The sequence below is a fragment of the Gossypium hirsutum genome, chromosome A04 (assembly GCF_007990345.1).
Source record: "Gossypium hirsutum isolate 1008001.06 chromosome A04, Gossypium_hirsutum_v2.1, whole genome shotgun sequence".
NCBI lineage: Eukaryota > Viridiplantae > Streptophyta > Magnoliopsida > Malvales > Malvaceae > Gossypium > Gossypium hirsutum.
In genome coordinates this window covers 15,102,293-15,246,471 of record NC_053427.1, presented here as the reverse complement: position 1 = coordinate 15,246,471, position 144,179 = coordinate 15,102,293, and the positions used below count along the sequence as shown (strand labels likewise).

The following is a 144,179-nucleotide window of genomic DNA, read 5'->3' as shown; positions in this document are numbered from 1 at the left end:
GGCCCGAACCTAGCCAGAGCCCGACCCGGCCATATTAATTTTTTTTGCTTTTTTTATTAAATAAAAAATTTTAAAATATAATAAATCAAATACATTTAAAAACATAAAAACAAATATTAAAACAAAAAACAAATAAAAAATGAGACTAAAATAATTCTTAAAATAATACATAAATTAAAAATATAATAAAAAGTAATTATATTAAAATTGAAAAATTGAAACAAATTAGAACTAAATTAAGAACCAAATTATATTAATAATAAAAGTTTTACAATATCAAAATAACATTAAAAACAACAAAAAGAGTAAAGTAAAAGTACTAAAGTTACTTAAACTTAAAAATAATTTTTTTAAAAAAAAATAATATTAAAATCGAGTCTGGTCGGGCCGGGCCAAGGCCAAAAAAATCTTACCCGAGGCCCGACCCATTTCCTAAACGGGCCTCGTTTTTTGTCCAGACCCATTTTTTGGGCCTATATTTTTACCCAAACCCTCTCATTTTTTGGACGGGCCTCCGGGCCTGGCCGCCCGGCCCATGCACACCTCTAAGCTGCTGACTTCTATATAATTATATCCCTGCTCAAATACAAATTGGTAAAATATCATGAATAGTCCCCCATATTTCATCAAATTTTCATGATAAGAAATTGTAGTTACTTTTTTTTTTTCAATTTGAATACAATATTAATATATTTCAAAACTTTGGTGGAACTACAAGTGACTATGACATTGGTTTTATTAATTTCTTCTTTTTAAAAATTTATCTTGAAATTTTGATAAAATTATGAGGGAACATTCATGACATTGTTCCATTTTTAAGTTTAAAGCATAGAAACAAGCCATTTTTTTTAGGTTATACTCAACTAAAAATAGAATAATATCACAAATGGTCCCACATAATTTTATCAAAACTTAAAGAAAAAATATAGAATAGAAAAAAATAATAAAACCAATATTATATTTACTTGCATTTCCTACGTAAGTCTAGGCTTGAAACCTATTAATATTGTATTGCAATTGAAAAATAAAAAACAATTAAGAGTAACTACAATTTATTATCATGAAAATTTGATAAAAAATGAGAGACTATTCATGATATTTTCCATTTTTCATTTGAGCAGAAAAACCAGTGATATGAAGCCAGCAGGTGTCGACTTTAAAGAATTTAACCATTTTATTAAGTAATTTACTCCCCGTCTTACTAAACATTTTTCTTATTTCATATGTAGAGAGATAAAAAAAGTCAATTTTTTTACCTAAATAATATATTAATTAAACTGCACGTGTGTAACTAAAATAGATTAATGAAATCACAGTTTCATACAATTCTTTCTTCAACATGTTATGCTTCAATACCTTCAATCTTAATAACTTTCTATTTATATTTTCACCCGCATAGCGACTCTTCAAATTTTCACATGAATTGAAACAACTCATCAAATCTTGATTAAAGCAATCCAATTTTGTATCCTACGATAACAACGACAAGGTTAAAACAAAAGCATTGAGAAGGTAGATTGAAAGTAAAAGCTGAAATATGCGTAGGTTCCTTTAGTGTTGAAAGGAACTTACTTTTTCCCTGTGTCGTTTAAGCTTGAGAAGACTTGGTAAAGCAGTTTCATTACTTATTTAACCACCATGAGAGGCCTTATTGAAATGTTCAGATATGAAACTATAGATTTTGCTATATGTTGAAGCATTTAGATGAACTTATCTCTAGATCTCTTTTCAATATCCCGAGACAGCTTCTTTACTCCCTCTTTTGGTATATGGCGAGGCTGGCTCAGCCAATGTCCTCCATCAACTACAAGGGTAGTGCCATTCACATATTTACCTTAAAAAAGTTCATATTCAAATGAATCAATAGCACAAAACTTCCCAGGAAAAGTATTAAAGCTGGAAAAGCAACGGCAAGATGGGGGAAATATATGCTAATCGGTCATTAATGGTGACTTTAGGTGCCACTCAAATTTTACATTTCATCTTTTTGGTTTTACTTCTTTTTAGTGTCTCATCTATTCGACTGCAGCTTTTATCTTATATTATTAGTAAATACCTTATTGACTACATAAAAAATACCCCATGTTTTGACACTTGTGACTGACACATTTGATCATGGTGTGTGCCACGGCTCGCAGATTAAAACATGTGACCATTACGCACAAAACGTTCCATGGACTTATTAAATCAGACTTATTTGACCTGCTTGAACTGGCCCGACTCGTAAAATATATGAAGAAGCCCATCTACTTAAAGCCTTAATGGTCCAGTAAAAACTTCAGTAAAATTAGAGTTATTAGGATAATTTATGTAAATCCTAAAGGATAAATAGAATTTAAATCCCTTAGGACTTTTATCTTGTAGATAGACACCAATTTTGATTGTCGATATAACTTAATTTGTACTATTGGATTTGGGAGAGCTTAACTATAAATAGAGACATTCCCCTTCATTTGTAGTAATCATTCAGTTGTAAACTTTCAAAATAATAAAATACTTTTGAAAACATTTACTCAAAAACTTGGTGTGTGCTATTTTTCTATGGCTTTTTATTCGTTTGTAGCTCCTTTTGTCTTTCAAGTTTCCTTCCGCTTTCCTTCGATGCCTTAGAGAATTTCTGTGAGGATTCTCACTTTTACAAGTGTTAGACTAATTTAGGCAGATTCGAAAATAAGAAATCACCTAAGGTAGCATGATTTGTTAGACTAAAGTTCTAAGCTCATGACAATTGGTGTCTGACCTAGTGTTCAAAGGCACCGATTGAGATTACGAAAGGAGGAGATGAGCAAAACGTCTCGATGAAGACCCATGGGAGGTATAAGAAAAATAACAGATCGAGGAATATGCTGTCGACTTTGAAAAGTCGAGCCACCAATCTCAAGAAACCCATGGATGATTTGAAAGAAACAATCGAGGTGTTTAAGGGACACATTAATGAATTAGACTCGATGAGAGAGCAACTTAAGGACTGAAAGGAAAAGGCTTTTAATGCTAATAGGGATGTGATGAAGGAGACCCTCAATGTCTCTATTGAAGACCAGATTGAGAGAATGTCTAAGAGTAATGATGTTCTCAAGGCTTTGATCATGACTTTAAAAAAAGAAGTTGAGGCAATGATGGCAAAAATTGAGGAGTTTGAGGGAGAGTTTGCTGTGTGTAGAGCTACTGTGGGAAAGGGATGTTAGTATCTATCCCTAAACAACGTAAAATGGATAACCCTAAGACAAAAGAGTTCAAGAGGATGAGGTTTATAAGAGACTTGAATAATTTTGTTTGAAGGATGGAACAATACTTTCGTGCGATAGACATCGAGGACGATGCCACTAACATAAACACTGCTGTAGTTTATTTTACTAATGCTGCTCTCTTATGGTGGTGTCATAGCTGCATAGACAATAAACGAGTTGGGACCATAATTGGAACTTGGGGAGTTCCAAAAAGAGTTGAGAAAACAATTTTACCCGTAATATACCGAGAAGGAGACTTAAGCTAAGTTGCATCGACTTATGCAACAAAGCACTATTCTAAAGTAAATTTGAGAGTTTAATGAGTTGATGCTTCAAAATTTTGACTTGATTGAGAAGGTTACTACTAGTTTGAAAGAGTTTGAAGTCTTGGGTGAAGCAAGAGTTGCATCAATAAGGTATCACTAAGCTTATTGTAGTCATGGTCGAGGTGAAGTCCTTTATCAAGCTTGGACAAAGGAAAAACAAGTTTGTGTCTTCCAAACCCAAAGAGATGAGAAATGGTGGAGACCATAAGGTAGATGGAAGTGGCAATAGTGACAACAATAAAAATGGTGATAATGGGAGACCACATAAAGAGAAGTAGAAACCCAACAAGAAACCGAATGAGCCAATGAAACATTTCTTTTGTGATGATCCACAAATGGTAAGGGACTGTCTAAAGAAATTTGTAATTTTTTCCATCGAAGGGGACAGTGAGCAAACAAAGTATAAATAAGGTTTGGTTCGATTGTTCATTCTATCGAAGCCAATAAAGTTAGAGAGAATAAGAAGCCAGTGAAAATTTTCTTATGTTGGGGTCCGCATATGATTCGGGACTGTCCAGAGTAATCTAAGCTATCCACAATCATTAAAGAAAATGAAGCGGAGCCTGTTGAGAGTGAGGCTTTAAGACGAAGAGGAACCGGAAACAAAGAGTTGATAAATGTGGGCATAAACATTGTAGGTCAAAGAAGGAGTGATCTTGTTGATATGAAGGCATCAGACTTATTCATATCGATAAAAGTCATGGGTAAACTTGGTCTCTCATTTAGCAAATCAATCAATAAGATCAATACTGTTAATTCTAAATAGGTCTTAATTGTAGAAGTAGCACAAGGAGTTGAGCTATAGATCAGACAATGGAAAATCAAGGAAGACTTTGAGATAATACACTTAGATGATTATGATTTCGTGCTTGGCTTGAATTTCCTTGATAAGATTAATGTTTTTTATTCCCTTTTCCAATTACTTTTGTATCTTGGATGCTCGACAACAATAATGCATTGTGTTGATAAGTCGAGACACGAGAGGTGAAACTAATGTATTGTCAACAATCCAGCTAATAAAGGATGTTTCGTGTGTTGGGAATATTTACTTGGTAGATCGAAGTGCTATGCATACCCTTTTGTAAATGCTAGAGAGGCTGAATACCAATGTGAAACCTGTTAAGCCATCAGTGGGGCTACCATTTATGAGATATGTGGGTCATGCATCAGACTTTGTGGAAAAGGTAATGATACAAATTAGGCAATCAAATCAAGTAAACGTTATGAGCGTGGTACATCACAAACACTTATCTAATTTTTTTACATTATAACCTACCATTGGCTTGGTAAAAACATAAGGGCCCTTTTAAAGTTTTAAAGCAAGTAGGCTGAGAAGCTTACAAATTAGAGTTAGCAACAATACTCAAGTTTAAGTCGGTGCTAAATATGAGTGTGTCCAAGCTTATTTATGCAGATCAAGGTAATCCCAATCAAGGCAAGACACAATGGAGGTAAGTAAGAGCGGTGACCTTTTACAATTGAGATGTACAAATGAGAAATACAATTCGAGTTAGGCGACAACAAATTATAAGCGAAGAAAAATGTTCCGAGGAGAGAACTACCTGAAAAAGATACTAGTTGAGAATCAGGCTAGACTTCGGGATAGTTCCAAGAAAAGTCAAACCAATGTCACTTCGAGGACACAATGAGGGTGTCACGAGAATGGGTTGGGGAAAATGTCACGGGCCGTGAATTATAACTCTTAACTATTGTGCACAGAATGTCCATATACTTATTAAATGGGGCTTATTTTGTAGCACCCCAAACCCGGCCCAGACGTTATGGCCGGATCTGACATGCCACATCAAAGCGTTCGAAACATTTTATATTGTTGATCCAGAAAAACCTACTTAGTGTTTTAAAAGATAATTTCATTATAGGTTAAAGTGAATGGAAGCTGTGCACCAGGTAGGAAACCGGAAAAGAGGAGGTGAGTCTATCGGACTACTTAAGTACCAAGCTCCCTTCGGATCCAATCCTAGACATGCACACCGCCATTGCCACACCTTAACGTCATGTATATTTCTAGGAAACCAATTTGATTAAGTCATTTTTAGGAAAAGTGATTAATTTTGGAAAATACTTTCATTGCGGAAGCTTTGCTTGTTGTCGTGTTATTTTGAAATCAATTGTTGTTTTTTTTTTTGAAAACGCGCCCTAAAGCTATCCAATTTCAACAGTTAAAATAAGTAATACCTATCTTAGTAATATATATTAAAACCATCAAAAATAATTAAGCGGCCTTATTACATTTAAGAAAACCCAAACCTCAACGTAAATAATAGGATGTCCAGTTCACCAGATGAAAACTAAACTTTCAGAACGGGTGGCCACTCCGAATTCCCTCACAGCTCCAAGCACACTATGGTTGGGGATTTCCTGCGTGGATGAAAATAAAAGGGGTGAGTTTGGGGAAACTCAGTGTGTAAGGAAAACCCATTCAAAGCTCAAGTCAGCTCAAGCCTATTGGGCCTAAACCCATTCAGGTAACAGTCGTACTGGACCAGAGACCTTTTCAGATTACAATAAACTGGGCCTTAGCCCCTTATTCAGATAACAGTATGTCCTATCGACCCATTTCAAAATACATGCAATATCAATAACATATGCAAGCCCATTTGGGGAGACTACTCAACCCACCAACCACTACACTCCACCCGTACCAGCCCTACACTCCATGTGGGGAATAGCTCAACCCACCCAGCCCAACACTCCACAGTTGCAGCCTTCCTGCTCAGTTAACAGTAAATTGAGGCAAAGCCTCCAGTACGTGGACAAGCCACTTTCAGTACTTCCTCCGTCAATATCCCAATCCCATGCATCAGATAATAACAACATGGCATGCAGTAAATAACAACAGTCAAACATGCATTTAGATCAATTTAACCTAGGGGTATTTCGGTAATTTATCTACTAGGGGTAAAACTGTAAATTTTCCACTTTTAAAGGTATTTCAGTAATTTATCTATTTTAGGGTTTTTCATGCATATTCCTACTTTTCACATACTAACAGAATCACGTACCGAAGGTTCTTACCGAATTGGGCTCGTTGGCCCATCATTCCAATTTTGGCCCATTAAGCCCAAAAATATCGAGGGCACAGAAATCATGCACTTTGCAGTCCAAATTTTGTAGCTTACCAAAAACATTAATCGATTTACCTCACGAGCATTCACACAATCACAAATCTACAAAATACCGATTTTCGACATTTCGGCTTTTCGACTTTTGCCGATCCAGACTAAGAAAGAGGGTGTTAGTTACACACCTGTTTGCGACGATATGTTGACGAGATCCACACACAACCGCCTACAATTGGATTACTAACACATTAATCTAACTATTCAAATACAAACTACGTATTAACCCCTTACAATATTCGGCCAACCACACCTACAGATCATAGTAAGCTTATAAGAAATCAATAAGCAACTCATTAACAAATTTTTGTCAATTTTTACCACATAATCATAATCTCACTGCAAGCTGTCTTCCTGAACAACAGTCACTAAATCATTTATAACTGGAGCTACGAAACTCTAAATCAAGTGCCGTTAATTTTCCCTGAAAATAGACTCATATATCTTATATCCATAAAATTTTCAAAATTTTTGGTTTGGCCAATCAATACCAGATTTTTTTCAAAGTTTCGCATTTTTCACTGTTTGACTAATTTGACCACTCTTCATTACGAATCAAATTTCTCATTGTACAGAATTCAAAATATGTTCTCATTTATTCCATTTGAAACTAGACTCAACAAGCTTTAATTACATAATTTATTCACCTTCTAACTCTTCTCTCACAATTTATGGTGATTTTCCAAAGTCACGTTACTGCTGCTGTCCCAAGCAGATTTATTACCAAATCACTCTTTCACACATAACTTGCATGCATGTTATTTAAACATGTATATCACCAATCATTCATCACATATCTATGATTTTACTGAAGTATAATCTCCATTTCATCATATTAAAGCACAACATATTAGCCGATTTTTCCCTTTAACATCTAAGGCACATGCATGCTCATTTGTTTAGCTCAACTTCACCTATCTTCCATTTTTCATCAAAAGAACATGAAACAACAACTATTTCCTTCATTTTAATTCATGACTAAATGCTCGCAACACAACTAAAAACCAAAATATGCTTCAAGAGTTAAGGTAGAATCAAGAAGAACTTATGAACCTCAAAATAAAAGCAAACTACCATGAACTTACCTTCAATTTTCTTCCCCAAGTGACCGAACATTCAAGAGTTTTCTCCTCTCCTTTCTCTTCTCTAACTTTAGGCTATGATAAACAAAGATGGACAAAACTTTGTTCTTTTCACCCCTTTTTTTTTAATAAAATTTCATATTTCATCCATTTAATTCTTTAATTCAAAAGACATGAAATGCCCATCATGGAACATTTACCTAAACCATTATCATGGAACATTTACCTAACCCATTATCATAGAATATTTACCTAACCCATTATCATGAAACATTTACCTAACCCATTATCAATTTTTATCAATTTGTACCATATATTATGGATATCAAGTGCACATATTGTCTACAACAACATGATGGCTGACCACTTCATGTAAAATGGGAGGTTTGTCATGCAAATCCTCCTATTTTGCACTCCTATTTATTTGACCACTTCAATTTTGCCTATAGCATTTTCAAACATTTTCACATAGGTCCTATTTCATAATTTCACTCACAAATGACAAAATTAAAGCATGAAATTTTTCCAACATTCACAGAATTCCTGAAAATTGGGGCGTTACAACTCTACCCCCCTTAAAGAAATTTCGGCCTCGAAATTTACTTGATCCAAATAGTTGAGGGTATTGTTGACGCATAGTCTCTTCTGATTCCCAAGTAGCTTCTTCCCTTCCATGATTACGCCACAGTACTTTTACCAACGGAACCGACTTCCTTCTTAGAACTTTAACCTCTCGATCTAAAATTTGTATGGGTTCTTCCTCAAAGGTCAAATCAGTCCTTACTTCAATCTCTTCCACTGGCACAACATGTGAGGGATCCGATCGATATCGTTTTAACATAGACACATGAAAGACGTCATGGATTCTGTCTAACTCTGGTGGTAACTCTAACTGATACACTACTGGCCCTACCCACCTAAGAACCTGATAAGGCCCTATAAACCGCGGACTCAATTTGCCTTTCTTGCCGAATCTCAAGATCTTCTTCCAAGGTGAAACCTTTAAGAAAACCATATCCCCAACCGCGAACTCTATCTTTTTGCGCTTTAGGTCCGCATATGACTTCTGTCTATCAGATGCATCCTTTAATCGATCTCTTATCAACTTAACCTTACTTTCAGTATCTACCACCAACTCCGGTCCAAGCACTTGTCGTTCACCCAACTCTGTCCAACACGTAGGCGTACGACATCTCCGCCCATAAAGTGCCTCATATGGAGCCATCTGAATACTTACTTGGTAGCTGTTATTGTATGCAAATTCTGCCAACGGCAAGTAATCCTCCCAACTACCTCGAAAATCAATCACGCATCCCCTCAACATGTCCTCCAGAATCTGAATAACCCTTTCCGATTGACCATCAGTCTGGGGATAGAAAGCCTTACTAAAATTCAATCGCGTCCCCAATGCCTCATGCAACTTTTGCCCAAAACTGAGATGTAAATATGGGATCCCGATCAAAAATAATTGAAACTAGGACTCCATGAAGTCGCACAATCTCCGCCACATACAACTTGGCTAACTTTTGCAGTGAAAAGTCAGTACGAACAGGTATAAAATGGGCCGATTTGGTCAACCTATCCACAATCACCCACACCGAGTCTTTCTTCGATGGTGTCAAGGGCAGCCCACTCACAAAGTCCATGGTTACCCTCTCCCACTTCTAAAGTGGTATCTTCACTGGCTGCAACAGTCCAAAAGGTAATTGATGCTCAGTTTTCACTTGCTGGCATGTCAGACATTTCCCTACAAACTCCGTTACTTCTTGTTTAAGTCCAGGCCACCAGTACAATTCTCACAAGTCGTGATACAACTTGTTCCCTCCAGGATGCATGGCACAAAGTCCTCCATGAGCTTCCTTCAATATTGTCTACCTCAAATCAGAGTCCTTCGGAACACAAATTCTTCCTCAGAAACACAGAACTCCTTCGCCATTTAACCCAAACTCAAAAGTTTCCCCTTCCTTAACTTGTTGGAAACGAGCGACCAAAGACTCACCGTTCAACTGCTTTTCCTTAATCTGATCCACCCAGGTTGGCCTCACTTGCAAATCAGCCAACAGACTTCCATCATCATACAGTCTCAGACGAGAAAACATTGCTCTTAGATCAGATACAGCTTTACGACTTAGAGCATCGGCTACCACATTAGCCTTGCCTGGGTGATACTCGATCGAACAGTCATAATCCTTAAGTAACTCAATCCATCTCCTTTGCCTAAGGTTCAGCTCCTTCTAAGTCAACAAATACTTAAGACTCTTATAGTCAGTGTATATAATACACCTTTCCCCGTACAGGTAATGTCTCCAAATCTTAAGTGCAAATATCACTGCTGCCAACTCTAAATCATGAGTCGGATAGTTCCCCTCATGAGGCTTAAGCTGTCGTGATGCATATGCAACCACTTTACCCTCTTGCATTAACACGCAGCCCAAACCCAAGGGTGATGCGTCACTGTACACACTAAAATTCTTCCCAGACTCCAGCTGAATTAACACAGGTGCTTCAGTCAGAACTTTCTTCAACTTCTCAAAAGCTTGCTGCTGCTTTTTAGTCCATACAAACTGTACTCCTTTCCTTATGAGTTTTGTCAGAGGTGCTGCCATCACAGAAAAACCTTCTACAAACCTTCTGTAGTATCCTGCCAACCCTAGGAAACTTCAAATTTCTGACACCGTCCTAGGTGGCTTCCACTCCAAAATTGCTTCAATTTTTCGAGGGTCCACCTTAATCCCCTCAGCAGAGACCGTATGTCCTAAGAAGGTTACCTCCATCAACCAAAGTTCAGACTTTCTAAACTTTACAAAGAGTTCCTTCTCCCTTAACACTTGCAGCACTATACGGAGATGCTTATCATGTTTCGCTTCAGTTTCAGAATATACCAGGATATCGTTAATAAAGACGACTACGAACTGATCAAAAAATGGTTGGAACACACGATTCATCAGATCCATAAATGCTGCAGGAGCGTTCGTCAGTCCAAATGGCATAATCAGAAACTCGTAATGACCATACCGAGTCCTGAATGCTGTCTTATGGATATCTGCCTCCTTGACCCTTAACTGATGATATCCAGATCGAAGGTCGATCTTGGAAAATACAGAAGCTCCTCTAAGCTGGTCGAACAGATCATCAATCCTTGGCAGTGGATACTTATTCTTAATCGTCAGTTTGTTCAACTGGCGATAATCAATGCACATTTGCATCGTACCATCCTTCTTTTTCACGAATAGCACCGGTACTCCCTATGGAGACACGCTTGGCCTAATGAAGCCCCTATCCAACAACTCTTGAATTTGTGCCTTTAGCTCCACCAACTCCTTCGGTGCCATTCTATACGGTGCGATAGACACTGGTGCCGTTCCAAGCAATAAGTCGATTCCAAACTCCACTTCTCGGTTCGGAGGCAATCTTGGAAGCTCCTCCGGAAAAACATCTTGGAACTCCTTTACAGTCCTAACCTTATCCACTGTCAGTCCCTCCTCTTCCGACTGACTTACAAATGCCAAATAGGCCTCACAACCTTTCCGAATTCACTTATCGGCTCTTAATGCCGACACCACATTGGACAAATAGTCCCTTCGCTCACCTATCACCATAACCTCCTCATCCTTTGTGGTCCTTAACGCCATTCGTTTAGCAGCACAATCCAAGGTCGCTTTATGCTTAACAAGCCAGTCCATTCCCAAAATGAGATCAAACTCTCCGAACGGTAACTCCATCAGATCTCTAGAGAAAATCCTACCTTGAGTTTCTAATGGTACATCCCTATACAGTTTGTCTACCCTAACCGAGTGACCCAAAGGACTTAGTACAAATACCCCACTCACAATCTCCTCAGAGCAGTCCAAGTTGTCCATAATCCGTTCTGTGGCCTCCAATCAATATTCTGCCACATTCGGGGCGATACCAGGCACGCCCCTCAAGATCTCCGCTCCGTTAGCCCGAAGTCGTTCAGAAATAGATCCCCGAACTCCATTGCCTGTACTTGCCCCGGCAACCCTTTCCAGAACACGAAGCATTGCCTGTGATAGGGCATCATACTCCGCGGCCCGATCATACGACCCATTCTCATCCACCGGTGGTGGTCGTGCTACTCCAGCGAGTATGTGTTCAGAAGACAAAGATCCAATTTGAGTACTACCTCGTCCACGGCCTCTTCCACGAGCGGCTTTTGTACTCATATCGTATTATCCGATTACGAATTTTTATGCATTAATTCAATATTCCAGTGTTTATTATGGATGTTTTATGAATCAGATAGTAATTCAGAGTTTGTTTTCGCAGAATCAGAGTCTAGCTACAGTTTCAGTCTCTTATCAAATTTTCCTATGGTTTCAGTATCATCCTATCTAGAGTTTCCTAGTAGGGTTTCAGTACAGACAGATAATTCAAAAAAATATTCAGAAAAATTTAGAATACTTACAGACTTGAGCCGGAGATTCGGAATGCCACCTTCTAAATATCTAAATTTTGAAAATCGCATTTTTCGCAATCTTTATAATTTTTTTTTGAAAATCTTTGTTTTTGTAAACCCATTCCACAGCCGAGTTGTTGCAACCTAGGCTCTGATACCACTAAATGTAGCACCCCAAGCCCGGCCCAGACGTTATGGCCGGATCTGACATGCCACATCAAAGCGTTCGAAACATTTTATATTGTTGATCCAGAAAAACCTACTTAGTGTTTTAAAAGATAATTTCATTATAGGTTAAAGTGAATGGAAGCTGTGCACCAGGTAGGAAACCGGAAAAGAGGAGGTGAGTCTATCGGACTACTTAAGTACCAAGCTCCCTTCGGATCCAATCCTAGACATGCACACCGCCATTGCCACACCTTAACGTCATGTATATTTCTAGGAAACCAATTTGATTAAGTCATTTTTAGGAAAAGTGATTAATTTTGGAAAATACTTTCATTGCGGAAGCTTTGCTTGTTGTCGTGTTATTTTGAAATCAATTGTTGTTTTTTTTTTAAAACGGCCCTAAAGCTATCCAATTTCAACAGTTAAAATAAGTAATACCTATCTTAGTAATACATATGAAAACCATCAAAAATAATTAAGCAGCCTTATTACATTTAAAAAAACCCAAACCTCAACGTAAATAATAGGATGTCCAGTTCACCAGAAGAAAACCAAACTTTCAGAACGGGTGGCCACTCTGAATTCCCTCACAGCTCCAAGCACACTATGGTTGGGGATTTCTTGCGTGGATGAAAATAAAAGAGGTGAGTTTGGGGAAACTCAGTGTGTAAGGAAAATCCATTCAAAGCCCAAGTCAGCTCAAGCCTATTGGGCCTAAGCCCATTCAGGTAATAGTCGTACTGGACCAGAGCCCTTTTCAGATTACAATAAACTGGGCCTTAGCCCCTTATTCAGATAACAGTATGGCCCATAGGCCCATTTCAAAATACATGCAATATCAATAACATATGCAAGCCCATTTGGGGAGACTACTCAACCCACCAACCACTACACTCCACCCGTACCAGCCTTACACTCCATGTGGGGAATAGCTCAACCCACCCAGCCCAACACTCCACAGTTGCAGCCTTGCTGCTCAGTTAACAGTAAATTGAGGCAAAGCCTCCAGTACGTGGACAAGCCACTTTCAGTACTTCCTCCGTCAATATCCCAATCCCATGCATCAGATAATAACAACATGGCATGCAGTAAATAACAACAGTCAAACATGCATTTAGGTCAATTTAACCTAGGGGTATTTCGGTAATTTATCTACTAGGGGTAAAACTATAAATTTTCCACTTTTAAAGGTATTTCAGTAATTTATCTATTTTAGGGTTTTTCATGCATATTCCTACTTTTCACGTACTAACAGAATCACGTACCGAGGGTTCTTACCGAATTGGGCTCGTTGGCCCATCATTCCAATTTTAGCCCATTAAGTCCAAAAATATCGAGGGCACAGAAATCATGCACTTTGCAGTCCAAATTTTGTAGCTTACCAAAAACATTAATCGATTTACCTCACGAGCATTCGCACACTCGCAAATCTACAAAATACCGATTTTCGGCATTTCGGCTTTTCGACTTTTGCTGATCCAGACTAAGAAAGAGGGTGTTAGTTACACACCTGTTTGCGACGATATACTGACGAGATCCACACACGACCGCCTACAATTGGATTACTAACACATTAATCTAACTATTCAAATACAAACTACGTATTAACCCCTTACAATATTCGGCCAACCACACCTACAGATCATAGTAAGCTTATAAGAAATCAATAAGCAACTCATTAACAAATTTTTGTCAATGTTTACCACATAATCATAATCTCACTGCAAGTTGTCTTCCTGAACAACAGTCACTAAATCATTTATAACTGGAGCTACGAAACTATAAATCAAGTGCCGTTAATTTTCCCTGAAAATAGACTCATATATCTTATATCCATAAAATTTTCAGATTTTTGGTTCGGCCAATCAATACCAGATTTTTCTCAAAGTTTCGCATGTTTCACTGTTTGACTAATCTGACCACTCTTCATTACGAATCAAATTTCTCATTGTACATATTTCAAAATATGTTATCGTTTATTCCATTTGAAACTAGACTCAACAAGCTTTAATTACATAATTTATTCACCTTCTAACTCTTCTTTCACAATTTATGGTGATTTTCCAAAGTCACGTTACTGCTGCTGTCCCAAGCAGATTTATTACCAAATCACTCTTTCACACATAACTTGCATGCATGTTATTTAAACATGTATATCACCAATCAATCATCACATATCTATGATTTTACTGAAGTATAATCTCCATTTCATCATTTTAAAGCACATCATATTAGCCGATTTTTCCCTTTAACATCTAAGGCACATGCATGCTCATTTGTTTGGCTCAACTTCACCTATCTTTCATTTTTCATCAAAAGAACATGAAACAACAACCATTTCCTTCATTTTAATTCATGACTAAATGCTCACAACACAACTAAAAACCAAAATATGCTTCAAGAGTTAAGGTAGAATTAAGAAGAACTCATGAACCTCAAAATAAAAGCAAACTACCATGAACTTACCTTCAATTTTCTTCCCCAAGTGACCGAACATTCAAGAGCTTTCTCCTCTCCTTTCTCTTCTCTAACTTTAGGCTATGATAAACAAAGATGGACAAAACTTTGTTCTTTTCACCCCTTTTTTTTTAATAAAATTTCATATTTCATCCATTTAATTCTTTAATTCAAAAGACATGAAATGCCCATCATGGAACATTTACCTAAACCATTATCATGGAACATTTACCTAACCCATTATCATGGAATATTTACCTAACCCATTATCATGAAACATTTACCTAACCCATTATCAATTTTTATCAATTTGTACCATAAATTATGGATATCAAGTGCACATATTGTCTACAACAACATGATGGCTGACCACTTCATGTAAAATGGGAGGTTTGTCATGCAAATCCTCCTATTTTGCACTCCTATTTATTTGACCACTTCAATTTTGCCTATAGCATTTTCAAACATTTTCACATAGGTCCTATTTCATAATTTCACTCACAAATGACAAAATTAAAGCATGAAATTTTTCCAACATTCACAGAATTCCCGAAAATTGGGGCGTTACATATTTGACCCGCTTGAGCTGGTCTGACTCGTGAAACATATGGAGAACCCCATCTACTTTAAGCCTCGGCGGTTCAGTACGAACTCCCATAAAATTAAAGTTACTCGGATAATTTATGTATATCCTAAAGGATAAATATAATTTAAATTCCTTAGGACTATTATCTTTTTGATAGACACCATTCTTGATCGCTGATGTAACTCAATCTGTACTGTTAGATCTTGGGGAGTTTAACTATAAAGATGCCTTCCCCCTCATTTGTAATAACTCAATTGTAAACCTTTAAAGTAATAAAATACTTTTGAGATCATATACTCAAATAGTTGGTGTGCATTTTTTTATGTTGTTTTTTCTTCATTCATAGTTTCTTTTGTCTTTTATAGAATTTTTGCGAGAATTTTCACTTTTGCGAGAGTTAGGCTGACTTAGACGAATTTGAAACCAAGAAATCTCCTAAGGCTGCACGATTTGCCAAACTAAAGTTCTAGCCCCGGGACATGAGCATGATCCTCTAAAACTATGAAAAACAAAACATTTTAAAAAATTGAATACACCCATATCCAACATTCATCCTAAACCTGAATGACATAGTTTCTTATTCGAATGAAAGGCAAAGAAAGAGATTATTGATAAAATAAACACAAAAAGAAAAACTGATTTCCTTGTGTACCCTATTGCAATTCACTGATAACTAACCACACTAACTCATACAACAGTTAAAACTCCATTTATTAAACTTCAATCATAATTTATTAGTTAACAATTGATACAACACTAATATTTCTATATTTCATAAAGAGGATACTACTATTGCACCCATAGGAGCATAGAAATTAAATCCAATAAAGAAGTAATTTTATCTTTTTTATTACTATAGGTTAGTGATATACCATAAGAATAGAAGGGTGAGAAAATAAAAACAATTATAGAAAGTATCAAAGTTATGAGGAGAAAACTAAGTTGCTTATATATATAGAAGAATATGTAAATGCAAAAGCCATACAACTAAGTGCAAGTCTCACAGGCTGCAAATCAAAGCCTGTGACAAATGCGCAAAGAGTGTCTCATGGAAGTCAATTGATTAAATGAGACTAATTTGACCCGTTTGAACTAACCTAACTCATGGAACATATGTAGAAACCCATCTACTTGAAGCCTTGGTGGCCCAATGAAACAGTCTAGTAAAACTAGAGTTACTAAGGTAATTATTGTAAATTCTAAAAAATAAAGATGTACAGTGTTTAAATCTCTTAGGACTCTCATATTATAGATAGATGCAAATCTTAACCGTCGATGTAACTCAATCTGTATCATTAAATTTGGGGAAGCTTAATTATAAATAGAGATATTCCCCTCATTTGTAATCACTTAGTTGTAATCCTTCAAAATAATTGAATACTATTGAGAATATTTACTCAAAAATTTGGCTTTTCTTGTGGCATTTTCTGTTCTTTTTCTACTCTTTCGTTTGAATTGCTTCCACTTTATTTTTGGTGTTTTGGAGAATTTCTATCGAGAATTCTCACTTTGCAAGAGTTAGGTTCACTTAGGCAAATTTGAACCCAAGAAATCGCCTAAGACCGCATGAATTGTAAGACGAAAGTTTTAACCCCGTGATAGTTGGTATCTAAGCTAAGGTTTCAATGGCACCGATCATGATAATGAAAGACATAGACAGACAGGTTGAGTCAATGGAGACCCGTGGGAGGGCCAGGAAAGCTAGTCAATTGAGAAATATGTTATTAGCTTTAGAAAGTCAAGTTGTCAATCTTGAAGAGTCCATGAGGGATATAAGGGACATGCGAGGTAGTTGAGGAACGAACTGCAAAGTTGGACTCGATAGAAGAGCAACTCAAAGAAAGCGTACTGGAGTCTTTCTCAATTCCAATATGGAAAATATAAGAGGGGTGCTCCAATTCCACTGCAAATAAGCTGGTAGTAAGGGACAATGCTCTCGAGGCTATGGTGATAACTTTGAAGGAGGAAACTAAGGTCACGATGAGAGTTTTAAGCACAAGAATTGAGGAGCTCAAAGAAGAGCTTGTTGTGTCCCAAGCTGTCGTGGGCAAAAGGGTGTTAAGTGCAACACTAAACAATGAGATAGATGTTCCCAAACTGAAAAAGTTTAAAGAGCAAGGTCCACAAAAGAGGTGAATAACTGCTTGTGATAGATAGTGCAATAGTTCCATGTCATGGGCATCAAGCATGATGATGTTAAGGTAAATACTACTACTAGATATTCTACTGATTCCATTTTTTTATGGTGGCAGTGTAAATCTACAGATGAAATGTGTGCTTAGGCCACAATTGAGACTTAGGAGGAGTTTTGAAAAGAGTTAAAGGATCAATTTTACCCATAACATGCCGAGAAGAAATTACGTCGATTCTAGCAATAAGACACAATTCGGGAATATGTGAAGGAATTTAATGAACTAATACTCCAAATCAATAATATAAGAGAGAAAGAAGTATTATTCTATTTCATAGATGAGTTGTAGTCATGAATTAAACATGAATTTGAACGTCAAGAGGTCCAAGAATTTTTTAAAGCCATGATCGTGGTAGAGTCCTTAATCGAGTTTGTTCTGAGGAAAGCCAAGTTTAAGTTTTCCTAATCCAAGGAGAAAAGGTAATGATGGGGAAGATGAAAGGTAAGTTGAGTGCAATAATAATGGTGGTAATGGGAAACTACGAAATGGAAAGGTAAGCCCCAACAACCCAAAAGAGAAAAAAGAGCGAGATACATGTGGCGATCCGTATATGGTAAGGGACTGTTCGTAACGATCCATGTTTTCTGCCATCAAAGGGGATGATGAGCTAAAAAAAACACCCATAAAGCTTCATTAGATCGTGAGTGGTGTCGAAGCCAAGAGATCAAAAGAAATAAGAAGAAGCTAGTGAAGTGCTTATGATGTGGTCCGCATAGGATGTGGGACTGTTTGGAACAATCTAAGTTGTCTGCAGTTACTAAAGAAGAGAAAGTAAAGTCCAATGAGAGTGGAGCTTTAAATCTTATATCAATGATGCTCAATTTTGCTAAAGCGAAAAGAGGGATCCCAAGTAGAAAGAGTTGATAAGTTTAAATCTTCCAAACCCAAAAAAGAAGGGTAATGGTGGGAGAGATGAAGATAGATAAATTAGGAACGACAATGGTAATGGTGGCAATAGGACACCACGGAATGAAAAAGGGAAACCTAAAAACAAACCAATGTAAAAGAAATGTGAGATACAATGTTTCTTATGTTGTGGTTCGCACAGAGTGCAAAATTACCCATAACGATCTAAGTTCATCTCAATCAATAAAGAAGCGGAGCCAAATATTGAGGCTTTAAAGCTTGGGTCAATTATACTCAATTCTACAAAAGAGTGAAGAGAGGTCACAAGAAAAAATATTATTAATGTTTGTGGACATCAACATCGCAAGTCAAATGAGAAGTATTCTTGTTGATATAGAAACATCTGATTTGTTCATGTAAGAAAAAGGTAAACTTGGTTTCATAGTTTGCAAGACAACTAGGAGGATTAAGACTATTAATTCCAAAAAGGTTTCAACTATAAGAGTAACACAAAAAGTTGAGCTACAAATTAGTTAGTGGAAAGAAAAAGAAGACTTCGAGATAATTCATTTAGATTATTATGATGTTATTCAAGGCTTAACAAATCTGTCGCTTTCTTTTGTTACTTTTACCAATTTCATGTGTATTTTGAAAACTCGAAAAAAATAATGCATTGTACTGAGAAGTTAAAATATGATAAGTGAATCCAAGAAACTTTTGACATTCTAGCTAGCCAAGGACGTTCTGTGCAATGAGAACATTGACTTGGTAAATCGTAATACTAAGGAGACCCCATTGGAAATGCTAAAAGTGCAACAAATAGACACAAAACCTATTGAGTTATCAATAGGAATACCACCTATGAGAGAGATGGGTTATACATTAAACTTCATGGTGAAAGAAGTGATGCACACTAAGTAATTAAACAAAGTAAATGTTGAATGGGATACATCTTAAACACTTATTCAGTGTTTTTCATTATGACTTATTGTTGGCTTGGCAAAGACATAAAGTACCTTTCAAAGCTCTAAAATAGATAAGTCGAAGGGCTTACAAAACAAAATTAACGACAATACTTAAGGTTAACCTAGTGTTTAATGTGGACATGTCTAAGCCTATTCATGAGGATCAAGGGGATCTTAATTGAAACAAGTTACAATGGGGCAAGATGTTGGATATTAGAGTGGAGACAATAGAATTGAAGACTTATATGGAAATAAACAGTACACTTCGAGGTACGGATGATGCTTTCCAAAGAGAACTATTTTCCTCCACATAAAGTTGCTAGAGGATTAAGACAAAGGTCCTCTTGGGATACAATGAAGTTTTGAATTTCCTTTGATTAGAAAAATATAGGAATTCACTAACTTTTACTCTAGTTTTTGAAAATAAGATTGATTGTAATTGTATATTTTGTAGGTACCATAATACCTCTATTTATATGTACTCAATGAATACAATTTTAAAAAGCCACAACCCTTCATATTGGACATACTTCTTAAGAGAAACATGTCCCATGGAAATGTATCCATTGGATGATAAATCATCACTTTTAATTTGAATAGTGCTTATGAATAATTAAACTTGTAAGATGATAAATCATCACTTTTAATTTGAATAGTGCTTATGACTAATTAATTTACAATATATAATTTCCAACAATCCCCTATTAGATTGCGAATTCCAGAAAATAAGTACACAACGATAATGCATAAAGAAGGGTGTCCGTAGATTGAACCTTCCTTTAGTACAAACTCTCAGAGTATCAACAAAGTGAATGGTGGCTAGTCGCTTAAACCATCACTCTCAAAGTTAATACCAAGAAAATTTCACACATAATCGTAAAATATTAGAGTAAGAGTTTAATTTGCTTTAGCACCATTATGGCCATATGCTCATCCCGTTTTATGAGCATGTACGAGAGAAAACCATAAAGAAAATCTCATTGAAGTGACACCACTTTATGTCCATAAAGGTGGATTTCATGACAATTAATGTTCATCCATTAAGAGTAAAACTCATCCTTCTAAAATATAAACACTAAATCTTGATCTTTAGTGTACGTTGTCATTCGATAACTTGTTATTACCCTTTGAACCTTGAAACTAACTTTTGGCTAGAATAAGGTAGGGTTTCCATTATCAATGACATGATTAAAATGGTTTTAACATATGTAACAGTTATCACACCGTCCCTAATCAATTGTCTCACATACTCATGTCTCAAACTTATATGTCTAAACTTTCCATTATACATCTTATTGTACGCTCAAGACATGGTAGATTCACTATCACAATATACAAAAATAGCAAACCTACGTTGTGCCTACAACTTAATATCTAGCAAGAGATCACTTAGCCATTCCACTTCCTTGCCAGTAGCTGCTAAGGCTATAAATTCAGTTTCTATAGTTGAATGTGATATGAAAGTTTGTCTATTGGATGCTCAACTAATGGCTCTACCTCTAATTGCAAAAATCCATCCCGATATGGACTTATTGTCACTTAGACTTGTAATCCAACTTATATCCGAGTAACCTTCTAGTACTGCAGGATAATCGCTATAGAATAATCCCAAATTTTTTGTTTTCTTAATATAGCCAAAAATCCTACAAATGCCTTTCCAATGATAGGTACGAGGACAATTTTTAAATCTCGCTAATTTGTACACAGCAAATGCGATATCAGGTCTAGTACAATGCATTGCATATATTAGACTTCCAATTGCGCTGACGTATTCAAGTTGCGGTATAGCCCTTCCATTATTCTCACTTAACTTGAAGTTCGAATCGTATGGACTTTTCGAATCCTTAATATTCAAGTGTTTAAACTTTTCCAATACTTTCTCGATGTAGTGAGATTGACTTAGTGTAAAGCCCTTTTCATGTTTTTTCACCTTTATACCTAGAATTGTATCTACCTTATTGAGATCCTTCATTTTAAATTTTGAGGCTAGATACTCTTTGGTCTCACGAACTCCTTCCATGTTCGTACCAAAAATTAACAAATCGTCTATATAGAGACAAATAATTACACCACACCTATCAGTGAATTTAGTGTAAATACATTTATCCGCACTATTATGTAAAAAACTATATGATAAGATAATCGAGTCAAATTTCTCATGCCACTGTTTAGGCGCTTGTTTTAAACCATATAATGACTTGATCAACTTACACACCTTATGTTCATTCCCAGGAAGCACAAAACCTTTTGGTTGCTCCATGTAGACTTTCTCTTTAAGATCACATTCAAAAAAGTTGTCTTAACATCCATTTGATGTACATGTAACTTGAAGTGTGCTCTCGGCGAATATGGTATCTCAGGCTGAAGTTGATCAGACGATTTTACCTTATCGTCTTGGACCTTCGAGAGTTTTATATTGTCAAAGATGGAACTCGCTTTTTTACTGGATAGATGCAAGTGCTATAATAATTCGAATGGAGGTCATCCTAACCACTAGTGCATAAGTGTCAAAATAATCTAGGTCTTCTTTTTGCCTAAACCCTTTAGCCACCAACCTAGCCTTAAAGGTTGGAGAACCCCCTGTTGGAGTATTCTTCCTTTTAAACACCCATTTACACCTAATAGGCTTTGATCCTTGAGGAAGATCAACTAGAACCCAAGTATTGTTGGATAATATTGAATCCATTTCATTATTAATTGCCTCTTTCCAAAATGCTGCATCCCTAGAAGTCATGACTTCACCATAATATTGTGGATCACTATCCACATTAAACATTATAGGGATATTCCTAATTACGGATTCTCTATTTCCCTCAATAAAGAATGCTAGAGATTGCGAGGAAATGAAATCAGGACCAAAGTCCTTTACTTTTCTCACTCTTTGACTTTTCCTTGGCTCCGTATCCTTATTATCACAAAGACTTCTTTTGGTTTGATCACTTGAGATCATTGGTTGACATTCTTTTTTCGAATCTGTTAAATCATTGAAAATCGTATTTTCAATGACTACAACATCTATTTTTCAATTATCGTATTTGACACTGAGTCAAGAATACAATAAGCCTTAGAGTGTTTGACATATCCAACGAATGCACACTTGACGACTCTTGGACCTAACTTTGTTCTTTGTTGGTTGGGAACTCTATAGTAAGCCAAACACCCTCACACTTTGACATAATCTAAGTTTCGCATCCAACCCTTCTATAACTCATATGGAGATACTTTAAATTTTCTTGATGGTATTCTATTAAGAATATAACACGCAGTCAATAATGCTTCACCCCATAGATTATATGGAAGTTTAGTATTTAACAACATCGAGTTAACCATATCTACTAAAGTACGGTTCTTTCTTTCTGCCAAACCATTTTGTTGTGAAGTATAAGGCGCAGAACACCCATGTACCACACCTTGTTCCTCACAAAATATATTAAATTTATTTGAAAAATATTCACCACCTCTACACTACAGGAAAATAGGGCTTTAGTGGCGTTTTTAGCGGCGTTTTTTCAAAAAACGCCGCTAAAAACAGAGCAACAGCGGTGTTTTAGTAAAAAACGCCGCTAAAAACAGAGCATTAGCGGCGCTTTTGGTAAAACGCCGCTAAAAACCAGAGCATTAGCGGCGCTTTTGCTAAATCGCCGCTAAAAACCAGAGCATTAGCGGTGCTTTTGGTAAAACGCCGCTAAAAGTCATATAACCTCTAAACCCCCAAAAAATCATAAACACTAATCTATAACCCCTAAAATAATAATTATTAAAATTTATGGTTATACAATATATTAAATATTTTCTTATATAATCGTAAAAGAGATAGTATTGAATTTAAAATATTGAATTAATTATCATTATAGTTTAAGGTTTATGGTTTAAGATATATGGTTAAGGGTTTAAGTAGGTTTATGAGTTAAGTATGGTTTAAGATATATAGTTTAGGGTTTAAGGTTTAAGAGTTAACTTGTATTTGAAGGTTTGTGATGAATTATGATTTTAGGGATTATGATTTAGGGTTTAAAGGTTAGGGTTGAAGTGACAATTATTAACTTCTTAAGAGATAGTTTCCTTTCCAGAGTCTTACCTGGGATGCTATTAAGAAAGGGTGATTTTGATTGTGGCAAGCTTAAATATTAATTAGCATTTGTTGAACTATGTATAATTCCCAAGTTTATATAACATAGAAATATCTTACAGAGTGGACATTATAACGACTAGAGTGTTCCAATAGAGAAATTGTTTTATTAAAGTTATGTAACTTTGTATAAACAATAATGCTATTGTGTATTTTTATCTGTTTTTTTTTTGTTTAATGCTCACAAAAAACCCTAGGACATTTTAGTTAATAAATTTAATGACTAGTGTTTATGTTAAGCTTAAAACTTAAATCTTGAAATTGAAAAGGATAAATATAAAAAATACGCATGAACTTCAATCCAATGTGTAATATCATACATAAATTTTGATTTTGTGCGATTTTAAGCATAAAAGTTTGATTTGATCCAAATTTATAAAATCACTAATTATATTATTGAATTATAAACATTTCATGTTGACATGTTGCATACTCAAACAATTATATTAATTTGATATGAAAATAAATGAATATTTTCATTTCTTTAAATGTGTACAATTAATCAAAATAAAAGTTTCATGTATACGTATAAACCACAATTCAAGTTTCATGTGTATAATTACATCAAATTAAAATTCATGTATCAAATTGCATATTGAATCAAAAGTTCTTTGATATATTTATCCCAATTTGAAAGTATAAAAATTAAAATGAATCAAATTAGACTACATGAACTATTTTTGTATTTTTTGAAAAATTAAAATGCTCAATGATATTATTCTTTTTTTTATAAATTTTAAAAAATATAAATTTAAAATATTATAAATATAAATTTAAAATTAGAAATTTAATATGTAAGAGATTAATTGCTTACATTAGATAATTTTAACTTAATAATTAACTACAGCCATTTAATTATTTGTTTTCTTATTAAAATACACGATATTTTTTTTTCAGAGTACTTGATTTTTTTTATTTATAAAAACTATTATAAATAAATAGTAATAATAAATATTTTATAAAATTATTTAACTAATAATTTTTAACAAATAAAATAAAAAAACTTTTAACAGAGCAAAACGGTATAGTTTTATTTAAAATGAAATAATTTTGGTCCACAAAAAGTTAAGAATAACTCCACAAAAAAATTATTTAAACGATGAAGAGAAAGAAAAGTAGGCAACTTTAAGTCATGGACATTTAAACGATGCCGTTAGGTCCCGTAACGTGTGGTTGGTTAGGGCTTGGAGGGGCCCGTCTTCAACCATTTTCTGATTGTCACAAGCTAAAAACCCGAGCAGCTGCTCGGAGGGATTTTTTACATTTATTCTGCGCCGAAACAATTGGAAAATCCCAATCCCTTTTCTGTATATTTTCTTTGGGGGCAGAAAGGCAGAAACTTGTTTGTTCTCTTGAAGATTAAGCATGCCATCTGAGGACTCGAAGTCAGTGAAAAAGGAGGAACCCGAAGAGGATAATGAGGACCTCAAAAGCCTGAGTTCGATGGGGGAGAATCGTAAGAAGAAACCCTCGAGTAATAGCAACAATGCTGCTATTTCTAACTCGAAATTGCGTCCCAAAGAAGCCAAAGTGAAGAAAGAAGAGCCGGTAGAGACTGATGATGAAGACGAAAAACCCATCTCTAAAAGGAGCTCCGCTACTAAAGCGACCAAGCCCAAGAAGGAAGAGAGCGACGATGAAGACGAAAAACCAATCTCCAAAAGGAGCTCCGCTACTAAAGCAGATAAGGTTTTTGGAATTCCTTTTCTGCTTTCTCTTTGTCAAAAAAGTCTTCTGTTCTGTTCTGTATTTGTAGGAAAAAAAAAGATAATGTGTTTGGTATTTTTGTTTCCGCTATAAATTTTGAAGGAAAAAGAAATGAAGAAAAAGAAGAAAAAGGGGGAAGAAAAGAAAGCGGCTGCTGGGAAGGAAGTGAAGCGGGAGAAGAAGGTTTATGATTTGCCCGGTCAGAAGAGGGATCCTCCTGAGGAGGTACCTGGACTTAAGCATTTTTTTGGGGGATTTATTTTCCTAATTTTGAGTAATTTATCATTGTTTTCACTGTTGAATTTCAGAGGGATCCACTGCGGATATTTATGAAACAATGTACCAGCAAATTCCCCATAGTGAAATGGCACAATTCTGGTAAGACATAATTCCCCAAGTCCTGCATTAACTTTTTATGGATAATGTAGTTCATTTCTATGGCGTGTTGTAGTTAAACTGTAATGTATGCAATATAAGGATTGTGAATGCTTAGAAGTCATTTTATCCACTGTTTGTGCTGTGATCTCATTAATTTGAGAACTGAAAGCTGTGTCTGCTACTTTCCTTGGGGGCAGTATGTGCTTGAATACTGTGATAGCTGTGCCTTAACAAAGACTGGTGCAGTTAAGAATGGTGAATAAACAAAATCTTGACCAGAATTGGGGTGTCAAGGTTGTCATTTGGGTTACTATATTTCCATCGGTCAGTCGGGTTTATTCATAGAAGTAATGCAAAAATTTGCCCAAATAGAGTTGATGCAACTTAAAGTGTGTATCTTTAGGTTTTGGTTCTATTGATAGTTTTTCGTTTTCTTTTGTAATTCCTATTTCTGCCTCTCAAGTCCCAACTCCCAAGTGACGAATTTTCTTTTGTAATAGGCAGAAATTTTCTAATTTGTTCTCTTTAATTCCCGCAATGGGGCAAGCCTTGCCCCAAATATTTTACTTTGTTGCAATGAACTCACAATCTGAAAGAAAATTGATTGTGCATCTGAAACTGAAACAGCTAATATTGTGCCAAATGGTCTGTGATCCTTCTTTGTACAATGCAAGAAAGCTTTCTTCAGAATCTCTTGCTGAGTGTCATAATTTGCTGATTCGTACCTCAATATTTGGCTCTTCAATTTTATATGTTGCTACATTTAGACTTTTCTTCTTCTTGGATGGAAGAATGATACTGCAATATGTTGCTACATTGATGATGAAAATTTTTGTCTCATTTATTTGGTTCTTGTGATCAGTGTCATCTCTTTATACCCATTCCATTTGATCAACTCATATCAATATAGTGCGCGGTTGATTAAACTGATTTTACACACACAAATGAAAAGAAAAAAAATCCTTTGCATATATAATGTCCTTTCCCTTCTTTCACTTTCATATTTGTTTGTTTTACTCTTCCTTTTATAAATCAGATTATTTTTAATAGTTCTTTGTTTATTTTTTATTATGAGTTTCTATTTTCATTTCATCTTGAGCTTTCTGTTTTCTCACAGTAAAGATTTTTAAGTTTACATATTTATAATTTTTTCAGTGAATATACACCAAGGCTTATAAAGAAATTAGAGGGTATCAGGGTAATCTCTACCTGTAACTTTGAACTTTTTACTGGTGTAACTAAAATTGCGGTGGACGTGTCAATTTCTTTCTGCTAACTATGGACCTTTGGCTTCATTATTTATCCCTGCATTAGGTCAAAAGAGTTGCAGCTGGCTTGTTGCATTCAACATGCATTGATGGTAATTTGAAATGATTTCTCTTATGGTCAATCAATTTTTATGACCTTATTACTGGACATATTCCAAACTTTTGTTTTCAGATCTTAATTTGTCTAGGTATTGCAGAAACTGGGTCTTTGTTTGTGTTTGGGGATAAAGTGGTAGCTAATCTTGTAAGTTCTAAACCTGTCAGTTTTAACATCACCTAATGTTTCTAATCATATGGCATTTTGAGTGATGTTATCTTAATGAAAATATTTAGGGATTTGGGGAGGCCAAGAATGCAACCATGCCATCCATGATCAATACATTGCCATATTCAGAAGAAGTTGCATGTGGTGGCTACCACACTTGTGTTGTAACAAGTAATTCTCTTATCTTCATTATTAAATGTTTTTGCATGTTTTTATTTATATGACTCACGATTTGGAGCCATCATTTGTTGCAATTCTCATGTTAGATAGATAGAACCTAGACTATCTTACCATGCTCTTATTATTTCCTACTCAGGATAAATCCTCTACAGAAAGTTTAAAGGTTAACTTTCAAAAGGAAGTCAGACTAGAAATACAAAGCAAACATTTTTGTTGTTTGAAAATCTTAAATCGATGTATCTTTTAAAAATTTCATGCTTCAATAAATTATGAATATTCTCAATGATTATATAGGTTAGAATGAGTAAAGACCTAGACGAATAGAAAATGATATGTCTATAATCAATGACAGGAATTGTAGGAAAATATGGTTTCATTTATGGACTTATGTCTGAATTGTGTTCCAGTGCTTGAAAATTAAGTGCAAGTTGATGTGAATGATAATGTCCTGGAGATCATATGGGAAGATAATAATTAAAACATGGAGGTTAAAAGGATGATAAGGAGAAGGAAGAGTTGGACTTTAAGGGTAAAAATGTGTCAAATCTAGTGAGGTTTGTCATGACATCTCCTTTAACCTTCATTTGACCGTTTTTGTCTTTTTCATATATGCTACTTATTTTCTTTTTGAGGCATTTACAAGTCCATCAACATGAAACTAGACTTATGCCTGTCACTTATTTACAGCGACAGTAGAATTTACGATTAGCCTAGCATCAGTTTTTTTATAATGGGTTTACTTTTTACTGATTTCACTTTCATTACAGTAGATGGTATAGCTAATTTCCTTGTTTTGCTCAGTCAGGTGACCGAGATTCCGTTTAACAATTTTTTTTATTGCTGGAACAAGTCTTAACCAAGATCAAGATCAAAGTACTTCACTAAGTTATATATACAGGCATTGCAATGAGAGGTGATGATGATTTGGCATTATATTCTCACCAGGATGAATTTTGTTTTAGAAATTGTAATACTTTGTGTGTCTCTATGTATGTGTGTGTTTTTATGTATTAAATTACATATTGAATCAATGTTTATGTATTAAATTTAAATTCATTAATTTTTATATTTAGTTTTGAAGTTTAAATTTTAATGGAAAATTTAATTTAATTAATATTTTTATTTATCCTTAAAAGTATATAGTTTAAAGTTCAAATTTCAAAAATTAAACATAATATAATATTTAACATAAAAATAAATATTATTTAATTAAAATAAAATAATTTTTTTAAAGATCATGATTTTTAGCGGCGTTTTTTGGAAAAGTGCCGCTAAAGATTAGGACCTTTAGCGGCGTTTTTTGGAAAAGCGCTGCTAAAGACCAGGACCTTTAGCGGCGTTTGTAAAAAATGCGCCGTTAAATGTCATGATCTTTAGCGGTGTTTTTTTCTAAAAAACGTCACTAGTTTTTGTGGCTGTGTATATAGTGACGTTCCCAAGCGCCGCTAAAAATATTAGTGGCGCATAAAAACGCCGCTAAAGGCAAAAAAGAACGCCGCTAAAAGTCTGTTTTCCTGTAGTGCTATCACTACAAAGCACTTTGATTTTCTTACTAAACAAATTCTCAACCTCATTTTTAAAACGTTTAAACATAACAAAGGTCTTGTCTTTACTTCTCACGAGATACACATAAGTAATTTAGAGAAATCGACTATAAAAGTGATAAAATATCATTTTCACCTATTATTAGTGTTCCATTTAATTCACAAATATTGGAATAAATTAAATCTAACACTTGTGAATTCTTTTCACACTTATTAGGAAATAGCTTCTTGGTAATTTTTGACTGAATACAAATTTCACATTTATTCTCAAACTCATCATTCTTAGATTTAAATAACCATTCTTTTGCATATATTATAAAGTTTTAAAACTAAAATGTACAAAACGCGCATGCCACAAAGGATAAGATTCAACAATATAAAAAGAAGAATTAACTTTATTCATATCAATGCTCAACTTGAACATACCCTCATTACACTATCCTTTTCCTACATATATATCACCTTTAAGCAAGACAAGCTTACCAGATTCCAAGATAATCTTTAACCCATTGTTACATAAAATACTTGCAAACACTAAATTCTTTCTCACATTGGAAACATGCAACACATTAGTCAAAGTCAGTTTCTTCCCAAATGTGAAGCTGAGTTCCACTATCCCTTAACTGAGCACCTTAACTGATTGATAGTTGCCCATAAGCACTTTATGATTTGCCACTAGTTCATAACTCTTGAATTCTTGTCGGTCATTACACACATGGACAGTAGCTCCGTAGTCGAGCCATCAATTACAAGACTTATCATTCATGGCTATGTTGAGTTCAGTAATCCTACCAATCTCCAAATTTTTTATCCCTTCCAAAATCATGGCCATTAAGTCAATGCTCTCCACCATATTGGCTTTGAAAGTTGTGGCATCTTGCTTCTTTTTTAGAAGTCTGCAATCCTTAATATAGTGTCATTTCTTATTACAATTATAACAATTGCGAGTTTTTTCTCTTCTTCTCTTGCACGTCCTTGGTCTCGGATGTGACCTTTCGCTTACCATTTCGAGAGTTCTTGGACTCGTTCACATGGTTCACTTTAGAACTTTGGGGAAGATACATCGTATCACGTTTCTGAGTTTCCTCTTCAATACGCAAATGCCTAAGTATTTTCTCCATATTGAAGTCCTCTGCCATATGCAAAAGTTTCTTCCGATAATTGGTCCAAGACGAGGGTAACTTCAAGATGATAGCCCTAACTTGTAACAATTTTGGAATAACAACTTTCAAATCACGAAGCCTGCTTACAAAGACTTGTAATTCATGGACTTGATCCATGACCGGGATACTATCGAGTATTTTGAATTCGAAATACTTCATCATAAAAAAATTATCAGTACCTTGTCAATTGGTGTTGTATTTCTCTTCAAGAGCTTTCCAAATTTCCACCGAGGATTGCATCGACATGTAAAGATCATACAATCAATCAGACAAGTTGTTGAGGACATATCTTTAACATGTGAAATTGTCTTCTTCGCGCTTCTTTTTGACTTCAGCTACTTTTACAATTTCCTTGAAATTTACATTGGGGGCGAGATCCTCTACGGGTTATAGGTTTGGATCTAGAACGTACGCCACATTTAAGACAGTAAGAAGGAACATCTTATCCTTCCAACGATTAAAGTTTGAACCATCAAATCAGTCAAGTTTCACAAACTCTTAGTTTATCACTTTGAACGCGGTGTTAGCCTCCGTCGCCATCTCCAAAATTAGTTCCCTTTGATTGTTGGATATTTGAGTGGAGACGATAGAATCAGAGACTTATATGGAAATAAACAATGCACTTCGAGTCGTAGATGACACTTTCCAAAGAGAACTATTTTGCCCCACACAAAGTTGATAGAGGGTTAAGAAAAAGGTCCTCTCGAGATACAACGAAGTTTTGAATTTCCTTTGAATAGCAAAATCGAGAAATTCCCTAACTCTTACTCTAGTTTTTGAAAATAAGATTGATTGTAATTGTATATTTTGTGAGCACAATAATGCCTCTATTTATATGCACTCAATGAATACAATTTTGAAGAGCTACAACCCTTCATATTGGACATCTTTCTTAAAAGAAACATGTCTCATGGAAATGTATCAATTGGATGATAAATCATTATTTTTAATTTGAATAGTACTTATGAATAATTAAATTTGTAAGATGATAAATCATCACTTTTAATTTGAATAGTGCTAATGAATAATTAATTTGCAATCTATAATTTTCAACACAAGAAAGAGTGGTGGTCTCTTTTAATCGAGATATACAAAGTAGAGAAACAGTTTAAGTTAAACGACGACAGAAGTATAAGACGAGGCAAATGTTTCGAGAGAAGGAACTACCCAACAAAGAGACTAATTAAGAATCGACTGAGGTAAGACAGTTTTGAGACGAGTAACACCAATATCATTCTGAGGATGCGACGAAAGCCTCTTGAGAATAAGGGGAAGAATGTAATGGGCTACGAATTAAAAGCCATGAGCATTGCGTACAAAATCATAGAGATCAATTGATCAAGTGAAACCTATTTAACTCACATGAATTGGTCTGATTCATGGAACACATACAGGAACCCATCTACTTGAAGCCTTAGTAACCTAATGAGACACTCCAATAAAACTAGAGTTACCATGGTGAATATTTTGTAGCCTAAAGGATAATATTATATAGTATTTAAATCTCTTGACACTCATCTTGTAGAAAGGTTTTAATCTCAATCATCAATGTAATTTAAATTGTACCACTGGATCTGGGAAAACTCAACTATAAATAGAGATCTTCCTCCTCATTTATAATCATCCCATTATTGAGTAATACAACATATTTGAGAGCATTTAATCAAACACTTTTGTAAATAGTTTTCTTGTGGCTTTTATGTATGGTTGTTGTTTCTTTGTCTTTGAGTTTGCTTTCGCTTTATTTTGGTGCCTTAGATAATTTCTTTTGTAAATTCTCATCTTTCAAGAGTTGGACTAGCTCAGGTGAATTTCAAGCTAAATTTTTACCTAAGGCAACGCAATTTGGAAAGTTAAAGTTCTAGCCCCGTGATACAAGCATCTGGATATGTTGAGCTTAGGCATATTGAAGCTAATATTGAAAAAAGAAAGAAAGAAAAGAAATTGAACTTTCATATAGAATTGATTATTTTACGGGCAAGAAAAAATGGATTATATGCACTGAAATGTTCCCAACTGAAATTTAAATATGAAATATCCATAAAGGAAAAAAAATGATGCAGTTTATAATACATCATTCCATTAATATGCGAATTAAGATTCAGTTCTAAGGTATATAATTTGTAGAGGTACTGGTAAATGACAATAAGCTAGAATAGGGAACAAAGTAACTCACCAGCATCAGAAACAAGGTAGAGAGCTGCCATAGCAATATCCCATTTTTCCCCTATCTTATACGGAGGCATGACCTCTCGAGTTTTGCTTTTAATCTCATCCGGTACTAGTTTACTCATGCCAGGAGTATCACCAATAGGACCTGGGGCGATACCATTGACTCTAATATCATAGTCAGTTCCCCACTCAAGTGCCAAGTTTCTAGTAATGCTATCAACGGCTGCCTAACATAATGAAACTCTAGAAATAAGCAAAAATGAAGAGTAAAACCTTGGCTGCAGAGACATTGGAGGAAGAAGTTTATATGACAAACCTTGGCTGCGGCGACATGTATTTGGTACCAAGAAGCTGTATAGTGTAAAGTAGCAGTAATATTCAAAATTGATCCACCCCTAGATGAGTTCCTTCCATGTCCTCCCTTTTTGAGATACTTGAGTGTTTCATGGCACATTGTAAATGTGCCGACTGAATCAATATCTATAACTGGATGTGCAGGTAAGAACAAATACATTTAGCTAAGTTGTTTACAATATGATCAGAACCGAAATAACCTTGTGGGCATTGCAAACCTTATCAAATTACCGGTTCTAAACCCATTAGGGGATAAATCCTCAGCAGACACAAGAAAATTGCCAGCAGCTGCATTCACAAGAATGTCGAGGCAGCCAAAATTCTTGACAGTTGATTCAACCACTCTTCTTGCGTCTTCCTGCTTGCGAACGTCCCCCTCGTAGCCAACAGCCTTCACAAAAAATTGAAAGTAAAATGAAATGTCTGTAACATTCAGCAGAAAGTACAAAACCAGCATGCAAACATTTACTGGATCAATAACAAAAAACAAAGCAGCAAGCTACTGATTCAATTGAATGCTTGTATCATCAGAAACTTGGAGGTGCAACAAACTGAGAACTGAGCATCCAAAGAATTGTGCAGTGCGTTAAGTTTATATATCTCGTCATAAGCCTTATCTTCTGATTCATATTTTTTTTCTTCTTCCATTATTAATCATACTGGTGAACAATCTGTCTTTTCAGGAACCAAACAAGTACAATTTGACCGGCTCTTAAACTACAACGAAATCAACAGAGCATGTAACACTGAAAAAGACAAACAATTGGTATCAGGAATCAATTAACTAATTAAAACTAATTGTGTATGTGTATATATTATGCATGTGAAAGTTTCACATTATGTATTGAAGCTGATTTATACGTAACATGTGATTGAAGAATGGAAAAGGAAAAAGAATTGATGGGGCGAATACAAAGTACAAACAAAGATGGCATAGTTTTTGACAATTCCTGGCTTCTAACTCTATGCATATGACATCATATAAGATGATCTTGTACAATATGTGGTGTTTGGTTTTTTCCAATAATTCATACTATTTTCTTTTTATAGATGACACATACCTAGGAGAATTAATTGATGACTTATAAGCAACAAGACAAAACAAAATTAAAAATTTAAGATAAATGAACTAAGTCCCAAGGAAAAAGGACACTAATTTGAAAATCAGGAGCTCAAATTGGTTTTCATGGGATCAGATAAGACCACTTCCCACATTGGAACTGAAGATCATATATTTGGGGGAAAAGAGATTAATTGAATTCAGAGGAAAAGAACATGGATCGAGTCTTGGGTTGCATGTAAATCATAAATATAATGAATCCAGAGCTATTGATTCATGCAATTCTCATAAATATAATAAAATAAAAGAGACCGAAGTGAATTGAGATTGGAGAAAATAGAGGAATGGTGATGAGAATATACATTAATTCCAAGGGAGTGAAGAGAAGAGACAGCAGCATCAAGGACTTGTTTGCGTCGACCCATTATGGCTACTGAAGCTCCATGTTTCCCAAATTGTGTTGAAATCTCAAAACCAATGCCCGACCCTTCTCCTGTGATCAAACAAACCTTTCCTTTCACTACATCTGCCTTGTATGGTGACTCCTCCTTTGCCATTTCCCGGCCTTCTCTATATCTCAGTTCTTTCTTTCTTTCTCTTTCTCAATGTTTCAATCCAAACCAAACAATGGAAAGTTAAAACCCCAGTTTCTATTTCGAGAACAAACACTAACAACCCAAAATTTGAAAAAAGTCACTAATAAATTTTAAATAAATCATTAATATTTTTATAACATTAATAAGTTTTGGTTTCATTGAAAGTTGATGTCGAAATTTTCGATGTGGGTACTTTGAGTATTATTTGCATTGTTGTTGATAAACTTGATTGATTGAGTTATTGAATGATCATTTTAGGCTTCGGAACTTCTTTTCATTATCACTACTTTGAAATCGTCACAAGTGCGTATCAGAAACCTTAGATTTTGCAAGTTTTGTCGCCGGAAATGGTGGCTGTCAACGCCTCACAGCCAGGCATACGGGAATGTGACTAGGCCGTGAACTCCACACAGGCGTGTGGTAGGTCGTGTGAACGAACGTGTAAATCACTTTTTATCAAATTAATACCACACAGGCATGCGTTTAGGCTGTGTGTGACCATTTTAGTGCAGGGTTCACATGGCCAAGGACATAGGCGTGTGCTTAGGCCGTGTAACTCACTGTTTAAGGTATAAAACCACACGGTCACGGACTGTGCCCAGGTCGTGTAACTCACTGTTTGTGCTTCAAAACCACACGAGCAAGGCACAAGGGCATATGCCTAGGCCGTGTGGTAGGATATTGGATCCGAAAACTATTTTTGAGGCTGAGAAGGACGCTAAACTCTGATATTAGTTTCCTTGATATGCGAATGACCGAATTTGCTTATACGGGACTGACCTATGAATCACATACTTGAATATGCACTATAACATCACTCTATTATTGAACTATTTTATTAATTATGTACTGTATCAAAATTGCTAAACTTGTGATACGAATTATTGTATTCTGCATTAACATGTGGTGGGAGATTGTGAAGAAGAAGGAGAGTCTATATTGAAACCGTGTCCATGCCACAATAAGCATCACTTTGATTTTGGCACTTGTTGCACATTGAACTAGCAGCTAAGCTGCATTTCTATGAAAGTGTCATTGAACACTTTAAAGGTGTGCAGGGATGGATGGGTATTAAATGTCCATAGTGGTGTGTTGGGATGACCGAAGTTGGTGTGTAGAGGATGAAAATAGGAACATTGCATCTGAATTTTATCTAAGCTATGTCTGAACTGGAATAATACATGTATTCATATGCAACATCTCTGTTCTGAACCTAGATCAAATATGCTTCTAAGATGAACTGAATCTCTGAATTGGAAATTCTCTATGAGTCACAGTTGTTGAGTTACATTGCTTTTTACGCACTAAGTTTATAACTCACCTTGTTTTTTTCGGGTTTCAAGTGGTAATTAGTCTAGATCGGGTCGGTGTTGCCGAAGCTCGGTCAAACACTTGTTGATAATCTGTTAGCATTATTATTAGGAATATTTGTTTTAGGATGTTATGGATTTATGAAGATTAGGCTTTTTTAAAAAAATAACCCAAAAATTTAATTAATTATCAAAATGACCCATTTTTTTAATTAAACACAAAAATGACCTAAAATCTACAGTAAAAGTTGGTGGAGCCACGTCAGCAACCAGGAAAAAAATTAATTTTTTGGTGGAGCCATGTAAAATGGCGCCACCTGTATAAATACAACGGAAATACTGTAATTTTTGAAAATATGGGGGACTTTAAAAAAATTTCCATTTTCTGGTGGAGCCAATTCATTTGGCGCCACCAGATTCGCCTGACACCCTGTTACAGTTTTTTTTTTTACTTTTTATTAACTTTTGTCTTTATCCTTATTTATTTTATTTAATTTTTTATTATTAAATTTAAAAAATTTGAAATGTTTATTTGAAATGTTTTATAATATATATTTTTAAAAATTTTAAATATATTTTTTTGAAAATATTTTTTAAAATTTTAAATATTATTTTTTAAGTATCAAATATATATTTTTAATAATATAAAACATTTAAATACTTTATAAATTTATTATTAGTTTTATAATATTTTAAATTTATATTTTAAATTTTAAATATTTTTTAATTTTTTATAATATTTTAAATTATGATTTTTAAATTATTTAAAATATATTATTTTTAAAGATATGACCTTTCAAATTTATTATTTGTTTTATAATATTTTAAATATATATTTTAAATATTTTTAAAATTTTAAATATAATTTTTATAAATTATTTATTTTAAAATTAATTTTAAAGATATTCAAACATTTTTTAAATTAAATTTAAAATTTTAAAAATTAATATTTTATTTGGTGGAGCTATTTAGAATGACTCCACCTCTTGGTTCTCTACCATATATAGAATGGTGAAATTGTTATGTTCAATAGGAGAGTTCAAAAAATCTACTCAAGATGAATAATGAGGTATTTTTGGTGTACGTTTTTTTTATGGTGAAATTATAGAAGGTGATATTGGTTGTGTATTTCAAGGTCGACAAAGAGTAGGTTTGCGATGCAAAAAAAATGTGAAGCTAGGAAAAATGAAAAGGAAGATCAGTGCCAAAATAGCTATCTGTTATGGAAGGGCAATGTCCAAATTATTTTACAAGTTTCCAGTCTCTACAGATCCGTTCAAATTTTGTGAGATGCAGCTGTTAGATAATGATGACTTCAGCATTATGATGGAAATATGGTGGTCAACTAGGAGTGAGAACCACCAACTAGTTGAATTATTTACCGAGTTAGCAGACTTAAAGCCTATTGAGAATGTTAGTCCAATAAGTTAACATCGCGAATTTGACTTTGATTTTAATGTTGGATGGAAAAACCAGTTAGAATGTAAAGGGACATTGCAGATACCCAAAAATCCTAATTATGGTGGGAGTTCGTATAACAACCCTACCATCGGTCCTCGTCTACAAATACATCTTGAGGTGATAATAAGCACAGAGGCAAATGTCAGAGAAATGACCGATAATGGTGAAGATTCTGATCAAGACGTTGAAGATTTTAGTGACCCTGATGTTGATGAGGTTTTGGACGATATCGATGATGAAGGCCCGAAGGAAGTTGAAGATGTTCACGACCCTTCATTCAGTAACTCGAATCATGGCACTATTTTACGAAATGGATCTGGGGGCGACATGTTGAACGTAAATCCAAATGCAACGCATGCATCCGAGTTTCCTTAGTACGCCGATATAGTACCTCCTTGTAGATTGGCGGTAAATTCACAGTTCAATGAGTTGTTCGTTGGGCAACAGTTCGAGAATAAGGCGGACTGTGTGTTTGCCATCAAACAATACAGCATGAAGTTGTTGATCGATTACAATGTTTTCAAATCTACACCGACATTATATGTTGGGGAATGTTGGAGAGCAGGTGATGGGTGTGGTTGGCGAGTTCGAGCTGTATTTATACAGAGGACTTAACAGTGACAAATACAAAAATTAGAAGGGCGTCATACATGTACTGTCACACGTATATCTCAAGACCACCGGAAATTGGATGTCAAAAGTATTTGCAACTGCATATGCCACTAGTGAATGATAGCCCAATCATTCCCATGTCAACATTGATTGCAAACATGCAAGCACAATTTCAGTACAGAGTGTCGTACTGGAAAGCGTGGTGGATGAAACAAATTGCTATACAACAATTGTACGGCGACTGGGATGAGTCATACAATGAACTTCAGGGTTGGATTTCAACGATGGTGGAGTACATCCTAGGAACTGTCGTGGACTTGCAAACATTGCCTTATAGAGGCTCTAATGGACAATTGGAACTGGGGAGAGGAGTTTTTTGTCGACTATCCTGGACTTTCGATCATGTGTTAGAGCCTTCCCCCACTGCGTGCAAGTTGATGGAACATGGCTTTATGGAAAACAAACACAGATACTTCTGATTGTGGTTGCACAAGACGGTAACGGACATGTACTACCGATCGCTTTTGCCATCATGGAGTCCAAGAACTCTAAATCGTGGGCATATTTCATTCGAAACTTGCAAAGACATGTTGTCAGGCAAGACAACATTTGCATTATCTTCGACAAATCAAAGGGTTTTGAAGCTACGATTTGACAATCCAAGGTTCTGTGGAGGTCTGTCTATTGTACTTGTCACATCGCTGTCAACTTCCACAATGAGTACAAGAACAAAGACTGGCGCAAACGAATGTGAACATGGGTAAAAATATCGTATTTAAATTCGTGCTTGTAATTATTTCGAGTCCGTTTCTTAATTCGAATGGTAACTTATTTTATCGGAATACATATGTAGGATACGAGCTGGAAGCACACTGTTTCAGACATAAGTTGGCGAGGTTAGAGACTGATATGGCGGGGTCCAATATTTCTCTCAAAAAATGGTTGGGTAGCATGGAGCCGTGGCAATGGGCTCAATATTTTGACAAGAGGTACCGGTATGTTTAAATGACAACTAACCTCGTTGAGGCCATTAACTCCGTCTTGAGGCGTACACGTCACTTACCAATTTCAACGATTTTTTTAGCCACATTTTATAGGCTAGCAACCTTAATGCCAAAAATGGGGTTGAAACAAGCAAAACAATTAGAGGCAGGACACATGTACGTCGAAAAAATTAGGGATGCCATGAAAGTGAACACTCAAAGGGCTAGGTCGATGAATGCAGAACTATATTCCCAAAATTTGGAAACTTTTCGAGTAACAGAGTATATCGGTCGTCGGTCGGGGATCCCGCCATGGTCCTACGGAGTTGATATCTAAAATAGGAGGTGTGTGTGCTGGATGTTCCAAACACTACGGTATCTATGTGCACATGTGGTTGCAACATGTGCTACCTACAGTTTGAATGTCGAATAATATATCAACGATGTGTACACTCTTGAACGTACATTGTGTATTTGGGGTGACGAGTTCCCCGTATTAAGGGATGTATCGACGTGGGAAGTGCAATCGCTTGCGTTCGAGATATTGCCAGATCGGTCACTATGTAGGAAAGTCAAAGGTAGACCGACAACAATGAGGATTCGGAACGACATGGATATAAGAGAACAAGTAGATCCAAAGCGTTGCACCATATGCAGAACAGTTGGCCACAGTCAGAGCAAATGTCCCTATGGAGACGTCTACACTGGTCAATCTTCACAGTCTGAAAGAAATTAAATGTTGTACCTGATGTTTGCATTTTATGATCTTTTAGAAATAAAGTTTGTATTATTTAGTGTTAAGCTTTTATTTAAAATTAACAGTTGCAACTTTAAATACTTTAAAAGATATTATAAATTATACAAAAAAAGACTAATATATAATTTGTGGAACCCTAAACCAATATGAAAAATCTTACATAACACTTGAAATTTATATAACTCAAAATTGGAAAGAACCGGGAGTGTAATTGTCGTTCGGGGTATAGCAGTTTACGGGCCTTTGTTGACGAGTTGGACGTTGGGGTGTACTATACACATCAGGAGGATTGGCAACTAGACCGAACGTGGCCTAAGAAAGGGTAGAGTACATGTTATTGCCAAACATATCAAATGATATTGGTGGTTGCTCTGGGTGAAATGAACTCGAACCGCCTATGTCTGGGTGATATGAACTCGAACCACCCATGTCCGGGTGATATGAACTTGAACCACCAATGTCCGAGTGATAGGAACTGCTCTACGACTCATCACAAAAAGCCTCAACCCATTCATCCGATATGTTCAAAGGTTGGTCCTCCGAGTCGAGCTCTGCCATATATTGATTTTCTAGCTCCCCCATAGGTTGATTTCCATGTCTATAGTCGTGACCCGGTACTATCATAAGTTGTCCACCATATAAATAAACGCACCATCGAGTCATGTACCACTACATGTATTCAGTCAAGAGACTGATGTCAAACATGTAAGAGTGCATCTCAGGCCACCGTCATACAGGGCATTCCATAATGTTACATAAGATTGATGTTCCACACTCCAATCTGTTGTATGTTTCCCCCTTATGGTCTTACCGTGAACATCAACAAATTATTGTGGTTCTATTAGCACAAATTGTCTACACCCAAATTGTCACATAACTCAATCACCGTTATACCACTTAACGGTTGAGAAGTTGAACACCGGCGTGTTAACACACCACATATGGGTTTCAACGTAAACCCACTGAGGAATAAGGGTTGCAATGTTCAGTGCAGAATACAGCATCCACAAGAATTGCACAATATAACATAATGAGTCAAGTCACATCACATACTGCAAGTGGATAAGTTAAATCAACGTTACTTAAACTATATAAATATATATTACTTTCTCTCCGACGTACGTCTCTATCATTTGGCAGTAAATGATTAAGGTTTGGCTCGCACCAATTCCTAGAGATATGGCCAATCTGAAACTGAAACAAACACGTTAGCAGTTAAACTTTGGAAAATATTATCCACACTTATGAGTCATTAAATGTTAAGTATAATTTTGTTTTTACCTATTTATAAGTGGAAACGAATATGGTTGGTGCTTAACAGCCGCCTAGAAACGGCATCTTATATAATGCGTAAGATTGTAGCAGACCCAGACAACCAGCTATGTTACTAACCCCATGTTTTGTTGCTCGGCAAAGCTTATAGTACAATGCGGCCAACACTAGTATAATTTTGTTTTTACCTATTTATAAGTGGAAACGAATATGGTTGGTGCTTAACAGCCGCCTAGAAACGGCATCTTATATAATGCGTAAGATTGTAGCAGACCCAGACAACCAGCTATGTTACTAACCCCATGTTTTGTTGCTCGGCAAAGCTTATAGTACAATGCGGCCAACACTACCGATCCACAGCTGTAACTACCGGCACGAGAAAAATCCTCCAATAGAGGCAAGTACTTTAAGTGGACCCTATTAGGCGTGTTGTTCGGCATAAGTAACCCCTCGATCAATTGCATAATATAGGCTCAAACAGCACACATCACCTCGTACTCAATAGTAGTGCTCGATAACTCCTTAAAATTTTCTCTCAACTATGCCAATGTCAAGCATGTGAAATTCTGTTCCCCATCGTTAAGGGATCGTCCAAGCAATCTGTGGCATAGTACTGAAGGTTCCAACACTTTCCTTCGACCCATGACCACGCACCGTCAACTCGTAACCCAAGTTGCATAGTGACGTCTTCCAATGTGACAGTGCACTCCTCGCACGGCATAATGAAGGTGTGGGTCTCCGTACACCATCGCTCAACCAAGGCGGATATTAAGTTCTCCCTCAGGTCAAACCTCCGGATCAATGCGACATCCCCAAATCCCGCCAACTATAAGTATGACATGATCCGCTCTTCCGGATCGTACTTGGGAAAATGAAACTGCGACCTCAAAACCCAATACCCATTCTGTATGGTAAATTTTTTATAAAAATATGATAAATCAATTATCTATATAATTTAAACATAAAATTATATATTAAAGACTAAAATTGAAAGGTTGAGAAAACAAAAATATCACACTTATACTATATCAACGTAACCATTCTAAGTATTTTTTATTTAAGTTAAATTAAATATTAATATGTTAATAATATATTAATAATAGAATGAAGATTTGTCATAAAATATTAATAATAACACGTAGAAATCAAATGTGATTATTATGTCCTAATCATAGTTAAGCATTAAAACTAAAGGCAACTATATAACTACAAAAATTAGACTTTTTTTTATAAAATTAACCTAAAAAGTTTAATATATTAAATTAAATAAGTAATAATATATTAATATATATTAATATATTAAGTATATTCTATACTCAACATTTTCTTTTAACATATTTAAAATTTTAATATATTTAAATTTTTTTAAGTTTTTTAAAATTTTAAATATATTTAAAAACCTTTTTTCTCTTTTCCTATTAAAAAATATATTAAATATATTAACATTTTAAAATATATATTTAAAAAATATATTGAATATATTAAAATTTTAAAATTGGTTATACTTAACATTTTTTTAATATATTTAATTTTTTTAAGTTTTTGAAATTTTTAAATATATTAAGAAAATATTTTTTTGTCTTTACCTATTAAAAATATATATTAAGTATATAAATTTATGAATGTGTACTAAAATTAAAAAATTAATATATAAATTTATGAATGTGTACTAAAATTAAAAAATTATAACTAACACGTAGAGATTAATTTCATGCAAGAAAATAGTTAAAAAGGAATAATAATAATTAAATAGATATCAGTTTCCTGCAATCAAAACATGTTGAGCAAAGTAGTGCTTTGCAAGAAAAACGGAGAAACTAAAACGATTTTTTTAATTTATAATTAATTTTATTGTTTCGTTAATCTTCGATGAAGTGTTATTCGCATTTTCTCTAAAAGACATTTTGATATTTGCATAATATAAAAAAACATAAATAAAATATAATTAATTATTACAATACAATAACTATAAAACATAAAAAAACAAAATAAAAATTTTAAGTAATTTACTTTTTTTTTTCCTCTTTTCTTTCTTTCGAAGGGGGGGACCAAACCCCCTTATATAACATTCATCTTTTTTTTTTAATATTTAAGTTTATGACTGGTTACATCGCTGACATGATGTGACCAATTATAATATATATTTTTAATTTTTAATTTAAATTTTTACTTTTTAACATATATATTTTAAATAAATTTATTTTTTTAACAAATAAATCTTTGTTTAACAAATATTTTTTTTTATTTTTTCTAATTTATTCAAATTTCACTTTTTTAAGTAAAATATTATTTTTTAACTTTTAAATAGAATTTAAAAAAGGTTTGAATATCTTTAAAAATAATTTAAAAATCATAATTTAAAATATTATAAAACAAATTACAAATATAAAAAATATTATAAAACAAATTAAAAATATTAAAGATATTATAAAACTAATAATAAATTTGAAAGGTTATATCTTTAAAATATTTAAATTTTTATATTATTAAAAAATATATTTAATATTTAAAAAATAATATTTAAAATTTTAAAAAATATATATTATAACAAATTTCAAATATACATTTCAATTTTTTTTAAAATTAATAATACAAAAATAAATAAAATAAATAAGGATAAAGACAAAACTTAAAAGAAGTAAAAAAAAAAGTAACAGGGTGTTAGATGAATCTGGTGGCGCCAAATGAATTGGCTCAACCAGGAAATGGAAATTTTTTTGAAGTCTCCATATTTTTAGAAATTGCAGTATTTCTCTAGTATTTATACAGGAGACGTAATTCTACATAGCTCAACCAAAAAATTAATTTTTTTCCCGGTTGCTGACATGGCATGTTGGTGGAGCCAAACTCTTTGGCTCCACCAACTTTTACTATAGATTTTTTCGTGTTTAATTAAAAAATAGGTCATTTTGATAATTAATTAATTTTTTGGGTTATTTTTATAAAAAAAAGCCTGAAGATTATGTCTTTAAATTACTATTGTGATGAATAACATGTGACGACTGGTTTAATTTGATTGCATTATGGTAGTGTGGCTTTTAGAATGGTTGATGTAACTCTCCAACTTGATTCGAACGTCTAGGCCGGGCTTAGGGTGTTACATTTAGTGATATCAGAGCCAGGTTAGTCAACACTCGGATTGTGTTTGGGCTCTTAATGTGTGAGAACAGTGGCTAGTAATAATTAGTAACCAAACTAATATAGAAAAACTAAAATATTAGGGAACGATCGAGCCTCCGACGCTGACCTAGTAAGTATTTTATTTCTATTGTAAAGATTACGGTACCTAATTGTTATTGGTAGATTGCTTGGTATGAACTGGTGAAACCGTTTGCTGGATGTATGAACTGATCTGTGTACTCTGAAATTGTAGTTAGATTGCAATATGAGTTCGAATGGTAGTCGTGGACGCGGGGGCGTCGAGAACGCCGGGGAGGAGCTCAAGCCTAGTCATCCTCTATGGGTAGTATGCTTAATCTGAAGACCAGCGAGACAGTTGGTACTCCCACTGCAGATACAGAGTCTCAGACTTCTACAGCTGATGATGACGTACTGTCCTAGGCTATGATTCGGGCTCTTGAGAGGGTTGCTAGGACCCATCCGGGATCAGGAGGCCGAGAGTCGATTACTGAATGACTCCGGTCAAATGGTGCTGAACTGTTCAGGGGCGTCATAGGAGTCGCTCCTACTATTGTTGAGTATTGGCTTGAGGCTACCGAACATATTATGACAAATCTTGATTGCACTACTACTCAAAAATTGAGGGGCATAGTGTCTCTAATTCAAGATGAAGGTTACCAGTGGTGGCTAACCGTTGAGCAAGGTGCTCAGTCTGGGCAAGTGAATTAAGACTATTTCAATAATACCTTCTAGGGTAAGTATGTGGGGCAAGCTATGTTGATGCTCGATCTGTGGCTGAGTATGAAGCCGAGTTTCTACGATTGAGCAGGTATGCACGGACTTTGATAGCATCTGACTACGACAAGTATGCGAGTTTCGAAAAAGTCTTGAGATATGATCTGCGAGTTTTGATAGCTCTTCAGAGGGAGCATATTTTCGCGATTTTGGTTGATAAAGTGAAAATAGCGGAAGAAGTGAAGCACATTGAATGTGAACGGCCAGACCGTGAGAAGAATCAGAATAAAGTTAAGAGGGATTTGGGTCCTTCTGGTTCTGCTCAGCGCCCTAAGAAGTGGGCGAGGTTTAACAGGCACCCGAGGGCTGAGACACCAGCTGTAGTAGCTGAGATTTAGAAGTTGTGGGAAGCGCCACCCGGGTGAGTGTTGGAGGATCAAGTTAAGGATTGTCCCCGTCGACCTGATTCAGCGTCAAGTATGGTATAGACTTCGGCCCCAAACTCTGTTCGACCTCTGAGAGAGACTCAACAACATTTCAAAGGTCGTGATATTGGTAAGGGTGGTGGTAACAAAGTTGGGAGAGGACAGCGAACACCGGGTAGATGTGCTGGTCAGGCTGAGGCTCGTCAGCAGGCGCTGGTTTATGCGACTAGACATCGCGAGGGGAGCGATGATGTTGATGTCATTGCAGGTACCTTCTTTATCCACTCTGTACCATATTATGCTCTTATTGATATTGGCTTTACCCATTCGTACATAGCTAGTGTTGTTTCTGTAACTCTGGGTTTAGCTGCTGATAATATTGCTAGAGAGGTTTTTGTGATTAGTCTATTGGGTTAGTCAATTTGAGTTGATAGAGTATATAGGTGAGTACCCCTAGAGCTTCAGGGTATGATATTTCTAGTTGATTTAATGGAATTGCCCTTTAACAAGTTTGATTTAATTCTGGGCATGGATTGGCTCGTTGAGTATCGAGTTAGTCTAGACTGTGCAACAAAAAAAGTTACTCTGAGACCAACTGAAAATGGCGAGGTGGTAATGGTTAGGGAGTGTCGAGATTACCTCACTAATGTAATCTTTTCTCTAGTAGCAAACAAATTAGTCTGAAAAGGGTGTGAGGCATACCTAGCTTATGTTTTCGATTCTGCTTCCAAAAAGTTGTCAATGGGAGATATCAGTACCATGAGAGAATTTTCAGATGTCTTTCCCGAGGAATTGCCCGGAGTACCTTCGAATAGAGAGGTGGAGTTTGGAATTGATCTGGTACCAGGTACTGCCCCAGTGTCTATTAAGCCCTATCGTATAGCACCGAAAGAACTAACTGAATTAAAAGCGCAGCTTCAGGAACTCTCTGATAGAGGATTTATTTGACCAAGTATGTCTTCGTAGGGGGCACCGATATTATTCGTTAAAAAGAATGATGTGTCAATGAGGATGTATATTGATTATAGGTAGTTCAACAAGTTGATGATCAAGAATAAATATTCGTTATTGAGGATTGATGACTTGTTCGACCAATTTCGGAGAGCGTCCATCTTTTCTAAAATTGACCTGCGCTTGGGTTACCATCAACTTAAGGTCAAGGAGACTGTTGTGTACAAAACTACTTTCAGAACTTGTTATGGACATTATGAGTTTTTAGTAATGCCTTTCGGATTAATGAATACCCTGGTGGCGTTTATGGACTTAATAAATCATGTGTTTCAACCATATTTGAACTAATTTGTAGTGGTTTTTATTGATGATATCTTGATCTACTCTAAAACTGAAATTGAGCATGATGGTCATCTCTGCATTGTACTTTAGATACTGTGAGAAAAAAAATTGTATGCTAAGTTCAACAAGTGTGAGTTTTGGTTGTAGGAGGTTGCCTTTTTAGGTCATGTGGTGACGGCAGAAGGGATCCGAGTTAATCTCAAGAAAATTGAAGCTGTTGTTGAGTAGAAACAGCCAAAAACGTGTCAGAACTTCATAGCTTTTTGGGTTTAGCCGAGTACTACCGAAGGTTCGTCGAAGTGTTTTCTCTGATTGCGTCACCTTTAACGAAGCTGTTACGTAAGAATGCTCCATTCGTCTGTTCTAAGGCACAATAGTCTAGTTTCGATAAATCAAGTCTGTTTTAACACAAGCTTCTGTTTTGGTTCAGCCTGAATCAGGACGGGAGTTTATGGTTTACAGTAATGCTTCACATGTCAACTTAGGATATGTACTTATGCAAGATGATAAGGTGGTCGCTTACGCGTCGCAGCAGCTGAAGGCATATGAGGGTAACTACCCCACTCACGATCTTGAGTCAACTGTGGTCGTTTTTGCTTTGAAAATCTGGAGGCACTACTTGTATGGTGAAATGTGTATTATGTACACCGATTACAAGAGTCTCAAATATTTGTTAAACTAGAAAAAGTTGAACCTTCGTCAGCGCCAGTGGGTCAAGTTACTTAAAGATTATGATTGCACTATAGAATATCATCTAGGTAAGGCTAATATGGTAGCTGGTGCCCTTAGCCGTAAAGTAGTGGTGAATTGATAGCAATGTTAGCTCGTTTGAGTCTGGTTGAGGATGGAGGGTTGTTAGCTAAACTCCAGGTGAAACCGATTTGGATAGAGCAAATTCTAGCTAAACAACAAAACGACGATTCTTTAATACATCAATTGCAACATGTTGGCTTAGATGAGAATTTTGATTTTAGCTTGAATATCGATAATCTGTTATGCTACAAAGGTCAGATTTGTGTACCCAATGACAAAGAATTAAGGCACTCAATTCTGCAGGAAGCACACAGTAGCCCCTATGCTATAGTGGGAATAAGATGTATCGAGATCTCTGAGAACTCTACTGGTGGCCAGTACTGAAACGGGAGGTAGTCACTTTTGTATCCCACTGTTTGACATGTCAAAAGGCTAAAGCCGAACATCTGTTGCCCTTTGGAATACTTCAGCTGGTTAAGATTTCGCAGTGCAAATAGGAGCAGGTAACAATGGATTTCGTTACAGAGCCCTTAACTCCTGCCAAAAAGGATTCAGCTTGGGTCATAGTTGACCAATTGACCAAATCGGCTCATTTCATTCCTATCCGAATGGATTATTCCTTGTACAAGTTAGCTAAACTGTATATCGCTAAGATTGTGAGGCTACACAGAATTCCTGTCTCGATTATTTTTGATAGAGATCCACGATTTACCTCTTGGTTCTAGAAGAAACTTCATGAAGCTTTAGGCACTCGACTTAATTTCAGTACTGCATATCACCCTAAGACCGACGGACAGTCGGAATGAGTCATTCAAATCCTAGAAGATATGCTCCCGGGTTGTGTGATAGACTTTAAGGGTAGTTGGGAGGAGTATCTACTATTAGCGAAGTTTGCTTACAACAATAGCTTTCAGTCCAGTATTCAGATGGCACTTTACGAAGCTTTATCTGGTCGTAAGTGTCGTACTCTGTTATGTTGGACGGAGTTGAGTGAATGCCGTGTATTGGGTCCTGAACTGGTTTCTGAAACTGAGAGCACTGTGAAAATAATTCAGGATCGACTGAAAGCCATATCTGGTCGAAAAAAGTCTTATGCAGATTTAAAAAGGAAAGGTATTGAGTTTTCGGTAGGTGATCAAGTGTTTCTAAAGGTATCACCTTAGAAAAAAGTCCTCTAATTTGGACGCAAGGGTAAACTATGCTCGGGATTTATAGGCTTTTATCGTATCTTAAGGCGAGTTAGACATGTTGCTTACCAGTTAGAGTTACCACCGGAGCTGGATTAAATTCATGATGTGTTTTATGTCTTGATGTTGAGATGGTATCGATAAGATTCGTCACATATTGTTACGATTGACGAGGTTGAGTTACAACCAGACTTAACATTCGAGGAAAAGCCTGTTCAGATCTTGAACGTGATGTTAAGAAACTGAGGAAGAAAACTATTCCTCTAGTGAAGGTCTTTTGGCAGAATCACGGTACTGAGGAAGCCACGTGGGAGCCAGAGGAATCTGTTCAACGGCTGTATCTGTATTTGTTCGACTCAAGTAAAATTTTGAGGCTGAAATTTCTTTTAGGGTAAGAGAGTTGTAATGCCTCAAAATTTTAAGAACTTGTTTGTGAAAATCTACATTAATTAGATTTTTGTATCTGTGGTTCTGTGCTCTGCTTTTGAGTTTAAGGTCTAAAGTTTGAGTCGCATTATTAAAAGTTTTATTGTTTTAGAATCAACCTACAAGCACGTACTACTTGCTTAAATTCAATTATTTGTAAAAGTGTAACAAGAATGAGCCTGCTAGTTCACTGGTTAAGCATCTGTCTGTATTCTATCTGGTTCTGAGTTCGAATCCTGTAGTATGCATAAGGAAAATATTTTTGTTAAATACTGGAAGTCTGGATGGAAGTTAATTGATAATCAATTAACGTTAGTTCTTCTTTTCCATTCTTTTTCTTTTTCTTTTCTCTACTTTTTCTTTTTTCGACTTTTCCCTTTTCCCTTTAATTGTCATAAGGAATATGGACTAGTTAAAGTTATGCTATTAGCATTCTCTATTGGAAGGTTATCGAGTAATTTTTTATGTTGATTCGTTAAATTTATGGTTTTCTCTTTTTGCTTTGCATAATATACTTTGAGATGGTTGTTTGAGTGTGTAGCGTGAATCTCTGATAGTCACTCATTTGGTTTCCCTGTTAGGCGGGGATATTGTGAGTAGTGAACCTCAGCAAGTCAATTTGAGTAATCTTCGTTTATTTTTTGTAAGTTTTGGTTTCGTTGAAAGTTGATGTCGAAATTTTTGACATAGTTACTTAAAGTATAATTGTGCATTATTATTGATAAACTTGATTGATTGAGTTATTGAATGATCATTTTAGGCTTTAAAACTTCTCTTCATTGTCACTACTTTGAAATCGTCACAGGTGTGTATTAGAAACCTTAGATTTTGCAAGTTTTGTCGCCGGAAATGGTTTGGGGGTATAGAACCACACGGCCAGGGAAACAGACGTATGCCCAGGCCGTGTGGCAGGATATTGGATTCGAAAACTATTTTTGAGGTTGAGAAGGATGCTAAACTCTGATGTTGGTTTCCTCGATATACGAATGACTAAATTTGCTTATATGAGACTGACCTGTGAATCACATACTTGGATATGCATTGTAACATCATTCTATTATTGAACTGTGTTATTAATTATGTAATGTATCAGAATGGCTAAACTTGTGATATGGATTATTGTATTCTGCATTAACATGTGGTGGGAAATTGTGGAGAAGAAGGAGAGTTTGTATTGAAATCGTGGCTATGCCATAATAAGCATCACTCTAATTTTGGCGCTTGTCGCACATTGAACCAGCAGCTAAGCTGTGTTTCTATGAAAGTGTCATTGAACACTTTAAAGGTGTGTAGGGATGGACGGGCATTAAATGTTCATAGTGGTGTATTAGGATGGCTGAAGTTGGTGTGTAGAGGATGAAAATAGAAACATTGCATTTGAATCTGATGTGAGCTATGTCTGAACTGGAATAATACATGTATTCATATGCAACATCTCTGTTCTGAACCTAGATCAAATATGCTTCTAAGATGAATTGAATATTTGAACTAGAAATTCTCTATGAGTCACAGTTGCTGAGTTACATTGCTTTTTTACACACTGAGTTTATAACTCACCCAGTTTTTGTTTGGGTTTCAGATGGTAATAAATCTTGATAGGGTCGGTGTTACGGAAGCTCGGTCAAACACTTATTGATAATCTGTTAGCATTATTATTAGGAATATTTGTTTTAGGATGTCATGGATTTATGAAGATTATGTCTTTAAATTACTATTGTGATGACTGGTTTAATTTGATTGCATTATGGTAGTGTGGCTTTTAGAACGGTTGATGTAACTCTCCAACTTGGTCTAGATGTTTTGGCCTGACTTAAGGTGTTACACAAAATTTCATCATGGTTTGAATACATTATAATTTAAATAATATTGTTAATAAATTTTTTTATATATATTATATTTATAATATATATTGTTAAATTAATTTGTTCTAATATTAAAATTTATTTTTTAATTTTATATTTTGCAAGTTTTAATTTATAATCAAATTTATAATTTTAAATAAATATTTGTTCTTAAAATATGTAATTAAAAATAAATTTAAAAAAAAAATTAAACTAATTTTAAAAAGTTGTTTTAAAACTTTTTTGATACAATTGTTTTAAAAATTTTCAATATTAGAATAAAAATGCTTTTCACAGCTTTTAAATAGTTAATCAATAATAAAATACATTTTTTTTATAAAAATGGTAAAGGGAATTATTTGTTTTCAAATATTCTTTTAACTTTAATTAAACATTTGCATCTAATTATGAAAACAAAAAATTTTAATTTTTAGAATAAATATGTTTACAAAACACATTAAATTATTTATTATATATTTTAATTTTTCTATTTATTTTTCAAAATTTTAGTTTAAAACACAATTAATATTTAAAACATTTTTAAAACATTATTTGAAATTTATATTATTTAACTAATTTTTACTTAAAAATTAAAATATGAAAATTTATTTAATCATTATTTTAACAGTTATACAAATTTAAAATTAAAATTAAAATAATTGAAAGTTTTCATCTTTAAATATTTTAATTTTTACTGGGTTTTGTAGAAACAAATTTAAAATTGCTAATGCATAATATATTAGAAAATAATTTTAAAAAGTTATAAAATTATGTACAGATTGTCAAACGATTAAATCACAAATCTAGCGAAAAAAATTAAAAATACAAAACCAATCAATAATTATAATAAAATGAAATTTTAAAAAATTAAATTGAATATATAATAAAAGTTTCATGTGCTGAGAAACAAAAATGATAAAAGTTTATAGAAATTAAACAAAGTAAAACTATATTCAAGGATTTTACTCGCAATTATGATCAATTTTGTTTTAAAGTCAGTATATAAATTAAAGTTAAAAGCTTAGTGAATATGATTTGAATGATTGATTATTAAAAAGTTAAAAGTGAAGTATGTATGTGTAAACCATGGTTAAAAGTGTTAAACAGTTAGAAAACCTTGACAGTGATAATACTAATGAGATATAACTTAATTTAAGTGAAAATGTATTGAACGCGTTATATGAGAAAATTTTACAAGAAGAAATGAATTTATATTAAAAAACTATAAATGCGAAAATTTTAGTAATTTGAAATTATGCTCTGAAAAATATAATTATAATTTTTATATACATGTGTGAAATTTTAAGTAACCAAATGGTTGCTAAGAGAAAACGAGAAAGAATTAAGAGGCGTTAATGGAAGTCGTTAGTATTATGATCGTGTGTAAGTGAATTGGTGACATAGCTCACACAAGTGATAAGTGAGGTGTAATAAGTGTAATAGTATCAATAATACATATATAACTGTGAAGTGATTTTTGCTTATAAGTGCTTATGTGATTGTGTTGTGAATGGAGAAAATGTTCAATAATAATTGGAGAGGAATGTTAATGGAATAGCTCAATGAGAACTTAAAAGTGATTATTGATATATTTACAAATGCATAAACTATTTCTTATTGCTTAAGTGATTAAATTGTGAAGTGCTCTAGTAAATTTATTGAAATAATTATGATATAATTAGCATGCCATAGAGATTAGTGTGTACACTTATATTGAAGATGGTGTTTAGTGTGAAGACAACGATATATACCTTATGGCATAGTATGTAATTGCATTTTAGGCCCATTTTTCAAGGTGTTTGGGTGGGTGCACCTTTAGTGCAATCTGTGTTAGAGTGTTCAGTTGGAATCTTGAGTATCTGAGTGTATTTTGCTAAGGTTTACTAAGGGCTAAGTGTTCTAATATTTTACTAATAAGAATCATTAATGAACATGCCTTGCTAAAATTGAAACAAAATTGATATATTCCATGTGCTCATAAATAATGATAATTGGACTTATAATCACAATGAGTGTTAAAATGGAAATGGATAAACTGACATGATTAAAAGTAAATAATTAAATATGAGTGGACCTAAATGTAACCATTTGTCAAACTTGATTTCCTTTAAGTTTAGGATTTAGGAAAAATTGGGGCTAGATTGAAAGAAAATGTAAGTTGGAGGCTTCTATTGAAAAATTAGGAAAATTTAGAGACTGATTTGGATACAATTTTGGTTCGGTTGGATGAGAACCAACTAGTTTGGTTGTGGGAGACAAAATGATTACCAATGGATGGTTTTGATAAGGTTGAAGATCGTGCATGAAGGGTTGTAAATAGCTAAGAAGTGAATTCTCGGGGGAATTTTTCTAAATTCTGCATTATTTTCTTCTCTTCTTCATCTTCTTCTTTGGTTGCTTTGAAGAAGAGATAATTATAAGAAGCTATGCATGGAACGATGATCATGAGGTTTGAGTCGAAAAAGTAAGGAATCCAATGAGCTGGTAAGGTTCTAATCCTTCTATGTTCATAAATTTTAAGAAATAAAGTTAAGAATTTTTATAACCTTTAAGGGGCTCTGCATGTTTTTAGAAATTGCCTTTTTAAGCTGGAATGTTAAGTTTAATTTATGACTTTGGTTGTCATGCTTATCTGCTAAAAGAATGAAAGCTCTGATGTTCAGAAAAGCTAAGCTAATAAAGCAAAAAAGCATCAGGTGAGTTTCCAAATCCATTCCTAGGATGTTGTATGACAACATGAATTTGTGTTGAGTTTAGAGAGAGTTTTGAGATGATTTATGGTCTTTGTTGATTGAAATTTTCTATGCATGTACAAGTTGTGTAGATACATGAGCATCTTCCAATGTATTATGATATGCATGAAATAATTATAATTCTATGCCTATAAAGTATCATACTCCATGATAATATGTTTAAGAAATGCTTGTATTACATGTTTATAATGGTGGAGTACGAAGGGAAAAATTATTGAAGGGATAGATGAAATAGGTTTTGGCAGATGAATAGGGAAGTGGAATTTATGTTAGATTCCGCAATCCGATGTTGCTAGGTGCAAAACATGATTTGCAAAGCTTTGAGTCTTTTGGAGGGGAAACTATGGTGTTCAAGCATCAATGTTAGAAGTGGAGGAATGGAGGAATGGGTAGATGGATAAGGAAATGAAATTTTTATTAAATTCTGCAATCTGGTGTTGTTGGATGCAAAACGTGATGTGCGAAGCCCTAAGCCTTGCGGAGGGGACACTGCAGTGTTCAAGCATCAAGATTCGATATGAGATGAAAAGATATCGACTGGCTCGCCAGAGCAGCACTATGACAATGGTTTGTAGGTTCCATAGAGAAACATCACGATAGCGGTCTGTGGACTTTATAAGATGACACCATGATGACGGTAAGGTCCTTCAGGGCGACACCTCAAAGAGGTTTAAGATGTAAGACCATAGCTCAACTATAACATCTAGTATAGTTCGCTGGGACAGTAAACACGGGGTAGTCTGTCGGGACAATATACAAGGGGAAGTTCGCCAGGACATTAAACATGGGGACTTAAAGTGTAAGACCATAGCTCGGCTATGGCAACTAGTATAATCCATAAGGACAGTGAAAACAGGGTAGCCTGTCGGACAGTAAACACAAGGTAGTCCAACGGGATAGTAAAAATGTGGATTTTAGGTGTAAGACCATAGCTCGGCTATGGAGTATATGGAGTCCGTCGAGACAATAAACACGAGGTAGTTCGCTAGGACGGTAAACAAAGGATAGTCCACTGGGACAATAAAAATGGGGTAGTTCAACAGGACGGTGATTATAGAAAAATCACATAAGCAAGGAAAATTGCAAGTGTTGATAAGTGATAGCTAGCCAGCGGGTTTGAAGAATCCGTCAAAATGGAAAAATCATTATAAATGGGAAAATTTTGCCAAAATGGTAAGAAAGGAAGTCGATAAGGCATATAGTGGTAACTCAGCTAGAATCAGTTTTGGTAATGTTGTATCGATAATGTCTTGTATATAGGCAAACACAAGGGAATTTATTTGTGGATCGTAGGTAAGGTTCCACCATTAAAAACCGCCAGAAAGTGCTCAAAGAAACTCGATATGTTAGAATAAGGTCTTGGAAGAGTAATGAAAGATTTACTCCTAACATAAGGCTTCGATAAAACCATAGTTTATACGAAAAGGCACAAATGTATATACTCTAGATAGTCTAACCAGTAATGAGAGGTTAGTTGAAACCTAAGGATAGGAAGAGTTGCTAATAAGGATTATCCAAGTGACAATTATGTTTGTCAAGACTATTCCTCTTTGAGGGGAGTCTATTGCAAGTATAAACACCATAGAGTTTTTTCTGTAGGGAACAATCATGTAAGAGAAATTGTAGACTCGAATGGTCGCTTAGATAATAGTTTATTGGATGCTATAGGCCCAAACGGTGGTCGACTGCAGATGGACATGTTATATCTTAAAATCAAGGTATTGCATATTGGGCAAATTATGAGGAAGTAATCCAACCAACTTTTCAACTCGAGTGTAGGGTGAAATGAGATTTAGTTTGCAAGAATGGCATGGGTCTTCATTAGTTGACCTGATTGACGGGAGGTTAGCAAGTCCTTTAAGGCTACAGTAAGAAAATGAGTCCGCCAAGGACTAGTCAGATTTGGAATGTTCACCAAGGAAGACATATCCAAAGGGTGCTTAGGGTGGAAGTTTAGGAGAATAACTTTATAGATACATAGTGGAAAAGAGGATCCATACTGGTAATTGATCATCAACTTGTAAATAAGGATATAACATAAAAGTTATGAGTAGATGGCTATCCTGTACAGGGAATAAATGAAAGAAAAAATGTATGTGAAGAAAGGACATAGTCCGTAGTTAGGGCAAAATATTTGTGAAACCACCCAAACTAGTTGAATGAATATAAGACCGATCAGGGGAATATCGCTTGATGATCTATCTGCCAATAGATAAGCTTGGGAAATGAATCAAAGACCACCATTTCAGATTAAGAGAAATCACCTCAAACGATCAGGGAGTTAAACATGTGTAGTTTTTTTTCATTTACTACCCCTGCAAAATAGGGTCTAGTTTTGAATAATGCAGTAAAGAAACTCGCTAAATTCTTTCGAACTTACAAGATTTTGGCTTGTGTCTACAGGACTCAGGGTTGAGTAAAAAACTTGTGGATGGACCAAGACAGACCGTGTTCGATCGAGGATCATCGTCGACATGGTGTCATGCACATAAGAAGGGGTACTTTTAGAGGCTTTTCCTCGGGGTTAGATATATTGTAATGAAGTAGTTCCATTAGAATTTCAAGGTAGTCAAATTAAGTTTGGTTTCAGGATCTTACTATAAGAAACATTCGAAATATAGTAATAAAGTCGTTTGACGAATTAACTGATTAAAGTATTAGATCAAACAGGTTTAATTGTGACACTCCATATCCAAACTCAACGAACAGGTCATTTAAGGGTGTTACACCATTGATTTCATTAATATTTTGAATAAGAGAAATAATAATTTTAACATTGAAGTGTTATGTGACAAACAAGTGAAATGAACATACTTGTCATAGCCATAAATTTTGTAATAAAGGAAGCTATGTAATCATCAATGAAAAATAAGCATCATATGAACAATAAGCTAAAGAATTGGTGAGTTGTAAATGGCTTAGTCAAGGTGAAACTTTTAATTTATAAAAAGACTCAATATTAAATGTAAAGAACAATGAAGTATGATGTCTTAGTGTACTTACTAAGCTCTACCAGCTTAACACGTTAGTGGTTTAAACGTGTAGGTAAAAGTCCCTCTCAAGAAGCTAGAGACAGTGTCTTCGAAAGATCACATCATAATGCGAGATTGGAATGGCATAGTGATTTTAGTTTGTATTATTTTTTATTAGAAAATTTTGTAATGACATATACATAGACTAAGTGTGTTTACTCTTAAATTATAAACTTAGTGTCATTTTGTAATGTTTATGAAACTTTCAATTAGTTCCAATTAAGTTTTGATGTTTGGTATAATTTAAACATGTTTTTTAAATGAATTTGAGGCTAAATGTGCTTGATAATGTTTTAAAGTTATTCAGAACTCAATGGTGTTATTTGATGATGTTTAAGGATGCTTTCAAGTGTTTTTGGGCTGCTTTGCTACAATGTCGGGTCACTAAGCTTATATAGAGTGGCATCGTTGAATCGTCATTTGCAATGTCACAACATTGAGCATACAAAGAGTGATGTCATGATGATAGGAAATGTAATGCTGCATAGTATACAATGCCATAACATCATGCACCAAATTGTCTCTCACTACACTATTTTGATTCGTTTTGACTTCTAGTGACTCGGAATTAACCCCGAACACCTCTAATAACCTAAAAAAGTGTTTTTAAATTATTTTAAAAAGGTTCATAAAGCTTCAAATTCATTTTACCTAAATTTTTTTTTCATTAAATTGTTCTCAACTTTGATTTCTTAAAGGTTTTTGAGGCTTTCATTATGAAATGTGCTCGGGACTTGTCCCCATCAGTATTTGATGTCTTAAAAATAATTTCAAACTAACTCTAGATCTTCTAAATGCTATAGATTTCTTTTAAGAACAAGAATATGTCATAGAAAGTCTATTTTAATAATAGTTCAATTTTGTATAAGTTTGAAAGTATCACTGTAGCATCTCATTTTTGTACCAATCGTCAGGACGGGTAAGAAGTGTTACATCGACACTTTCCAGGGAATGTAATGGTATTTTACAACATTACCTTAATAAAAAATAATATTATTGTATTTTAAATTTTTTCATTACTTTTTATTATTAACAAATATTTGAATTAAAAATTTAATAATATTTTTAATAGTCTTTATTATTAGCAAATGTTTGAATTAAACTAAGAAGTATGGTTTTCTCACATCATGATTACATGAATGCAACTCTTAAGGAAATTTACATTTCAAAGAAAATAAACTAAAATTTTTAATACAAAATATTTAAATCACATCTCAACCAATTAAAATCTTTGGAAAATGACATCTTTTCATCATATCAAATGTCCTCGTTCAACGGCCATAAGATCAATCATCACTTGCTCGACTATAATATTCTCAACTGTGTAATAGGCCAATTTTGGCATAGACTAAAAAACAAAAAAAAAACAGAGACTAAACCAAAATAAAATAAGTCCAGTCCATACAAACCCAAACTAAAGTTACTAGCCCAAAAAGTTACAAAACAACCCAATACCCAAAAATAATAAAACATAAGGCCCAACAATAGCAACAGGCCTAATGGCCCAAAACTTAAACTTAGGTTTAGCCAAACAAACCCTAGCCCCATCTGTTTTGCGCCGCAGCAGCCTCCAGTGTCACAGTCACTCGCGCCTCCACGTCGACATGCCTGTACGGCCTCCATACCTCTGTACCTGTAAACAAATGCCAAGACAATAGCACACCAAGAAAGAAATTTTGTATTCTTCTTTCGGCTATAAAGGCCACCAAAACATTGTAATATACACATACGAAATATCAAATACAAAAAAATATATACAGAGATTTGAAACACAAAGAAATCGAAAACAAAAGGTGTTCTTTTTAGATATCTGTTATTTTGATTTCTCTCATATTTTGGTATTTTCTTTCTATTTTCTATTTTCATTTTAAAGGTGAAATAATAAAAGAAAAAAGAGAACTCACCTAGTGTTCTGGTTTTCTTCACCGTGAGTAGTTGAGGAAGCCACCGCCAAGGATCGGTGGTTGGAAACCGAGAGGTTTCTAGAAGTTTTTGGGTGTTTGTTTTTTTTTCGAGGTTTCGGGCCTAGATTTGGATTTAGGAGGGTCGAAGGGACAAAAGGGAAAGTTTCGGCTTTCTCCAGCCACCATGAACGGCGGCGTCGCTGTAGATGACCGGCGGCGTCGCTGTAGGTGACCGGCGGCGGGCGCAGTGGCTGGCGACCGGAATCCATGGCCAGACATAAGGCTGAGAGAGAAAATGGGAGAGCAAAATTTCTGGGTTTTTTTGGAAGAAGGGTTAAAATGAAGGTTTAAAAAAAAGTTTTGGGCTTATATACCGTGTGTAAAATGGCGTCGTTTCACCTAGGCCATTTAAGTGCCAAAACCGCATCGTTTTACTAATGGCCCGTCTGACCCAACTCGCTCTAGCCTAGGATCCGCATGTTTTTTAATCGAAAGGGTTAATTGCGCTTTTAGCCCTTCCGCTTTTTTATTATTTTGCAATTAAGTTTTTATTTTTTTAATTTTCGCCCAGTAGTTTATTACATTTCCAATTTAGTCCTTACTACAACTGTGCGTTTTGGATGGGAGGAATAATTTTCCTTTTGGTCCCTCCTTGTTATTCGCGCATGCAAATTGGTCCTTTTTTTTATATTTATTTTGGATTTGCCCCGAATTTCTGTTTTAAATTCAATTTAGTCCCTTTTTAGTTATTTTGCTATTTTGTTATTAAAATTAAATAATTTTGCTTTTATTATTAATATTAATATTATTATTACCATTTATTATTATTATTATTATTATTACTATTACTATTATTTTTATTACCATTATTATTACTATTTTTGTTATTATTATTATTATTATTATTACTATTGTATTACTATTATTATTATCATTATTATATATATATATTTTGTGTTTACATTTAAGTTATTATTATTATATTACATAATTTAATATTATTTTTTTATAATATTTATTTTATTTTATTTTTATATATCATTACTCTTATTATTATCATTTTATCATTCATTTTATTTATATCTTTTAAAATAATTTCAAACTTTAGAATATTTATTATTTGTATTTGTTATTATTATTATTAATATTACCATCATCATTATTAATATTATTATTTTTAAATCCCTCTAAATTACATTTTAATCCTTTAGACATTCATTTTATTTTAATTTAGGCCCTCAAGTTCATTTTAATTCCAATTTGGTCTTCGCTCATTTAATTTTGTCCCTTCTTGGCCCTTTTTTTAATTTATCTTTATTATCATTTATTATTTTACTTATTATTTATCTATTTATCTATTGTTCTTTGCTTTTTAAATATTTCAAATTGATTTATTTCTCTTTTATTATGCATTTTATTTATTTCTACTTGCTTTTATTACCATCATTAGTTGTTTACATATTTTGTTATAAATTATATCCTCAATTTTATTTTACTTTTAACTTGATTCTTTATTTTCGGTATTTTACAAATTATTTCTCACTTGTATTGATTTGTGTAGTTGTTTCTATGCCTCTATTATTTGAGTAGCATTATTCTTTATTTGTTGTGTATGGCTGCTATCATCATTGTTGTTGCCTATTTTATTTATCTCTTGATGGCTCTTGTTAATGTTAAATAGTGTACATTTTATGATTCTTATGCATTGTTTTGTTAATGTATTCATTATTGCCTTTCGCTAATACTACATTTCATTCGTATATCATTTTAAATATTATATATTTTTACCTAAACTCGTGAAATTAAAATTTTAACAATAAGCAATATTTCATATTTTGGGAATTCAAGAAATCGTACCCTAACTTATGGGGTTTCGATTTTCCGTTAATCCTAAAAAAGCCAAATATTCTTTCAAATCAAAATACATGACTTTAAATAAAAAAGGGGAGCAATATTTCACATTTGGAAATTCGAGAGATCGTGCCCTAACGTACTAGGTTTCGATTTTTCTCTTTTGACCCAAATGACCGAATATCCTTTTAAAATTAAAATGCATGAGTTTTGAAAATCAAAAGACAAGCTTATTCTCGAGGGTTTAAAATGTTGTATCCTAACGTACTGGATGTGACATTTTATTACTTCGGGACAAGAAGGTCTCTAGCACTCGCTTCGATTTATCAAACATTTTCTTTTTGTAAAATTAGCATTAATAAAGAAGGAGGATTGTATTTTTAAATTCTTTATGGATTTACAACTTTCGGCATTAAGACATTAATTAATCAATTAGGTATCAATTTTGGTTTTACGAGGGTGTTAATCCTTCCTCGTACATAACTGACTCCCGAACCCGTTTTCTCGAATTTCGTAGACCAAAATCGCTATTTTAGTAAAACAAAATATTTTATTAAAACAATCAAATTACGAGGTGATCCGATCACACCTAAACAAAAAAGATTGGTGGCGACTCCCTTTTTTTGTTTTCATTTTCAAAATCAAAGTCGACGACCCCGTTTTTGCAAAAAAGAAGGTTTCGAAAACCTGCATCAATGAACATATAATCCAAAATATTGAATGCTTTTTTCCATAAATAATATAAACATTATTTATTATTTATACTATTATTTAAGTATTAAATTAAGTTAGCGTTACCCATCAACTAGATCCCAACCTGACGAAGAAATTGTTAAATATCCAATCATTTTCCAAAATAATAAATATACTACAAGGATTTTTATTTTAGATATATTTATATAAAATCTATAATCCAAAATATTATCTAATAATTAAAAATTTATTCAAGATATAAATAATTATACATAGTTTTTAGTTTTTTTATATAAATTAATAAATTATAAATATCGTTTATTATCTATATCTATACTATTATTTAACTAGGGTTTTTTACCCAAATAATATAAAAAACAATTATTTACAAAAAGGTATAGAAAACAAAATAATTACGAAAATAGGCATTTGTTACAGTGTTTTGACGGTGCCACCTGACATATTGGCAGCACCAGACTAAAATTTGAAGATCTAAAAACTCCAAGGACCTTATATGCAAATTTCCCATTTTAATTAGGTGCTGAAAAAATACTTCAAAGGGTGCCGCTTGACAGTATGACAACACCAAACTTTAAAAGGATAAATTGCACCCTAAACCCCCTTATTTATTATTATTTTTATCCTCTTTTAACACAAAAAATAGATTGGCCTCTTATCAATTAGTCTAAAAAGTTTTTCTACCAAAAAGTAGCATTGTCAGTAAGCCGATTCCAACTGGAAATAAATTATATATATTTTAAAATATTTATAATTTTATTATCAATTTGATTTACGGACACGATATAAAATTATAATTATAAAAGCTTTAGAAAAATCTTATTATTTATAAATTATAATTATTAGTTAAATTTATAGTTTCCAAATATAATGAGAACAAAAGAAAACTACTATAAACCGTTAATTGTTATGTCAAACATAATTTGAACAATAAAAATATTTTTTGAAAAATAAATAAAATTTGTTTCGAGTTGGAATCGACTTACTTACAAAAATACTTTTTGGTAGAAAAATATTTTAGACTAATCGATAAGAGGTCAATCTATTTTTGGTATTAAAGGAGAATAAAAATGAATAATAAATAAAAGGTTTAGGGTGCAATTTACCCTTTTAAAATTTGATGCCACCGGACTGTTAGGCGGCACCCTTCAAAGGTATTTTCAGCTGCTAATTAGAAAGGAAAATTTACATATAAGGTCCTTGGAGTTTTTAGATCATCACATTTTAATTTGGCGCCGGCAATATGTCAGGCGGCATTGTCTGAACACTGTAGCAAATGCCTATTTTCGTAATTATTCTGTTTTCTATACATTTTTTCTAATTAATTATTTGGGTAAAAAACCCATTTAAATACCTTAATAAATTAGTATCACCAATCAACCGAGTCTCAACTTAGTTAGAAAATTATTAAATACACAATCATTTTATAAAAGAACAAATAAGCTACAAGGGTTCTCCAATCTTTTTATATTTTTATATAAAATCTAGAAAAATATACTTATGATAAGATTCAAATCTAAGACACTATGGTCTTTAATATTTTATTTTACCATTTCAACCAAAGCTTTATTTATTTTTTTATATCAAATTTATATATATATATTTGTTACAAATTAAAAATTTATTCAAGAATAAACTATAATTAAATATTTTAGTTTTATATATAATAGTTAATTAGCAATATTATTTATTATATTATTAAAGATAAAATAAAACACTAATAATTTTAATTATATTATTACCCAAAAAGAAACAATATAAAAATAGTTTTAAGTAATTTAATTCATAAACATCAATAATTGAAGGTGTAGTTTGAGCTTTGTTCTTTTAATGAACAAACCATAAAATTTCATTCATAATCAGCTCGATTAATTAGTAAAAATCAAATTAATTAGAAACAATTCATGGAACACTAAGTTTATTTACAACTTTAAACCCATATTAATTAATATAACAATTGATTGTAAAAATTCCTGAATAATATATAAACCAACACTCCTTTCATTCCATCTTTGAATGATTGATGCCATTCTCGTTCAAGTATTCCACGAATTCATCGATAAGATAGGGCCAAGCACCTTCAGCATCATAATTTTCTAGTCCAGTATCTACTTTCTACAAGATAATTATAAGTAGTATTTTTCAATATTGTGAAAACATATGCCATTTATATGAGTAAGTAGTAAAAAAACAGAGAGAAGAAAACACATACATTTCAAATAAATGAAGCAAATGTTGTCTATAACAACCTATTTAGAAGTTCTATTGCTCAAACTCAAATGTTCCCTTAATGTGCATCGAAACATCATATTCCCTCTGAAACAATCAATAGTTTGTTCTCTAATTGAAAAATCATTTTTGTTTGCTAAATTAAAGGGTAAAATGGGAGGAGTCAACGAGAGACAAAGATGGAATTCTTTTGGATCAAAGAGAAGTGATGTTTATCCATGCCTTGGTTGGTGATAAAATGAAAAAGCATCTACTTAATCTCAATGGTAATTTTTGAAGGAAAAATGAATCCAAGTACCCTTGACTAGTTTTCTTTAGTATTTCATATTATAGGTTTTGAATTTTGATGATCTATTCTCTTAGGTTTATATCATTTTCTGATATTAGCATGAACGTTAAACAACATAACTATATGTATATCACTCATCTTAAAAGTCAGAGCAACATAGTGATCTGGTAGTATAAAGTTTTCAATAGACTGTACCATTGATGATAGAATACAATTTATTCAAATTGCATATGGAAAGAGGAATATTAAGAGGTGCTTTGAACTTACATTAAAAAACTCCAAAAGTTGAGACCATGTGTCCCTTGAAATTGCTTTATTATGTCGAGTCTGTTCAAGTGGCATCATAGCATAAAATGCAATTAGACAACAATTAAAGTAGAGACCAATGCAATTAAACAAGAAAGATCCACCAAGGCATAAATACTAATGATTCAAAAGATAGTAAATCCTTTCATTTTTGCCATTTCTTTTATCACATAATTGTTAGTGAACCTACATCAGTCATTGACTTTATAGGATCTAATATTTGTATCAAGTATAAATGTAATGCGGTTGAACTTATCATCAATGCAAAATCTTCTTTTATTAAACAAAGAAATAAATAAATGAACCACCTTGTTTTTTAATGAAAGTTATGGATACTAAGTTTATGCCAATGATATTATTCCTACTATGATAATCATTAAAAAGAATTTACGATACAACATTCTTTCCCTCAAAAATAAATAAAAACATTAGACCATTGGTAGAAAAAAAGTCTAAGATCTTACCATTAAAATTTGAGTTTTATCATGAATTATTCATTTGTGATTCTTATTTTGATTATTGGAGCTATTGATATAATTATAACTTAGTTGTAATTTCAAAATTTTGTATTTAAACAATAAATATTATACCTCATTCTTATTATTTAGAATAAAGAAGTTTATCAGTAAGTTTTTTTTCTTTAGGGATTTAGAATAATGAAGTTAATCACTAAAGACTAAAGATAAGCATTTTCCTTTTTAGCAATTAAACTTCGATTTTGTAGTTTATTGTTTAAATAAAGAGTTTGTTGTTATGAATTAAGCAAGATTAGTGATAAACTTATAGCTATGCTTTTATATATTCAAGAAATTTTTAATTATGAAAATAAATTAGATGGAAGCCTAACAAGCTTAACGAAGAATATAGGAAAAAATATTTGTTGAAACCACACTTTTCAATAAAAAGAAATGATTTTATTTAGAGAACATTTTCATCCATCAAGCATTATCCTCCTGTCCAAGTCCTATCTAAAATACCATAGGAACATGTTTTTGTTGTGCAAATAGTTTATTTTCTTATGACTTTATTTAACTAAATGCAAAAGCATAACTCATTGATAGTGAACTCAAGATGTATTGTCATACAATGAGTAAAGATACACTACTCAATACCTACATATCATGATTTGGTACTAATAGTTCAATGTCTAAAGTGATAACAATGGGACCAAAAATTATTACCAATATGCTAATTGTAAGGTGAGGTTAGCGAAAATTTTGCTTGTTCACAAACTCACCAATGATTTCAATTGTGTCAATGATTTTTCCCCCGAATTACTATGAATTAAGTTACTTGAAATTGGGAAGGATAGTCGACAAAGCTAAGAAATATCTTCTTTTTACGATCTTAATAATCCTAGAGAATAAGCTCAGATTGCAAAAAGTGTGTCAACTCCAATTTTTCCTGTTTGATCCACCAATAATAATGTAATTATGTTATGAACTATATGTTATGTCCATGCCAATTTCAAATATTTAAAAGGATTGATCCCAACATTCTTTATGGCATTGATCTTGAGGAGTTTTTGAATTATATTATGAACTATATATAAGGTCCATGCCAATTTCAAATATTTTAAAAGATTGATCTCAGACATTTTTCATGTAGAAAATAGTTGTGGAAAAATAGAACATCGATAATGACAATGTATCGCAAAGAAAAGAGAAAGAAAAAATAAAGAACACATAGATTTTTACGTGGAAACCCTTTCGGAAAAAACCATGGGCACAGGAGAAGATAATTTACTATGTCGAGTTCAAATGATTACAAAAGAAGTAGACTATGTCTATTTATAGGCTTGTAAAACCATATTCTAATAGAATGAGTGTTGTAAGATTGAAACACCTTATTCTAATCAATATTAAATAGATGAAGTTTAATGTGGTTTAAAAACTTTATTCTAAAATAAAATAAAAGAAGTGTAGTTCTATATGGATTTTACTTTTATTTTATTTTACCACTGTATTTTATTTTAATAAGGACTCGGGTCACTTAATTCTAGCAATAGTGTTTCAATGCAAGGCTACAAAAATATCTCATCCTTTTGAAATGATTAATAGTGACATATGGGATTCTCTTGAGATTAAAATATCTTGACTACTTGTTTGTATGCTTCATTATTGATGTTTTCTTATACTTGAAAGAAAAACCAAAGGCAATCATCATCTTCAAAAATTTCAAGAACTTGATCTGAACAAAATTTTAGAAAAAAGATAAAGTTTTTTTCAATAAAATAATGTCAAAGATTACTTCAATTCTATTTTATACTTGATGAAATTTAATGGATCAAGAAAAGTGTATCAAAGTTTATGTGTTGACATACCTAAAGAAAATGAGGTGGCAAGGTTAAAAAGATAGACTACTTCTTGAAGTTGCCAAACCAATTTTTTCAAAAAAGAAAAACTATTCCCAAACCTTTTAAAGTAAGTTTGTGTCAAAATCTTCTCTCTTGCTCAAATACTAGAACCGTCTCATCTTTTCTATCAAAAGCATTTTGGAGTATCTCATATGTTCATAAACAACAACAACATCGAAGCAAGCTTGAACTAAAGGCAACTAATGTCTCTTTCTTAAATCCTAAAAGGCGAGTATTACTTCCGTATCAATATAAAACTCTACACTTCTATGGATGTTACATTTTATAAAAAAACAAACATATTACTGAAAAACTTTCATTCAATGGCAGAATTCAGTTATACAAGGTTGTTTCTTTTACCTCGACTCCTAAACTCTTTTAAAATCAAAGCTTAACAATTTCATCCTAACTAAAGCCATGCCAATCACCCCTCCAAAAAAATCAGCTTATCCCCCTAAGATAGTTTAGTAACCCTTCCAAAAACACTTTTACAATTCAAGCCAAACACTAGCACATCTATGTTTGTCTACAGGTAACCTATAGTTTATAAAGTGATTATTATTTATCAAAGAAGAAAGGATCATGAAAAAATAGAGGAACACATAATTTTTTAATAGAGAAATGATACCAAACCAAGTCTAGATAATCTACATAAGACTTTTTAAAATTTATATTATTGCTAATGACTTGTAACATCCTGATTTTAGGCTTAGTCGGAACAGTGGTTTCGGGATCACAAATTCGACGAGGAAAGTTTCATTTTTATTATATTTTTATGGTCTACGATTTCACGAAATGATTTCATGAAAATTTCATTAAAAAAATTTCGACGTTTGGGCACTTAATTTCGTCAAAAGGACTAAATTGTAAAAAGTGCAAAAGTTGAGTTTTACATGTTAAAAGTGTTTAATTGTTATGAGTTTTTAAATCAAAGGTCCTTAAATGGAAATTAGACCATTTTTAAGTTTGTGGACAAAAATTGGACATGGATGGAATTTTTTTGAAAGTTTAGTAGTAAGGGCATTTTGGTCATTTGTATATTAAATGAAATAAAATGAGAAAAATAACACAAAATGGTCATCTTCTCCATATGGAGGCCGAAATTAGCATGTGGGAAGCCATGGCTAGGGTTTTCAAGCTTTCCAAGCTCAATAGTAAGTCCATTCTAGCCCCGTTTTTCAATTTCTTTACGTTTTTGTAATCCCGGTAACTTGATTAAGCTTATGCTAGCAATAATTAAACCTAGGGTTCGTATTTGGAAAAATACCCATAGGTGAAAGTTGTGTATTTTGGTGTTTTATGATAGAATACGAGGTTTTAAATTATGTTAGACAACTTGTGCTACTCAGTTTTAAGTGAAAACGAGTAAAAGGGCTTAATCGGTAAAAATACCTAATAGTCATAAGTGCATGTTAGAGTGAGAATTTGATGTTGTCATAGAAGGGAAAAATGATCAGCATGTCATAAAACATAAGAATAAGAGATGAAGTTTAATTCCCGAGCCTAGGGGCAAAAGAGTAATTATGCAAAAGTTTAGGGGCAAAATGGTAATTTTTTAAAAGTTCGTATTAAAGGCTGTTTTGATGAATGTATGTATTAAATAAATTAATTTGGTATTATAGATCTAGAGAAACGAGATTTAAGTCGTGATCGAGGGAAAAACAAAGTTTACAAGGAATAGGCTCGATCGCTAATATTTTGTATCGAGGTAAGTTCGTATGATAATAATAATGCAATGTTATGTTTGAATTATATTTCTTACTATTATTTCATATATTGTATGATTTAATATATTGGAAAAGTTGATGGAATGGTGTTTATGATGTAGAAATATGACATGAAAGAATGTTACATTGAATGCAAGAAAATGATGATACATGAGTGATATATGAAATATGTGATTTATGCTATGTAAATTCTTAAAAGCTGATTTGCTATTTGAGTTGTGTCTTATTATACTATGAATGGACAATTGGTACTATGGATAGTGAGATCGACACTTCGAGTAAGTTCGTATATAAATAATCTATCGATTCTTTTTATGTCAATATATTTTGATATCATATGAAATGTGGCTGCCTATTAAATGGTTATTTGATGTAAATTATGAATTTAAATTGATTACGAACAATTTAATAAAATATTGAAAAGTGAGGAATTTCCCGATTGAACCTTCGGAATAGAAACGATACAAATGAGCTATTGTGAGGTCACGTGTGTAGCACTAAGTGCAGGCTACTACGTGTACCAGATTGTTGGTCGCATGTGTAGTACTAAGTGCAGGCTACTATGCGTACCTGATAACTTCGATCACGTGTGTAGTACTAAGTGCAGGCTACTACGTGTACCGGATAATTAGTCGCATGTGTAGTACTAAGTGCAGGCTACTATGCGTACCAGATAGCTTCGGCTACAAGTGTGGAAATGAGAAAATGTACAGGCAATTGTGTATCTGTTATTATTCGATGAGTTCAACGGGAAATCAATTAAGTGAAAATAAATGTGAAAGTGATTATGTGATGAACAACTGCAAGTATATGTTTATTTAAATTTATGAGCAATATGCTCGATATTTGAGTGAACCTCGGTAAAATGGAATGGATTAAGTGAAATTGTGCAAAAGTGAACTTTAGTAGTAAAACAGTGTTGGACAGCAGCAGTGCATGAATTTGAAAATTTACCAAAAATTGTGGAAGTTGAATTAAATTTCAAATAAAATATGTAATTAAATTTTATTGAGTCTATTTTCACATAAAACAAACAGGGGAAGCAAAAGAATTCCATATTATGTGATATTTGAATTCTTGTGAGATAATGTCTGAATGAATTCGAGATCCCCTGTTCTGATTTGGAAAAATTGTTAAAAATTATATAAAAATAATTTTGGGGTATAATTTATATGCCTAGAATATTGGATGAGTCTACTTTTAAAAAAAACAAACCAGAACATCATCTGAGTTTTTTACTATGAGATAAATAAATTTTAGTGAAGAAAGGTTGAAGCTGTTAAACAGTGAAACAGGGGATAATTTGAATAATAAACTGTACTTATTGGATGGACCAAAAATTCTTAAAATTTTATGGTGAAAAGATATATGAGTCTAGTTTTTGGGAAAATTTACGGATCTTAATTTGGAGTTTCGTAGCTCTAAATATAAATGATTTAGTGACTGTTACTCAAGAAAACAACTTAACCAGAACATGTGTAAATGTACAAATAAGTTAGTTTTATTGTGGGAAGCATGTTAGTAAATTGCTTATTATTATTTCATGTGAGCTTACTAAGCATAAAGCTTACCCCTCCTTTCCATTTCTTTTAGTGTTGTCAGGTTAGCTCAGGGTTGGAGACCGTCGGAGGCAGCATCACACTATCAAGCCAACACCTTGACAGTATAAACACATATGCTAGAATTATCAAGTGAGTGGCATGTATAGAGACCTAATTTTATAACATGTGTTATTATAATTTGGCCAAATATATTGGCCTTTAGTGAGCTAATGATTCTGACTTATAAATCTAGTTATTTATGTTATGTTTGAATTGGTGATGTGCATATGTTTGGTTGTCATGCATGGTTGGTAATAAGTTGTTTAAGTTGTTTAATTAATGAATTAAGTTTAGTAACACTTCGTGCTCGATCCGACGATGGTCTCGGGTACGGGGGCGTTACATGACTATATTAAAATTTATATTTCTTATAAGGTCATCGAGCTAAAAGTATCATTTGTTAATTGAAAACTCTATTTTTTTGTTTTCATTTATTATCTTACTTTATGGTTATCCTCTTGGTGAAAGGTGTGAAGGGTTTTTTGTGATTTATTTTTTGAAATTTTTTATTTGATTTATCACAATTTGCAGGGTTTAGTTTCATGGTAATTTGGTGATTAGGGGCATTAACGGAGCTAGGATGAGAATATTGTATTGGAATGTGAGATGGGCATGTTCAAGTTTAAAAGAGAAATTTCTAAGAAAACAATTTTTAGATCTCAACATTAAAATTGTGTTAGTGCAAGAAAATAAGCTTACTCAGTGTGATGATTTTAAGATACAAACAATGTGTCTCGATTTTAATTTTGATTAGGAGTGGTTTCCAATTAAGGGTCCATTTGAAAGTTTGATAACGATTTTATATATGAAATATTTCATGGAGGAGTGATCTATTTTTGTGGATAACTTTTAATTGTTAGTTGATGTTAATGAGTGGAGAACTTCATGTTTTGTATGTGTAATGTTTATCACCTGGTCGCTTAATGCGAAAAATAAATTATAGATGAACCTTGAGTTAATATTTTGGAACGACAAAGAACAATGGTGTGTTGTTGTTGAATTTAATTGTGTGAGTTGACGAGGAAAGAGCTGAATATGAGCATGTATTGCATGAATTGAAAACAAAGAGAGTATGCATTGGCTTTTTTGGAAGTGCTATTTTGAAATTGATAATTCTGCTAATTGAATTGCAGATGCCAACTTTTCAATCATGTGCAAAGGCAATAATAAATTCACAATTATGCTAGGAAGGGTGAAGCTACCAGACTAGAGTTGTTTTCAGCTTGGTTATAACATTTTTTTGGCTTGTTGGTTGTCTAAAAATGCTATAATGTTGTCATTTCATTCTTTGGTTTAGCTTACAGAGTTGTTATTTCATTGTTTAGGTTTAGCATTTATTTATTGTTTATCTTTTTCTCTTTAATAATACTCTTTTGCTAATAAAATCTTCTTTTGGACGAACAAAAAAAAAGAACATTCCTATTTGTTTGAGAAAATGTTTAAAGATCATGAACCAAACATTTAAGCTAAAAATTTCTTTGAGATAAGAGGCAATGCAAATAAGGTTTTTAAGCTTTTAAAGTTTTTATATGGTCTCAAGCAATTTCTTAAAACATAGTTTGATATGTTTACGAAGGTAACCAAGAAACATGAGTATTCTTAAGGTCAAGTTGATCGAACCATGTTCATAAAATATTTTTCTAATAGGAAAGTTTCTCTTATCATAGTTTATGTTGAAAATATTATTGTCAGTTTTGTAACGCCCTAACAATTTGAATGTTTGTCTATTAACATTTGTCAATAATTAAGTCTTAGTATATGTGGTTAAGTGTTCTTCTTATATGTTTAGGGTCAAGGGTTCAATTCTCACTATTAGAAGTTTTGTGATTATGTTTTAAATTGACTTAATACATATCCTTGAACTATTGACTTAAGTTTAATTCTGTATAATTTTATGTCAAGAATGAGCTTGTTGGTTCGATGGTTAAGTTTTTGTGTACCTTCTGGTTTTGTGTTCAAGTCTCTGTGTGTCCAATAAGAAAATAATTTTTGTTACTACTTCGTTAAGTGTGTTATTTTTTTGAAAACCAATTAATTGAAACTCTTCCTCTTTCCTATAAGTTCTCCTTCTTCTCTTCCTCTTATTTTTCTTTCTTTCTCTTCTTCTTTTCCTTTCATTTTATTCTTCCTTTTATTGCCTTATTTCTTTTTATATTTTTTTTCATTTTACTATTGTTACAATGGGGAAAACTTCGTATTTCGTTGTCTTCGATTGTCAAAATAATTGCATAAGTTGATGTGAATTTATGTTAGTATTGTTCGCTCATTTTGTCATAGTGGACTTTACTTAATTTCTTGTTTTCTTTGTTAAAGTGTTCGTTTAGTCTTCTTTTAGGCAAAGATCATGGGAACAACATTCTTCAAACGTTCTAGTTTTGTGGATTTTTGTGTTTTGTGAAGGTAAAGAGTTGAATATTTAAATTTGGGGGTTTGTCAAAACTTTTTGATGTAACTTGATTTTGTACTTTGAGTTTTAGCATTTTATTGTGAATAATTGTGTAATTCGTCACTGGATTATCGTTTTTAGGCCTCGGATTCACCTCGATTGCTTATACATCAAATTTTTATCAGGTGTGTAACGAAAACCCAAATTTCTGCAAGTTTTGAACGTCGAAAACCATGCCTGTTAATGCCACACGGTCGTGTGATAGGTCGTGTAACTCAATGTTTATGTAGTAGAGTCACACAAGCCAAGGAAACGAGCATATGTCCAGGCCATGTAAGTGACATTGTGAGATTTGAGTCACACTGGCATGCACTTGGTCGTTTGATAAATTGTGTAACTCACTATTTTGAGCCACACGGCCGTGTGCCAGGTCGTGTGACATAACGTGTGTAAACTAAGAAGGGATGCACGTGCATGTGCTAGGCCATATGTACCACACGGGCCAGACTCTTAGGCCATGTGAATCCACATAGGTGAGTGGGCCAAGATACTGAAATTTTCTCTAAGGCTGTAAGCATTATTTGAATCAAACGTAGGCTTTCTGAAGGGTCTATATGATTTGAATTAGACTATATAACTTGGTATCCAATCTTCTGAGCTTGAATAATTGATATTATGTACGTATAATGAATGCTATGACCATTAAATGATACTGATATGAATTATCCGATTATGAATTGTATCTGGATAACTGTATGTACTACCTTAAGATCTGACATTTGTATTTTGCATTTGCTTTTGGTGGGAACGGTAAAGAAGGAAGTGTTGATAGTTAAGGACCTACTGAATTGAGTGGCTAGGCCACAATTTTGTATCTGAATCTGACGATCCATTGCATATTATTCTAGCAGCTAGCCTGCACTTACTCTAGAATGTACCATACCGACACTAAGTGGTGTGTAGGGTTGGCTGGGTACTTGATACCTGATATGGTGTGTTGGGTTGGTCAAAGATTATGTGTAGCGGATGGGGGTAGGAAACTGCATCTGTATCTAATCTGTTTTGTGATCTTATCTGATATATTCTATGATCTTATCTGATCTGTTGCTATAATACTGGATATTTTCTATTACTAGTTATGTATCTGAATTTGGGAAATTATTGTTATATTTAAATTGTAGTTTTGATTTTATGTCTGTTACATACGAAGTATTAAACTCATTTCGTTTGCTTAATTGGATTTTAGGTAGCCCCTCGTCTTAGGAGGCTCGATGTATCAAGAGCTCGGCCATCTCTCCTTTCTAATTACTTTTATAGTTTAAATAAACTAATACTATCGTACGTTCTCTTTGAATTTTAGTTTTAAGTTTTTTCTTTTGAAGATGCTTTGAATGTTTTTCGGACGATAGATTTTATATAATTAAAGGTTGGATTTTCTTATATGTTTTGATGTAGCTCTCCATACTTGGTCTTAATGTCTAGGCTGGATATGGGGTGTTACATTTAGTAGTATCAGAGTCAGGTTTATAACACTTGGGTTGTGTTTTTTGGGCTTTTGCTTTGATAAAAATGTGTTTTAAATGAAACTTTGATTCAAAAACTCTGATAACTAATTTTGTAAAAGATTGAGTTATGATGTTAAACCTGTAAGTATTCCTGCTTAGTTATACCATTAAGTTGAACATGCTATGATGTTTGATTCTGTTGTTTAGTTAAGTATTCTATTATGAATTGTCATAAGGAATCTGATAAGGACTCTGGACTAATTTGAGCATTTTTGACATTGTAGATACAATGATAGCATGAGTTCACGTAGTGGGCATAGACGTAGTGTCCGTGGGTGCTGAGGGAGAGCTCGAGATGAGTTTTCCTTGATGGGCAGTCTGCCTAATATTGATATTAATAAGTCGATAGTACTCCTATTGTTGAGACTGGGTCTCAAACTCCTACTGCTTGGGATGATGTACTATCCCAAGCCATGCTGCAAGTTTTAGAAAGGGTCATTAGGACTCCTTCTGGATCTCAAGATCGAGGGTTGGTCACTAAACGACTTTGATCGAATGGTGCTGAGCTGTTTAGGGGTGTCACTGGAGTTGCCCCTACGGTGGCCAAGTATTGGTTGGATGCCACTGAGTGCATTATGAACAACATCAACTGCACTACTTCTCAAAAATTGAGGGGTATCATGTCTCTTCTAAGAGATGAGGTTTATTAGTGGTGGTTGACCACTGAACAGGGCACTCAGCCCGAATAGAATACCTAGGATTCCTTTAAGATTATCTTCCAAAATAAGTATGTGGGGGCGAGTTATGTGGATGCCCATAGGCAGACTTTATGAGTTTAGTTCAAAGTGAGAGATCTGTGGCTGAGTATGAGGTTGAGTTTTTGAGATTGAGCAGGTATGCTTGAGCACTAGCTGTGACCGACTATGATAAGAGTGTATGGTTTGAGGAAGGTCTGTGGTATGATCTAAGAGTTTTGATAGCTCCTCAGTGGGAGCAAGTGTTTGCAGCTTTGGTTGACAAGGTAAAGATAGCAAAGGAGGTTAAGCGCACTGAGAATGAGAGGAAAGGCCGGGAGAGAGGCCAGAATAAGGTTAAGGGGGAATTGGGTCCCTGTAATTCTGTTCAGCACTCAAAGAAACGAGCAAGGTTTAATTGTCCTTCAAGGACTGAGGCTCCAGCTGCATCAATTGAGATTTAGACCTATAGCAACTGTGCGAGGCACCATCCGGGCGAGTGCTAGAGAAAGATAGGGGCTTGTCCTCGGTATGAATCGATGGACCACCGTGTTCAGAACTGTCCTTAACGATCTGATCAGGTGCAAGCACTTACACAGGCTCCAGCTCCAGGCCCCGTTCAACCTCTGATAGCTCAATAGCCACATGGGGCCATGGAATGACCAAGAGATAACGATTCTGGTAGAGGTCAGCGAACATTAGGCAGAGGTGCTGTTTAGACTGAAGAATGATAGCCTACTCTTGTGTACGCGGTAAGGCACTAGTAGGATAGAGATGACGTTGACATTATATGGGGTACGTTCTTTATTTCTTATTGTTCCATACTTTGCTCTTATTAATATTGAGTCTAAACATTCATTTGTATCTAGTACTATATCTGTGAACTTAGGTATATCTGCTGAGTGTACTATTAGAGAGATTTCTGTAATCAGTCCCTTGGGCCAGTTGATCTGAGTTAGCAAAGTTTATAGACAAGTTCCGTTAGAGATTTAGGGTGTGATATTTCTAGCTAACCTGATGGAATTTCCATTTGGAGAGTTTGATCTGATTTTGAGAATGGATTGGCTCGTGGAACATCGGGTCAGCTTAGATTTTGCCTCTAAGAGGGTTACTATGAGGTCTGATAAGAATAGCGAGTTCATTATGATCGGTGAGCATTGAGATTACCTCTCTAACATAATCACTACTCTTGTAGCTGAAAAGCTATTCGAAAAGAGTATGAGGCATGCCTAGCCTTTGTATCTAATTCTGGTTCAACAGAGCTCTCTGTTAAAGATATTAGAATTGTAAAAGGCTTTTCAATTGTTTTCCTTGAGGAGTTTTCGGGGCTACCTCAGGATTGAGAGGTTGAGTTTGGCATAGAACTGTTACCGGGTACTGCTCCTATATCTATAGCTCCTTATCATATGGCACCGAAGAAGCTTAGGGCGCTAAAGGCTCAACTTCAAGAACTTCTAGATCGTGAGTTCATTTAACTGAATGTGTCTCCGTGGGGGGCACCGGCTCTATTTGTCAAGAAAAAGGATGGATTGATGAGAATGTGTATAGATTATCGTCAGCTGAATAAGTTGATCGTAAAGAATAAATACACGCTTCTGAGGATCGATGACTTGTTTGATCAGTTCTGCGAGGCATCTGTATTCTCTAAAATTAGTCTTTGTTCTGGGTACCATCAGCTCTAGGTTAAAGAAATCAATGTGTATAATATTACTTTTAGGACTCGTTATGGACATTACGAGTTTCTAGTTATACCTTTCAAATTGACAAATTCTCCGGCTGCGTTTATGGATCTAATGAATCGAGTATTTTAGCTATATCTAGACTGTTTTGTAGTAGTCTTTATTGATGACATCCTGATTTATTCAAAGAATGTGAATGAGCATATGAGCATCTTCGAATAGTTCTTTAGATACTCCCTAAGAAACAACTGTATGCTAAGTTTAACAAGTGTGAGTTCTGGTTGCAAGAGGTTAACTTTTTGGGGCATGTTGTGACTGCCGATAGGATCCAAGTTGATCCCAAGAAAATCGAGGCTGTGGTCGAGTGGAAACAACCAAAGCATATGTCTGAGCTTCAAAGTTTCCTAGGTTTGGCAAGTTACTAGCAAAGGTTTATCAAGGGGTTTTCTCTTATCGGAGCTCCTTTTACTAAGTTGTTGCATAAGAACACTCTGTTTGTATAGTCTAATAAGCAATAAGCGAGTTTCGAGAAGCTCAAGTCCGTTTTGACTCAAGAACCTGTTCTGGTATAGCCTAAGTCTGGTAGGGAGTTTGTTGTCTATAGCTATGCTTTGCACGTCAGTTTGGGATACGTTTTGATGCAGGACAGTAAGGTAGTGGCTTATGTGTCCCGATACCTTAAGTTGCAAGAGGGCAACTATCCTATGTAACGACCTTAAGTTGGCGGCAGTTATCGTCGCTCTAAAAATCTGGATGTACTATCTATATGGTGGAAGATGTATCATCTACACCGACTACAGGAGCCTAAAGTATCTTCTAACTCAACAAGAGTTAAACCTTAGGCAACATAGATGGATTGGATTGCTTAAGGATTACGGCTGCATGATAGATTACCATCCTGGTAAGGCCAATGTTGTGGCTGATGCTTTTAGTTATAGAGTAGTGACCGATCGGAAAGTGATGTTTGATCATCTGAGTTTGTTTAATGACAAGAGTTTGCTAGCTGAGTTGCAGGTTAAACTAACCTGGGTTAATCAAATTGGAGCCAAACAGCTGAGGGATGAGTTTCTGGTTTTGCGTTTATGTCAGGTTGAAACAGGTGAAATCTCTGATTTCGGATTGAATAGTGATAGGGTTCAGTGTTTTAGGGGTCAGATTTGTATGCATAACGATGTTGAGTTAAGGCAATAGATTTTATTGGAAACACATAATAGCCCTTATGTTATGCATCCCAGTGTAAATAAAATGTATAGGGATCTTCGAGACCTCTATTGGTGGCCCCATTTGAAATGAGAGGTTACTACCTTCATCTCCTACTGTCTGACATGTTAGAAGGTTAAGGCTGAGCATCAGTTGCCTTGTAGTCTGCTATAGCTGGTTAAGATTCCCCTGTGGAAATGTTGGTGTGTAATAATGGACTTCATTAGTGGGTTGCCTTTGACGCCCTCTAAGATAGACTCGGTTTGGGTCATTGTTGATTAATTGACCAAGTCTGCTCATTTCTTATAGATTATTCGATTCAGAAACTGGCTAAGTTGTATGTCTCTAAAATTGTAAGACTACATAGAGTTTCAATTTTGATTATCTCTGATAGAGATATGCGTTTTACTTCTCGATTATGGAAGAAACTTCACGGGGCTTTGGGTACTTGATTGGATTTTAGTACTACATATTATTCTCAGACTGATGGACAATCTAAACTAGTGATTCAAATTCTGGAGGATATGTTATGGAGCTGTGTCATTGACATCTGGGGTAGTTTGGAGGAATATCTACTAGTCTAACATTCAAATGGAACTTTATGAGGCTCTATACAAATGTAAGTGACGTACCCTTCTGTGTTGGATTGAGTTAGGTGAGTGTTAGATTTTGGGTCCTGAGCTAGTTTCTAAAACTTAGAATACTGTTAAATTGATTCGAGACCACTTTAAGGCAGCTTCTGACTGACAGAAATTGTATGTGGATTTAAAGAGAAAAGATATCGAGTATTTTGCAGGTGATCAATTGTTTCTGAAAGTTTCCTTGTCGAAAAAGGTTCTTCGATTTGGATGTAAAGGCAAGTTGAGCTTGAGGTTCATTGGACCTTACCATATTCTGAAACGTGTTAGACCTGTCACTTATCAGCTGGAGTTACCTCTTGAGTTAGATCAGGTTCATGATATGTTCCACATCACGATGTTGAGACGGTATCAGTCTGACCCTTCTCACGTCGTCCCTGTTGAGGAGATTGATGTGAGACCCGATCTCACCTTCAAGGAGGAGCCTGTTCAGATCCTGGAGCGAGATGTTAAAGTCTTGCAAAAGAAATTTGTTCCTTTAGTTAAGAGTTTGTGGCGGAATCATGGCACTGAGGAAGCTACTTGGGAACATGAGGATTCATTTCGTCAGCAATACCCTTATCTATTTAATTCAAGTAAATTTCAAGGACAAAACTTCTTTTCGAATGAGTGAGTTATAACGCCTAAAAAAATTGAATGTTGTTTGTTAATGCCTATTAATAATTAAGTCTTGATATTTGTGGTTAAATGTTCTGCTTATATGTTTGGGGTTAGGGATTTGATTCTCACTATTAGAAGTTTTGTGATTATGTTTTAAATTGACTTAATCCCTATCCTTGAATTATCGGCTTAAGTGTAATTTTGTATAAATTTGTGTAAAAAATGAGCTTGCTATTTCGATGGTTAAGTTTTTGTATACCTTCTAGTTCTATGTTCGAGTCTCTATGTGTCCAACAAGGAAATAATTTTTGTTACTACTCCGTTAAGTGTGGTAATTTTTTTAAAACTAATTAATTGAAATTCTCCCTCTTTCCTGTACATTCTCTTTATTCTCATCCTCTTATTTTCTTTCTTTGTTTCTTTTTCTTCTTTTCCTTCCATTTTATTCTTCCTTTTATTGCCTTATTTCTTTTTAATTTTTCATCATTTTGCTATTGTTATGATGGGGAAAACTCCATATTTGGTTGCCTTTGATTGTCCGAGTAATTACGTAAGCTAATGCGAATTTCTGTTAGTATTGCTCATTCATTTTGTCAAAGTAGATTTTGTTTAATTACTTGAATTCATTTTTTAAGTATTCGTTTGGTATTTTTTAGGCGAAGATGGTGGGAACAACATTCCTCATACATTGTAGTTCTATGGATTTCTGTGTTTTGAAAAGGTAAAGGGTTGAATCCTTGAGTTTGGGGGTTCATCGAAACTTTTTGACGTAACTTATTTTATACTTTGAATTTTAGCGTTTTGTTGTGAATACTTGTGTAATTGGTCGCTAGATTGTCTTTTTAGGTCTCGGATTCACTTCGATTGCTTATACTCAAACCCATATTAGGTGTTTAACGAAAAATCGAATTTCTGTAAGTTTTGAATGCCAAAAAACATCGCTATTGACCCCATACAATAGTGTGGTAGTCCATATAGACCATGTGATACGTCGTGTAACTCATTGTTTGTGAAGTAGAGTCACACGGGTGTGTCCAAGCCTTTTGAGCATTATTTTGAGATTTAAGTCACATGGGCATGCGTTAGGCCGTGTGCTAGATCGTGTAACTCAATATTTTGAGCTACACGATAGTGTGTTAGGTCTTGTGATGGACTGTGTATGACATAAGAAGGGTTGCACGGGCGTGTGCTAGGCCATGTGGACTACATGGGCTAGACACCCAAGCTGTATGAATCCACACAGGCATGTGAGCCAGGGTACTGAAATTTTCTCTAGGACCGTAAGCGTCATTCGAATTGAATGTAGGCCTTTCGAAAAGTTCGTATGATCTGAATTAGACTTTATAACTAGGTATCCCATGTTCTAAGCTTGAATAATTGATATTCTGTACGTATAATGAATGCAATAACTGTTAAGCGATACTGATCTAAATTATCCAATTATGAACTATATCTGGATAACTGTATGTACTACCTTGAAATTTAACATCTGTCTTTTGCATCTGCATTGGGTGGGAATGGTAAAAAAAGGAAGTGTTGGCAGTTAAAGACTTGGTGAGTTGAGTGTCGAAGGCGCAGTTTTGTATCTGATTTTGGTGATCCATCGCATACTGCTCTGGCAGCTAGTTTGCACTTACTCTGGAATTTTTCATATCGATACTCAGTGGTGTGTAAGGCTGGATGGGTACTTGATACCCTATATGGTGTGTTGGGTTTGTTGGAGATGGTGTGTAGTGGATTGGGGTAGGAAACTAGATCTGTATCTGATCTGTTCTGCAATCTTATCTGATCTGTTCTGTGGTCTTATCTGATCTATTTCTATAATATTGGATATTTTCTATTACTAATTTTGTATTCGAATTTAGGAAATTACTGTTACATTTAAATTGCTGTTTTTATTTTATGTCTATTACACACTGAGTATTAAACTCATTCAGTTTGCTTAACCAGATTTTAGGTAACCCCTCGCCTTAGGAGGCTCGGTGTATCAAGAGCTTGGTCATCTCTCCTTTCTGATTACTTTTATAGTTTAAATAAACTAATACTATCCTACTGTCTCTTTGAATTTTAGATGTAGGCTTGGCTTTTCAATATGCTTTAAATGTTTTTCGGACAAAAAATTTTATATAATTAAAGGTTGGATTTTTTTAGATGTTTTGATGTAGCTCACCAGACTTGGTTTTAACATCTAGGCCGGGTATGGGGTGTTACATATTTCACAAGATGATTACATCTTATTAAATAAAGTGTGATGTCAAGATGCAAGGTTGCAAACACTCAAATAAAATAAAAAGTATAATTTTTTTTCAAAGAAACTAGTAACAAAAAAAATTGATATTAGAAGATGTCATTTTCCTTTAGGAAAGCTTATTAATCAGTCCTAGAAAAGGTAAGACATAATTTTCCTTGTTAGTGCTGTAAGACAATTCTTGAAAAAAATTGAAAAAGTTTATCATATTTTTTATGTTTGAAGGTGACTGGTTGTGAACAGATAATCTTTTAAGAAGAAATAACTAAGGGAGTTGAAGTATACTCAAATGATGATTAGGCAAGATTCATTTCAAATTGAAGATCAAACTTGGTAGCTTAATATTGCAAGAAACAATTTTTTCCCCAAGAGCAATATTGGGGGAAAACATAGAGCTTTAGCTCTAACTATTTATGAATGATCATGGCTAAAAAATTACTTTAAGAGTTTAGGTTTAACCAATAAAGGTATTTTGTGATAATTTGGCTACAATCATTATCATTAAAAATCCTATTCATCAATATTAAACTGAGAATGTGGAGTTATATCTTCATCAATCAAATAAAAGGTTGAAGTCCTAAATCTTATTTATATATTAAAAAGAGATTAGGAAGATATTTTTAACATTTTAGTGCTTTATTCCCTGTCCTTGACATAAGGAATTTGATTGTTTCTAAGGAGTAATAATGGGATATATATTCTCATGCTTTTACATATTCAACCAATTTTCACCATTGAAATTATTCAACTTATTATCTTAAGAAAAGAGTTCACTTATTTTTTAACAAGTCAAAAATTTAAATTTAACAAAAAAAATTGTATCTGGTTATAAGAGGATGAGTGTTGGTGGAAATGATGATCCTATGAGAATGTCAAGCTCGAATAAGGGTTGAAGTAAGGAAAATAAAAAGGTTTGATTATAGGGCATGATGATAATTGAAGTATCAAAATAAGAAAGTGTCTTATTCAAGGAAATTCCTATGATCACTGATGAGGGTGAGAACAATGATGATTCATTTGGTTGATAAGGATGTGGTAACAAATGTTTTACATGGTATGTTGTTGATCAAATTCCCAAGTGTACATTTTTTTAGTTAGGAAAAGTATGTCCAAAATTGTGATATTTAAGTTATTAAAAAAGAGAATTGGTTATAATACACTGTTATGTAAAGATTTTGGCTTTATGGAATCCTTTACAATCGGTCCAACTCATGGGCTTGGGAAATGATTATTATATGGCTAGACTTAGATAGTTAAAGGATTACACTAGAATGTTATAAAAGGGCCTTAGGTTGTCTACAGGTAGTACCTTACAATTTAGTCTTGGACATTGTCATTTTCCATGTCTTAGCCATTTTAACCTAGTGTGGTGGCTTGGATAAGATTGTCGGGATTTGTTGGTGAATAAACAAAAAACTAATAATGATCTTGTTTTGTTCCATTGGGGAGACTATTGAACAAGTTATCAAAATCAATTGTAAGATGAATAATGGAGCAAATGTTCAATTTTCATGATTGGTAGCGTGTATATTTGAGTACGCCACTCATCTTAAATGTGAGAATTATTGGGAATCAACTTGAATAAATAATGAAAAAGAAAAAATAAAGAAGATCAAATATACAAATTTATCTGAAAAAACTCCTCTGATCAATATGACCAAGAGGATAAAAAACCACAAGCAAAAAAGGCTTCAGCTTTTCACTAATAAGCAAATAAACGTGAATAGAATATGGAGAAAAATTACCCTACTAGTACAAAACTTAAACCCAAAACACACAGATTTCTCTTGAATACAATGTTCTCATAGAATTCTCTATTTTTCTTTATTATAATGACCAATTACATAGGCTAAGATTAGCAAACTAATCTGACTAAAATTTTCCTGGGGTAATTAGATTTCATTGGAAGAAAGTGTCCTGCTTGGCAGTAAAAAAACACAGTTGCGCTACTTGGGAAATACGGCGCGTCATCATGACGTCATCCTTGCTTTTGTTCTAGTTATTTCAAGTGCTTACAAAGTGTCTGGAAATGCGAGGCACACTCCACAAATCTCCACCTTGACTTGTATTTAACATGCCTTCTTTCTAGGCCCTGTCACGAGCCTAATTGAATCTTTGCAGGATACTGACCAAGTCTAAGTAGTGCTTGAAATTGGAAACAAGAAAACTCTTATTCATCATATTAGATAGATTATCCTCTGTGCTAATCTTATGAACTTTAACATCCCATTTTGCAACCCCCTCCTAAACAAAGTGATACCTGATGTTTATGTGCTTCGTCATCCATGAAGCATCTGATTCTTAGTGACAGTCTGACAATCGTAAAACAACAATTGCTCCTTTTTCATTAACCAACTCCCTGAATAGACCTCTCAACCAAATGGCTTCCTTTGTGCCTTTGTGATTGACATATATTCTACTTCTATAGTTGATAACGCCATGGTGGTCTGTAGTGCGGTCTTCCAACTAATAGCGTAGTTGCTGAAAGTAAACAAATAACCTATGAGAGATCTCCTTTGGTCTAAATATCTTGCATAATCTGAGTCTACATAGCCAACTAGAAACTCTGAACTTCTCCCAAACTCCAAACAAGTATTAGATGTGCACCTCAAATACTTGAGAATCCACTTAATTTCTTGTTAGTGTAATTTGTCGGGTCTAGCCATGTATCTACTCACAACACTAATAGCATGTGAAATATTAGGATGAGTGTAGACCATTGTGTACATCAACTATCGACTGCACTGGAGTAGGAAACCTTGGACATGTACTTTTCTTTGTCCATGAACTATGGCAAATCTAAAGCCAAAAGTCTAAGTGTGCAACTAAGGAAGTACTGTCTAGATTTGAATTTTGCATTATAAACCACTCAAGTATTTTTTTGATATACCTCTAATGTAACAATAATAACTTCCTGGAGTGTCTATCTTTGGAAATTTCCATCCCCAAAATTTTATTGGTTGCACCAAGATCCTTCATATCGAACTTAGAGTTAAGAATGGTTTTTAACTAATTAATTTTAGATGAGTTCGTACCAGCAATCAGCATGTCATCAACATAAAGTAGTAAATATATAAATGACCCACCATCTAAGCTATGTAGATACACAAAGCTATCATACTTAGTAGAATCAGAAGCTTGAACTGCCTTAGAGTAATACAAAGGATCAGCTGAATCAATGCTCTCAGAAATGCTTAGAGCATACGCCACTGGATTTCCATGGCAGAACCTCTACGGTGGTTTGATCTCTCATCTCTTCCTGTTATGAGTTAGCTAATAATTTTATAGTTGAGATGTAGGAAATACCTATGAATCAAATGGAGTCTCTAACTAATCTGGAGTGACTTCAATATCCTCCTGTTACTCCAAAGAACCTTTAGCCTTATGTAAATGAGAAATTCATTGCGTTGTCACAATATCTTGAGTTTCCTCGTCGCAACATCGACTTTACTTTGTGTCACATTTGTGAAGAAATTATCGTGATATTCATGATAGAGAAGTAGGCTAAAAAACCTGAATAAACAACAAAAAAGAAAAAGTAGGATTCGACTTTTCACTATAAGCAAATAAACAAGAATACAAGATGGAGAAAAGTTACCATAGTTGTGCAAAACCCGAACCCAGAACACACAACTTTCTCTTGAATACAACATTATCATAGAACACACTATTTTTCTCTATTGTAATGACCCTTTAAATAAGCTCAGATTAAAGAACTAATATGACTAAAATTTTCCTGGAGTAATCAGAGCTTGACTAGAAGAAAGAGCCCTACTTGATTGTAAAAAACACGATTGCGTTACTTGGAAAATACATCCGTCATCTTGATGTCGCATGCCTCTTCATCGCGACGTCGTTCTTACATTGGTTTTGGTTGTGTCAAGTGTCTGCAAAGTGACAGAAAATGCAAGGCACACTCCACAAGAATTAAAGAGTATTTACAAAGGGTGGAGTGTGAGGGTTGCCAAATTTATCTTTCCAATATGGTAGATATGGCAATTTGCAATAGGCATGTACTGTAATTTCAAGACTAGAGGAAAAGAAAGAGCCATTAGATTATGTGTTGGCACCAAAACCACATGAGACTTGTCAATTTGAAATTGAAAGTTATGAGCCATGCGTGTTGGTGGAGCATCATTCTTAAAGACTCGAACAAACACGAAATGGAGAATCAACCAATAATAAAGGCATGAATATAGGTCATTCAAGATTTGAAAGTCTTACGAATTTATAAAAAGGGAAAATTATTGATAACATTGGTAAACATGTGAGAAGACAAGAAGAATTGGAGCAAAAAAAAGCAATAACCTTTTAATGCAAATTGAGTTGGTTCATTGAAAAAGGAAAATAAGAAGGGAAAAGGCATTATGGCCTTACAGATTGATCGTGCAAATAAAAGCAAGGGATGAGTCTAGTGCCATTAGGCCAAGCTAATAGAGAAATCCCAAACATAATGAATTTAAAGGCCCAATGCAACAAGATTAAGCATTTGACGATTTATATTGATGAAAAAAGTAAAAAAAAATTAGGAAATGGCCTTTTTAGGTGCAATGGATGGGAGGAAAACCAGAGGCATGTTGAAGACTCATCTTATTCGATTTCTCCTAAGAAATGAATAGTTAAATGAGAACATATAAGAAGAGAGTGTACATGAAAATGAATTTAGTCATGAATTCAAGGTCACCTGATGCTCTTAACTAGTAATGCAATGGAGTTTATTGAAAGAAATCTCACCAAAGCCATGGATGATGATGATGTAGTCACGGATGGTGAGAATGAAACAGAAAGGCTCAAAGATGATTTTGAGGATGACAACTTAAAAGCTTGATCATTTAAGAATAGGCTTCATCATGTCTGTGTTATGATTATGAATTTAAATTTTACTATTTAAAATTAATAAAGGTATAGACACTCCAAATTTGATCAATTATTCAATAAGTACTATAGAGAGCACAATCTTGATTTTTTTTTGTTTAATGAAAAAAAAAACTAGAATTAAGGTTGATAATGTTGTTGAGAAGTTTGGTTTTTAGTACACCAACTATTTCTACCGTAAGCTTTACCTCTTAATCATTATTAAAATCCTTGGCAACAATCCATGAGAGACCAGCCCGTCAGCAATCATTTGAAGCAACCCAAATTGATGAATAACATATACAATTGAAAGACAAAATTCATATGCTACAATGCTACATTTAGCACAGGTATGAACAAATAGACCATGACTGTATAAACACATAAAATGAAACTGATGTATTCCAACAAACCCAAATCCCACTTGAAAACCTTTGTGTTTATATTCTATGGGAGAATTGATTGTCTTTTTTTTAGCACAATATGTGAGATATGAGTTTCAAGGGAATTGATTTCACATGGACTCATGGGTCAATTTTTTAGAGACTTGATTATGAAATTTGTAGCATGGAGTGGGATGTGTCTTCTCAATGATAACTTGACAATTGCCTAAGTTGAAGTTTGATCATCGATATTTAATTATTACTATAGGTCATAGGAGAGGCAAAAAACTACAAGACTTTTTTACTCCTTTTTGAGTTGGGTGGCTCATAATGGTTTTAAACAATTTGTAAAAAATAACTAGGAACTTGATGAAAGTGTGGAGAAGATGTTTGAAATTTTCATTGATATGAGAAGATGTTTGAAATTTTCATTGATATGGTTATCCTATGGAATAGAGATGTGTTTGGTTTTATTAATGTTCATGAAAGGAAGACGCTAGAGTTGTGTGACTCGAATCCTTGTTAAAGAAAATACAGTGGTAAAATAAGGGGATCTATTTGTTCTTATTTTTCTTTATTTGGCATTGATTAGATTAAGATTTTTCAACCTTTAAATAGATGTAGTCGAAACTCCTCTTGTATTATTCATTTTTCAATATTAGTGAATTTCTTTCTCCTTTGCTTTTGGTTTTTTCCAGAAAGGGTTTCCATGTAAAATACGTGTTCTTATTTTTCTTTATTTTTGCAATCATTAAATTTCCATTACTGGCATCTATTTTAATAAACTAGTATCCAAGCTTTTTGGGTTGCTTGTCTAGATCATGGTAATGGTGACAATTAATTATGATATTTTGTTATTGGATCACAACACCAGATTCGTGTTGTGGTAAGTAAAGATGCAGGTAGTTCTTGCGCAAATGGATTTGGAGGATGCCCTGCTAGGGGTAGATAAGATGCCTTTGACATTGACGGAAGAAGAGAAGAAACATAAAGATCGAAAGCCTTTAATGCAATTACATCTGCATCTGTCGAATGAAATTCTACAGGTCGTGTTTAAAGAGAAGACTACACTGCATTATGGGTAAAGCTGTAGCACTTATACATGTTGAAAACCTTAACTAGCAAGTTACATATGAAGCAACATTTTTATGCCCATCATTTGGAGGTATGTGCATCTGTGCACAAAAATTTAACTGTGTTTAAAGAAATTCTCTCGGACCTAGAGGCCATGGAGGTTCAGTATGATAAAAAAGATTTAGGGTTAATTATACTTTATTCGTTGCCCTTGTCTTATTCAAAATTTAGAGATATGATTTTGTATAGTTGCGAATCTCTCACATACAGTTGATGAAGTCTATGCTTCTTTAATGTCGTATGGCAAGATAAAGCATCTTGTGGCCAGATCTGACTCTCAAGGAGAGGGTCTCATTGTTTGTGAGAGACAAGAATGAAATACTAATGATTATCGTGGAGCACACAGGAATGAAATCCTCGCAGTAAATTTAAGAGTAGATCTAGATCTTCAAATAGAGGTAAAACTTGTAAATTCTGCAAAAAGAAAGGGCAAATTAAGTCTGAGTGCTATAAGTTGCAGAACAAGATAAAAAAAAAGAGGCAACGAATCAAAAGGAAAAACAACTAGAATAATCTGGTGAAACTGATGTTGTAGAAAACTACAATAATAGTGAACTTCTAGTTGCTTCTATCGACAACTCTAAAGTGAGTGAGAAATGGATCATTGGTTTTGGTTGTACTTTCCATATGAGTCCTAATCGGGATTGGTTTACAATATATGAAACAGTGTCTGAAGGTGTTATTTTGATAGGAAATAATGCTTCATATAAAATTATAGGTATTGGTATGATCAAAGTTAAGATATTCAATGGAGTTGTCAGAACACTTAGTGGCGTACGACATGTACCAAAATTGAAAAGGAATTTGATTTCGTTGAGTAATCTTGATTCAAAAGGGTACAAGTATACAGTTGAAAGTGGGGTTCTGAAGATTAGCAAGGGTTCTCTCATTATGATGAAAGGGCAAAGAAAGACTGTCAAGTTATATGTTTTACAAGGTTCAACTATTACTGGTGATGCAGCCATCGCTTCTTCTTTTTTGTCAGATGATGATATTACTGGAGGCCCCCGCGGTACGAACTATGTCGCACAAGTAGAATCCGTATAGAATTACACTTCTTCTATTTGACATTGATTAGAATTAGGTTTTTCAACCTTTAAATAGATGTAGTCAGAACTTCTCTTGTATCATTCGTTTTTCAATATTAGTGAATTTCTTCTCCTCTACCCATGATTTTTTTTAAAAAAGGTTTTCACGTAAAATCTGTATGTTCTACTTTATCTTTATTTTTGCGACCATTCTATTTTCATTATCGTCTTCTATTTTAATAGAAGGTTATTAGGAGATTAACAGACATATAGAAAGCTATAGAGACTTACAAATCTAGTAATTTGATTTTGTTGGATATTGACTTACGAGAGAAATTGGAAGGGGTTCGGAGCAACAGGAAATTTTGTAGAGACAATAGTCTAAAGTTGATAGGTTGGTTCAAAGTGATTGAAATGGTAAATACTTTCATAGTCAAACTTTACCTTGTAGAAGAAAATCAAATTGAAGTATTGAGGATTGGTAATGGTGATTGGTGCAATGATGAGGAAATATTGAAAGTTGAGGTTGTTTCTTTATTTAGTAACTTTTACAAGTTGAAGGCATTATAATGAGAAAGTTTTCCTTATATGGATGCCTTTCAAAAAATATGATATGAGGGTGTTGAAGTATGAGATAGCAGGCGAGGAAATTAAGCATGCTTTGCTTAATATGGTACCTCTAAAAGCACCAAGATTGTGTGGTCTGCATGCACATTTTTTTGAGAGCCAATGGGATATTGTTAGTGCATTGATTTTTAGTATGGTGAAATAAGTGTCATAAAGACAAAAATTAAGTTAAAGTCTTAACAAAACATTGTTGGTTTTGATCCAAAGGTGACAAACCCAAATTCCATGTTTCATTTCTAACCTATTAGTCTAGGTTTGATTCTTTACAAGGTGATTATGAAAGCAATTGTTAATAGGCTTGAAAGGATAATGTCATACATATTTTCCCCTAATCATGCTAGTTTTGTGGTTGAATGAAACATTACAAATAACATATTGACCACTTAATAAGTTTTTCTTTGAGTGAATATTTGTTAAAAAAGGGTGGATGGTCATTAAGGTTGATTTAGAGAAAGCTTATGATTGGGTTTGATAAGACTTTCTTGATGATACTCTATGAAGCTAGAATTCCTCAATGGATAGTCCAAGTTATTCTTCAATGTATCTCATACGCATCAATGCAAATTCTATGGTATTAGGTAAGGCAAAGCAGCCCTCTCTCATCTTATCTATTTGTCCCTGAAATGAAAAGATTAGATCACAACATTCACAATGCAATAAGGGAGAAAATATTGTCCCATATCTTTCATCGCTCTTTTGAACACAATCTCGTCCACTTTTGCAAGGTAGATTTGGAACAAGCCAAAGTGGTGTCCATAGTTTTGTCATTATTTAGATGACAAAATCAATTCATCAAAAACTCAATTATTTTTTCTCCTAATACTAATACTAATGCGAATATGAATACGATTTCCAAGAGCAAATTTGGTTTCCAAATGGTTACGTATTTGGCAAGCACTTGGGTATTCCTCTCTTTCACAGATAGATTACTAAAGACACTTTCTAGTTGGTTATTGGTAAAGTTAAAAGCAATTCAATGGGTGAGATGCAAAATTACTTTAAAGAAGTTGGTTTTTACGGAGATTCCAAACTATCTTAAGCATTCTTCATTGATTCTTGTGAAAGGTTATAATATGATTGAGAAGTTGGTTAGGGATTTTTCTTTGGAGCTACTGGGAGAAAGCGGAAGCCATCTCTTGTTAAATAGGAGACATGTCAACCTATTGATAGTGGAAGGCTTGTGAAAGATATTATGATAGTAGAATTGATCTTTCTTATTGATATCGGAATTCAATATTCTTACAAATGAAAAGGCTTATCGAGTGTAGATGCTGCATAATTAATACGTTTTGGAAGGGATACCATAAACACATTAACAAGTGTAATTGTTCATTTTTATAACGTTCTTTGGCAAAAGTGTGAAAAGAACTTAGAGAAAGTTTGTGTTGGTAATTGGTGATAGAAGGATGAAAAATTTTTGGATCAATAGATGGATTCCGAGTTTGAGCCATTAAGAAATTATTATTTGTGTAATGATATAATGGAGGACATTGTCTATGTTTGGAAGTGGAATGATTTTGCAAGCTATCTTAGCTAAGTTATTCTGTTGCATTTCGTGAGTAGTCACTCACTGAAGTATCTAGTAAGGCAGAATATATGTTTTTAGAGAGAGTTGAAAATTGAATATTTCTATGCAACAGATGCATTAAAGACAACTGGGATTCGATGGATAAAGCTTGGAAGATGATGTGGAAATATAAAGGACAACAAAGATGATGCAATATGAAGTGTGTGCTTAGAGACAAATTATTGACGAATGTTGAATGGTTTAGTATAGGGATGAATAGCGATCCCTTATGTCCTATTTGTGGTAACAAGAAGGAAAATAGCTTGCATATTTTGCAAGATTGTCAAGTTGTTGCTTCATATGGAAGAAAGTTTTACCACTTTCATTCTATACCACATTCTTTTCTATATTTATCTATTTGTTAATTGATAATATTCAAGATAGTTTTAATTTTACGGTGAATAATGCGAATGGAATTTATTTGGGATTATTTGTTGGCAATGGAAATGAGAAATTTGATTGTCTTTGGTGATTCTTTTGTTTGGATGATATAATTGCCCTTTGGTTGGTTTAGGAACATTGTAGCAATGACTGTAAGAATAAGCCAACGAAAATGCAAGTTGTACAGGTGGCATGAAAACCTCCTTAGGATGTTTGAAAAAAAGTTAATACGAATGAAGGTATGGAGTTGAGAACAAATCAAACTTTGGCAGGGTTGACTCATGATAGTAAGGGTTAGTGGATTGTGGGTTTAATAGGAACATATGCATGTGAACAGTGATTCAAATTGTGCTTTCCATTGTGTATGATGGCCTTACTTTAGCATAAGATGCATGATATAATCAATTCATTTTTTTTAGTTTGGTGATTCTGAAGTGATTCAACTATTGTTTGATTATTTTGTACAGTTGAATTCTATTTCTATTGTAAGGAGCATTAAAGAGCTCTACGAACGTCAATGACTGGTGCATGTGTTTTTCAAGGCAATTTGGTGGAATACTTAAATGGCAAAACTTTCTAGTAAATGGATGGTCAGGTTTATGCAAATTTGACTGTCCTCCCTTGGTTGTTAGTCATGTCCTGCGAGATGATATAAAGGGTAGTACTTTGGGTAGATGTTTTCTTTCATAGTGTCTTTAAGGATTAGGATGTAGCTCTCTAGAATCAATAACAAATATTTCTCATAGCATATTCTAATAAGATTTCTAACAAAAAATAATATGGAAAGAACACTATGTTTCAAAAGTACCTGTAAAAATTGGCACCAATGGTCAAGCAAAGGACACTTCTTCTCAGCAATTAACAAACGCCACATACCAATTGCAGTATCCAATGCCATAGATTTTTGGCCCTAACATAAATAATAAAAGATTAATAACTACATAAAGTTATTATCAATGAAATATATACTTTAACCACATTAGCATTCTAATTGAAATTCTAAAAGAATTATAATCACATCTTAAAATATATTTTTGCTAAATATAAATATTAGAGAATTAATCTAAAGGTTAAAATTATTTTTTACAAATTTTTTTATGGTTCTTTTACAACTTAAAAATCAAGCAATATATCTAACAAAATAGATATGGGTAAATATACATTTTTGTTTTTGATTTTCGCTTCAAGGTCCAAACTAGTACATAAACTAGTACATAAGACTGTTTTTCACTTGAAATTGGCTCCTTGGACTTATCTTTTTTGTCTAAATTTATTATGACTTATTTGAACCAATTTGAATTAGAAAGTCAAGTTCAAGTAATAATTTGAATAAAAAAGAAGTTTTAGATATCAAATTTAACTTTGAGGCTAAGTTTCGGTATTTAATTGGACAAAAGAAACCTTAGGTATCAATTTGAACCCTAAGGCTAAGTTCAGTTACCAAAACATATGTTTGACTAAGTTAAATAAAAAAGCATGTGATTTATTGCTAACATGGATAAAGAAAAAACCATTCCAAAAAAGTGTAATATGGATCCAAATGAAGTTTACTTAAAAAACTATTTACTCAATCAGCTCTAAAGTGTCTTTCTTCCTAGAGGAAACTTACTATTAGGGATAGTTGTCAGGAAAAGATAATACCTTTTCTTTTGCCCAGCTAAATGCAAAGTTGTATATGTCATGAAACTTTTCTACAATCACCCAGAGAAAAAAATTTGAATCTTGAAAAAAATATGCTAAGTCACAAAATATTAATAAACCTAAATGATTTGAAAAAAGAAGTAAATTGTTTGGGTATATTTCTAGCAAAACACAAATTTAGCTCTCAATGTTTACATCTTTTGTCAATTTGGCTCTCAACATCCTAAAAAGAGTCGAATTTCTATTTTTAACAAAAATACTGACTAAAATATTAAAATTTTAAACATGACTACTTGTATGAAAATCCATGTATACCTCATGCCTTTTTTTAGTTTTTATGAACTTTTTATAATTTTTATTATTTTTATTGTTTTAAAATATAATTATAATTTTAAACTATTTGTTGATGGTCGATTGAGTCTTAGCTCAATTGGCATGAGCATTATTACCAATGCAGGAGGACATGTGTTGGAGTTCACTGAAGTGTATTGTTCTCTTATTTATGGGTTGGGGAGAGGCTATGGGTAGTTCTAGAACTTGTGTCAAAAAGAGTAGATATGATTAGAACTCATAATGAGATTGTTCAAAATGAATAAAAAATTAATGTTTTAGTAAGCATTTTGATTAAAAAAAGAGAGCTATTTTACTCTTTTTTAAAAGACTAATTGGGTTAAAAATAATGAAAGAGAAATTGAAAAAAGATGGAAGCATTGCAAGCTAAATTTTTCATTCACTTCTTCTACATTTCATGCATGACAAGTTAAAATAAATTTCTTGAAAATCCATGGAATGCCAAACATACTTGCATCATTCAGCTCAGAGCGAATGTATGAAATCTTATCACGGAACTTCTCCACAGTATCTACACTGCCATGACAGAGTAAATCTTTCTATCAATATTTCTCATTATAGAAGGTAAAACATTGAATCTAATATCACTTAAAACTTAGAAGATATAGTAAAGGATGCAAACGTCCACCTTAATTCTTGTAACCCTCGTAAAAACTCCATCTTGGAATATTCACACATTGTAGAAGCATTCATGTGCCATGAGATAACTAACTGCAATTTATTAAAATATTAACATAATTATCCATAAAATGTTGAAATTAAATGACAAAAACTTGTAACTATCCTTCTTCTCCATTTCATGAGGCCTACAAGATTCTAACTATTTGTAGTATTGGGTCCAAACTTCCTTAATTTTTTAGCATAATATTTTGACATCAAATGCCCAAGACATTCATAATTTTTATCAAACACTACTAAAATAATTACAACACGCAACATTAATGGACCAAAATTCATATCTTTCTATTCTTATACCACATTAGAGACAAAATCTTGATCTCCATTTGTCAATAGTACAACTATGTAGGATGTAAATTTTAAAATTCATGTCTCATTTGGTTATCTAGTATGTTGACAAAAAGAAAATTTTAAGTATGATATATTTATTAAAATACAATTATAATATAAGAAATAATTAGTACAAATTTAGACTTTAAATTAGAATGATCTATAAAACCCTTTGCTAATAGTCCATGCAATCATGGACAAATGTAAGTGATTAGATGATGGTGATGATGATTTTATTATTTTTTTAGATTTAAGATATTTATAAAATTATTTTAATATTTAAAAAAAATAAAAACCCTAAATGCTAAAATATTATATCCTAAAACCATAGACCCTATCCTTTAAAGCACTCAACTTTTAATATTAAATCCGAAATTTAATTAAAAAATCAATGGATTAAAAATGTCCTTGCAATCATGGACTATGAGCTTGTCCAGTTCCTTGTTAATACATTAAAACCTTTAGCAATTATAGCTATGTAAGATAAGGAGGAGAACATACATGCAAACAAAAAACAAAAAACCTTATTCATACCAATGCCTTTTTACCATAAGAGATTGTACTTCAGGGTGCAGACATACCATAATTATATCTTGGGGATCCACCTGTCAAAATATTCAAATTTTGAAATAGAAAGAATGTTATGCGTCTATGGAATAATAGAAAAGAAACACAAAAGAGAAAGGGGTTAACAAAATGTTAGGCATCAATGGCTTATTTGATATTTTTAAAAAATTACCTCAAGGTCATTGCATAGTAGAGTAATACCATCAACCAATATCATATCTATATCGGGATCTGTGTAACACATTAACATAAGTAATTTATTAGAAAGGATCCTACAAGCTACTAAATTTAGCCAAGTATAGATAAATGGAAAGTAAGCAACAGATAAATGAATTTCTATATTTTATCACAATAAAAATATGACTATATATATATCACTATCTCAAGTGATTTAGTAGTGATGTCTATCAATGTTCCATTTACACTATTGACGTGCATAACCATAAAGGCCCTAAAGAAAATGCGTACACCCTACGATAAGTAGAAAATGCAATAAATTGGGAAAAAACTTGCCTTTATATCTATTATAAAGCGCTTCCAAAAGTGCGTCATCAACAAGAACCGGAGTGTCGTAGAAATAGTCAATAGATGCTTCAACGTCCCAATCACAGAGGTTCAAATATTCAATAGCAACTTTTTCACTAGAATTAAATAATAATAAAAGAAGTAAATGAAATTCTTGAAGAAAACAATAGAAAAAGTGACCATCGGCACCCATTAATGCAGAAAGCAAAAATTTACCTTTAACTAGAAATAAATGCATTGTCATAAATCGGAAGATACAGTGAGTAGTATTACAAATAGGTCAAATTAATGAAGAAAGTAATATTCTTATGAAGCTCTAACAAAACCAACCAAAATCAACCTTCTATTCATTTTCTCTAAACATGTCAGGATGGTAGATGATTTTCACATTAAACTAGACTAATGCTTTTGAAAAATACTTTTAAAAAGTGATATAAAAAAATGTTTTTGAAAAGTTTAGTTTAAAATTTGATTGTTTAGAATTGCTGTCAAAAAGTATTTTTAAGAAATAAATGTCCATTTTAGACATATTATTATCAAGTAACAAATATGCATTTAAATAATATTTAAATTAGTTAATATTGTTATATTTTAGTAAGAATATAAAAAATTTACTATAATTAATATTTTAATATAAGAATATAAATTTTAAATATTTTTAAGCAATAAATATTAATTATTTATAAGATATAATTAGAATATATTTAAATATTTAAATATAACCATTAAATATTTGTAATTAATATTTTAAAATATTTTTTTTATTTTTAATTAATGATTTTAACACATTTGTAATTAAGCACCAAGAAAAAAAAGGAAAATACTATGCTATTGGAGGGGTGAAAAAGTAATTAAGCACTAAAAGTGCTTTTGGGAGTAGAAAAGTTAAAAATTTTAACTTCTCTTTTTTAGTTTGAAAAGCTAAAAAATTTCAACTAAAAACAACTTGTTTCGCACAATTTTTCTTTCAAAAATACTTTTAAAGCCAGAAGTATTTTTTGTAAGTACTGCAGAACATGCCTTAAATGTTTAGCCATTATGATGAGTTAGAAAAAGTAGTCTACCAACCAACAAATAGTTGGAAAAGTGAGGGTGAAGTTCTTCCTTAAGAATTTATTTTAAATTCAAATTTTAAAATTATCGTTATTGAAATGACTTGATCTAAATACAACCCTTTTACAAATTTATACTATATAATATGTATATGTCCAATTGACTGGTGTGATGAGTAAATTATAAACTCCTTTTTTAATTATTTTTTATATTATAAATAAAATCAATAAAATATAATATAAACCAATAGTTGAACATAATTCTTTAAGATTTTTAAGTTTTAACTTTACCAATTTAACTAAAGTTTTATTTTTTTTAGTATAAAAATTTTATGTATATATTTATCATACAAAATTTTCACAAACTTTATGAGTATGTATATTTAATATGAATCAATCATTCATATAATTAACTTAATGTACACATTATATTGACTCCTATACTTCTCTCCTATCGTTTAAGTTTAAAGAAGCAATTGATATTACATAAAACAGGTCGTTAGTAATGATACTTGTATTTTTTCTAGTAATGAATTTTGCGTATGTTAGAATAATATTTCTAGAATATGTGTTATGTTGAGTTTAAATATATAATCTCATGGTGAATATTTGATTAACTATTAATGATTAATAACATAGAATTTTATTACTTATAAATAAAAAAATAACGGGAATATATAAATAAATATAAATAAACTTATTTAACATAAACAAAATATTTGAAATCCAAAATTCGAAACACGATGTGAATTCCATAAACCTTAAACTCAAAAATTAATATAAAACTTAAATTTTAAATCCTAAACCATAAATTCTAAACTCAAAACTCAAGAAAAATAATAATTTTAATTAATATTTAATTATATCAATAAGTGTTGAGTGTAACGATAAGGTACATTGCACTCTCAAAGAGAGAATACAAGTTCTAACTTTAGAGAAGACATGATTGAATGAAGCAGTCACTCCAAATATGAATAATAAAATGGATATAGAAGATACTAAAAAAATATTTATATTTAAATAAATTTATTATTTATATATATATCGTCCACTACTTTTTAGTTTACCTAATAATAAGGTGTTGTATTGTTATTAACTAATTCTGAATGAAACTCATGCACTAAAGTGCATCGAATATCATTCCCTTTTTGAAGCTATATAAAATAGAATATTTATAGGTATTAAAATGATTTATACACTACATTCCAACCCATATTTTTATTTCTTCTTGCTTTGAAATGATATATATATATAAGTTGAAAGTCAGGTGGTCAATGTTCTCATTCCAAAAAAAAAAAAAAAGAACAAACATGGAAAGAAATTTGGCTTGTTAGATTTCTCTATCAATTGCTTCTAGTAACACGATGAAGGTGATTGGTGCCAATCGGAAACTAAGCTTCATTGAGGGATAAAAACACTAGTTTTGATGTCAAAGGGAAAAAAAACAGAGAGACAATATGGAGAAAAACATTAATAGGAAGCGAAGTCTAAAATCTAGTCAAGTGGTAAATGGGTCTTTATCAGATTCTAGTATTTGAGATAGTAAGAAGATAATCTTAAGGGAAGCTGAAAGAGCATGGGAATTAGAGAAATTATTAGGCTTGTGGGGTGATGGGCATGAGAGTGAGGTGATCATGAACCGATCCAAATCGAAACAAGAAGATTAGGTGGGGTGATTTTTTTCATACAATTTGTAATTGTTTTTTTTTTTGTGTGTGTGGAACGTGGGTGTTAATGCAATTGGGCACAAGAAGTTTCTATTTAGGACGTTAACATGGGGTTTGTGCATGGTTTTGAGCGAGTCTAGGCTCTTTTGGGATGCTTGTAATTGTTGGAATGACACCTTAGTTGAGTGTTGGTGATCTTCATATGGTGATCTCATAGTGCAGATGTTCTCACTCTTGAAATCAGATCTTTGACATGTTATGTGACTGTGTTAAAAGGCATGATTGGAGGATTTCATTGAGTATGGCTTTGTGCTATAGGAATTTTGGCTAGAAGTCTCCTGACTCCTGGTTAATTTTTATAGGTTGATGATAGTTAATTCTATTGGTGTTAATGAGACATTGTTTTTTTTTTTTGGGTATTTTAGGATTTGCCTTTTGAATCTAGTGGGGTGAGAGATCTGGTAATCTTTAAGGGTTGCACGTGACTTTTCTAGTTTTGGATATGCCTACTGCTTCGTCAGTGTTGCACTTACATTTGAATCTATCTACATTACGATTGGTTAGATGGATATTTTTTGGATATTCCATTCTAGTTTGGATTTTTTTTTGGTTACAATTGGTACCTAAACTACTTTTTCTCTCAAATTGGTATGTTAGATAGTTCAACTATTAGTCAATCAAAGTTTTTAGAACTGGACCAATGGTTGAACCAGCCAGGTTGCCAAATCTTGGTTTAAATCGTTGTTTAACTAGGTTAAATAAATTATTAAAAAATTCATAAAAATAAATAAAAATTAAAAATAAAAAAATTGGTTCAACCAGATTTTTTAACTTAGTTCAATCTTATCTCCAAACCAATACTATAACTGATTCTCAATTGAACTAGTCGACTGGTCAGTTCTGTCTAATTTTGAAAATAGAGGTTTAATCAATGAAAAAACATTTTTGATCCCATTAGGTTGAGCAAACAGATGGTGAAGTTTGAACACAAAATTAATTGCCAAGGTCTTGACCTTGGGATGGTGAATTTCGAGCATTCATGACACTGAAAGATATTATAAAGGAAGAATTAAGAAAAAAAAAGGAAATAAATAAATAAAAGGTAAAGAAAGAGAAATAAGATAAAAGAAAGAAAGAAAGAATTAAAAAAATTAAGTGTTTATATTTTTAGGTAGAACTTTTTTAATGAATATAACATTTTGGTATAAAATGGGTAGAAATAATAGTTTAGATACCACTTGTAACCAAAACAAAATTTAGGTACCAATTTGGGGAAAAGGGTATATTTTAGGTACTAATGGTTTGACTAATAGAGATACCAACTTGGGAAAAAAATAATTGAGGTATCACTTATGAGAAACAAAAACTAATATGGAAATCATGATATAGTTTAAGTATCAATTTGTTAAGCTCTTAGAATAAAAATATTTTTTTTGAAACAAAAAACTGATGCAACATAAGTTTTCTAGAAGTTTAAAGTACAGGATGAAAATCAAATAGTTAGCAAACTAAAGATGATCAGGTTTGATAATGAACCGAGTACACTTCAGACAAGTTCAAAAGCTATTGTGAAGAAGCTTAGATCCATCACCAGCTTACTAACATTTACGCTCCACAACAAAATGGAGTGTGTGAAAGGAAAAACAAGACTATGATGGACATAGCGAGGTGCTAGTTTTTTGAAAGCAAGCTATCAAATGAATTTTGGGCTAAAGCAGTAAGTACTTCAATCTATCTGTTGAACAGATTTCCAACCAAGGTTGTGAAGGAGAAGACTCCATTTGAAGCATGGTTCAAGTACAAACCTTCAATCTCTCACTTAAAAGTAATTGGTTGTATCTTTTTTTTTATGTTCCGCATGTGAAAAGAAGCAAACTCGAGAAAAGATTGTAGCCTTGGATATTCCTTGGATATAGTAGTAATAAAAAGGGGTATAAGATCTATGACCCATTTTCTAAGAAAATTATGGTGAGCAGGGATGTTGTGTTTGATGAAAGAAAATATGAAGATAGGATGCTACTGAAGCTGAGATACTAATAATACTAGAAAGAACATATGTTTTCTCCCTACTTATTGATTAATTTGTTCCCCTTTGGTTATCTTTAGCACATATTTTAGTATTTTAAGTTCAATAATTTACATTTTATGACTCAGTGGATCTTATCTTATTTACCCTTAATTTTGTCATATTTTGGTACTGATGTCGCTGCATAAGTAATTTCAGATTGCGCCTAGAATTATCACCGCACCAGTCAATTGTCCGGATAAGAAAAAAAATGCGTAAGCTGTCCAGTCTGGTACAACTAACTTGTACGTACAGAAGCAGCATGATTCTGATGAAAGGACACTTGGGCTATTTGGGGAAAAATATAAATATTCACATTAAAAGAAAAAAAAGGGATAGAGCTTTTTGGATCATTTTCTTCAACTTATCCCTTAAAGCTTTCGGCTATGGTGACTTAAGCTCTGACAGGTGAGCCAACGTGAAAAGGATGCAGCTTATCTTTTAACGAGAAGCTCCGAGTGCGACACAAGAAGGAATAGATAGATTCAAGTCGAGTTGTCTAGGAATAGTATTCTCCACTTGTTTCTTTTATTTTTCTTTTCTAAACGCTAGTGATTACTTTCTATTTCATGTTAGTATGGAAGTACACATGATTTGTGGGTTAATTGTTATTTTATTCAATCTTGCTTTTACAGTTTAATCTTTGGGTTTGAATTTCTTTAGCATGGAAGTTTTATTGCGGTCACTGACACTAGGAGGTGCAATGACAGTTCAAGCTAACAAGCATGACAATAGAAGTTGCTTAAGGATTAGAGGAATTTAATCCACTTGTTCTTAATAGTGGTCTATTGCCATCATCGGAAGGTGTGGCTAATGTACATGTTTAAGTCTTTGATTAAATATAGAAGTTAAGCTTGGTAAGATATTCATTGTAATTTAATGCATCAAAAATCACCTATCCTTTTATACCTTGTGAGCACTTAGTATTCTGTTGAATATTCACGTTGGGGATCCTAGTTTATCAGTATCATATTTTATCTTATTTTTTTCAAGTTATTGCTTCGACAACTACATTCACAATCTCATTCCTATCTAATTATTGCACAGACATTGATAGACAAAAAATAACCATCCTCGTGGGATCGATATCCGATAGACTCATAAATGTCTACTATACTTGCATCAACAGTGTACGCTTGCACATTATTGCTGTGACGTTAAACAGCCGATCAAATTTTGGCGCCATTGTCGGATATGGCCTTCGTTTGATGTTTATTTTTGTTTGTTTTTATTTCATAATATTTAGTTGCTACTAACTGGTTTTATTTTTGTCGTTATTTGCACATTTTATTTTAGGTGTTGTATAACCCGAAGCCATTCATAGTTTATTGCTGATTTTGATCCAAAAATTGAAAGAACCGTTCGGAGGAGACTTCGAGAACAAATGAATATAACTTTGCCAAGAAACAATGCAGTCATACCCTCGATGCAGAGCCAAAATACTAATGACCCACCGTTACAGTAAAATGCTCAAATACAAAATAGGACTATACGAGATTCTGTAGTACCTGTCTTGGATGACTTACAACTGGGAGTTGTTAGGCTAGCAATCCAAGCTGGACATTTTGAACTCAAGTCAGTAATGTTTCAAATGCTGAATTCTAATGGGCAATATGATAGGCTGTTACATGAAAATGCATGAGAACATCTTAAATCATTTTTATTGATTTGTGCTTCCTTTAGTCAACAAGGCGTTCCTAATGACGCTTTGAAGATGCAATTATTTCCTTATTCCTTACAGGGAAGAGCTCATACATGATTCCTTGGGCTACCTTCCTGGTCAATTACTTCTTGGAATTCACTAACAACATAGTTTGTTTTGCGATTTAACCCGCCACTAATGAATGCTCGTCTCCTAAATGATATTATAGTTTATCATCAGCTGGACGATGAGAATCTTCACACCTCATGGTTAAGTTATAAATCTTTACTTTGACGCTGTCTCATGCACGTCATTTAACAGGAAACAAAAATTGAGATTTTTTTATAATAGGCTGAATTCACACACGAGGAATCTTGTCGACACATCAGCGAATGGACCTTTGTTGGATTGTACTTATACTGATGCGATTGGAATTCTTGAGAGAATTGCTTAGAATGATTATCAATACCCTATCTCTAGAGCTGCACAAGAAAATGCTACTCCGGGAGTTATTGAATTGGACGCAATATCTGCACTTAGTGCTCAAGATTCTTCTCTTGCAAATATGATAAAAAATATGCAAGGGACTAGTGACGTTGCACCTATACAAGTCGCTCAACAAGTTGATGTTCCTACCTTTTGTTGTGGGATTTGCAGTGACAACCACAACTGTGAAGATTATCCTCAACATACAAAGAATGCCTTTTATGTTAGTAACATCAACAATAATTCTTATGGAAACTCTTATAATAATTCTACACGCAATCAATAGTCTTGGAGAACTCAGAATGCTGGACAAAATGTTGCAACATTCTGATATGAGAATATATCTACTCAAAGCAATTATAATTCAAAACAAGATAATTACAATTAATAATAGTAGAACTACAATCAATACACTCAGATACAGCCACAACAAAGCCAAATGCACCCACACCAGAATCAAACACAATCACAACACTTTTCAATGTTGAATCAGCATGCTCCAGAGCATCGACGACAATAGTACACACAAGCTTTTCCTTCTAACCCGTTAGCTGCTCTTAAGGCTTTAATGCGGGAGCATATGACTCACACAGAAGTGATTGTACAAGGGAATTCATCTTCCATTCAAGCGTTGGAGGCACAATTAGGACAACTTGCTTCGAATCTGAATATTTAACCACTAGACACAGTACCTAGTGACACGGAAAATCCTAATCCAAGGGGGAAAGAACATTGTAAGGCTATCACGCTTAGGAGTTGTAAACAAACAGTTGAGACGACTATAGACTCTACTGTTACATCTCAAACTACTAGTGAAATGATTTCTAGTGAAAAGGTTGAATCAAAAGAGCTTTTTGATGCATTAGACAAAGAAGTTCCACAAATTGTCATTCATATGCCTAATATTCGACCCTTGAAACTATCGACGCAACCAAAGGTGTCGGTACAATCAGATGTATCTCCTCCCTTACATTTTTCACAAAGATTCAAGGAGAATGAGCAGGATAAGCAGTACCAACTATTACACACTGAAGCAACTTCAGGTCAATATTCCTTTAGTAGACACTCTTGTGCAAATTTTGAATTATGGGAAATTTATGAAGGAGCTCTTGTCCAAGAAGAACAAGCTCAATGATATGGAAACTATTGCACTCATAGAGGGATGTAGTGCTCTTTTGACAAATAAGTTGCCCCCCAAAATGGAAGATCCTGGGAGTTTTACTATCTAATGTTTAATTGGCAACCATTATTTGGGCAAGGCTTTATTCGACTTGGGAGCTAGCATTAACCTAATGCCGCTATCAACTTCTAGAAAGTTGGGAATTGGTCACATAAAACCTACTGCAGTGACATTGTAACTAGCTGGTCGATCTTTGGCTTAACCAGAAGGGCATATTAAAGATATCTTAGTTCGTGTGGATAAATCCATTTTTCTGGATAATTTCATCATACTTGACAACGAGGCAGACAAGGAGGTTCCCATAATCTTGGGACAACCATTTTTAGCCACCGTACGAACTCTTATTAATGTTTACAAAAGTGAACTGACCATGCGACTTAATGATGAGCATGTTACCTTCAGTGTTTTCAAATCTATTCAATTCAATGCAAGAATAAAGAAGAATGCCATACTGTCAGTGTGCTAGATGATTTAATTACGGAAGAATTCAATGACCAAAGCACAATACTTATTAAGGAGTTTACAGTGACATCTGATGATGAATTCTTAGATAATTGTGACAACAGGGTTGACGTTAATAATATTGAACTCAGGCATGGATGGTAGATTGAATTCTTAGACTTAGTTAATAGAACAACTCCAATTTTCAAACCATCTATCAACGAAGCTCCTACTCTAGAATTGAAACCACTACTTACTCGTCTTAAATTCATCTTTCTTGGTGATAATAAACTCTCCCAATTATTGTCTCCGCAACACTAGATGTAACTCAAAAAGAGAAATTGGCCCATATTCTTAAGCAACATAAATGAGTTATTGCTTGGAGTATTGCCAATATCTGAGGCATTAGTCCATCTTTTTGTATGCACAATATCAAGTTGCAAGATGAAGGCAAGTAGTCAATTAAGCAGTAAAGAATATTAAATAAGAAGATGAATGAAGTTGTTAAGAAATAAATTATAAAGTGACTTGATGCTGGAATTATTCAACCTATTTTTGATAGCAATTAGGTAAGTTTAGTGAAATGCGTTCTTAAAAAGAGTGGCATCATAGTGGTTAGCAATGACAAAGATGAATTAATTCCTACACGCATTCTTATGGGATGGCGAGTCTGTATGGATTATCGCAAACTTAATGCTATCACAAGGAAGAACCATTTTCCACTTCCTTTCATTGACCAAATGTTGGACAAGCTTGCTGGAAGATCCTATTATTGCTTCTTCAACGGTTATTCTAGGTACAATCAGATTGCTATTGCACCGAAGGATCAAGAGAAAATGAATTTCATCTATCCTTTTGGTACTTTTGCTTTTCGTTGTATCCTTTTCGGTCTTTACAATGCACTAGCCATACTTTAAAGGTACATGATGGCAATATTCTCGGATATGATTGAAGATTCTTTAGAGGTTTTTATGGATGATTTCTCAGTCTATGGGAATGATTTTGATCATTGCGCTTACAATTTGGATAAAGTACTGCAGCAATGTGAAGAAACACATCTTGTTTTAAATTGAGAAAAATGTTATTTCATGGCAATTGAAGGCATTGTGTTAGGCCATCACATCTCTAGTCAAGGCATTAAAGTAGACAAATCTAAAGTGGAAATCATTCAGAAATTACCTCCACTGACAATTGTGAAAGGTATTCACAATTTTCTCGGGCATGCAAGGTTTTACCGAAGATTTATTAGAGATTTTTCAAAAATTGTAAAGCCCTTATGCTCATTGCTAGAATAGAATTGAAAATTCCTCTTTGACGATGCATGTCTAGAGGCATTTATTCAATTAAAGACTCAACTAGTAAATGCACCCATTATCATTGCACCAGATTGGTCTCAACCTTTTGAAGTTATGTGCGATGCAAGCAACTTTGCTGTGGGTGTTGTTCTAGGACAACACAAGGGACAAATATTTCACGCAATCTATTATGCTAGCAAAACTCTTACTGATGTTTAAATCAACTATACCACTATAGAGAAAGAATTGTTGGCTGTAGTCTTTGCTTTCGACAAGTTTTGTTCTTATCTTGTTGGCACAAAGGTTAATGTATTTACTGATCACTCAGCATTGAGATATCTTTTTACAAAGAAGGATGCAAAACCAAGATTGATACATTAGATCTTACTGTTGCAAGAATTCAGCATCGAGATAAAAGATCGTAAGGGTTCAAAAATCAAGTTATAGACCATCTATCTTGATTCGAAATTGGTAGTAAAGATCGAAACATACTTCAAATTGTCGACGCATTCCCAGATGAGAAGTTATTTGCTGTAGATACAACCCCTTAGTATGCAGATCTGGTTAATTATCTAATGTGTGGGAAACTCCTATTGGGTGTCACAGGTCATAAAAAAGAAAGATTTCCTCATGAAATAGTAAAGTATCATTGGAACGAACCGTATTTATTCAAGGTATGCAATGAGAACATTATTCGGTGTTGTGTGCTGGAAGAGGAGATGCTTTCAATCCTAAAGAACTGTCATGATACTCCTTATGGAGGTCATTTTAGTGGCATGCAAACTACCGTTAAGGTTCTCCAATTAAGATTCTACTAGCTTTCATTATTCGAAGATGCAACAATTTTGTGAATCAATGTGATAAGTGTCAGCACACAGGTTCTATATCTTGGCGCAATGAAATGTTGCAGCAGCTAATTATGGAGGTTGAATTGTTTGATGTTTGGGATATGGTTTTTATGGGACTATTTCCAAGTTCATTTGGAAATCTTTTTATATTAGTAGCTGTTGACTACGTCTCGAAGTGGGTTGAAGCTGTTGCAGTCCCAAGGGATGATGCAAAGACAATGCTTAAATTTTTTCACAAACATATACTCACTCGCTTTGGTACACCAAACGCATTGATTAGTGATTAGGATACACACTTTCGTTGCAACTAAGTGGCAGCCACATTGAAAAGATATGGATTTAATCATAGGGCTACTACTTATCATCCGCAAACTAATGGATAAGCCAAAGTATCAAATCAATAAATAAAAAACATTTTTGAAAAGGTTGGGAACCCTTCGAGGAAAGATTAGTCTTCCATACTGGATGACGCTTAATGGGCATTCCAGACAACAAACAAAACTCCATTAGGGATGTCACCGTATCAATTGGTTTTTGAGAAAGCATGTCACTTGCTAGTTGAAATGGAAAATAAAGCAATATGGACAATTAAATAAGTGAACATGGACTATGAAGTTGCTGGAAAGAAAAGGTTTTTGGATAACACTGAACTAGAGGAGATTAGATGAAATTCTTATGAAAATGCTGCAATTTACAAGGAAAAGGCAAACGATGGTACGAAAAAATTATTTTGCAATGACAATTTACTGCGGATCAACAAATTTTATTATTCAATTATAGACTGAAGCTGCACCCGGGCAAATTGCGCTCTCGTTGGTTTGGACCTTTTGAAGTTTTTAAAGTATTTCCTCACGGTGCAGTCACAATCAGATATTTAAATGATGGACACCAATTCAAAGTGAATGGCCAATAATTGAAACATTATCTTGGGAATATTGATCACAAGCAAGTAGAGACCATTAAATTGGTCAAAAACTTTTAATTCTTATGAAATTTATTTTTATTTTATTTTTCTATTCAAGTTTGTTTGATTCTTTTTTATTTCTATTTTTGCAGAATAATTAAGTACCATTGTCGACGCACTTGGGTTTTATTGTCAACGCAGTTCGTACTATTGTACTGTCACTTCTGACTCAACTAGAATGAGGGTAGATCAAAAATTTTAGATCCCACTGTTAGATCAAAAGTAACCTAGCCGTCTGATCTATCTGAGCGGGCACAATTCTTATTGGACATAATTATTCCCACCAGCTTTATTTCTTTTCATAAATCGCGTCTTTCCATCTTCTTCTTTCACTCGCTATAAACCCCTATTCACTGTGCCAATTGTGAAACACCCAAGCAACAATTTTTATTCACTTTCTCTTCCGTAAGTTTGTACCTTTAGACCCTTAAACCATATTCACTCCACAAAAAAAAAACAAAATATGGAAAGAATGAGAGGATCAGTTAAGAAAGCCACCAAGCCTGTTGAAGAATATTCATCCTCTGCAACTGCAGTTCGTGAGTCGGAATCTTCCATTCCAATAGAAAAAAAAGAGCCAATGATCTTTTTAACGAAAACGGACAAAGACCAAGTTCAAAACAACATCTTAAAGTGAAACTTCCACCTAGAACAGGGCCTTCTCCTTTCGCAACAACAAGACTTGGGCAAACAAGTCTCTAAAACCATATCTGAGTTGAAGTGGGAGACTTCTGCAAGCATCCTGGAAGTTATTCTCCTTTATTGGTACGTGAGTTTTATACTAATATTTATGACCATGAGTTGGATTTTATCTTTTTTTGAGAAGGTTTAATCATATGGGATGCTACAAAAATAAATAAATTGTACAACACTAAGGTGGATGTCGATGAACACTCCAAGTTTATTGAGGATAACACAAACAACAAAAGGGACTTGTTGAAGAAAGATTTATGTGTCAAAGGAGCATTGTGGACCGGTTTACATCAAAAGAATTATACAATGCATCACTGCTTCCTGACATTGCAAAGTAAAATATGGTTTCATTTTGTCAACTACAGGCTACTGCCCGATACTCATAGCACTATAGTCAACCTTGTAGAATGTGCCTAATACATTCAATTGTCAAGGACAGAAAAATTGATGTCGGCATAATACTCCACTAGGAAATTGTTGACTGCGCTGCAAGGCAAACTGGAATTTTCATTTTCCCATCATTGGTGTTGCTACTATGCTAGTAGAAAGGGATCGTGCCCCGTGATGATGAAGAGGTCTTGAAAAATAAGGGCCTGATCAATGAAGTCTATTGAAAGAATGACTCGTGGCAAAGTTACACCGACAATGAATGAGGCAGAGACCAACAAGACAAGGAAGGGCAAAAGCAAAAAGCAAGGGAACAAACTTGACTGTAGAGACATCATTACTGTGCAAAATGAAGGATATTGAGAAGTTGGCCAATTCCATCAGTAATAAGTAGATCAGGCTTGTCGCTAAAATAGAGGATATAAACATATCACAAAATTTGTTCTATGCTTATACCAGGCCTATAACAACTCTATTGTAGCCACATTACGTCAATTAAGCCTGACCCCACTCTCAGAATTTCCAGTCTTCCCACCGATTATTCGAAAGCATGAACCCTTTTCTGAGGAAGATGATCAAGGGAACTGAAGAGTGACTCGAGAACCGCGCAGATCCCAAAGAAAAGATGAGAAAGCGCTCCAAAGACAAAAAGCGCAAGAAGGATGACAAAAAGAGGAGGAAGAAGAAACATCGTGCAGCCACATTGATGGCTGAGGAAAACTGAGTTAGTTTATTTTAAGTTTTATTTGAAGTATTCATGCATTGCATGTAGGTGTAATTTTCATTTTGTTAGTGAACATTATCGTTGCATTGTTATTGTCATCACATTTTATTCTCAGTGCATTGGGGACAATGCAAACTTTAAGTTTGGGGAAATGCATATTAGGATTGGAAATACACCCACATTTTAATTTTTTTAATATTAATGAAGCATGAAAGGTTTATTTGTGGTTAATGCAAATGTGTTAAAATTTTTTGTTACATTCGATGCTTAGTTCTTCAATGATGTGAACTATCAATGAATGAGTTGGATAAATTTGACTGAATGTTGTATCTTCCTGAATATTGTATCTTTAATTCTTTGATAAATGATTTAGTCTGCATTAGTAATAGATGACTAGTAGCATTCATTAAATCTTGAAAGAATTTTCCTTTTACAGCTACTCATATATATAGTCATGAATAAGAGACACTCCAAATGGTTGTATTGTGAAATGTTAAAAAGGGAACACTTCAATGTAAACGTTAGAAAAATAAATCTGGCTAAAGGCTGTCACTGCATGAGTGTGTTTCGGGGCAATTACGTACTCCTTGAAGGGTTTGTTGCACTCCATTGTTACTTGTCAGGAACAAGGGTACAGTAATTCAACGATATCCCTTATTCATAAAAAAACCATATATTGTACAATAAAAGCTGTATTGGTAAATAGAATTTAGGATTTGAAGCATGATGTTGGTTTTGATGAAGATGCAATCTTAGTCATTCATACTTATGTATTGTCGATGCAATATTCTGTCATCTGAATGTTAATCATTCATTGGAATTTTAGGTGATTCAAGTTGCTAAAATGATCATTTACCTTAGTGAAATATTGTGTAGCCTTGCCAGTTTCTATTTTACTTATGGACAAGTAAAAACTCAAGTTTGGGGGTGTGATCGAACTAGAAAGAGCATATGTTTTCTCCTTACTTATTGATTAATTTGTTCCCTTCTAGTTATCTTTAGGACATATTTTAGTATTTTCATTTCAGTAATTTACATTTTATGACTTAGTGGATCTTAGCTTATTTACCCTTAATTTTGCCATATTTTGCTACTGATGTCACTGCATGGGTAATTTCAGATTGTGCCCAGAATTGTTGTCGTACCTAATAGCTGTCCGGATAGGAACAAAAATGTGTGAACTGTCCAATCTGGTAACACTAACTTGTATGTACAAAGTTAGCATGATTCTGATGAAAAGACACCTAGGCTATACGGGGAAAAATATAAATTTTCACATAAAAAGAAAAAAATAGGGGAAAAAGCTTTTTGGATCATCTTCTTCAACTTATCCCTTGAAGCTTTCGACTATGGTGGCTTAAGCTCTGACGGGTGAACCGACGTGAAAATGACACAACTTAGCACTTGACGAGGAGCCCTAAATGCGACACAATAAGGAATAGATAGATTCAAGTCGAGTTGTCTATGAATAGTATTCTCCACTTGTTTCTTTTATTTTTATTTTCTCAAGGCTGGTGATTACTTTCTATTTCATGTTAGTATGGAAGTACACATGATTTCTGGTTTAATTCTTATTTTATTCAATGTTGCTTCTATGGTTTAATCTTTAGGTTTGAATATTTCTAGCATAGAAGTTTTATTGCAGTCACTGACACTGGAAGGTGTAGTGACAGTTCAAGCTAACAAGCATGGCAACCTAAGTTGTTGAGGATTAGAGGAATTTAATCGACTTGTTCTCAATATTGTTCCATTGCCATCATCGGAAGGTGTGGCTAATGTGCATGTTTAAGTCTTTGATTAAATATATAAGTTAAGCTTGGTAAGATATTCAATGCAATTTAATGCATTGACAATCACTATCCTTTTATACCTTATCAGCACTTAGTATTGTTGAATATTCACGTTGGGGGTCCTAGTTTATCAGTATCATATTTTGTCTTATTGTTTTCAAGTTCTAGCTTCGACAACTACATTCACAATTTATCTCATTCCTATCTAATTATTGCACAGACATTGATAGACAAAAGACAACCATCCTCGTGTGATAGATATCTGACGGGCTAATATCTATCTATTAGACTTGCATCGACAGTGTATGATTGCACATTATTACTATGATGTTAAACAACCAATCAGATACTCGAACAAGTAGAGCTAAAACAGGGGTTACAATCTACGGATTAACAAACTGAAGAAGAAACTTTGATGACATAGTAGTAAGGGCACTCGGCCAATTACATAAATATATCATAGAGTTGATCTAGTAGTTATTAAACCAGCAAGCTTCGAAGAAGCTGAAAGAATAGAAGGTTGGATGGATGAAATGAGAGCTGAGCTGAGCATGACTTGTAAGAACCAGACATAGAAGCTTGTTGATAGGTCATCACATAAAAAAATTATTTTCACAACCTGGGATCAAGGCTGGAAGTTCTAGCCGTGTGAAGTAAAGGTTCGCCACTGATCTGGTGAACTGGGATCACCAAGATTCATGCGAGCTGAGTGTTTTCCAATGAAGATTCAGTAAAGGTGTTTACTGAGCAAGTAGTGTGCACCAAATGAAGTGGTAAGGGGGTTCACTTGTTTTATTACGAGGTAAGTTCACTAATGTGTTGGCAAGCTAAAGGTTCACCAGTTTGTTTGGAAAACTGGGGATTGCCAGCCTATGTGACAAATAGGGTTCGTCAGGTAAGTTGAAAACTAAGTTCACTAGTCAAAGATACAGTTAGACTCAAATTAGGAAAAAAGTGATTTAGTATATCTAGGAATACTTTACGTGCAAGTAATAACTTTCCTAAATCAGATAGAGTATCTAAAGATATCTAGGACTCTTAGGCCTATAAATACGATCTTTTATCTTGTGAATATCTTTACTGAATATTCTTTCGTCAAAGTCTCTATTCTAAAAATTTTATTCGTAGCAATTTTGTTAAGTCTTAAGTATTGTCTTGTTAGGGTTGATTTTCCTTAGAGCTAGGTTCGCATGCATGTGCAAACTCTAAATGTCCTGTTAGTAATATGTTTTTTCTTTTGTGAACTAGCCGGGCCGTCTTCCAGCAAGGATAAAGGCTAAACCAAAATCTTTAAGTTTTCCATTTCTGGTGAGTTATCAAGTTCTAACATGATCATGTTCCCTACAAAATTTTTAAAGATGTGAGAGATCAGATTCCAATATGATTATGTTCCCTACAAAGTTTTTAAATATGTGAGTGATCGGTAACTATTAGTTATGGGTTTTCAAAGGTATCCTGTTAAGTTTTTAACGGCTATGGTTTTCTAAAAGAAACCTTGTTTTTGAAACCTAAAAGGAAGTTTTCTGAAAAGACTTGTTTTTTAAGCTATGAAACTCTATTTTCAAAACACGATTTTGAAAACATGATTTTAAAGCAAAATTTTTACGTGAGCTCCTATTAAAGTCTCTGATTATAAGAATGTTTTGAAAAAAAAAACCATTTTAAACTGTGTTTTTGAAAGGCACATAACGTGCAATATTTTATAACAAAATGTTTTAGCTCTGCTTTGTGCGAGCTCTCTGTTTAGCTTTACCTCAATGTGAGCTTTCTATTTTGTGAGCTCCTTAGCGAGCCTTCTGATTTTATATACCAAGACTTGATAATACTCAACCGTGTTAAGTCTCACTCTGCGTGCTCCTTTGAGAACTTGAGCTTTTTTTAGCCTCATTCTATGTGCTCCTCGAGAGCATGGGCTTTTGTGAGCTTTCTGATTCACACTGTATGCTCTTTTAGAGCATGGGCCTTTGTGAGATTTTTGATATATGTGTGTGATGAACCAGTGGTGCAATCTAAAGCCTACTCTATTCATAATTTTTGATATGTGCGAGTTTGTCTTGTAGGCTCTATTTTAAAACTCAGTTTCAATTTTGTTTCAAAAAATAAATATGGACTCGTAATTTTGATACGAACTTCTATTTTTTTAAAGCAAGTTTTCAAGGAAAGGATTTACAAACAATGTTTTAAAATGTTTTCACAAAAATACGTTTTTCAGATGCGAACTAGGTCTCGCATCCTCACTCGCGAACCCAACATGCAAATTGTTGTTCAACTAAGTTTTCTATTATTTTCAACTACTGTTTTAAAGCATAACCTAATGGTTTTTGAGTATTCATTGAGTTCTCCCTGAACTCACCCACTCATCTCTTACTTCTTCTCAAGTAAGTAAACCGCAGATGGTAATAAGTGAGGTTGATGATTTGGCGAGGCAACTAACTGATATGAGCAAACCATAGAGATTGATAATGGCTTTATGTTATGTTGTTTGGAACAATAAATTTAATTTTCATGTGATTCTTGAATAATTCTCTTAAAGTACAGAAGTACACTCTAGTTTATTATTAAGTGAACTTTATTTCTGCGAACCATGCTTATGAATTTTACGTTCTATCTAATATTTAATAAATCGATGTTATTCAACTTTGTTATTTGTAATTCACAAACCATACTGATTACTTAAAAAATGTTGTATTATTTACCTACGAACCATTGGTTGTTGCGAGTTATATTTACTTGTGTATCCTTACTGTGTTAATTTTATTATATGTAAAACCTTAGATTTGCCTAACTTAATTACGCATGTACCCTTAGCTCTGGAAACCCTTATATGTGTGTGAATGTTGCTAAAGTACAATGATTATTATATGCATGATTATCTTGTTTGCAAAGCCTATTACTTAGTGGAACTAGAATGTATGTGCAGTTTTAAGAATTATGTCAATTGATTAATGTTTTAAAAGTTTTATTCTTCTGCATGTGAACTGTTGAACCTTGTGAACTCATGTTTTTGTACGAACCTATGTTGATATGTGAGCTTAAGTTTTTTTGTTAATCAGTGACCCTTTATACTATTAAAGGTGTGCGAGCTATGTTTGATTGTTTTGCGTGGTGCTTAAGTATAGTGCAAACCTATTAATGTTTCTAAATGTTTAGAAGTATTGGTTCACATGAGTTTGTATTCTGATGTTTTGTGCATGCGAACGTTTGTGTTTATGTTTGTGTGTTTTCCACTGCATTGTAAAAGTTTAAAACTATATTTGGGTGTTATGATTAAATGGTGTGTTGGTGGTTAGGTTGGGAGTTAACAGAAAGTCACTTCAGTGGCTAATGTGGCACATCAGATTCTGGTCAGATCTTCTTATTCATGTTTGGGGTGTTACATTATTGGTATTAAATGAGTATTCATAGCCAAGCTTAATGTTGATGTCTCACTCAATAGGTTGAAGTAAGGTTGGTTGCGAAGGGTTTCAAGTAGCAAGACTGGAAACGATCAGACTGCTATTAGCATTGGCGGATCAAATGGGTGGAAGATCCATCATCTAGATGTCAAGTTAGCTTTTTTAAATGACTACTTACAAGAAGAAATCTATGTGTAGCAGCCTTCTGGTTTTATTATTAAAAGAAGTCAAGAGAAGGTATACAGGCTTAAGAAAGCCTTACACGAGCTAAAACAAGCTCCAAGAGCCTGATATGCAAGAATTAATGATTACTTGCAAAATTTGAGATATGAGAAAAGCCTCAGTGATCCAACTCTCTATGTGAAAATGGATGAAAAGGTCATAGCATTAATAGTTTCTTTACATGTTGATGACCTACTTATAATCGGGATTTGTGATGACTTGGTGAAAGAATTCAAACTGCAGATAAAGAAGATGTTTCAAATGTTAGACCTTGGGGATATGAGATATTTCCTTGGCATGGAAGTATATCAAGTTTAAGAAGGGATATTTATCAGTCAACAAAGGTTTGCCTTGAATATATTGGAAAGGTTTTGCATGAAAAGATGCAAATCAACAAGCACACCTGTAGCACTTATTGAAAAGCTTAGCAACAATGAAGATTTTGAGAAGGTCGAGAAGAATTATAGAAATCTCATTGGTTGCTTGTTGTATTTAACAGTAACATGACTAGATATTATGTATGCAGTAGTTTGTTATCAAGGTTCATGCACTGTTGTAACATATCACATTTTAAGGTTGCTAAGAGGGTGCTGAGATATATCAAAGGGACTGCCAAATTTGGTGTTTAGTTTATGAAAGTAGATGTATTGAAGCTTGTTAGCTACAGTGGCCGTTATTGGGGCAGGATAAGTAGATGATATGTGAAGCACCTTTGGATATCTCTTCTCACTTGGTTCTAGCATGTTCTCCTAAAGTTCCAAGAAGCAGCAAACTGTTGCTCAATCCAAGGGTGAGGTAGAGTATATGGTCGTAGCAGTAGTAATCAACGAAGAAATTTGGTTGAGAAAACTTTTAAGTGACTTGAATCTTATACATGATGAAGCAACACGGATTTAGTGTAACAATCAATATGTTGTTGCAATTGCGAAGAACCCTATCTTCCATGGAAAAACAGAACACTTCAAGATGAAGTACGATTTTGTGAGAGAAGTTGAATGGAACAAGGAAGTGACTCTAGTTCATTGCAATACAAAGAGACAGTTGGCGGACATTTGGACCAAGCCTCTTGGAATAACAAGGTTTGAGAAGTTGAGGAATGAAATTGACATTTTCAGTATGAAGGCCAAGAAGGAGTGTTATGAAATGGCCATTCATGCAACAGCTCACACATATGGTGGACAAGCAAAATGTGAACAAATCAAGCAGTCTCGCGAACAACAATGGTGTGAGCCATTTTACTGACAAGCCAAATGCAAGAAGAATGGCAGACTGTTAGTTGGCAAACTATTTAGTAGAGACCCATTGGCAGACTATTTAGCGGGTTGTCCAAATATGAACAAGACTTGCAGTCACACAATACGCGAGTTGTCTTGTTGATTGGTATACTTTAAGCAATTGAAGGGCTAACTTGTTTAAAAAGTTGTTAGCTTATTTTATTTATCTTAAATTTGATAAGATAATTTTAGTAGTGCTGATTGGACAGAAATCAACCAATAAGTACTTTCAAGTTCCTAAGCTTGCCAACTTGTCAATATTTTTCCTATATAAGGCTAAACTTTGTATGTAAATTTAGTACTGAAAATATAAGAACATAGAAAATCACATTTGATTGCTAAGTTTGGTCTATCTTTCCTTCCTTAAAAAGAAAAACCAACAAACATGTCATTGGTTTTCTCTAAAGAAGTTGACAACATCATACTATTGTTTTTCCTTAAAAAGTTAGGAATATTAGGCCATATGTTTCTTTGATATAAATGAAAAGAGTGCAATTTATTTTCCCCAATAAATAACTTGTGTTTCTAAAAAAATGTTGAGAAAATTATCTTAATGTTTTTCACTAAAATTTTGAAATAACATGCTATTGTCCCCTTCAAAGAAAATGCTATTGTTTTTCCTAAAGGGTTAAATATAAAATTAGTACCTGAACTTGTCCACTTCTCCCAGATTGGTACATGCGGATTTTTTTGTCCAGATTGGTACTCAAACTTTTTTCGGTCCACTAGTTTGATATTTGAGATTATTACAGTTAAGTTCAGGACATGTGGAAGAATAAGATTGTGACAAGGCATAAATGATGTCATGTTGATGTCATAATCTAATTTTAAAAAAAAAAACTATTTTTTTCTTTTGACTGTTCTCTCAAAAAAATTTTCATCATTGCTATTAACCCTCAAAAGATGGGGATTGCTTGGCCTGAAACTACTGCTTCAATAGAGGCTTTATCTTTGTCTCCACCTATGTCCCCACCCGTCATCCTAACCCGTGACGAATTGAAAAAAATTGTCGATTACAAAGTTGTTGAGTTCATTGAGTCTGGTTTGGTTTTGGGTCTGGGCATGGGTTCGACAGCCAAACACGTTGTGGATCGAATCAGGGAGTTCTTCCAACAAGGTTGTTATTATCTCATTTTCAGGGGCGACGAAAAAAATGGTTTTGAGACCATAATTTTGATATGTGAGAAAAGGATTAATTTGTGAAAGGTGCAAACCTTAGTAATTAATGGGTTATATTGATTTGATAGTAAAATTAATGAAGTAGAAGGGACTTATGAAGTAAATATGCCATTATTATGTTGTATGGACGGTTTGATATATTGTTAAAGTTGAAATGTATGTTAAGTAAAAAGGGTAAAATGGTAAATAATGATAATTTAAATTAAATAATAAGAAAAACAACATGGTCATCTTCCACAATACATTTTTGAATCGAAAATCTCAAGGAAGAACACCATTTTTGGTTCTTGTGTTTCGACCAAACTTAAGGTGCATGCATGGTATGAATTTTTAGCTTGTTTCTTGAAATTTTTATGTTTTTAAGATCACTGCAACTAGGTCTATCTAACCCGTAGCTTAGTTTTTAAAGCTATTAAATAATTTAGATATTACCATTGATGAAATTTTGTTAATTTGAATGTTAAATGATGGTATTGAAGTGTTAGATGTTGATTTTGACTAGTTTATTAATTGATTTTTTTTATAGTTTTAGTAAATGGAGTAAATTGTTCAAATACTTAAAATTTTAGGAAAATTTTACAATTTTTGAATAGATGTGGACTACCCTAGCTTAGTATGAATTTTGGTTAACTTGGGGAAATGGTAAGGCTTTGTTAAATTGGAAAATTTTGAGTAGATGGACTAAATTGTGATGAATATAAAAGTTTAGGAAAAATGTGTAATTATTGAAAAGCTAAAGGTCATATGCATTACTTTGAATGCGAAATGTATATAAAATTAATGGATTACAATTATTTATTATATAAATCAAGAATCAGGCCAAAAAGACTTAAATCAAGGAAAAGGGAAAATTGCAGAATAGATCTCTATGTTTAAATCAGAAGTGTTGTAGGTAACTTTATAGTATTTCCATACGTAAATGAGATTGCTTATGTTTTATATTTTTTTTATCTTTAGTTAATTCATTTATACATATATACATATATGTGAATGTACTTCGGTACTCCTGTTTGTATTTTGGTACCCTGTTTGTGCTTCAGTACTCTTGTATGTACTTCAATACTCCTGTATGTACTTCGATACTCCTATTTGTACTTCGATACCCCTGTTTGTACTTTGGTACTCTTGTATGTACTTCGGTATCCCTATTTATACTTCGGTACCCCTGTTTGTACTTCGGTACTCTTGTATGTACTTCGGTACTCTTGTATGTACTTCGGTACCCCTATTTGTACTTTGGTACTCTTGTATGGACTTCGGTACCCCTGTTTGTACTTTGGTACTCTTGTATGTACTTTGGTACTCTAATTTGAACTTCAGTACCCCTGTTTGACTTAGTGTTCCTGTTTGCACACTCATGCCTCTATGAGCACTACGGTGCCTATGAATGTACACCCATGCTTTTGTTGCAATTTGGTGTCCCTATTTTGTATCTAAAATGCTTTGAAATATGGAATAAGGTCTGAATATGTGAACCGATTATTGATGAACTTGATTAAAAGATACAAAGGATTACATGGAATTGATATATTGTAATGATGATGAAATACCTGAAAACTTATAGGCAATGCAATTTAGAATTTTAATTTTCATGTTATATTTTTTAAGTGATTAAATTACTTAAAGCAAGTCAAGTAAAATTATACACAATAATCTCACTAAGCTATTAAGCTTATTGGTTTATCTCATGTTATTTTGTAGTTAAGAATTGTGGACGGCTGGAAGGATAGACAAAAAAACTCACACTATTCCCCTACTTTTGGTAGCATTTCTATCTTTTTTAAGGTTGTGGCATGTATATAGGTTTTGTTGTATGAAAGTTAATATTAGAAATTTCTAATTTATGAAAAGTTATTTTGTATTTGTGATCATAATATGTAATGTGGAATGGTAAATTTTAATAGTATGTTAGAAGATAATAGTGTGGTTGATTATGAAAGTTGAAATGAGGTGTGTTAATAGATAAAGTTTTGAGGTAATGTTTGGTTATAATTGAGGTTCCTATGAATGGTACACTAGTTAGAAGTTTAGGTTATTAATTTTGATATGTTTTAAATGTATGTTTGATTGTTTTGTCATGGGATGGTTTGTGTTTTTAGGTGTAACTTGGGAAAGTTTGGCTTGATTTTATCTTGTTAAGAAGTTAATTTAGAAGAACATGGGCTATCATACGGCCATGTGCCCCACACAGTCATCCCACACGGTCGTCTGTGATCTTTTACTTTTAGTATAGGTTTCACCTAGTTTGAGACACAGGTTAAGACACGGTCATGTATCTCAAGTTAGTGAGTTACACGGGCTAGCACACAGCCTGCGACATGGCTATGTGAGCCAAGTGAGTTACATGGTTTCAAACACGGTCTGAGACATAGCCGTGTGTCTCTACTTCAAATACCCACACAGTTTGGTCTGTGCCACACGACCGTGTAACCCCTATTTCCAATTTTTCAAGTTCTTTTCCTTAAAATTTATGTTTTGATTCATTTTGATCCTCGATTGCTTTTAAACTAATTTTAAGGCCCCAAAAACCCAAATTAAAGCCTATGTGCATATTTATTCTATGAAATGATTTATGTTTATTAATTAATTGAATACTTAATTTGAATTGAGAAAAATTATTCTGTTTGGATCTATAACACTCTGGTCCTTAACCTGGTAACGGAGACGGGATATAGGTGGTGTTATAAAGGCATTGTTCATCTACCACATGAAAACCCTTTCAATGCTGAAAGACACTATTGAAAGAGAAAATGAGATCTATCTATATGGCAACTCTTTTCAAATATGTGTTCATTTTGCTAGCTTTAACCATCAAGTATCGCTTTAAGTATTGGCAAATTGTATCACTCATTTTAATATATTCAATAGATTATTGTTATGAACTATTGAGTGGCTGATATGTTGTTCTCTTTTTTTCTAGCCAGAGTTGTTCTGTAGTTGAATATTTGCTATTTCAGTCTATTTAGATTAAGATTATGCAATTAGATTTTACATTATACCTGTAAAATAATAATGGAAACTCATAGACTTGAAATTGTTGGAAGTTATAAGAACACAGAGAAATGCATTTCTTTTAGTATTTTAATGAACTTGTTGTGTCCTTGATACATCATGAAATCTGGTGGAAAATAATATTGTTATATCATGGGTTTTTTTTTGTTCAAAGCATTATTTGATTACCATATTCTAACCAAATAAAGATTGGGGAAAAAACCATCGAGACCTAGTTGTTTTTCAGTTCCTTGTTTTCTTCTTCCTTTTCATCTTCAACAATGTCATTTGGGAAGATGGGTTTTGTTAGGTGGTATTTAGGAAAGGTGAAGTCATGGCCTGTTTTAATCAAGAGCGATACTTCATTGGCTATTTATGTAGCTGCTGATTTGTCTGCTCAGGTAATCCCTTCTTTTTTTTGTTCTTAATTTAAAGAGCATTTTTCATTTTTGGTTGATTAAAGGTGTAAAATTTGTATTTTGATTTTTTCCTTCTGTTTGGTTAGTGAGAAAGTGGAGGAAAATAAAAGAAAATCCTCTTGGATTTTCTAGAAACTTTACCTTTTTTATTTTTATAAAGAAAATGATGCACTTTTTTAAAAATTGGAAGTGTTGAGATTTTTATAATAACATAGAATTGGAAAAGAGAAACAACGACGTTGACGAAGGCGATGAGGCAAGAAAAAGAGACACTGGGGGTGAATGAAAGAAACAAGGGGGGAGGGATTACCAGTAACGTGAAAAGAAAAATGGAAGGGTAAAAACTAGGAAAAATGAAATAGAAAAATGAAAGAAACAAAAAATAATGACATCATTGTGATGTCACTAATGACACATACCACTATCAGATACTACTACTTGTTTCAGACTTAACGGTGTTAGCCTCAGTTACCAAACTAGTAGACGAAGAAAAAGTTCGAATACTAATTTGGGACAAAAAACCATAGGTATCAATTTAAGAAAAGTGGACAAGTTAATCTGCTAATCTTACATTTAACCCTTTCCTAGAAAAAAGGAAGAGCATGCTCCTTGTTTCTCCAAACAAGGGAGAATGACCTCTATTGTGTTTCTTAAAAATAGTGGGAAGAACATGCTCTTTATTTCTCTAAAAAGGTGAGAACGATCTATTTTTCTGTTTCTTAAAATTAGTGGGAAGAACATGTTCTTATATTTCCTTTAAGAAACTGAGAACTGCATGTTGTTTTTTTTTCCATAAAAAGGTGGGAAGAACATAGTACTTTTTGGTTTTTCTTTAAAAAGAAAGGTATAAAGCTCACCAATGCATCCTAAAATATAAGGAAAAGCTCACATCTATTATTATTTGAAATAATATATATACATATATAAAATGTATATTAAAGAAAATCTCTAAAGAAAGTGTTGTAGCTTTTATAATATCTAAATCCATTTATTGTAGAGTGTTCCTTGGTAAAGAGAAGCATTACAAATAAGTGAATGGAATGTAGATGGAGAGGAATACTAGAGCAAACCTTGTAACATTGAATGCAACAATAGGTCATAGTTTGTAGAGTAGAGAAAGGCTAAGCGTGGCTGAGTAAAGGAGGATGTTGAGAGAGCTTTAGAGAGTTTTCAAACATAGAATTTCAAAATGTATAATATCCTAAATAAGCTGTGGGAACTCATTTATAGGTGTGGAGAATGAGAGTTACAAAATTTTCTATTTAATAGGAGTAATGAATAAGACTTTTAGTTGCAAATATATTAATGGTATATCAAAAATAGTTTAAGTTAGTAATAATGGTGAATAGTGAGCAAGAGTTTATGATGTTTCTAAATGGACGGAAGCCACACTAAATGTTATAGGAAAGGGATAAGGGAAACCTCTTAACTACCTCCACATCTTCTGTAGAATCCTTCTTGGAACTTGAATAGTTTGTAAAGAAAAGTTGTTCTTAAATAAAGATTATTTTGACATTTTCGAAATATCAATTATTTTTAATATGATTGTTCTTAGTAAAGGTTGTTCTAAACAAGAGTTATTTCATACATACATTAGTTATTCTCAACAAGAGTTGTTCTTAAATTATAATTACACTAGATGACAACTATTGTAAACTAAAAGCTTGTTCTCAAAATATTAGTTCTAGATATGGTTGTTCCCAAATAGTGATTTTTCTGAACAACTATTATTCTAAAAATGAATTGTTCTTCTAAAAAAGATATAAAGGAAAGCAACATTGATACTTGTTTTGAGTTAACTTTATTATTATTTTTGGAACTATAATTTTCTAGAACATAATTTCGTTTATCTCTAAAAAGAGATAAAATATTAATAACCAAAACTAAGTATCTATATTGATCATTCCAAATCACAAGTAAACTCAACTTGATTTTCAATATCAGATTTAGTGTTTTAAGGTGATTTTGCACTCTTTTTTTAGACAACAAAAGCATTGAATTTTTTTGTGTAAACTAAATTTGATCTATTTAACAAATTGTATATCTAATCACACTTTCTATGAAGTTATTGACATAAAAATAGTCTCGTTTGATTGAAATTATTTTAATTTTTTAAATTTTAGATCGTTTTCTTTTTCAATATATTTATCTCTATTAGTCAAATAATGACAATATCAAACTTTCTACTTCCTAATAAATGCATATTGAGCAACAAACTTGAAAAAAAAAATAAAGAAATTATACATTTTTGCCTTAAAAAGAAATTTTCATGTTGGTAAGATAAAATCGAACCATTGACAAAACGGACTATATAATAAGGTAGGATTTTAAAGTATTCTCATAAAATTCATAATTAAAAAAATAACAAAAAGCTTTAAAGAATATTTTATGTAAGCAGATGAAGTGCATGACCTGAGAATATATATGCACCAATGCATAAATGCGAGCATGCATATTTGTATGTGCTTTGTGTATATATGCAAACACGGAATACCATAAAAATTTTATGTTCAACATATACATTTGTACATATTTTTATATTAAGCAAAATTAAATTGACACTCCAAAAGTAACTTTTTATTTTTTATATTTATAATTTAATTTTGTGTAATATAAATTAAAATTATTAAAAATACATTTGTAGCTTATATTTTTCTATTTTAAACTTGTAAGTTCATACTTTTAAGCTCTTGATGACTTGGTCTATGAACTATAAAAGCATTCAATTTTTGTCCTAAATGATGATAAATAAATAATTTAACTTATCACTTAGCATTGATAAGATTTTGGAAATAATTTTGTTCTAATGATGATGACATTAAAGCATTTCTAGCAACAAAAAATAATATTTTTGGGTACAAATGATAAAATATTTGAATTGAGTGGATTTTAAGCAAAAGGCTAATTTGATATTAGAAAGAAAATAAGAAAAATGAAAAACCAATATTCCTCTCTTGTAATAGTCTACAAATCCACAAAAAAGGCATGACAAGGGTAATTGTTAAGGCTCACCTAGAACCTTTTTAGTCATTAATATCAATGCTATATATTTAAGTTTTTTGATCTTTAATTTCTACTGTTTTCTACAATATTTTTTTACTTTCATTACTATCTTATCTATTCTATCGAACATCTATTGTTCCTTAATTTTTGTCTTTGATTATAAACCTTTTTTGCAAACAATTTTCAAACTACTTATACATTCAAAAATATATTGAAAGTAATCCAGGAGGAGTGGAACTGAAAAAGTTATCAAATTACCCTTCTCCAGCTACATACATGAACCGCTCCACTAACTCCCTTTTATCATTTTCCAATTGGTCCTGCTTCAAGAAAACCATATTACAAGACAAAAGCTTAGAAGATTTATCACACAATACATGCATTAGAAGATTCAATTAATTAATCTTATTTGACTAACAAAAAATTATTTATAAAATGCAACAATTAAACATAAACAAACACATCAAAATATTTTAGGAAAATACAAAGAAGAAGCAACAACTAACCATTCTGGAGAGTTTATTGTGCAAAAGAAAATTCTTAAAAATAGTTGAAAAAGAGAGTTAAAGCTTTAGCGAGCAGAAGAGGGAGGTAGGGAAATAGTCGGATTTTCTTTAATTATTGATTTAATTTTTTTCCTCTCTTGGAGGAACTCTCTCGTCCTGTCTCTGTCTCTCTCTTTCCATAAATGGAGAAGAATTGGAAGAGTGGCTTTAATTTCGTTGTTTTAGTTTAGTCTTTACCAAGCAAATTGTTTCTAGCCATTCTTTTTTAGGGAATTTTGGGTCTTTATATGTCACAAGTTTTATTGACTATGATATGTACATTTTTAATATCAATATTTATATATTCAAAATTAGTAACGTCACACAATTAGGCCTTAAATCTGGAAAAATGTCTTCAAAACTCCATTGTCCATAACGATACTATTTTGAGATATGACTAGTTAATTATGAGATGAATAGTGAATTTTAGAAATACAAACTATATAATATCGGGTCTTAAATGGAAAAGTTAAAGGGCTTGTGTGGGAATAATATTTTTATTAATTGAGAAATGACATATTAGCCTTAGCTTAAATTATGTTATGGAATTAAAGCAAGGGGTAAAGTGGAATTTCAAAGATATTATATATTATATTTTTTAATGAAATTTGATAATTAGGAGGTTAAATCTCAACCCTTGGATTTCCACTAATTATGTAAGATGAAATTTTGACCATTGAATTAAATATTAGTTGGAATTCATGGAGAAAAGTATAACTTTCTTTGTTATTCTTCCTTACCCGTGAAGGTAAGTGCTCTTTCATTTTTCATTTTTCTCATTTAATTTCTCCATAGTTTCTCATCCTAATCAATCTTTTCAAATATAAAAAAATTCTCCTGATTGATTTACTTAAAAGAGTTGAAGCTTGGTTTGAAATTTTGAAGTAAAGAGAATTAGGTTTTGAGTATTAAAGTTAAGTTAATGAAGTAAGGAAAGAGAAAAAAAGTAGAGAAACTTGGTGGAAAAAAAGGAAAATATAAGGTTTTTTATCGAAGAAGATTAAAGGTTTGGTGTCATTTTAGGAGCTAAAGTTATAAGTTATTAATGAATTCCCTTTGCCCCATATTTTACTTGATTTTGTTGTTTGTAAATATGTATATTGGTTGATATAAATAGTGTTAAAATTGTAAAGCGTATATGTAAAAAATGTTAAAATGATAAGTGTAATAGTTAAGTTTTGTTGGTAATATGTGTATAAAATAAGGTGAATTGAAATGTCGTGAATTTGTATTTGTTATGGTTATTGGAAAATGAGAATATGTTGTTTTTGGTTAAAAGAATGGATTGCTTATATTTGCATATTGAAATGGTTATATGTGTATCTTGAAATAAATTGGAAAATGATGGATAATATAATATATGATCCCATGGATGAACACAATAAGTAAATTGATAAAGAAATGAGCTAATGTATTAAGAATTATGTATAGAATGTATTGAGAGAGTGTATGTGCTCTTAATGTGAACTGATATGAGAATGGATATAATGTTGTGTAAAATTGATGAAAATAGATATGGATATGATTGGCATGGTAATATGAATATTGAACAATATTGTGTATTATTGTGTATGAGGTATGGGAGAGTATGAGATTAATATGCACTATGTGAAATACAGTCTGGTAGAGGATATACTTGTATACCATGTCATATATGATGCACTTTATACAACATTGATGTGGTGGAGGTTATATTTATGTACATAAAACACTTTATATGCTAATGTAAATTTCTCAAAATTCTAATGCTAGTAATTATACTAATTTAGGACATGAGCTGTCATTTTGGAATAATTTATAATTTTGAGAATATAACGATATAGTTTTGTGTTTTGAGAATAATATTATCATTAATACAATAGAGGAACTTCTATGGGAATAAAATACGAAAGTTGGTAAAAATGTATAAATTGAAATTTGAAAGGGAATTGGAGAACATGAGTGTGGTTTGACCATAGTTAAAGGGTAAAATAAATTGTGCAAACTTCTAATTTTACTCCCCTATGCATGTGGACAATGTTGTGAGAGACAAATGTTAGAATCTAAGTAAAAGAGACATTTATATTATGAGAGGCAAAGGTTAGAAACTAATTAAAAAAGAAATTTATATGATCGTTAAGTGATAAAGTGGTGGAAGGTTAACTAAGCAATATCATGACATGTAATCCACTTATGAAAGTAGGTGAATGGTGAAATGAAATAGACTTTATCAATCATCTTTCTTACATCAAGATATGAGATGATAATTGTAAGTGTGTTAATAAGTGAAGTTGACAATTAGCATAGCATTTATAAGCAAAAGATGAAGGATGGAAGGGATAGTGAATAATTTTATTTTTCAATCTAAATAACTTATTGAAGTGGGGTAGAAAGGTGTCAAATTGAATAAGGGTGGGAAAAGATGTAACATCTCAAAATTAATGATGTTTTATGTGGCACTATTTTGGGAAGAGTACCATAAATTCTCAAAAATAAAGTTTGGATTAATTAATGATTTTATAATGGAGTGTGACATAGTGAATTATTACTAAAGTGTAATAATTTCATTAAGTAAAATATGGGCTTAGTGATAAGTGATTATGAGGAAAAAGGTTTAAGTGCAATTTTACCATTAGAGAGGTAATTCAGTTAATTTACAAGAGTTTATAATTAGATTTTATAATTACAAATTTTTGCTAGTGTTAGGAGTTATGAGAGATAGATTTGGGATTTTAAAATTAAGGGTTAAATTAGAACTACTTGTTTTTATATTTGTTGACTTTTGGCCATGTCTTATATAGCTTAATAAAATAAAAGAAAAATAAAAAAATGGCTTATTTTCCCCCTTGTGTCCTTACAAGAGGAAGAATACCTTTTTTTTCTTTCATTTTTCTTGCTTTCTTCCTTCATTTTCATTTAAATTCCAAATTCACCATTATTTTCCACCTAGGATCTTACTCTAAAAACCTCTCTGTAACACCCCTTGCCTGACCCGATCGTCAAGTCTGAGCTAAAGGATGCTACATTCATTGCCAGAGCAGCTGCAGTCAATTATGCAACATTTAATCATTCACACATGTAATTAAGTATTAATCAAATTCAAATTATGTTATACAATCATTTACAGGTCTTATACGAGCTTACGAAAGCTTTTTTATTAACACAAGCATGAAATAGACCGAATTATAAAGTTTGGAAAATCTCGGGCTGACGTCGCATCCCTACAATTTTCACGTTATAATGTCGTCAACATCATAAGTCACATCAAAAATTCATGCATACTAACATTGCGACATCACTTACTACGATGGACATTGCGACATAGGATGTTTGTTGTCGAGATGTGACCTTTGTTTTTGGTAAAATCCACATTTTGGTACCTATCCTATAGCTTCCAACCAAACCTTTCAACATTAACACCTAACCAGCAATTCTACCTAACCAAAACATCCAAAAAAGTTTATTACAATTTTAATCAATCATTTAACATGGCATTCATTACATATTCATCATTTAGACCTAATCAAATCATTTGTTCACAAAAGCATTTCAATTACGGCATTTAACTTTATTTCAACTTACCTACTCATTTCATTTTATACCCTATGAACCTATAAGACCTTATCTTGAACCAAAACAAGGCATACATTAAACTTACTTCCAAACAATCAATGAACTTGACCGACAATTTACCAAACATACAAGCTACATTTCATGCTTAGCATTCCAAACTTACTATTTCTTCTGTATGCAATTCTTAGCATACATATATGATATATGCAAGTTTAAATATCATCAACTAAATAACATCAACCATAGTTAGCCCATATACCATTTTTTGTATGGAATGATACGACACGCATGCAGAATAGGATTGTAGCTTACCTAAGTTGCGAATTCAACCTAGATTCTAGACAAACGTAAATTGAAACGAGAAACAATGAAAATAAATTAGTTGTCACAAAGGAGAATCAAACAAAATTAAAACAAAAGAAAGATGAACCGGCTGGTAAAGAGTCCAACAAATAATGAATTAGGGTGTCTTGGATGGAAAGAAATCATCCTTGGACCTCAAGAAAATACCCCAACCAGATCTAGAAAAATAAACACAAAACAGATTTGTTAGAAGTGATTTTAAAAACAAAAGCAAATTGTTTTGTGTAAGAATGTTTGAAACAGCAAGAAAAGATTAAAACTCCTAATTTTGATATGTTTCTTGATGGAACAATATAGGACAATGCCTCTATTAAAACAATTTTAACCTAGAATGAAAATCAATAAAATCAGTAAGCCAAAACAACAAGAACTAAATAAAAATAAACAAGAAACGATAAATTAAGACTAGAAAAGAGAAGATGATGTCCTAAGAAGCCTTGGAAACATTAGGAATCCACAACTCCTTTCAATGGCTCTAATTCCTTCCAAGAAAGATATCTTGGCAAGTAAAATCTTGAAGATGATTCCCATAACCTAAAAGATTGTTAAAACAGCTTCTAAAAGAAACCCAAGAGCAATCCTTGAAGAAAAACTCAAAGAGAATTATTATTAACTTTAAAAAAACAAAAATAAATTGCTCTTCTATAAGGGTGGGCGTTTATGCTACTTATAGGCCCCAAAATAAGTTTTCCTAACCCTAATGGAATAACTAATATGACAACTCATCAAATAAAATAAAAAAAAATTCTAAGTGTTGGCTTTTAATAGGAATTCAGCCAAAGGAATTAATTACTTTGGTTGAATTCTTATATGATGATCCACCTATTCAAATAAAATTGGACTTATAGTTTAAATATTTTACAATTTAGGCCACTTTGATAATTTTTCCTGCTATTCAATTAAATTACTTTCCAAACTTCAAGATGGCTTGTAGACACTTAATAGGCCATATTTTTCAAGAACTTGCTCTTGTGATCCGTTTGCTCTCAAAATTGGCTCGTTCAAGATCGTACATGAAATCCAATGCGCCTTGGCCACAAAATTCAGTTTCTTGGACCAAGATTACCAAGATTTGAAATCTTGATTTTCTTAATTCTTGAAATTGTCTGAAACAACAAAATTGGACCAAGATTCGGTTTCTTGATTTTCTTGAAAACAAGAAAGTGAATCTTGATTTTCTTTTTTGGTTGTGTGTGCATCTAGGGCCTTGGTAACGAAGTCTTGGATGGTCTCGTTCAATCTTGCTTGGATTTGCTTGGCCTTCGACATCATTATTGGGCCTTGAGGAAATTTGAGCCCATCACGTTCATGAACCTGATTTTGGGCCTTGACACTCGCATCATTCCCCTTTCCTCAAGAAGATTCATTCCCAAATCTTTAGCTAAACAAAAAGAAAAATGATTAGAGTAAATAATGATAAAATAAAAAAATTACTTACCTAAGTTTCTTGAATGCCAAAACTATCTCCAAGATCAAAGACATTATTTTGATCCTTCAAATTAGCTTTGATCATGGATGTCTCCTTTAAAAATAAGGTATCAACACTAAACAAAGAAATGTTAGCCACAAAAGTGTTCAAGTAAAAAATAAATTGTAACTTTCTTTGAATATGCATGGTCATCCATAAGAATTTCCAAAGATTAGTCTATAATTTCACATAATAATCAAAATTCAGAAGTTTAATATTATTATTTAAAAATTCATATTTAAAGTCTAAGGTAGAAAATTTTGTTGCAAGATCAAATGCATAAAGTTCTTTAATAAACCTATAGAATTCAACAAAAGTAACCTTGACATACATAGATAAGCCCATTGTCGAAACCATTTTTTAATGAGTTTAAAAAACAGCGTTTAACTTTTTGAAAAACGAAAACGGGTGTTGCCACCAATCCTTTTAGGTGTGATTGGATCACCTTATAAAACGTTTTATTTATTAAAAATTGATTTTGGTCTACAAAAATTCAAGAAAACGGGTTCGGGAGTTGATTACGTACGAGGAAGGATTAGCACCCTCGTAACACCCAAAATCGGTACCGAATTGATTATTTATTGTCCTAATTGTCGAAAATTTGAAAGGCTTTTTAAAACATGATCTCTTTTTAAACTTTGAGCTTTAAGTTGAAACTCGAGATTCTTTTGTTTCGAAAGAATACAAACATCACATCCAGCACATTAGGACACGATGTTCTAAACTCTCGTAACCAAAATCATCCCATGATCTTGAAAATTTATCAAAAGGATATTTAGTTGTTTAATCAAACGGAAAATCGCAATCCAGCACGTTAGGGCACTATTTTCTAAACTTCTAAACACCAAAATATTGCCTTATTTCTAAAAAATCTTTTAGATAAAATATGGCGGTTGAAATGAAATATACTTTTTAAAACAATGATTGGGGCCAAAATGTTGTATTATTACATACCCAACATATTAATAATTAGCACTAACGTAAAAAAAAAAGACAAATTATACAAATAATGTAAGTAATATAAAATATAAAACATAAAACATAATATTATGAACATGAATAAAATAAAACATAAACGTTTAAACACTAGATAAATATATAAGAATAATATAAGGTAGGTGACATATACCAAACAATTAACATATATACTATAAACACCCCTTTTTTTTTTTAAAATGACTAAAACAAAGATAGATAATTTATGATAAAATAAATAAAGCATATATTTTATAAAAACTTTAACTACAAAGAAACACATATAGGGGAACACATATGTAATAATATTTTAAAAATATACATTTTTATAAAACAATTTAAATATTATATACAATACTAATTTTAAAATAATATATAATATAACAAATCAATATATATTTTTATAAATAAAAACATAGTTAAAAGTGAGCGATATAAAAATTTTATATTTATAACAAATTACTTTAAAATATTATACAATATACAAAATGTAAAATAATATATAATACATACATTGGGATTTTTAATAAATAAATATAATACATAAAATTTAACTATGATATACCAAAAAAAATCTTTTTTAAAAAATATAATATATAGAAATAACGTACAAATTTTTAAAATGATATAAAATTTAATAAAATAGCATAATATAAGTAATAAATAATAATTTATATATATATTAGAATAATTAGGAATAAAACGGAAAATAAAAACTAAATAAGTGAGAAGAATTAAAAATCTAGATTATAAGGATTAAATTAAAATAAAACAGAATTTAATTTAAAATAGGAGTATAATGGACCAGATTGAAAACGTGTGCTACACATAGGAGCTCGTTGGGTAAATATACCTTAACCCCAAAACGGCACCGTTCCAGTGTTTGCGCTTTAAAGGGCTCAAGGACCAAGTTGAAATCGAAACAAAATCACTGGGCCAAAATTTAAGGATGAAATAAACTTAATTTAAAAGATAAAAAATGCGCGGATCCTCCCTGGGTTATCTGGTTAACATGCGGATCCTAGCCCTAAACGACGTCGTTTTGGTACTTATTGAATTAAGTAAAAATAACGTCATTTTCATATCATTATACAAGTTATTTTTTTATTTAAAAAACATTTGAACTTAGTCCTTTAAAAAAAACTTCTGAAAATCCTCTGAAACCTCATCTTTTCCGGTTTAACATCAAGCCTTCGGCCCCACGAGCATCCACCGCATGCGCCCCATGCGCCACCATCAGCGCAGCCACACACGGTGGCCTGAAAGCCAAAAACACTCTTTTTCGAGTCAAATCGTAGGTAATCTATTCCTTTTTCCCTTTTTTTATGATAGTTTGTATAAAAAAATTCAAAAGAAACAAAAAAGTTGGGTTTCCTTTCGATAAATAATAAAAAAAATTGATTTTCGATAGTGTATTTCACTGTTAGCATAGAAAGACCAATAAGAAATTATCAAAACTAAAGCAAAGATTAAACAGGGTTTGTAGATGTAAATCACCTCTGTATTTTCCTGATTTTTATTGTATATGCGCATGTAAGAAAACGTAGTCCATTACATCATTTCGATTCGAGCTTTTATAGCCACTGAAAATCAACATAAAATAATATTTACAATATTTGATTTTATTTCTTGCTATATTTTTATTGCCTCTGCTGTTTCTTTCCTTTTATAGGCGAGTGAAGACCTGGTGACGAGGGATTGGCACGCCAATTGCGGCGCAAGATGAGGCCTGGTGTCGGGGTGCTTGCGGCGCCTAGGGTTTCAGAAAACCCTAGGTCCTCTGATTCTGTTAATGGTTTGGGCCCTTTGGGCCGTGTTTATTTGTTGGGTTAGGAGGTTTAATGGGTGTAACCAGGTAGTTTCTTAGGTCACGAGTGAAAAAGGGTATTGGGTTAATGGGTATTTTGGTTTAGACTAATTAGGCTGCAAAATGTAACTGAGCTTTGGGTTATCAGGCCTTTAGGCCTGTTTATTGTAAATTGGACATTAATAGGGACACTTTATTTATTTAATTTGGTTTATAAATTTTTGTTTATTTTATTTCACGGGCCCGAGCAAAAATGGGTTCCTACACCCATAAAATCAATTGAACTTTCAGACCAAGGTTTAATAAAATTTGACCAACAAGAAAACATATTGTAAGAAAATATTTTACAAACAAAATCAGTAGCATACTTATAAGAAACATTCAAAGTATGCCTTCTTAAATCAATTTCTAATGTTTTCTTACCTTTCTTACATTGTAGCATTTGTGGAGAAGTATCAATGTTCAACTTACCTCCATCCCATAAGTAAAATCGTCTATCGATGGTAGAATAATATAATTGGAAGCCCATCAATGGATCCTTGAAATCCTGTAACAAAGAAACACCACTAAACAAATTTGATTTAGGGTTAGTTAAAACATAATCATTCATCACTTTTGTATGGGTATTTTATTGTTTTTCTTTTTCTTTTTCTACTTTAGAACTCTCCAATTTTACCTAATATGGATTTTCACTCACCAAATTTGGACCATCAAGTAGAATTTTATCATTCTTTTTTTTATTATAAAAAATGACACTAAGGTCAACCTCATTTTATTGCATCATTAATGTAAATATTATGGATTTCCACAAGATAATCCATATTGAAAAACAAATTACACTTTTCCTTAATGGCTAGATTACAAAGTAAATCAGCAGCCTTATTTCTACAATGATTGATCCAATTAATTTGGGCCAAGTGAAAATTTCTAAAAATCATATAGGCCTTTTTTACACATCAGCCCAAAATGGTGATGTCATGGTCTCTCTTTTTAACCGTGTTGACTAAAGTTGTGAAACAGCCCGATTTTGGGCCTAGTCGGAACAGTAGTTTTGGGACCACAAATTCGATAAGGAAAAATTTTTTTTATTATATTTTATGTTCTAGAATTTCACAAAATGATTTCATGAAAATTTCGTTCAAAAATTTCAACGTTTGGGCACTCAATTTAGTCAAAAGAACTAAATTGTAAAAATTGCAAAAGTTGAGTTCTACATGTTAGAGGTGTCCAATTGTTATGAAATTTTAAATTTAAGGTCCTTAAATGGTAATTAGACCATTGGTTAATTTTTTGGACAAAAATGGACATGAAATAGGTGAAATAGAATATTTTTAAGTTAGGAGCATTTTGGTCATTTAATAATTAAAATGAATCAAAAACAAAATAAAAGCCAAAATTTCTTGTCCATCTTCTTCCTTGGCCGAATTTTACATGAAGAAACCATGGCTAGGGTTTTCCAAGCTTCCAAGCTCGATTGTAAGTCTATTCTTGCCCCGTTTTTAATGATTTTTACGTTTTTGAAATCCTCGTAACAAGATCTACCTATTTCTACCATTTATTTGAGTTATGATGAAGGTCCAGGGTTTGAAACATGTTATAAATTTGTGTATTTTGATGTTTAATGGTAGATTATGCATGTGTATGGTTGGAGAAACAACTTTTGCTAAGTGATTTTCGGTGAAAATGCTTAAAAGGACTAAATTGTAAAAGTTATAAAATATGTAGTAAAAGTGTGTTCTAGTGGAAAATTTGGGCTGTTATAGTTATGAAAATGGTTCAGCTAGGCTTAAAGTACAAAGAAATTGAATAAATTTCATTTTACCATCCTAAGGGCAAAAGTGTAAATATGACAAAGTTTAGGGGTAAAAACATAATCTTTCCATAATATGATTTTTGGGTCACAATGAATAATGTGACTAATAAATAAGCTAAATGTGATATTTTAGATTAAGGAAAATGAGATTTAGACCTAGAACGGGGGAAAACGCGTATTTGACGGTTAGGTCTTTTTCACCATTTTTGGTATCAAGGTAAGATAGTATGTTTAATAAGCATTAAATTGTACATGTATAAATATTTAATTGATATAATTGCGATAAATGCCTTATTATTAAATTGAAATGCGAATGCTATGGAGTACGGTATTACGAAAATGACCATGAGATTTTATAATACGCTATGCAATGATATGATCTAAAATAGGTTTATAATACTTGATGACATTGTGATGAGCTTTAATTTCATGTTTAAATGTGATTATGTTTATTATTATCATTATGAAGAATTATGTGATTAATCATTATCATGAGTTATATGATTGGTCCCTGGACAAGTTCAACGAAGACGTGTAATTAAAGAAATCCCGTTTGAACCTTAGGAATAGTTTAGGATACTGGTGACATGTCACTAGGAAATATGTGATCTGAACTCATGAGTTGTGGTCTGAGTTCGTGATATATGTGACACATGTTATGGCATTTCGGGTTCTGGTCTGGTATGTTTTACTAATGGCTGGGTAGTCTGGTATGTGTTACGGATACCTGACAGCTGCTATAGACAGACCCGTGAAAAGCTCGAAAGCGAGCAACATGTGATATGTGATATGAGGTAGCGATAGCTACATATGGGGCACTTAGGTGCAAGATTCTGATGTATCTGTTAGTATTCCAAGTGTTCAACGGGTGAATTATCGAGTAACTTGACAAAAGACCCAAGGGGTAAGTCAATGAGAAAAATGAGCATGAGTTGTGTTATGAGTTGGTACAGGTATGTACGTAAAGTTTATAACCTATGGCTTCATGATATTATGAGTTTGTGATCACTATGAAAACAACTTTGAGTTAACCTTGTGATTATTGGTTTATGTGTAAAATGTATAAATACATGGTTAAGTTGATTGATACTTATGAAAAAGGTTTGTAGGCCAAATTAATTTGAGATATTATTGTTGCTAGATTAAGTCAAGTTATGTGAAATTATGTTGGCAAATCAAAATAATAAGCATTGGGAATTGATTACATTACAACTTGAGATTTATAGCTACTTTATGTTAACTTGTGTTTGTATTGTTAGACATGGTATATGATTGTACGAGTTGCTATTATTTTCATACGGACTTACTAAGCTATATAGCTTACCCCTTTTTCTTTCCCATTTCTTATAGGTTTATTCAGCTAGTTCGAGTTGGAGATCTTCAGAGATTCTATCACACTATCAAGTTATCATGTTGGGTAAATGAACGTAAACCCTTGAGTCTATGGCATGTACAGGGACTTAGTCATTTTGTGTATGTGTCATTATGATATGGCCAAATGTATTGGCTTGTAAAGAATAAGGATTTGATTTTGGTATGTAGCCTTATAAATTGGCTTATATTGCTAATGGGTTGCAAGCATATTAATTACTCATATGCCTATGCCAATGTCATTGTGTGATGTGGTTTATAAGTTAATGAAAGTTAGTATAAGGGAATCATGAAAGAGTAAAATTGACATTAAAATAGCTTTGGACAGCAGCGGTAGTATAAATTTGAAAAATCACCAAAAATTTTGGAAACCGAGTTATAGGTTGAATAAAATATTAAACTAAATCTTATTGAGTTTAGTTTTACATAGAAGAAACAATGAAAGAAAAAGAATTTCATTTTATGAGATATTTAAATTTTTGTGAGACAAAGTTAGAATGATTTTGGGCTCCCCTATTCTGACTTTGGAAAATCATTAAAAATTGTATAAAAATATTTGGGGGTTTAAATTTATATGTTTAATTTTTTAATGAGTCTAATTTAAATAGAAACAAATGGGAACATCATCTGAATCCCGTACTAAGAAAGACTTAATCTTTAGTGAAGAAAGGTCGAACCTGTCAAACAACAAAACAGAGACAAATTTGAAAAATTAAATATACTTATTGGCCAAACCATAAATTTTGAAAATTTTATGAAACTGTCATACTTGAGTCTAGTTTCATAAAAATTAAGTGCATCTTAATTTAGAGTTCTTTAGCTCAAGATATAAATAATTTAGTGACTATGACTCAAGTGGACAGTTTTGTTATGAATAATAAATAATTGTTTTGGTATGTTTAAGCCTTGATTATGGTTGTGTTGGTAGCTTAATTGTGTCATGTTAAGTTCCATTGAAAGTGTGTATGTGAGTTTGCAAATGAGGGTGGAAAATGGCTTGGTAAGTAGCCATTTTCTTGGCCACATGGGCAGAGACACGGCCATGTGTCTTAGTCGTGTGAAGGACACAGTCCCGGGACACGGGCGTGTGACTTGGCCGTGTGACCCCAAATTGTGCATGACGTCATAAACAGAGAGTTACACAGGTTGAGGAAACGGGCGTGTCCCAAGCCACACGGGTGTGTGACTCTCCAAAGTATGAAAATTTTCTAAGTATAGTAAAATTTCCAAAAGTTTTTGGTTTAATCCTGAACCACTCCCAACATATGTTTTGGGCCTCTGGGCCTGTATAAAGAACGATATGCATGTGATTGGATGAATTTGATTTGACCCAAATTTTATGGCCTAGTTTTGTATGAATGTTTATGTTTAAGTCCGATAATGCCTAAAACCCTGTCCTGGCGTCAGATATGTGTATGAGGTGTTACAAGTTGCATTGTGAGACTCCAAAATAAGCTTTTCCACTTTCAACTTTGAAGCCAAATTTAAACCTTCAACCAAAGCTTCAAACTCCACCCAAATCGCGTCCAGGTATTTATTTGTATAACCATAACTACCCTTGATAATGAATCCATCATGGTCTCTGGTGATAGTCTCGTACTCGACATTTCCATTCAAAATCGTGGCGTCAACATTTATTTTAATAAAACCATTTGGAGGTTTCGTCCAGCTTTTATGCACTGGTGTTTGAGGGAGAACAGGAGGGTCGGCCAGGTTGAAAATTTTGAACTCTGTGCTAAGGGGCTGCACTCTTTCCCACACCACCATAGTCGTATCATCCTTACCCTGAAAGACCATCTTGTTCCTATCATTCCAGTAGCTCCAAAGAAGAGTAAAAAAGTAGGCAGCAGTTTTTTTGTCGAGCTCACGAAGGACATTTTCCAGCCAGTCAATACACCACTCGTATGTACCATCAATCAGCCTATTGTTTAACCCACCGATCATGAGGATCTCTCAAACCTTTGGGCACTCTTTCATGGCATGGATAAGCTTTTCATCACCGTTTTTGCATCTTAGACAAGCTATTAAGAAGTTATGAAGGATGCAGGGAATATTGTCGTAACTAGATAAAATATTATGGACAATTCTCCAGCTGAAGACTTTGATTTTAGGGAGCATTTTTAACTTCCAAATAATTTTCCAAAATAACCTATGAGGACCGAAACCAATTCTCCTAAGGGACAACCACGAATAAGCAAATTTTGAGGTATAAAAGCCATGCGAGTTTTGAATCCATGTTCTGGTATCTTTAACATCATTATGAGAAATGGATAAATTGAAAATGCAGTCCCCCAATTTTTACTATAAATCTATATGACCCTCTTCCTTTTCCACCACTTGTCACTGTGCTCCCAAAGATCATTGACTTTTCTTTCATCATTAGTAAAAGTGGACAAACAAACAGACTCACCTTTGATGCCTTCAACCCCCTAGTGGTCCCACCGAATATCAATCGTATTGTCGTCGCCTACTTGCCACATAAAGCCATCCTTTAAAGCATCAGTCGCCTTAGCAATGCTCGCCCATGTGAAAGAATGTTTATCACAATGTTTATGTCTGAGCACGTCACCATCAGGGAAGTATTTGGCACTTAACACTTTAAAACATAAAGTATCCTTTTGAGTCATAAGTCTCCAAACTTGTCTGCCCAATAAAGCCAAGTTAAACAGATGTAAATCTTGAAAGCCCATGCCTCCCATGCCCTTTGGAAAATATAACCGATCCCAAGCCATCATTGCCCAGCCACGAGTCTTGTCATTATTTGTCCACCACATGCGTCCCATTTGTGAATGAAAGTTCTCAATAATACCTTTTGAGGCAAGAAAAACCGAGAAAGTGTAAGTCGGAATAGCCTGAATAATAGCTTTGATGAAGACCTCTTTCCCTCTGTAAGATAGCAAGCATTTTGACTAGCTATTAATTCTACAATTGCACCGATTGATAATGTTAGTAAAGGCTAATGATTTTTTCCTACTAATGGGTAACGATAACCCTAGGTAACTATCTAGCTTATCAACCACACGCATACCACGCATAGAACTAAATAGTTGCCCTTAGGTCAAAGGGGTTTTCGGGCTAAACATAATCATATATTTGTCTTTATTAATTTTTTGGTCCGAATCACAATTAAAGTTTGTAATAATATTTACAATTTCCTCCACATCCCTTTTTTGTTACGAATAAAAAGGAGTACGTCATCAGAAAAAAAAAGGTGATTTATACGCGGCCCATTTATGCTAGCCCGAATTCCCTTAAGCATATTTTTATTTTGAGCACAAATTAACAATTTTGAAAACGCTCCTATGCAAAATAAAAATAGGTAAAGAGAGAGAGGATCCCTGTAACAGTCTGATTTTGGGCTTAGTCAGAATAGTGGTTTTGGGACCACAAATTCGATGCTGAGAAATTATTTTTAATATTATTTTGGTGTTATAGCATGATTATATGGTTACATGAAAATTTTGGTGACTTAATTTTAGTGTTTGTGAGCTTAATTGAGAAAAAAGACTAAATCGCATAAAGGGAAAAAGTTTTGTTTTGCTAGCTAAATGTGTTAAATAGCTAGAGAAAAATAATTAGGGTTTTTAAACAGCAAATAGACCTTTAAGAAAGGCTTGGTCGACCATAGAGACAAAGAAATTGAAAAGTCAAAGTTAGGTGGGCATTAGGTGACTTATTTGGTAATAAAATAAAAGAAAAAGGAAAAATGGTTGTCATCTTTTCATCTTTCTTCTTCATCCACCGAAAATGGCGGCAAAAATGAGGGTTTTGAGAGCCCAAAAAAGATGAGGGTTTTGAGAGCCCAAACATTCAGGCACTTATATCCCTTACCAGTAAGTGATTTTTTTGATGGCTTTTCTTGATAATTTTTGTACTTTGGGACCCTTGTGGCATAGGCTAGCTAATGAGGGGACTATTCTGCAAAATGGTTGAAAGCCTAGGGTTTTTCCATGAGAGTATTTATGTTGTTAGCTGAAACTTTATGGAAGAAAATGAGTCATGGTTGTAAAATAAACAACTTTTGTGAAAGGATTTTCATGAAAACACCTAATATGGACCATTTTGTAAAGTTTGTTAAATGGATGGGAATTGTGTGAAATAATTGGACTTTTGAGTTGCTACAAGAGTATTAAAGGTTGGGCTAGGCTTGGTTAATGAGAAATTTTGATAAAAATCATTTTACGAGCCTAAGGAAAAAATTGTAATTTTTGTGGAACGCTTAATTTAATGTGATGATTAAATGAGTAAATTTTATTATTTTAGATCAAGAAAATCGAGATTCGGGCTTAAATCGAGAAAGTACATGGTTTAAGACAAAAAGAGAATAATTTGCCATTTTTGCATTCGAGGTGAGTCCATGTGACTAAATAAGCATGTTATCCATGTTATTGTTAATATACTTGAAATCTATCTTGCTATGATTGTATTGAATTATATGTTGATGATATTGAGTATGAGAAAGTGATGTCAAATATTAATAACATTTATGTCATGATTGAATACATTAGAAAATTGATGGAATATGATATTCCATTGAAACGAGCAAGATGTGCATAAATATTAAAACTTTATCATTATTATGCATTTAATGATTGATTTTGCATAAAATGTTTGAATGTGGCTATGAGTAATGTGATGAGATTTATACGGGAAACTCCTAGTTGAACCATAGGAATAGATTGAATATTCATACCATGATGCTAGAGAGATATGAGAGCTAGTGTAAGACCATGTCTGGGATATAGAATCGGCCTCGAGATATGAGAGCTAGTGTAAGACCATGTCTAGGACATAGAATCGGCCTCGAGATATAAGAGCTAGTGTAAGACAATGTCTGGGACATGGCATCGGCCTCAAGATATGAGAGCTAGTGTAAGACCATGTCTGAGACATGGCATCGGCCTCGAGATATGAGAGCTAGTGTAAGACCATGTCTGAGACATGGCATCGGCCTCGAGATATGAGAGCTAGTGTAAGACCATGTCTGAGACATGGCATCGGCTTGGTATGTGTCAGTGTAAGACTATGTCTGGGACATGCATCGGCACTGATAGATGAAAGCCAGTGTAAGACCATGTCTAGGACATGGCATTGGCTTTGATGTATGAGCCAGTGTAAGACCATGTCCGGGACATGGCATCGGCACCTTACCGTATGCTTGAGGCTTATTGAATATCCTGTAGTATTCCAAATGGTTCAAGGGGAAATTTATGGTTTATGTCTGAATAAGAGAGGCTATGATCATGTTGAAAGGGTACAGGTATGTACTAAAAATTCATGAGTAATGAGCTCGACGTATATTGGACTTTTGGTAAGAATGTAAATGAGTAAGTCATACCTATGAGAATGACTTTGTGACGACCTTGTAAATATTAGGTCAATACCTATGGTGTATAATTATGTGGTAAATTTGGTGGATGATTATGTGTGAGGCCTTTAGGTCGAATTAAATTGGGATATGATATGTTTATCCCTTCACCTTACGGCCTAATGAATATGAAAAGAAAAATTGATTGGCATAAAAGCCTATTTAAAGATAATTATGAAAGGGTAAAATTAGCATTGAAACAGTTTTGGACAGCAGCAGCAGTCTGGATTTGAAAATCCACCAAATATTTTGGAAATCTAATTAGAGGCTGAATAAAATATAAAATTAAATCTTATTAAGTCTAGTTTCATATAGAAGAAACAGTGTAAGTAAAATAAGTTCATATTATGAGATATTTGAATTGTTGTGATATAGAGTCAGAATGATTTTGAAATCCCCTGTTCCGATTTGGGAAAATCATTAAATATTTTAAAAAAATAATTATGGGTTATAATTTATATGCTTAGAATCCTTAATGAGTCTATTTTCAAAATAAACAAAATAGAACATCATCTTAATACCGTATGATGAGATAATTAATCTTTAACGAAGTGGGGTCGGAACTGTCAAATAGCGAAATAGGGGTGACTTTAAAAAATAAACTGTAATTATTGGCTAGACCAAAAATTCTGCAAATTTTATGGTAAGAAGACATGTGATTCTAGTTTCAGGTAAAATTAGCGAATCTTAAAGTGGATTTTCGTAGCTCAAGATATAAATAATTTGATGACTATGAATTGAGAAAACAACTTGACCTGAACATAAGTAAAAGTGCAATTATGGTTGTATTACCTTGGGAACAAGTTGATAAATTGATTATTATTTTCATACGGTCTTACTAAGCTATAAATCTTACTCCCTTCCTTTCCTTTTCTTTAGTATTGTTAGGTTAGCTCGAAAATTGGAGAATCGTCTGAGGCAGCACCACACTATCAAGCCATCACCTTTGGAATATATATATATATTAAGCTAAGCGTTTTAAAGTGAGTGGCATGTATAGGGGCTCGGTTTTTATAATATGTGTAATTATGATTAGCTGAATGTATTGGCCTATATTGAGTTAATTGTATATGGCCAAGAGGTGTGGCTCATATGGATTATTGTTGTGAACCTATATATCTATCCTATGTTCTAATGCTTGTGAAGGTGTCTTAATATGGGATGCTAAATCATTGAAATGATGTCATGATATGTGTCCTTGGTGTGTATATAGATGTGAAAGTTTAAGGGTAACATAAGGGCTTGGAAAATAGCCTAAATGTTGGCCACATAGGCTGAGACAGGGCCGTGTGTCTCAACCGTGTGGGGAAAACAGCCTTAGCACACGGGCGTGTGGCTTAGCCATGTGGTTCAATTTGTTTACTGACGTCATAAACAGAGAGTTACACGGCTAAGGATACGGGCGTGTCAAAAGGCACACGGGCGTGCTCCTATGTCCACATGGGCATGTGACCCTGTTTGGTTGAAATTTTACAAAGTTTTCTAGAGTGCATAGTTTAGTCCCGAATCAATTTCAAAGTGTGTTTGGAGCCTCATAAGCTCATAGTAGGGACATTAAGTGGGATTGTGGAAAGTTTTAATTTGGAATGAAATTTTATAACCCTAAAATGTTTGTAAGTATATGTTCAAGCCCGATAACACCTCATATCCTGTTTCGATGTCGAACTTGGGTAAGGGGCGTTACAATCCCCCTGTTTGAGGCTCCTTTCCAGCATAAACGTCTCGGAGAGGATGGAATTGCATTTGACAATATAACAGATTGAACAAATGCATCTCATAATTTTAGTCACCCAATCATTTGTGTAGCCCATTTTCTTCATCATCTCTTCAATAAAAGTCCACTCCACTCAATCATATGCTTTGCTCATATCGAGCTTAATTATGAATCCTTTGTTTGGCCCATTCTTTGCAGTTTGGAGATAATGGACTAGCTAATGGACAATAAAAATGTTATCGTGGATCATCCTCCCCGGAACAAAGGCGCTCTGATTTTGGCTAATACATAACTGGAGTGTTTCTTTCAACCGATTTGCAAGCACTTTGGCAACGATTTTGTACACCACCCTATAAAGACTGATAGGTCTAAAATTATTCATATCCATAGGCTCATTAATTTTAGGGATTAGAACAATAATTGTATCATTTAGACTATCCACATTTTTTGCACCCTTAAGAATTTCATGACACAATTTAATAATATCATCCCCTACCAGTTCCTATTTTTCTTTAAAAAAAATTCCTGACAAACCGTCAATTCCCGGGGTTTTCCTTAGATCCATTTGACTAAAAGCTTTCTTAATTTCATTATCCGTAAATTCTTTTGACTGTTATTCACCTTTCCTGAAATATATTTCTCAATATAGTCAAGGTTTAGCACGGCATTAGAATTTAAATTTGATTTGAATAAATTTTGAAAATACTCCCTGGCCGCCTTACAAATATCCGTTATGTTCTCTCTCCAGTAGTTGTTCATATCTTTAAGTCTAGCTATATTGTTTTTTTTTCTTTCTGTTCATGGCTTTAACGTGAAAGAACCGGGTATTCCTCTCCCCCTTCTTTAACCAGTTGACCCTTGAGCGCTGAGCCCAATACTTTTCCTCTTTATCTAGTAGATTTCTAAGCTTTAGTCTCATAGCTTTGAGCTTATCGCTCGCATATGTACTCCCCTGACTGTCAATGATTTTGTTTATATTCACCTGCAAGTTGCCAATCCGGTTGCGCATTTGTTTAAACTTTTTATTTTGCCACTCTCCAAGCTCTTTACCCACCCTCTCAATCTTTCCCATTATATCCTTAGAAACCTTTCTGCCAGGCTTCCTCGATAATTTTTTTTGCTTCCTCATCTTTAGCCTAGTAGACATCGTATTTAAAACTAAGTCTAAGATATCTTATTCTATCTCTCGGCTTCTAACGTTTAGTATCTAAAATAATAGCATCATGGTCAGATATGGACTAACGAATCACCTTGGTCTATAGAAAAGGGAAGCTCGCCACACCATTAGTAGACATAAAAAAATGACTGAGTCTCTCCTTAACCAGCACTGTACCCTCCATGTTGTTGACCCAAGTAAACTACCCATTGTCCATTTTCAAGTCTACCATCAATAGCTAATCAACAATCTCACGAAAATCCTCCATAAGAGAATTTGGCTTCCTCCTACCACCCTCTTTTTCCGCATTGTCAAGAATCGCATTGAAGTCCCCCCAATGATCTACTTCTCCTTAACGACTGACCAACCCTTCTAAGCATATTCCACGAGCATTGTCTTTTGTTAGGATCTGCATTCCCATAGAACCCCGTGAAACGAATAGGATTGTCATTCTCTAGGTGAATCATCGAGTCAATATGGCTGCTGAAATAGGTTTGAATTTTGACTTTATTGCTTTCTTTCCACATCATGATGAGCCTACCACTTTTACCATTTGCGTTAACAGCCAGGCATCCCACCATTCTACACTTACTGCAGACATGGCGTTTCTATACATCTCAATACATCTCAATAGGAGAACATGACATTTCTATCTCTTCTAACTCAATAGATTCAAGGAAAAAATTCTCACTATCATTTCAATAGGAGAACATGACGTTTCTATCTCTTCTAATTCAATAGATTCAAGGAAAAATTCTCACTATCATATTTTTTTCGGTTCACAAAGTTCACCATCACAAATCTCTTTTCCATTAGAGTTGAGTCAACAAAAGGTACAAAGTCATAATTACTTTCTTCTCTAGTTGGATATTTGATTAGACATTGAAACCGTTATGATCTTTAAACTACACCAATAACATTGCACAAAAGGTGATAGCTTAATCATATTACTCCTTTCATTTGGCAATCTCCCCTTGAATTGAAAAACTAATTTATGATCACTTTTTCCATCAAATTCTAGAACTGAAAACTTTGATTTAGCTAAAAAAAATGTTGCTCACGGTCATTATTAACCAAAGTCTCATTATTTGCATGAGAGACACGTCTAGCATTATGTTTACAAGCATGAGGTTGTTCAAGCTCAACATCATCATTAGCACCCAAATTTTGAGTCCTTTTCTTAGTCCGTAACTAATTCAATGTATTGCTCATTGTTTGAAGTATAGCATCCCTTTGTCTTTCTGTTGCATCTCGATCCTCTAGACTTTGTTGCAACCTATCGAACCTGTTTTCGAACTTATCATTGACTTCATTGAGGTTACATTGTAATTTCATTGCAAAACCAGCAAGACTTTCAATGGTCACTACTGGTGTGTCACTTTAGTCATCCCTCTCTTTGCCACTACAAGACATTATGACAAATCAAAATAGAAAAAAACACAACACTTAAAAATAAAAAATTAAACAAATCTCACCGTTATGCACTCAAAAATAAAATTAAATTCTCAATAAGGTAAGAATTAATCTCGTAAGTCTTTTAAAAGTGTCTATATCAATCAATCAAAATGTATTAGAATCAACTAACAAAGCAAACCTATTAGCACTATGAGTCCAGAATCAGCTAGACACTAAAGAATTGTGTTGCATGGAGGACGGAATGTGCAACATTCTTTAACTTACTAACACAAGAAACAATAAAGTATTAGAATGCGTAAAGGAACAATAAAAAGAAAAAACAAATGAAAACCTAAGGCTAAGAGTCAATGAAATTTGCTTATACCAAATTGTTCAATGAAAATTACTTATACCAAATTTCTTATAGGTTGTTTCGCAATGGAAATCAGTTTAGAAATCAACCACGAACACCCAAAACACTCAAATCTAATACCAAAGGTACAAAATGATACAAAATACGTGCGAAACTGGATCGTAGCTTGTCTAAGGTGCGGATTTAACATAGATCTCTAGACGAATGTAAACTAAAACGAGAAACAACGAAAATAGATTAGTTGTCACAACGAAGAATCAAACAAAATTAAAACAAAATAAAGATGAACCGACTAGTAAAGAGTCTAATAGAGAATGAATTAGGGTTCCTTGGAAGGAAAGAAACCGTCC

General features: G+C 33.3%; 5 protein-coding genes across 6 annotated transcripts; 2 read left to right on the top strand and 3 right to left on the bottom strand.

Moving 5' to 3' along the window:
* The first annotated feature begins 24,657 nt into the window (after window positions 1-24,657).
* On the top strand, window positions 24,658-28,399 carry LOC107948494 (transcriptional regulator ATRX homolog). The gene is given in 9 exon segments (XM_016883056.2): window positions 24,658-25,224; window positions 25,345-25,467; window positions 25,551-25,566; window positions 25,569-25,620; window positions 26,776-26,818; window positions 26,935-26,980; window positions 27,077-27,132; window positions 27,222-27,324; window positions 28,139-28,399. Coding segments are annotated over 9 exon segments (783 nt in total). The 5' UTR covers window positions 24,658-24,900; the 3' UTR covers window positions 28,159-28,399.
* Window positions 28,400-32,028: 3,629 nt separating this feature from the next.
* On the bottom strand, window positions 32,029-34,197 carry LOC107947876 (peroxisomal 2,4-dienoyl-CoA reductase [(3E)-enoyl-CoA-producing]). The gene is made up of 4 exons (XM_016882382.2): window positions 33,989-34,197; window positions 32,798-32,957; window positions 32,529-32,698; window positions 32,029-32,439 (listed from the first exon to the last, which is right to left on the bottom strand). Exons 1-4 carry the CDS (start codon window positions 34,181-34,183, stop codon window positions 32,191-32,193), a joined length of 774 nt encoding a protein of 257 aa, XP_016737871.2. The 5' UTR covers window positions 34,184-34,197; the 3' UTR covers window positions 32,029-32,190.
* Window positions 34,198-36,717: 2,520 nt separating this feature from the next.
* Window positions 36,718-37,608, top strand: LOC121228052 (uncharacterized). The gene is made up of 3 exons (XM_041111179.1): window positions 36,718-36,945; window positions 37,009-37,329; window positions 37,414-37,608. Exons 1-3 carry the CDS (start codon window positions 36,718-36,720, stop codon window positions 37,606-37,608), a joined length of 744 nt encoding a protein of 247 aa, XP_040967113.1.
* Window positions 37,609-57,410: 19,802 nt separating this feature from the next.
* Window positions 57,411-58,453, bottom strand: LOC107949303 (uncharacterized). Its single transcript, XM_016884022.2, has 2 exons — window positions 58,087-58,453; window positions 57,411-57,815 (listed from the first exon to the last, which is right to left on the bottom strand). The coding sequence occupies exons 1-2, from the start codon at window positions 58,353-58,355 to the stop codon at window positions 57,488-57,490; spliced, it is 597 nt and encodes a 198-aa protein (XP_016739511.1). The 5' UTR covers window positions 58,356-58,453; the 3' UTR covers window positions 57,411-57,487.
* A 4,020-nt stretch (window positions 58,454-62,473) lies between these two features.
* LOC107947874 (DCN1-like protein 1) lies at window positions 62,474-122,628 on the bottom strand. 2 transcript variants are annotated; one of them, XM_041110993.1, is made up of 11 exons: window positions 122,436-122,619; window positions 122,188-122,249; window positions 94,201-94,328; window positions 93,860-93,918; window positions 93,702-93,725; window positions 92,741-92,823; window positions 92,564-92,628; window positions 91,762-91,811; window positions 90,929-91,030; window positions 63,434-63,493; window positions 62,474-62,763 (listed from the first exon to the last, which is right to left on the bottom strand). In XM_041110993.1, the coding sequence occupies exons 1-11, from the start codon at window positions 122,436-122,438 to the stop codon at window positions 62,650-62,652; spliced, it is 750 nt and encodes a 249-aa protein (XP_040966927.1). In that variant the 5' UTR covers window positions 122,439-122,619; the 3' UTR covers window positions 62,474-62,649. The 2 variants fall into 2 exon arrangements, with proteins under 2 accessions (XP_040966927.1, XP_040966928.1); XM_041110994.1 differs by lacking the exons at window positions 62,474-62,763; window positions 63,434-63,493 and adding an exon at window positions 86,571-86,931 and having other exon boundaries at window positions 122,436-122,628.
* Between the last annotated feature and the right edge of the window lie 21,551 nt (window positions 122,629-144,179).

Excerpts from the sequence above, each read along its gene's own strand:
- LOC107947876 (XM_016882382.2), bottom strand. The coding sequence starts at position 34,183 with ATGGCAAAGGAGGAGTCACCATACAAGGCAGATGTAGTGAAAGGAAAG. Across the intron at positions 32,699-32,797 it reads CCCTAATGGGTTTAGAACCG|TTATAGATATTGATTCAGTC; the intron begins GTAATTTGATAA and ends CTGCACATCCAG. Across the intron at positions 32,440-32,528 it reads TACATGTCGCCGCAGCCAAG|GCAGCCGTTGATAGCATTAC; the intron begins GTTTGTCATATA and ends TCATTATGTTAG.
- LOC121228052 (XM_041111179.1), top strand. The coding sequence starts at position 36,718 with ATGAAAAGGAAGATCAGTGCCAAAATAGCTATCTGTTATGGAAGGGCA. Across the intron at positions 36,946-37,008 it reads ACTTAAAGCCTATTGAGAAT|TTAGAATGTAAAGGGACATT; the intron begins GTTAGTCCAATA and ends TGGAAAAACCAG. Across the intron at positions 37,330-37,413 it reads CTGGGGGCGACATGTTGAAC|TTCAATGAGTTGTTCGTTGG; the intron begins GTAAATCCAAAT and ends GTAAATTCACAG.
- LOC107949303 (XM_016884022.2), bottom strand. The coding sequence starts at position 58,355 with ATGGATTCCGGTCGCCAGCCACTGCGCCCGCCGCCGGTCACCTACAGC. Across the intron at positions 57,816-58,086 it reads GAAGAAAACCAGAACACTAG|GTACAGAGGTATGGAGGCCG; the intron begins GTGAGTTCTCTT and ends ATTTGTTTACAG.
- LOC107947874 (XM_041110993.1), bottom strand. Across the intron at positions 93,726-93,859 it reads TACTATGCAATGACCTTGAG|GTGGATCCCCAAGATATAAT; the intron begins GTAATTTTTTAA and ends ATATTTTGACAG. Across the intron at positions 91,031-91,761 it reads TTAGCTGGGCAAAAGAAAAG|GGCCAAAAATCTATGGCATT; the intron begins GTATTATCTTTT and ends TATTTATGTTAG.